At 44.4% G+C, this 102,803-nt stretch overlaps 4 protein-coding genes across 14 annotated transcripts; 3 read left to right on the top strand and 1 right to left on the bottom strand.

The window, feature by feature from the left end:
- The first annotated feature begins 13,999 nt into the window (after positions 1 to 13,999).
- sgsm3 (small G protein signaling modulator 3) lies at positions 14,000 to 20,354 on the top strand. 6 transcript variants are annotated; one of them, XR_005098470.1, is made up of 23 exons: positions 14,000 to 14,267; positions 15,365 to 15,453; positions 15,565 to 15,650; positions 15,824 to 15,887; positions 16,126 to 16,337; positions 16,405 to 16,512; positions 16,622 to 16,765; positions 16,869 to 17,064; positions 17,174 to 17,319; positions 17,389 to 17,619; positions 17,696 to 17,878; positions 17,947 to 18,102; positions 18,172 to 18,226; positions 18,300 to 18,349; positions 18,477 to 18,629; positions 18,699 to 18,769; positions 18,887 to 18,935; positions 19,024 to 19,109; positions 19,216 to 19,338; positions 19,413 to 19,473; positions 19,570 to 19,669; positions 19,853 to 19,903; positions 20,003 to 20,354. XR_005098470.1 is itself a non-coding variant. In XM_037255880.1 (22 exons), exons 2-21 carry the CDS (start codon positions 15,447 to 15,449, stop codon positions 19,648 to 19,650), a joined length of 2,262 nt encoding a protein of 753 aa, XP_037111775.1. In that variant the 5' UTR covers positions 14,000 to 14,267; positions 15,365 to 15,446; the 3' UTR covers positions 19,651 to 19,669; positions 19,853 to 20,354. The 6 variants fall into 6 exon arrangements, 4 of the variants coding, with proteins under 4 accessions (XP_037111775.1, XP_037111774.1, XP_037111777.1 ...); XR_005098469.1 differs by having other exon boundaries at positions 19,570 to 19,903; XM_037255880.1 differs by having other exon boundaries at positions 19,853 to 20,354.
- Positions 20,355 to 20,950: 596 nt separating this feature from the next.
- Positions 20,951 to 25,944, bottom strand: gtpbp1 (GTP binding protein 1). Of its 4 annotated transcripts, none has more exons than XM_037255901.1 (14): positions 25,564 to 25,944; positions 24,403 to 24,514; positions 24,153 to 24,333; positions 23,875 to 24,058; positions 23,630 to 23,794; positions 23,434 to 23,557; positions 23,106 to 23,220; positions 22,871 to 23,015; positions 22,484 to 22,666; positions 22,185 to 22,320; positions 21,884 to 22,062; positions 21,625 to 21,741; positions 21,363 to 21,413; positions 20,951 to 21,217 (listed from the first exon to the last, which is right to left on the bottom strand). In XM_037255901.1, the coding sequence occupies exons 1-14, from the start codon at positions 25,744 to 25,746 to the stop codon at positions 21,110 to 21,112; spliced, it is 1,983 nt and encodes a 660-aa protein (XP_037111796.1). In that variant the 5' UTR covers positions 25,747 to 25,944; the 3' UTR covers positions 20,951 to 21,109. The 4 variants fall into 4 exon arrangements, with proteins under 4 accessions (XP_037111796.1, XP_037111795.1, XP_037111799.1 ...); XM_037255900.1 differs by having other exon boundaries at positions 21,625 to 21,789; positions 25,564 to 25,943; XM_037255904.1 differs by lacking the exon at positions 21,363 to 21,413 and having other exon boundaries at positions 25,564 to 25,942.
- Positions 25,945 to 27,515: 1,571 nt separating this feature from the next.
- Positions 27,516 to 29,979, top strand: lgals2a (lectin, galactoside-binding, soluble, 2a). The gene is made up of 4 exons (XM_037256114.1): positions 27,516 to 27,671; positions 28,964 to 29,043; positions 29,152 to 29,323; positions 29,471 to 29,979. The coding sequence occupies exons 1-4, from the start codon at positions 27,666 to 27,668 to the stop codon at positions 29,615 to 29,617; spliced, it is 405 nt and encodes a 134-aa protein (XP_037112009.1). The 5' UTR covers positions 27,516 to 27,665; the 3' UTR covers positions 29,618 to 29,979.
- Positions 29,980 to 34,425: 4,446 nt separating this feature from the next.
- Positions 34,426 to 101,686, top strand: LOC119125370 (voltage-dependent T-type calcium channel subunit alpha-1I-like). 3 transcript variants are annotated; one of them, XM_037255789.1, is made up of 37 exons: positions 34,426 to 35,234; positions 51,257 to 51,518; positions 65,014 to 65,125; positions 68,081 to 68,214; positions 70,773 to 70,870; positions 72,280 to 72,439; positions 75,310 to 75,658; positions 75,752 to 75,844; positions 77,139 to 77,466; positions 77,545 to 77,912; positions 79,957 to 80,108; positions 80,175 to 80,360; positions 81,178 to 81,295; positions 81,365 to 81,520; positions 81,651 to 81,732; positions 82,220 to 82,374; positions 82,817 to 83,536; positions 83,954 to 84,054; positions 84,578 to 84,701; positions 85,049 to 85,117; positions 85,707 to 85,885; positions 85,985 to 86,111; positions 86,369 to 86,494; positions 86,587 to 86,676; positions 86,790 to 86,982; positions 87,339 to 87,490; positions 88,054 to 88,163; positions 89,322 to 89,455; positions 89,540 to 89,610; positions 90,048 to 90,126; positions 90,645 to 90,766; positions 91,434 to 91,856; positions 94,508 to 94,657; positions 96,666 to 96,800; positions 98,722 to 98,878; positions 99,067 to 99,302; positions 99,395 to 101,686. In XM_037255789.1, the coding sequence occupies exons 2-37, from the start codon at positions 51,274 to 51,276 to the stop codon at positions 100,100 to 100,102; spliced, it is 6,942 nt and encodes a 2,313-aa protein (XP_037111684.1). In that variant the 5' UTR covers positions 34,426 to 35,234; positions 51,257 to 51,273; the 3' UTR covers positions 100,103 to 101,686. The 3 variants fall into 3 exon arrangements, with proteins under 3 accessions (XP_037111684.1, XP_037111682.1, XP_037111685.1); XM_037255787.1 differs by having other exon boundaries at positions 77,139 to 77,912; XM_037255790.1 differs by lacking the exon at positions 94,508 to 94,657 and having other exon boundaries at positions 77,139 to 77,912.
- Positions 101,687 to 102,803: the final 1,117 nt, after the last annotated feature.

Below are 102,803 nucleotides of genomic sequence, written 5' to 3' on the forward strand. Positions count from 1 at the left end.
AATTTTCTTTGTTTGACTTTTCCCCCTTTTCAAAAAGTAATAAGTTCTTCCCTCTATTCATGTACAAGAATATTTGAAATCCAATTCCACTTGCGTACAGTTGACAATGTTACACACGACACAAATCACATTTCCCCTGCAACCTTTCAGGCTCATTAAAACCTGTTGGAAGCATCTTCTTCATTTTTAATGTCGAATGAGCATTCAGGATTCTGTCAGATGTTTTATTCATTGTGCTTAAATATGAATGGTAGATGATGAATTTTGGATGTGTTTTTAGACACATTTGTTCCATAGACTTGACTGACTGCACTCATGACGTGTATCTGGTATGTGTGTGTACTGCGTCATCTTTCCAGTAAAATTGTCTTCATCTAATTAGTGACCTTCCTGGCACCACTACACAGCCAGCCAGCCAGCCTGAAAGCGCCGCTAGAAATCCTCACAGTGATCTTATGACAGTGCCAATGCCGTCAGTGTCTTCTAGAAATCACACATTTCAAAAAGATGGATCTGGGCGCTTAACTCGAGCGTAATGATGTCAAAGATAAAAAACATTTGCGATATGAGCATGAGTATGCCCGTGAGCTTTACTCGCAGCTCTGGTGCATGTTGAGCCAGTAGCAGCTGTTCTTGTCACAACACGAGCGCACCACGGCCGTTAGCGTGGACCTAATTGTACCAGTAAAAGTGTTCAAGCGCACCAGAATGTTAACATTGATCCTCCGGACTAATAAAGGTGCGGATCAATACACATCAACGAAGGAGCACGCCGAAATACAATTCTCAGGTGCGGGATTTGTGCATTTCCGTACAAGGCCCTGAGGAACCTCTCTGTCATAACAGCCATCACGACTAATTCCCGCCGTGAGACTGAAGCAATCATCTGATCATTAGTCATTTTGCCACCAGTGGATCAGTGAGGGATTCAAATTGGAAACCTTGAAATTGCTACCAAAGGTTGCCGCCAAATGATTTTTGGTTTTGTTGCTTCCTCCAGTTTGTTCAACTTGAATTCGAGGTCTATCCACGTCTATCAAATTGATAAGGCTCCAATTTTGATAACAAGTGACATTGCATGGTTACTCTGGTTGGAAAGGACACAATTGAAGGCACCCGAAAGAAATGATAGTTGGCAACAATCCATGACTCCCCGCAGCACGTAAATGCAACCCCTGAGTGGCACTTACGTATATCGGAAAAGAAAAGCCGAGATATCACAGCAGATGACAGCGGTATCATCAAGGAAAAAGCTGAATCCAATGACAACTATACCAGCAGACAATCCAAAAAGAAGAAGAAATGTATTCATGTGGCTAATGGTACATTTTTCATTGTTGTCACCAGGTTTCAAGACGATGATCACGCATCTTTTCTCCAGGATGATAGCACCATTCATCGAGCGTATGAAAACAAACGTGCATCATCCTTTTATACTCTCCACAACACATCACTTTTTTATATTGATTTTTTTTTAGGCTGATACAGATTACGATTATTCGGAAAATGATACAGATTACCGATTAATCGGACGATTAATTTTTTTCATACATATATAATTGTATTTATTTATTATTTAAATTTCTATATATATAATATATATATGGATGGATATTTATATATTTGTAGTTGTGGGAATGTTTTTTTTTTGTTTTTTTTTATCTCTCCCTAGATTGGGATTTGCAGTAGCAAAGGTGGTTGTGTGCTCTGTATCGTGTTTGTGTGCTGTGTATAGTTTATTATACATGACGCAATATGGAAGCCTATTCCCTCCAGAGCGGACTCTGATAATTCAAGTGTGACAAGCATTGAGAATGGCGCTGTGGGTTGTTGATTTCACTTCTCTGAGCTTTGGAGCCGCATTCAGGGAATACCAATGTACGACACAAAGCAGCGCCATGTTTTGCTGAACGTTCCATTTTATTTTATATGATATTTGTTTTGTGTGCGGATGAATCATTTGAGTTTGCAATTTATAGCATTCCTTCCCTGCAGTGCGCTTTCCTCACCATCCCAATCACCTCTCGTACCTCTGCGACTGAGTCCCGCTGCCCGAGCGGGCACTGGCGACAATAACATATTATTGAGAAAATCATTTTTTCCCCCTCGATGCCTCTCTCGGCTCCATTTTTACACATGATTTGGAGAAAAGATGACCCGAGAAATGATTTTATTTTTGTGAGTGTATGCACGGAGTAGATTCTCAGCCCAATGTTTTCTCCAGCAGGGTAGTGAATCCTCAAGGTTCTCCTGGTACTGAGTCAGCAATGTGCAAATGAATCCTTAACTCTGTCACCGCAGTAACATGAACACTATCCGTTAGTCACCATTGCTTGTTCAATGTGAACGCACCGCCATCCTCTAAACAATCATTTTCCACCTGATATGACTTCTAATTGAGTTCTCCTATCATAGCTGAAATAATGACTCTCAATTATATTGCGATGTGGGAGTCGGATATTTCCCTGCGGAGATGACTGTAACCTTTTTCTTATGACTATTTTAACAAGGAAAGCTGGGCTTTCATATTCATTTGCTTTCACGCCGTAGCTTGGCTTACTGGAAAGGCAACCGACGCTATTTGGAGCACAGCACCAAGGACTAATGGGTTCAAAGAATGCGGGCGGGCAGCCGAGCCATTGATCTGTTCAAGTGAAGTCGGCAGCGGGATTTTGACAGCAACGGGGGTAGAATACGCCTTCCCCACGCAGTCTACGGCCAAAAAAACTCTTCGCTGTTCTGATACGGCTGCGCATCTTAATGGGAATATGCCGCTCGTTTTCCAAAACAAAGCAGCGATCCAAATCCCAACTTTCGTTTCACATTTGAATGACATAACCTGGACTCTTTTTGCGTCTGCGGCATGTTCCAACACGACTAACCTTTACCTCGCTCTCCCGAGCCCGGAGAGATGAGCTCCCCGGGAGGTCAGGCCACCGCCAGGCCTGTCATGCTCCACTTGGAGCTCATCACGCTCAGCTGACAGCTCGCCTTGTTGACGATTTAGTGCAGCGTGAAGATATTTGGACAAACAACTGCAAAATTGAAAATGGTTTCCTTCGGTGGGCCACGATGACTGTCAACCCAAATAAATGACAACTCGTTTTCAAATCCGACGAGTCAAAACTCTTTTAAAATGAAGATTTTTTTAAAGTGAAGACAATTTGCAACTTTAGTCATGACGCGCAATTCGTGACGTGGCGGGCCGTATCTGGCCCCCGTTTGACACAAGAGCGTTGCTGTATCTATTTGTATGGACATCTCATAACGAGTGAACCTTTCACCCACCTTCGCTCGACCGTATTCGCTGCATGTCCATAGGGTGGAGCAGTAAAGATACAGAAGATGAGAAATTCAGGAAGGCCTAACCTTTCCTCGTACCTCTATCAATTTGTAATGCTCCAGTCCTCGTGCAAGAGTGCAATCTGTGATGAACTTCAAAACACCAATTGGGCCGAACTGAGTCGAGAAGGAAGTCAAAGAAAAAAAGTCTGTTGATGCAGGAAAAAGATCATTACAATAATTGGATAATAGTGGATGCGATGTCCTCTGTCTATTCTTAAGCCGGATCATTTTTTTCTTATTGTGTTACACAAATATTAACACTGAGCATTTTCTTTGAATAGCCAGTGCCAAATGAAAGGATGAATGTCAGTCATGCAAGGACTGATGATGGATGATACATGGAAAGAATGAATAGATGAGTGAAGGTTTGATGAGGGAGCGATTGAAGAGAGCTTGAGCGCTTTTCCATCTTGTCAATCTGCTCACTCCGATCAATAAGGTGCTTTGAAGGCTCGTGCGATGGGAGGAAGGAGACGCAGATTGAACATGGTGGCTCCGCTGGAATATTAACTCCTCTTGCCAAATCTCTTTCTGCATCATTCACCGCATCTTTAACATTTCTTGAAAGGCAATTTAGCGCATGAGCGGGTCACAATAAGTCAGGGCATGGCGAGCGTGAAGGGACCATTTCAGACTCTCACGTTTGCTCGGGTAGAATATTACAAGAAAGCATGAGTAACTAGGCGTAGTTTGGGATTCATTAAGGTTCATATGAATTTACAAATGACCTGGAATTGTGATGGACAAGTTACAGATGGAAATGGGATGAGGTCAAAAGGTCGACTAATATTGTGACTAATGACGGACTCGGTGATCACCTAGTTCCCTGACATTGTTAAAAAGCATATTTTTTTGATGTATTATTAGATTCTTGTTGTAAGGCATTTATAGACTCACCCAGCCGACCGACCACACACACACACACACACACACACACACACACACAGAGTGGGCACAGAGGTTCCGCTATCCACTCCCTGGAGCACGTCTGTGTCGTAACGAATGCGTTGCGACAGAAAACCTGATTCACAACAGCGCCCGAGGGTGCTTGGCTTCTGCATCGAGCGCATACCACGGACGGAATTTTCCGAAAGGGAAAGGGCACCTTAGCGCACTCATCCTGCCGCTGTCATCGTTTGACTTCTTCAAATTATCTTTACGCTCGGATTCATCGTCTGAAGTCAAGGCCCGCCGATTGTCACCGTGGGTTACGCCCTCGGAGGTCTGAGTGCAAACGTTCAGCAATCTGAGATAATAGAAGGCCGGTGCTTCTTGGAAAACTTCATGTTATCTCTGTGTTGAAGTGTCCGCTAGCAGTTCTAGTCGTGGTTGTCACGCTAATCCTATTAGTGACTCACTGTCACTCGTGTCAAAGGTAATAGGATAAACTCAACATCTTGTTTCGTCTCAAGGCGGTGATCATTTTTTACGTTTCTACACAACTTGTATATCAAATTGGTGCGACGCGGACACACACCTGCGACAAAGATCATCTCACCGGCTCTATTTGAAAAGGTCCATTTGCGGTGGAAGCCAACATCAATCTGCGCCGGCGCAATCAGACGGGCTAGCGACGTAAAATCGAGGTTCGCAAAATAAAATAGCCTGGCAGACTCCTGATCGTATAACGCGTTGCTACATTATAGCGACAAGCGCAGACGCCGGCTTTGAAATCAATGGAGGCTTTTCATCAGACCGTCGACGACTATTGACGACACTTACCGCGACAAAACTGCAATCTTCCACTCCAACGTTCCCGCGTCTCACAACACTTCAAATAAAATACACGAGCAGACGGGAATCCGCTGCGAGCGAGCCATGCAAAGTGCATGAATTTGCATCACGGCGCAGATATGATTTGGCTTATTTGACGATGCGTGCACCTCAGGGTGATGTTTGCCCGTGTGCTTGACTGCTGCTTCCAGTTCAAGTTTGTGATTTCCCCATAGTAAACAGATCCGTATAATGCGGGAACGCACGGCAGCATAACACCACCACAAGTGAACTATTTATTTCCTTTTGGGCTCACCGCATGTGAATAAAGTCAACAATCGGGAATCAATTACAGTCTGCTACTCAGCGGTACCCCCACTGATGCACTGCAAGAGAAAAAGTGTCAGCCCTGTTGTTCCCATTGCGAAGTCATCTTTTGACGCCCCGCATTAACAGCAATGGATTTTTGGGATGGTCCAGGAAGAAGCGGATTGCGTTGGCTTCTGTAGCTAAATTAGAATAAAACAAATGCTGATATTTTAGAGACTAATCCCAATCACCGTTTGTATGTATCACTACAACAGAGACCCTCCACGCTTCGCTTTTTAGTCAAATGTACATACAAAATTGAAGATATAGTTAAGTATTACTGTAAAAAAAAAAAAAAAAACTTTTTATACTATACAGAGAATAATTTTTGGCTTGGCTCATATGAGAAGACAAGCTGATAGGCAAACTATTCGCCAATGATGCAACTCACGGTAAATATTTGCAAAACCCCGAAGACTCTGCAGCAGTTCAGCCGTGTTTGGCAGTACTCCAGCCAGCCAGCCAGCCAGCTATATAGCAGTGTAGATTTCGATGTTTTTTTTCGATTTCAGCTTCAAAGCAAAACAGGAACCCGAAGAATGCGTTATCATAAAATCAATCCTGACATATTTGGAGCTTTTCTGAATTCTTCTTCTGTTGTACTCGTATTTCAAATATAACATCCAGGCATTGTTGACTTTTCCAACAGTGTTACTTTTTCACCTTTGGTAATTCCTATACTTTCAACATCTTCATTTGCATAGGGGTGGGGGATTTTTCCATCCTCATTTTAAGACCATTTCACAAAGGTGATACTGGCATTCTCATTACATTCTTGTACAGTACATTTATCTCTGCCGTACATGCCGGTGAAGCTGAGAAAAACGCGTTGCACCCCAAGCTATTTTCCCTTCTTACGGTATTATATAATTTGGAAAATAGCTTCTGCGGGGTGGAATAAAATGAATGTGCATGCTCTTTTTAAATGTGCTATTAACGCTATCCTTTCTGCTCGTGTTGTATTCTATTTCGATCTGCTAGCGGAGTAGGAAATTCATTTTGCCAACTGTCGTTAAGCATAAAAAATATCTCCGTTCTAATTCTGATACATGTGACAATAAAAAAAAGCAGATCCATAGCTGGGTTTTTAAGATATAGCAAAGTGCCCTCACACCTTTTATTTGAATACTGAAAGCAAGCATACTTGATCTATGCAAACCATTTCATAGGAAGCAGATTAAAATAATGCTCTGGGTGTGAATTGTGGCATATTTCATATCATTATCTTGCTGCTTCAGCACTTCTAATAAAAGTAAAGCTAGCTGGTAAGAGTCAGCTTTAAATTTTATGACTCGGTGCCGGGTGCTCACCTCTCCTTGGTCTCACGGTGAAAACGGATAAATCAAAAAGTGTGCGTGTGCGTATTGGAGGGTATTAATCTGGCTGGTGGGATTTACCTCCTTGCCAATGTACATGAATAAACCACATGCTGTTTACATTTTTTAAAATCATTTTGACGGAATTTCTGCATGGGTTGTTTTCCTTCATTTGCAAAGGTAGCAGCAGTCTGCTGCGAGTGTAATTAAACATTAATGATCCGATTTTTTTCTTTTTTGACAGCCCTGCAGAAAAAAAAGACTTTCGTCAACATAATAGCTGATGCTGCTTTTAAATAATAATGATGATCAAAGGTGAGCACTGCCTGGCTTTTAAAGGGTAATGGAAGATGATGATGATGACTAAACCAAAAACACACTAAAAGTTGTTCAAATCGAAACTTTTGTCGTTTGTTTTAACATGGACACCGGCTGTTGAATGATTGATTTTGCATTCTTCAATTTGTCAAGGATTTATTGATCGACGCTGTCGATGGTTTCACATTTGAGGTGTCGCAATTGTATCGACGCGTCCTTTAGCTCACCTGCTTGCAGTGGCAAGCGTTTTCCCCTTACGGGATTTTTCTCGCGCTGCCCTTCTTTGCATCCTATTGACATTCTCTATGTGTAGCAGGAAGGTGGGTGAGTCATCGGAGCATAGCGTTGGCCGGCTCCTTATCAAAAGTCTGCACAATGGGAGCAGATAGGATGGAAGAGCAACCATTTTGACACAGTGAAGACCTACCTCCACTTAGGAACACAAAAGCAGTTGCATATGCAAATATTTGTGTCGCGCAAAAACAAATGGGGGCTTTTTCCCATTAAAGTTAATTCACGAGATTTCTTGTCCAATACAGATGTTTATGGGAAAAAAAGAATAAAATCGAAGTATTTTGAAATATTACTCATCATGTTCAAACAATACTGACTGTACATCACAGTCGAACATTCCGGAAATATGTATATCGTGAGTTTTTTTTTTTGATGAAAGCAAATTGCTTGGCTGAGATGTGCTCATTTGGTCCTCAGTGGTCTGGTCACATGTGCTCAGTCAATGTGATGATGCATACGGCCAATGCATAATATGTTATCATGTCAATTGGAGAAGAAAAATCCTGGCGGGAAGCCCATTTATAAAATGCATGGAAGATTACTGGTGTTGTATGCAGAGGGACAAATTAGAATTCAAAAGGCTTCTATTCTGCCCTTAGTGGAGAAAATGTGTAGTTTTGCCCAAGACATTATTATGTAAATCTGCGCTTGTCCATGCATGACTGCATGCGAGCGCAGAAGCATCTCTTCACTTGATTGCAAGGATATGCGGCATGTCAAGGTTATTTATTAAAATATAGACTTTCAATATTTCATTTCCTGAGCTGAGGCTTCATGGAAAAGTGAGGCGGGAAGAGAAGTGCCTTAAATATTTGATCAAATGCAGGTAACTCATACGAGCTTGAAGATCACTTCAGGTTTTGAAATATGTCGAGGAAGCCAAAAACTTCAAACCCTATTTTCGGTATGCCTTGTTGAAGGCTTGGATCTTAAAAAAAAAAAGAATTCGGCTAAACAAATAGTGTTTAAAAATTCATCTGGGGCAAACGCTTTGTGGCAAATGTAGAAAGTACAATTAAAGTTCAACAAAAATTTCAATTGTAACAAATAATGAAAATAAAACATTTTCTTCAATTTCTCAACTTTACAGATTCCCTTTTTACCCCCCACACAGCAGTGTTGATCATTATTTCATGATTAAGTGTCTGTTCCGTCAGATAAACAAACACAGCAGATTTGAATGAAGCCTTTGAGGTAACATTCCGGGCAATTCCTTTTTTTTTTGCAATCAAATTGCCCTCCAAATACTTGATTCCATTTGGCTTATTTTGCGATAACGTTTCATTTCTCCAACCAACGTTGGCAGGCTTTATGGAACACGTGTGTAATTTTCTTCTGATCTTTGGACCGGAGGGGGAAATCACGGAGGCTCGATCTGGGAGCCTTTCGAAAGGTTATGAGCCTTTGCTAGTTTCCATATACCCCTAGCAGCCACTCAAGCGTATCAGAGCACACTCTAAAGTCTTTTCTTCCAACGCACACACACACACACACACGAGGAGGCTGCATTTATCAGCTGCGAGAGTGTTGACAGAAGGTGCACTGCAGTGTCTCTATCAGTGCCACACCACTGATCAACACTTCCTCCTGATTCTTATCTGTGGAGCACACACAAGATTTCCATCTGTCTGGCTTGTGACTTCAAGTGGGCATAGACTGATAACTTTAATTCATCCATATGCTCAGAGTCAGTACTTTAGACTAAGCGGATGGTGCTGTTTTGTGTTTTTTTGACCATCTTCAATCTTAAAGATTGTGTTACGTAAGCTTTATTACCTTCTTTGCACAAGCATGAGTTTTGAATTGAATTTCATCGCCCAGGTCTGATTTTCATAACGGCCATGCTTTTTATCCATTATGTCCTCATCGCGAGGCGGCCTCGCAAACGGGTACAAACGACGTTGTCAACACGGAATGTACTTAAATGCGTGAAGCGAGGACACACCCCGAGGCTTTTATCCTTTTAGCTTGCAATCAGAGGCAGATATGAACCCCGCAATGACACATATATCATGATTGCAATTCCGCTCGTTTTTTTCTCTCGCTCTCTCTCTCCGAGGGCTTTAATGTTCCCCTCAGCCTTTTGCCTCTTGACTTTTATGTTGTGTATAAAGACTAATGAGTTGGAGGAGGACAATCTATTGTGGCGACCAGCTCTCTATCCATCTCAGTGTATGAGAAAGCATCGAGCGCAACCCACCTTTACTTAATAAAACAAAAAAACTTCCAGTTAAAGTACAAAATCTTCATTAGGGTTTTTACACTGATGTTCATTAATGTGCATTGTCCCTATTCAAATACATAATATATCAAATAAATATATAAATCCAGCTCATATAATGCACAAGGCCATCAGAGCGCAGCAGGTTGTAATTATCAAGTTATGCAGAACTAACTCGACTTTGATTCGAGCAGAGAAACTACTTGTAAGAATGTCAGTGCATAGATATGGAATGAAAAAGCCATTTGCGTGGAGACGGTAGCGCTCAACAACTCCTCAAGTGCGGAAGATTGAAGGACATGCTTCAAGTTAGGTCAACATTATTTGTATCAGATGGATTAGAACGACCCATACAGATCAAAATAAATACAATACATATCAAATATATTTAACAAAAAAAAATCTGCATCGCCAAATAAGGTAAACTAGCAACAAGCTATGTTAATGGCTGGACCCATACATTAACAAATGAGCTCTATCAACATAAAGTGCAAAGCAATTAACATTTATAGTAGCAATAAAGTAATTCGGAGCCCATTCTCGTAAATTTCATTTGGTTATTAGTCCTAACGTACCAAAACACAATTGCAGGTTTTTATCCTTTCTTTTTCACCCTGCGATGTCTTGCATGCTGTCCCGTTTTGCTTGCTAGATGCTCAATTGACTGGCCGCCCAATGACATGGAAAAAGATTAAAAAACGTGTCTGCACTTTTTGATTATGGCCCGCAATAGTTCTCCAGAATAATCTGAAAACAAAACATACTACAATGGCTGCAGCATCCAGCAAAAATGTTCACCGGCTTAAAGCGCTTACACATGAATAGAAGATTGAAGAAGGAGGTTCCAGGGATTTACGTCTCTGCGACATTCATTTATTTGTGTCGTTCACTTTGACAAATCGCAAGTGACCTCCCGCCCACAGCAGATGAGCAAAGTGAACCGGACATGAAACACGAGCATCGGACTTGCAAATAAATACAGTAACTGATGTTATGAAAGAAAAGACATGCTTGGCCGCAATGTCTAACACAATTATAAGTCCTGCTTAATCACACGCTGGACTCGTTTTGCCTCAGTCCCGACCGACCGACCGACCGACCTTTGAGTCCAGCCCGAGTGAGCAAACTGATTAGTCTGGCAAAGTCACATGAAGCAGACGTTTCTCAGAGGGAAAAATGACTTGCCTGGTGTGCTAATGTCTGAGGCCAGATAATGCATCACTTTTGGGGGGGGGGGCTTGCTTCATGAGGAGAGCAGAAAGGAAGCAATTCTGCAATCTTAAAAAGACCAATGCGATTGAGCGCTGACAAGAAATGAGTTTTACACCCCAAAAATATCATAACAAATACAATTTAGTGCTGGATGCAATTCAGGCTCCAATTTGTTGGCAATTTGGAAAATATTTCCTACCGGGAGGAAAAAAAAAGCCATTGTCAGGTCCATTTGTGAGCGCGTGTATGGTGACGGACACAAGTATTGGGACAGCAATAGCTTTCTATCGTACTAGAGTTAATGGTGATGCTTTGTGATCCAAGGTCTTGCGCAACATGCTGCTTTTTTGTGTGACGTTTGCAAATCGGTTTTAACAAAAGCTACAAACCTACGGGCCTTGACTTTGAAGGCTTCTTTGTTTCACTTTCAAAGCGATGACAAATTTCAGGAACCGGCAGTAAATTGATTTAGAAATGACTGTTGGTTCCATCACACACATGCACACACACACACACACACACACACCGTTTTTTTTATTTTTTTTAGTAAATTCTCACGAGACAGATCTCAGTAAGACGATCGGTCAAACAATTAAAGATTGCTTCCATCGCTTTCTAAACGCAAATGGAATTACCGAAGTATATTCAGGTTCACAAATGTAAAATACATCCTACCCCGTATTATTCAGTCCATTTACCTCACTTAAACTTTAATTTGTAATTTTTTTTTTTTTACATGAAATCACAGAACACGCTAAGCCGGGAGTTGTCACATTTGTTCTCGATATGTCACTCCCCTCTTCAATTATCTTCCGGCTAAATTATTCAAAGAGGTCTTTGTGAAAATTGCAATCCTGACATTGTCAACCTTTAAAAATGACAAGTAGCGTCACCCTAAGTATGCCAACCTTCACTTTCACATTAATTGGCGTGTGCAATTCCATATCATTAACATGCGTATCCAATTTTGTCCAACTCACAGAAGACGAGCCTGGAATTCAGATTGGAATCGCTGAATGCTAAAATGCAAAGAAGGTTTTCTCTCCTCCCAACCAAAGTCTTCTTGGAGTGGGTGCCCTTTATCTTCAATGCAGGAAAGCTCCGCCGAGACTGGAGGAACATCTGCGTGATCCAACCCAGGAGAGCCAGCCCGCCTGGGCCTATCTTGACTTTCTGCACATGAATGAGACGGAAGAGCAGGCGGGCATGGTTGGGGTCACCCGAACATCACACTTGCGTGCATCTGTAATCTGCTTTGGCCATGTTGATGTAAATGAGGCCTTTGCTTGATCTAAATAGGCACTAAATGTGGTTCCTTACTGTATATTTGCTTACGCTAGCTTACACGTATCTAAATTATGCATGTGAATATACACATGAGGATCCATCTGGGCTCAGAACCTCCTGGTGCCCCCCCACCCCCCCTGAAAGAAAAGCACAATGATGAATCTTAATGATGTTTCTTTTCTTCTCTCCTTTAACTGATGACAAACTGCAGTTTCTTTGTGATCATTTGTTTCCTACAATGAATGCCAAGAGAGCTCCATATTTTCATTCATTCATCACTCGAACAATGATGCTCTCTCACACATACACATACACCGCTCTTGCTCATCCTCTTATCTTTTTCAATCACACTCTTATGTCAGGATGCTTTCTCTCTATTACCTTCAATGCTGCGAGTGAGTGCCTCTCTTCTCATTCTCTTCCTCCTCTCACTGCTTGTGCGTGACGTCATAGCAACCGCAGTGTATGAGCCATCCCCCCCCCCCCCCCCCCCCCCCCCCGTCAGTCTACGTCACTGTATCAAAAATGACACAGGTAGGTAGCCAGACAGATGAGGGATAGCGCGGAGGGAGAAAGTGACAAACCGAGCCACAGCCACACAATATGACATGCAGGAGCTCTGCAAGCCGTGGGCAAGGTCGGCTTTGGGCTGCAGCATTTTTATTGATGTGACTCACTGTGGCATGGTGCAGCGAAATGAGTGTTCCAGCAAAGCGAGGGGGGTTAAAATAGCCGAAGCGCCATTGTGAAAGAGTCAAGAGTGCTGGGGTGGAAGCAGAAGGGGAGGGCGATTTAAGATACACACTCACCAGCTTGTACATTATTATTCATACGCTGGGTTCATCTGCACTAATGAGATTCTACACAAGAGTTGCATGAACAAGTCTTGCCTTGCCGAGGATGAGGAGCAGTCAACATGTTTGTTAAACATGTCTTATTCTTGTTTGCAGGGGTGTTGAACTGCAATGCATCGTGAGAGGGACACGAGCGTGTGAGCCAATGCAAAAAAGCACAACAAATGAATTTAAGGTTTCCACTTCATGCAGTAAGTCATGGTAAACAAATATGATTGTACTTCTGTGGTTTCTATTTTCTATTACATTGCTGACGTTGTGTTCTCTGCAAAAACAATAATAACTCGTACATTGTATTTCACGTGTGATGGTTTGGAAATATGCGTGGAATGTGGTATCTTATGTTTATTATTTATTTATTATTATCTCTGGCGGCTGGAGCCAAGGAGAGCTTAGAGCGAACGCACTAGAGACATCTTGTGGTACAAGAGAGTATGGTTCGACATTAATCAGCAATGACGTTCATCATAGTCCTGGTTTGAGTCATTTGCCCCCCTCCTAAAACTAGATCTTCTACTTCAATCATTATGCACTAAATTTATATTTTTATATACTATATATTCTAAGACCCACCCTTGGGACAAAGGGAGCCCGAAGACGTGAATTTCAATCTAGGTATTAATAATGATTTCATCACCAAACTTTGTTGATATAACGAATGCAAAAGTGAGTGGCTTTTTCTTAAATGAACACTTTACATTGCCTTAGTTTCTGCATTTAATTATTATGCATTGTGCTTTTTTAACTCCAATGAATTCATAATGAGTCGCTTTGATAATCACAAAATATTATAAATGGAAGAATGAAGAATAAAGCCCCTTTGTAATATATAGCCCTTATAGCATGTAATATACCACAAAACGTGATCCTTAAATGGGTTCATCTGTGCCAGAGGTTAATGATCAGGGTAATAAATCATTGTTTCATGTACTCCCTGCAATGAGCTCACGTCATTGCTTTTTGGCTTGTGTATTGACCTTTCCGACTTCGTGAATGGTATTTGAACGCACCTCCGTAGCACAACGGCGGAAATGAATGAACGATAGATTTGTTGTGCTACGTCACCGATTGCTGCGCGGAAGGATACTCAGAAGACGATGTCACAACGACGCGTAGTTCCGGGATGTGGGACTATTTCTTCGGAATGGCAAAGAAGCGCGTTGAAAAGTGCAAGGATACAGCGGAGTTACACGTTGCTAGCAGGTGCATAATGGTGAATTTTCAATACCTTTGAGAGACGTCATGATGCAACAATCGGCGTTTTCATCTTTTTGTTCATGGTGAACAAAACGTTTGCTGCTCACTGCAAGCTTATGTTTACGTGAGACGGATGACACGGTAAGTTTGGATTGCTCGCATCCTGACACGTAACTGCTAGCCAGCCATATGCTGATGCTATCAAACAGCTGACAACTTGGCTTATGACACGCATGCATTTCTTTTGTGGTTTCTTCTTTGTACTGTGACACACTAAGTGTTAAAAACAAATATCCGTGTGGTTGGCGAGAACGAATTGGCATGAAATGAAAACGAACGCTATATTTAGCAGGAGTGAGACTGTTTGACGTCATCTGGGGACCGAGTGTCGTTTGACGTCATCGACTGATGTTCACGAGTGGGGTTGCTTTTTGTCAAATTGAGTGTCGTGTTTTTCTGCAGTCTTTGTTCCAAATAAAGTGACACTTAAAAGCTTGCCGAGCTATTTTTGTAACTATATACTCCTGATCTTCATCCTGTTTTGACGTCACGGGTCAATTCTTTTGAAATTGCGGACAGTGATGAGGAAGTGCAATCAATCTTTGACTTGTGCATGTGTCTTTAAGTGGACCGAAAAAAACTATCTGGCCTGAATATGACCATGCAGCTGAAGCTAAACATCTTGTTTTTTGTCATGGTGTGGGTGGACATGACTATATGAAAGCATGAGTCACCAGTGCTGGGCTTACTGTGCAACAGTTTGTAGGATATGTTCTGTCGTATTGGATTTCTTCTCATGTGATTAAAGTGTACATCAGGACGTCTGAGTTGCACATCTGCTGAAGCTGCTTGGCCATCCTCAAATTGATTTCTCATCTCTCTTAAATCCTAAATCCTCCTTAGGATGCTGCAGAATGAATCATTTCAGCTGCTGCCTCTTGCACGTCACGCATTTCTTAATTTTGGGGAGCCAGTGAGGAGAAGCGACACGGTCAAGTCATTTTATTCAGGGAGATTTGTTTGCAAATTCAGCCAAAGGGCAGATAATATTACAAGAACAGAATGTGAAGAAGAGTTGCGGTTATTAATGAGCTTCTTGTGAGAACGAACGGCAGTCATGTGGTCATGAGAGGAGGTGCCCTTTCTCCTTCCAGCTCAGAAATTCGTTCCATCGGTCTTCATTTGTTGTTCAGCCGAGCAGCCAATGGAGCCGCCTTTTGCTGTTTTTTGTTAAGCAGATCCCGGACCTACTAGCACCCCTGACTTGAGATTGAGCGCAGTCTTTTGGATAGGGAAGGCATCGCTCTAGAATTCAGCACCATGTCAGGTATTGTTGATTCACTTTTCAAACCACACACACCCATGTTGATGCTTTGCTAAATATTTGCACGTTTCTTCAGCAGGCTTGTTTGTGATTGGATGTTTTTTTTAATTCCAGGCACGTACACCCCGGCCCCCGGTGGGCCTTTCTCAGCGCTCACTCCAAGCATGTGGCCCCAGGACATTTTGGCTAAGTACCATCAAGTAAGCACATGACACCTCGTGTTTCGATCAGTGGCTTTGTTGTGTTCTATGAGCTGATCCCATTTTATTTAATTGTTCCAAAACAGATATACATATAATTAATACATTTGGTTTCAAAGCACCCTGTCACATTTTCCTTCAAATGGAATCAAATATTGTTTTGTGCTCTACAGAAAGACGACGCGGAATTGAATGGACTCAAGTATGATGAGTTTGGCTTCAGAGTGGACACAGAAGGTGATCTCTAATGGAGACTCTTTTTTTTTTTTTTTCGTAGGGAAGTTCCTCTTAGTCTGTCTGGGGAATATTTCTTGGAAAATGAATTTGGCTTCAAATTTGTTTCACTAAATTAGAATGTACATGTGATGTGCTACTGCTCAGTATGTCTTTCTGATCTTTATCCACACTCATTATTCAGACTTTATAACGTGATTATTTCATTCGGGTCACACATTTCTAATTCCCTCCCACGCAGAGAGTGACGATCCCAGTCCTTGGCTCGGCACTGAAGGCTCACCGCAACGTGAAAACCCGCAGCAGAGGTTGCGCTGGCAAGCCCATTTGGAATTCACGCATAATCACACAGTGGGCGACCTCACCTGGGAGCTCATCGCGCCCGTCCTCCCGCGCTCCGAACGCCTGCGGACGCTCGTACTCGGCGGCATTCCTCATAGCATGAGGCCGCAGGTCGGTGGCTTGTGCTAAATCTCCCCCCAAAAATGGAAGATTTCAACATGTGTTTGCTCTCTGCCAGTTATGGATGCGTCTGTCGGGAGCCCTGCAGAAGAAGAGGACCTCTGAAATCTCCTATAAAGAAATCATTAAGAACAGCTCCAATGATGACACCTCCACATCTAAACAGGTGCGCTCCCCGAAATGTGGCCTTTGTTTATCGTAGCGTGAATGAAGGATGACGGTCATCACGTGACCTTTAAGAAAAATAATAATAATAATACTTCTCAATCGCGTAGATAGAGAAGGACTTGCTGCGGACGATGCCCACCAACGTGTGCTTCAGCAACCTGACGAGCGTCGGGGTCCCGAGGCTGCGACGGGTCCTTCGAGGCTTGGCCTGGCTTTACCCCGACATCGGCTACTGCCAGGGAACTGGAATGGTGAATGTTTATTTTTTTTCCACTGTCTACTTATCTTGTCTATCTGGACCTCCTCCACCTCATCACCCCCCCCCCCCCTCCTTTTTTTTTCTTTTTGCTTTAGGTGGTTTCCTGCCTGTTACTCTTCATGGAGGAGGAAGACGTGCTATGGATGATGTGTGCCCTGATTGAAGACCTCCTCCCTCCAGCGTACTTCTCCTCCACCCTGCTGGGCGTCCAAACGGACCAGAGAGTGCTTCGTCAGCTCATCGTTCAGTACCTACCGGCCCTTGACCGCCTTTTACAGGAGCACGACATCGGTATGGCTCGAAATGAAGGAACGCTCCCGAGAGTGCTTTCAAACCATTTTTGTTTTTTTTTCCTCCACCTCATAAGATTACTAAATGCGTTTGCTCCCCGTCCGTTTAGAGCTGTCTCTGATCACGTTGCACTGGTTCCTAACATCCTTCGCCAGTGTGGTGGACATCCGTTTGCTCCTCCGGATCTGGGACCTCCTTTTCTACCAGGGCTCCTTAGTGCTATTTCAAATCACGCTGGGCATGCTGAAGATCAAGGTGAGCTCACATACCTTGAATTCTTTTCCAAAGGCGTTTTATAATGTAAGGCGTCTCCGTCTACCTCAGGAGGAGGAGCTCATATCGTCCGAGAACTCTGCGTCTATTTTTAACACTCTGTCCGACCTACCGAGCCAGTTGAGGGACGGGCCGGCCGTTCTCGGGGAAGCTTTGAGGCTGGCAGGGAATCTGTCACAGGACGCCCTGGATGCTCACCGACACAAGCACCTGGCTTACATCCTCAACGAGCAGGCTCAGATGGATAGCGGGAGCGCGCCGCTCAATTCCAATCTCAACAAGGTCAGCGGGCCTCATGAATCAAGGTCGCGCTAAATAGCGACATAACACACTTTTGCCTCTCCGTCCATCCGTGCAGGTGGTGCGGAGGCAGTCCCTTCGTCGAAAGTCCACTTTAAGCTCTCTGCTGTTTGGGGAGGATGAAGCCGAAGCTCTCAAGTCCAAGAACATTAAGCAGACGGAGCTGGTGGCGGCCCTTCGAGAGGCCATCACTCGCACGTCAGAGCATTTCCACTGTCTTGACCCGCGCCACTCCAGCACTGTAAGTTTGCGCTCATTTCTTCTTGCGGAATATGAAGACATGACAACAAAACTGTTTTCACATTGTAGGAGCTAACCCCTGACTACTCCATGGAAAGCCACCAGCGGGACCACGAAAACTTCCTGGTGGTGTCCCGGAACCGACGGCGACGAGCCAAGGCTTTGCTGGATTTCGAGAGGCACGACGATGACGAGTTGGGCTTCAGGAAGAATGACATCATCACGGTGAGATTGACACAATTGATGTTGATAACTAGTTGACTGTGATGATTATGATGATGTTTTTTTTCTCAGATTGTCTCACAGAAGGATGAACACTGTTGGGTTGGGGAGCTCAATGGCCTTCGAGGTATGTGTGCAGATTTGTGCTAATATAAATTTCCATCATCTGTTATTTAACATAACTACACTGCTGTCGACAGGCTGGTTCCCCGCTAAGTTTGTGGAGATCCTCGATGAAAGAAGTAAAGAGGTCGATTGTTTTCTTCAAAAAGTCATTCATGTCTAATGTTTATTTGTTTCTTAGTTGCCATCATCTTGTGTGTGTGTGTGTGTGTGTGTGTGTGTGTGTGTGTGTGTGTGTGTGTGTGTGTGCGCAGTACTCGTTAGCAGGAGACGACTCTGTAACAGAAGCTGTGACCGATCTAGCCAGAGGGACTCTATGCCCGGCCCTGAAGGCCATCTTTCTGCACGGCCTGAAGAAACCCTCCATTTTGGGCGGGCCCTGTCACCCGTGGTTATTCATAGAAGAGGTTACGGTCGATTCCATCCCGCCAAATTACAGATAATGTGGCACCGCTAACGTGGTGCTCCCATTTCAGGCGGCCAGCAGAGAGGTCGAGAGAGACTTCAACTCGGTCTACTCCAGACTGGTGCTGTGTAAAACCTACAGGTAAACAAAGATGCACACGCACAATTGGGCTGGATTTAGCTGGAAATGACATCATAATAAAATATTCTTTACTGTTGTAAATTTGAATTCAAGGAAGTGTTTCTTTTTTCTTCCCAGGTTAGATGAAGATGGGAAGGTTCTTACGCCAGAAGAGCTCCTATACCGGGTGAGTAGTTACTCGATATATAGTATCGGTTGAAAGACTTCTCGGAAACTTTAAAAATATTTCTTTTTTTTTTTTTCTCCTCATTTAGGCGGTGCAGTCTGTCAACATGAGCCATGATGTCGCTCACGTTCAGATGGATGTTAAGTTCCGGTCTCTGATCTGCGTCGGCCTCAAGTGAGTTCACACGTGCAGAAATTGATGGATTGTTTCGAATAAAGTAAAAGATGATACCAAGCTAGATCTAAATATGCATGTTTTTTTTTCTTACTTCCCCCGACAGTGAGCAGGTGTTGCATTTATGGTTGGAGGTGCTGTGTTCCAGCATGGCGGCCGTCGAGAAATGGTATCATCCGTGGTCATTTCTACGCAGTCCAGGATGGGTTCAGATTAAATGTGAACTCAGGTCAGAATTACAACAAATAGAAAGAACATTTTGCTTGATAAAAGTCAACAAAAAGTTCACTTCTTTTCCCACAGGGTCTTAGCAAAGTTTGCCTTCAGTCTTTCTCAAGATTGTGAATTACCGGAGCAGAAAGAGGTAAGCAAAAATAACAGCAGCAGCAGCTAAGCTTTTTATCTTTGAGTTACTGTGTGTAATCTGATGCTTTTGCTTGCGTCAATTGTGTTCTCGGAGAAGGAGCAGAGGCCGCTGAAAGAGGGCGTGCAAGACATGCTGGTGAAGCATCATCTCTTCAGCTGGGACATTGACGGCTAGACAAACTGCATCCCAACTGGTGTGTGCTTGTGTGTGATTAGCGTGTGTGTATGTGCGCCACTTTTTGTCTGATTCTTGGACACACTATGGACTTAAATGTTGGACAATGGTAACGCATTTCAATAGATGACCCAGTTACCATTAAGGTCACTGGTTTGTCCGTGCATCACGATGCATCCTATTTTTTCTTCTTTTTTTCCAGTGTGGTTTTGAAGGGTGTTTTGTAAATGTTTTCCCATGGAGGTCAAACAAGGTGAGCATGAAGTACAGAATGATCTGTATCCACTGGACTGCAACACTTGATTTCAGCCATTTTTTTTTCTCCTCCCCAACTTGTTTATTATTGGCACAGGAGGGAGACTGGAAGGACATTTTCTTGTGAAGTGCACCTGCTGTTCTTCTACAATTTAACTATCAAAAGACCAAAACAACCTTCAAGCTTGTAAATGTTAAAAAAAAGTATTTTCAGAGAAAATTTCGTTATTGCATATCACACTACATGTTTAAATCCTAATGTTGCACATGCCAAGTTTAGCCTTCGCAGATTGTGTAATATTAAATGTGCACTACCTGAACAGTGGTAGCCAACGCTGCACGGTGAAGAACAATGTTGTCGTGCAATCCAAATAAATGTTACCTCATTAGATATTTGTTTGTGTACATTTAAAGAGCTTTATGCCTTACTTTACAGGGACCGCTGCATTAAAAAAAAAAAAGAGGAAAAGAACAATTGGGCAGCTCGGTACAACCAGTTTATTGAGTTCTTAGTGAAGTAAATGTCACGTTACCAGAGGCAAGCTGTAACACTATAAGTACTCGAGTTCACAATTAGCACTGCAAACACTGCATGTCGTACGATCACGGGTGGCCGCTGGAGTATGAGATGTTTTACTATATGAGGGCTGGAGGAGGCATGCTGTAGTAGTACTGAGTACAAGAGCACAAGTCATTACAAGGTTGGAAATTTAAGACGGGTCAAATTTTCCATAGATGCCAAATGGGAGCATTATAAAATGTAAGTAGGATTAACAGGATATGTGCTACATTCAGTTATCCTTTCCATTAGAGTACAGCCAACCACCGATTTTACATATTCAGTTAGAAAGAATTCACAAAATGTTCTTTTAATTGCAAATGGACACGGAATGCATAATAGCTGCTCGTATTTGTTGGACCCTTAATGGGGGTTTGTCCTCCCTCCCAACCCTCCCTCCCTCCCTCCCTCCCTCCCCTGTCATGAAGCCACTTTAAAAAGATACAAATGATTGTGACAAGCTATTCTCACATAAAGCATTCTTCTCAACGGCAGATTGAACGACAAATCCTAGCTACGTGCTTTTGCGGGTGGGTCGATCTCTTTACGTTCCCCCTTACGATAAGATCCCGGTATAAAAGGCAATGAGACTCGAGGAGTGTTTTGCACTAAAGTAGCTGGAATGGATGGAGCTAAGCCAACAGTTCAGCATCCTCCTGTTCCTGATGTGGAGGCCGCTGCTGTGGACATGTTTTGGCCTTTCCCTTTGTGTCGCTGACCTCCTCTTCTTCTTCCACCTCCTCCGCTCTTTGGCTACACAGAAGAGATAGTAATCACCACGTGAAGGTGGAAAAAAATCGTTGCCGCGTGGAAAATCGAAACTGCCGAGAAAAAGCAATCTTACTGAACCCCCCCTCGCCCCCCATTCAGGATGACAGCAGTGGATGACCCACTTTACCTTGTTCTCTTTGTTGCCCTCCTTTAACTGAGGGTCCTCCTCCCCCTCTCCCTTCCGGGAGCCAGCCGCGCAAGCAAAGGAGAGGGGAGAGTATGACACATGATGTATGATAGATACAGTGTGAACGAGAAGGTCCAAGAATAGGATAAGGAAACAGAAGAGTTGACAAGTTAGAGAAGCAGTTAGCAGTGTGAGCTCACAAAAGGAAGACCCCCAAGCACCAAGGTATGTTTTGTTTTTTCCTTTCTACTTTGTATGTCACCTGTTGTGTCGTGCTCGGCCCCGCCGACGGTGCTATCGTCAAGCCTTCGTCTCCTGTTGCCGTGGCGGTGTTGTCGTCTTTTCGAGGCGGCGCCTTTTTCGTGGATTGCATTTTTATCTGTGGAGGTTTGGAGTTTGACGGCAAATTATTGGTGGACTGCAGGAGCTGAAAAGAAAGATGCTGAAATAAGCAAAATCATCTGCCTCCAAGGTAAGGGCATCCGATTTTTCTGGAAGCAAATTCATGTCCTTGATCTTACTTTGGTGATGGTTCCAACAGCTTTGGTGCGGCCCTCCCTGAACACCAGCCTCTGGTCGCAGTGGAGGTACTCGGGGGTCTTAATGAAGCGGAAGTGGACGGAGGCCTTGTCGCCTGTCCGTAAGCAGTCTCTATTCATGGACAAGATGGTGGCAGTCTGCCTTATGCTGCCACAGTGGACTGTGTGGATAGAAAGAGAGAGAGAGAGAGAGAGAGAGAAGGTTGAGAGGAAGGTAAGCAACCATTTCAACAGAGTCGCTCGTCTACATGCAAAACGAATTGAACTTGTGTCAGTCACCCACCCATAGCCTGGTATCGGGGTGATATCGTCGTGGGGTGATGGAGAACCAGAATCTCTGCCTCAAACTCCCAAGTGGCCTGTGGGTTCAACCTTGGGGACACCATCACCATGCCTTTCCTTATGGTCGAACGCTTGATCTGTATCAAAGAAGAGTTAAGCTCAAGAGATCATGTAGTGATGAAAGCACTGTGTTAAGGAACGACAGTGAAAGGCTTGAATGAAACAGCGGGTCGGTCATCTCGGAATGTATCTGCAGGCACGAATGTGGCCACTGGGTGGAGCTGTTCCCTGCCCGCTTACCTTTTTTAGCGCAAACGAGGCAGTCTGACCCCCTCGGACTTCCTTGACTGGCATTCTCTTGCGATGGATTGATTTGACAGCGATGGAAATGAAGCTGCCCAGAGGGTCCGGTCCAAGTAGCATGATATCATTCAGACGTATCAGTCCTCGTAAAGTAGTCCCTGATACAACGGTTCCAACTCCCTAAGACGGCCAATAAGAGCGGGGTCAAGTTTTATAGAATATGTGCTGTGGGGTACTGTATATCAGTGCTTTCTTTTTTTATTTCGACAGTTGATCCTTTTTGGGTCATTTATGGTATGCCGTATAATTATTCAGATGCAATGGTTGGGGAAACTGCTGCGCCTTTGGAACCACAGCGAGCGGCCAATAAAACGGGAGACCCACCGGTACAGAGTAGGTGTCGTCAATCTGGAACTCTGCTGGCTGGTCGTCTCTGTAGCATGTCCGAGAGGAGAGCAGGTTGAGGAACATCTTGAGCAGGTCCATGTTCTCCCCGGTAACGTTTGAGATTTGAAAAATGGGACACATCCTTCAGGAAGACGCACATACAAATGTTACCAAAGAGAGTTAGTTTGGTGGCACTCTCTCGGAATCTGCCTCGTCGGGAGAGACTTTGCACCTCTCGGAGCTGAAGTTGGATGCCGTGACTATGACGTCGTCCTTGTTCTGCACCAGGACGGGGATTTTCCTGCAGCCAGGGGACTTGAGTAACCTCTGAAGCAGCTTTAATGTCTCTGTCAAGATCAGAGCGCACAAGAATTTCAAGTTAAGGGATAACGTCCCGGTTATTTGGCCCCATGAGCAAGCCGTTAATAACGAATGTCACTCCTAGATTCAACTAAAACGAAAAAGTCTTTTCCTCCCTTCCTGATTAGCGGAGGGTGGAAATCTAGCTGCTCTTAACAACAGCAGATGGAGTCTTTGCCAGCCAAAAAAGGTCGACTGACCTTGAAGGATGTTGGCTGGACACATGTCAATCTTTGTCACCACGACAAACACGGGCACGTTGAGGGCTAAGGCCAGACCCAGGTGCTCTTTGGTCATGCCTACAATGCCCGCATTACTGCCAACCTAGAAAGGATCAAGAAGAAATGAAGTTTTCAAATTTAAAGCCGTCTCAGACATGGTGCGCTTCCTTCTCACCATGAGCATGCAAAAGTCTGGGAGGTGTCCCGTCATTCCAAACACGGTAGTCTTGAGGTATTTCTCATGGCCAGCCAGATCGATGAAGGTGATCACTTTGGAGGACTTCTCGCAGATTTTGGTCCAATCCAGACTTCCTCCGTGGCTATCCGGTTTGTTTACAACCTCAAATAAAAACAATGCGGACAACTTAAATGCATGAAGAAAAAGCAAAAGTTCATTTGAAGTCGGGAAGTGGTTCTCACCTGTCCCTCTTGGTCAAATCCGAGAATATCGTTGCCCACACTGCTGGTCCGACCGCTTTCCATCTCGTGCTTGTGTCTGAAGAGCTTCTGCCGAGCGAAGCCTCTGCCGTTATCCAGCTCTCCGTGTGTTAACACTCCGAGAAGGGTACTCTTTCCAGCATCCACGTTGCCTACCACTGCCACTCTAAGAGGAAGTAAAAAAAAAAAAAAAAAAAAAATGTCATGCAGAAAATCCGCTAAAGCCCTTTTATACGACACAGATAGTCTTTGACACTCACCTGACCTCCAGAAAGTCTAGCTCCCCTACACGGCGACGTATCAGATAGTCCCGGACCAAACCCTCCGCCTCTCTGCGTTCTCTGAGCGGGATCAAATCGGAGTCCAATTGTGCACACATTGATCGCACCGTGGCCTCTGAAGCCTCCATGTCCTTGTCACTGAGACCCCAATCGCCACCATCTTAAAAGTCAAAAAAGGAAATGAGATTTTGATCAAATTCTATGCAGGTGCATCATTTGAGTCTCCTACCTGAACCCATCCCGAGCACATAGATGGTCTCTCCGGAGCCTTCCTCCATCCTGTCCCTTAGCTGGCTAAGTAGGGAGTCATACTGCTCACCGTTTGGGCTGACAAGGGCCAGCTTTATTACATGTTGGGCAGAAAGCAAGAAACAGGACATTAGTCATGTGGTGTTAAAAAAAATTAAGGGGAACTGAAGAAATAACAGCATTCCAAAAATACAGCTATCTCTTTTCCCATGAAGTCATTTTTGAAAGGATTATATTAACACTACTGCTAAAACGTTAAATCCCTCAATTCACCTTAAATGCATTACTTGTACTGTTAAGTAATTTAAGACAAAGAATAAATTAAGTGACTGGAGGTAGGCTCAAGAAAGTGATGCAACATTGTGCGATGCAGCTACATCTGTCTTAAGTGATGAGTAATTTGACCTTTGCAGCCAACTGAATAATATTACAGCCACTCTCCTAAGTTTGCATCATTCCATAGGCAGAACTTGTTTGACAACTTTTAACAAAAACAAACATGATTGATTGACGATGCCGATTGTAAAAGCAGCTGTTGGCACATGTAGGGGAAAAAAGAGCAACATTTAAATCCACTTGTCCTCGATGTTTACAAAGATGAGATGACATTTTAAGAACCGCTGCAAAAGTAACTCTAAAAAAAAAAACACACACGCTTACTTGTTTTGAATGAATGCGAGAATATGTGACGGCACACCATGTTTCCCCAAATGAAGTAATCAAATTTACAATTCCTTCCTGATGTTACACTCGTTTCATCAGCTTGTTTATGAACAAATGTTAACCAAGTCACGTGATATTTATTATTGTGTATGACACGCTACCAAATAATGTGGAAGCTTGTTTAGGTTGACAGTTAGAACGACGTTAAAATAACTGCTTATTCCAACGCTGTACTTTAATTACATGTAATGTATGTATTACCGCGGCTAGCCTTAGCAACAACCGGCTATCTCGCTCATAACTCTTGCTGTGCCGTGTTCGGTACTGTTCATACTACAATATACTCAGTTCCTGACTTTAAAATTTTTGGGGGGGAAAATATTGGTTGAAACACCACATTCAAGTCAAATCTCATTCATTCGTTTGTACAAAACGGCTAGCTAACATTAGCCGAGTGCTATCCAGGGCCTAGCTTCACCTTGCTAGTAAAGTCGATCCTTCGATCCTCGGGCTCGCCGTTAAGCATATCCCCATCTTCGTAGAACTCATCCCCGGGGTCATCCACGCATCCTCCCCGGTCAGGTGCGAATATACTCGCTGGTAGTAAAGCATCAGCAAGCGCAGAGCTTGACTCATGCGCCGTCGTTGCTATCGATGCCATTTGTGTGTTGCTGCAGATCGGTGTCAGGCGGTTTCGATGGTTGGGACGATCGAACGTCGGATAGCTAGCGATGAGCTACACGACGGCCAATCTTACATTTGTAAACATTGCAATCAGAGAGAACGGGCTATTTGTAAGCTGTCAGTTTGCTTTTCAAAATAGCACGTCACCGCCCCGTTGAGGATAATAATGAGGTAGGTGTTGGTGAATATGTTACATGCTCGCCAATAGTCTTCGTGATTCTCTTGAATATGCGAGCAGAGAACCAATGCCGTGGAAGGGGGTTCGAGCATCTTTCTGCAGCCTCCTCCTCTCATGGTTCCGAAGATTGTGTGCAATATGTGTGCAACGCTGGGCGTCATACGTGGCCAAACCTGCCAGTCAAAGTCCATTCGAGTTTGATCAACACGAGCGGGCTAACCAGGAACTCGTAATCATCCACGTCAGTCACTTTCAAACCATCTGCGGCTCTATTACAAAGACGTCAGCCTCCGGTGACGGAAGACTCGCTCGGGGTCTCCATCGTCCGCCCGAACCTAATTAACCTGGCCATTTTCGCAGGATTTATGTTCAAACTTTTGTAATAAGACCTAACCCATTTTAGATGTTACCAGAAATGACTGTCCACAATAGAAATGCATGTAATCTAGAACTGTCGGTGTGTTGTTAACTTGTGATACAAAGGGCCGTTTGTCACCAGACCTCCAGATGGCGAGTTACTTCTGCAAAAACTCACATTTAGTCAAGAAAAGGTCAGCTCTGTAAATTCAAAACAATGTCATCCATCCTGTCATAACTGATGACAGCTTTATTATGCAACACAAGGCAAAGCAGACATGCAAACAAACAAATCTTAATATTGAACGTTGCATCAATGCAAGTCTTTCTTTTTAATCAATCAATCCCTTATCTGGCTAAAATTTGCATTGGAGTACATTTGCCGTGCCAAACAATGTTTATGTGTATATGTGTTTGGTACTCCAGCTGCACTGCAGCTCAGAGGAAAAAGCTCCAAGGGGTCATCAACACAGCACAGAAGATCGTTGGCTGCCCTCTCCCCACACTGGAAGACCTACACAGAACCCGCTGTCTCAAAAAAACACAGAACATTCTGAAGGACACTTCCCACCCTGGCCACTCCCTTTTCGAACTGTTGCCGTCAGGCAGACGCTACAGATCAATTAGGTCGAGGACTAGCAGATTCGCCAACAGTTTTTACCCTACAGCGGTAGTCACATTAAATGCCGCTAAAAAAAAAGATTATGTCTGTGTATGTTCTTCTGTGGGTTTTTAGCTTGTATTTTTTATCTATTTATTCTATTTATTTTTTATTTTACGCACTGATCCGTTGGCACTCTTTAAATTTCGTTGTACATGTGTGACAATGACGATAAAGATCTATTCTATTCTAATTGTGATTAAAATGCTCACTTGTCAGGCCCACAGTGGGGTCAGACTGGAGTCACAACCCACACCAAGTTGGGCTGACTGTCATCTGACTCTCCTCCAGGCTAAATACAGTCGACTGGGTGAGTATTGCCACATTCAGCTGAGCTAAATATTTCCTTGTCTCCTTGGTGACAAATTCATTTCTATCCTGGCCGGCCCCTCGGCATGAAGACTCAATTGAGCTGTGATGTCACAGTATATTGTAACGTCAAGCAATAATTAGTCTCACTTGCCTGGGGTCCACAGTTGCTTGTTAAAAGCGTTATGAGTGCTTTGGAGCCTTCCTGCCATCTCATTGGTCAATGTCATCCAAAGGTTGAACGGCTCTGGCTGCCTGGACTGTCAATAAAAATGAAGCCACCTCCCACTGTGGATAAAACTCTCGAGGCCGATGAGGCGAGGCTCCTGCCACTCACTACTCCTTCTTTTCTGCTGCCCGTCATCACCGTTGACCCCATCTGCAAATCACAATGGCCGTAAGTAAAAGTCTCATTCCACTGTTGGTTAACGTTTGGCTTTCGATATGGTGAACATTTATCGATGGACTTTTTTTTTCTTTTAAATGACACATGATTGATGTGTGCAAAATATGTGACATAATGTCATCAGTCTGCTTCAATTGCAGTACTACATGGACATTTATAAAGTGCAGTTTTCTTTCGAGAGATCTGGATGTGTTCTGTTGCCTTTTATGGTGAAAGTTTTCAGTGCAGTGTTCCCATGAGCATTTGCCTGCTAATGACTGAATTCTCAGCTGCTCCTCAGTCAGCACTTAATCTTGCTGTGTTCCGCCTGTAATTGGATTTTCCTGCAAACTCACCGCTTGACCCCGCTATACGTGTTCATTGAATATATCAATAAATGTCATCCAAAAGTGAGTTCCTTCTATAAATGTCTCCTTTTGTTGGCTGCTGGGCTGACCATGTGTCTGCTGATCACGAGCTGAGGAATGTAAAGTGCCCCCCCTCCACTATGTAATGAAGTACAGCAATACTGTAAAGTTGAAAATAGATGGGCATGGTGTGTTTTTGCAAAGATCGGGTTCTCTATTAATGAGAAGTCAAGCCTGGTTGAGTCATCTTGAAAAATGTGCTCTCGAGCTGTAACATTATATTCAATGTTCCAATGTCTGAGCACGATAAAAAAGATATATATAAGGATTCCAAAGTGAACATTCTGACCTTTGTAAAAGGCGAATTTGTGATAGAGCTTGTATAATGGATTCCCCAACCAGACCTGAGGGCCCGGTGCCTTTTTTTTTTTTTTTTTTACGCACGCCCACTTGGACTCTTCCATGGAAAGAATGTTGCAGCCATTCTATTCCCCCAAGCCTACTTTTCATATCTTGGCTTGGCTGGTCTTTAACCTATAATTTTTCTTTTTCCCTTAACGTGTGCTTCTAATATGTGGCAGGATTCAAGTCAATCTCCCTGCCTGACTCAGACTTTTTTTTTTTTAAGTAAGGAACTTCCATGTTAGTGGTTGAGTGCTGAATATAATTGTAAATGGCAATGAGTGTGATGAACTTATTTCACTGCCACATGCACAGACGGAAGCATTTTGTGGCCAGACTTTTTTTGTTTTTTTTTATCCCCCACACTTTTTGGAGGAAACGGTTACATCATATACTGTATCATATTCCTCAAAGTTTGAACTTCTGCCGAGTGGGGTGGAACAGCGTGAATTTTTTTTTTTTTTTTTTATAAGTATGAGTTCATCCATTTTTTTTCAACAATATGCTCATGTCTGTGTTTGTTCTTCAATACAGGGGATGATTGTTAAGAGCATGTCCTTCAAAGTAGGGCAGACTCTGACCATTGTGGGAAAGGCTCTGCCTGACGCTTCCAAGTAAGTGCCAAAATATTGTCGGGAATATTTTCGAAACTGATAATGACATTTGATTTCTAAGCTATGGCTGCCTTGCAAAAAAAATGCTGAGGTCTCCTTGTGTTGCAGCTTTGCACTCAACCTTGGCCCCAATGAGACGGACATCACCATGCATATCAACCCACGTTTCAACGCGCACGGAGACGAGAACGCTGTGGTTTGCAACTCTTACCAGGACGGCAAATGGTGCGAGGAGCACCGCGAGGGAGGATTCCCTTTCCAGCAGGGGGAGGAGTTTAAAGTGAGACTTTTTTTTTTTTTTTTTGCTCACCCCCAATGAGAAACACATACATAGCACTGTACTTAATTTTCTATTGACTCTGGTTTAAAATGATAAGTCAGCAAATTCAGCCCCAAAAAATCCTCTCCTTTTTCTCATCCCTTGTAGATCATCATTGTGTTCACGCCGGCAGAATTCCAGGTCACTCTGTCGGATGGCTCTCAAATCCATTTTCCCAATCGCATGGGCGCAGAAAAGTACTCTTTCATCAGCTTCAGCGGAGATGCTCGTGTCACCAGCTTGGAGATTAAATAAATGACGCTCGCCGTAGGATACTCTCAAATTGGTGTTTGCCGCATTTGCCGCAAGCTCATTTTACCCCTTTTTATTTGCTCACATAAACATCCTTTACTTAGAAAAGCACCCAGCAATTTTACTGGTTTAGTTAATACCTATTGAATAATTGATCTATTTTGCAAACACAACGGCCTGAGAGATGAATGGATATTTTAGACAATAGTATAGTAGTGCATTTTATGATTGGCTGTAAAATAACACTATTTGCATTTTGTTTTATTAAAATATACTGAAACTATTCATGTTTACCCCCCAAACATTCCAGCTTTGTAGCAATGCGTGCTTTTAATAAGTATTAAAGCAGGCTAATATTCACGAGACTTTTGTAATTGTGGTCATTGACTTGTCAACGTAGTAATCCAGTTTAGCCGCCAGATGGCGACATTGTAATACAAATGTATACTACAGGGTTTACTCGAGGTTATAAAAATTTGAAATGAAAAGGGAGTTAATAGTAAACGTGGAACTGACCACTTTAAAGTAGATGATGGTTTTTATTTCTTTTTTGTTACTTTCAATGCAAACAACTTGCCACAGAAGCTTCAACCCTCAAGTGACGTCACCGAATGTGCCTTGTGGAAACAATATTAGGGGAGCACACAAATGCAAGATCACAGATTAGAACTCTGGATTTCTTTCTTCATTCCATTCAAACCCGATTTGAAATGCTGGCCTGCGTGCGTGCGAGACATTTAATTTAATCTGATGTAACAAAAGGCAATGAGACTGATTTTAGAAGGGGGGGGGGGGGGCAGCTCGAGCTCTGCATGGCGACAGGTTGCTTTCAGCTAGAATAACCCCCAAAGTGGATGAGATCACTTTTTTATTTTAGGACAACATAGTCCTTATTGCTGTCATGTGATTGACAAGAGGGGGCATGTGTGGTCATCATCATATGAGATTGTCCACCCTTGAGTATCTTTATTTGAACTAGTGGAAATGTCCAAACAAAGAGGAACGTCAACACAATAAAAGTGGGCTGTCAAGGAAGACCCTCTCAAAACATTTACCTCACAGATATGTGTGCATAAACATGAACCGTGTGGACTAAAAATGAACTACCTGAGTTGACATAAAAACTATATTTAGCTCCAGCCTGGCTCCGGATTTGTTCACCATAGCTATCAGCCGTGCACACGTTGAGATGCGCGTGGGCCCACCATGCACGGGCTGGCTCGCTGCGGTGCTGCTGCTGCTTCTCCATCCCCGCCTCTCCTGACTGCAGGGTGGTTACTCACTCACGCTTGGATTAGTAGTGTAACGCGTCTGGCTCACAGTTGTTGGGCCGGTTAGTCATCTTGCTAATTGCAAGTTGTCATCTTGTAATCTTCAGTGCTTGTAAAATCATATGTTGCACGGCCGCTCATCTCCAGAGGTTAGATGAATTCAAAGTTATGCCCGATTTTTTTTCTTTCTTTGGACATTTTCTTCATCATCCGCCTTCCCTCGATCCGTAGCCATGCGATTGCCGTGATGTCTCGTTCCAGCTCACCGAGTGAATGTTTAGTCAGGATCTGTCTCTGTGTTCTACTTGTGCACAATTGATAGACGAATCATAGTGGCAGGTCGCTGTAATGCGGGTTACCTTTATATGAGCAGGTTGCGGGGCGGGGGTGATATGCTCACCTTGCTCTCTCTCCTTAGGCACCCAGCACAGAACTCATCTCTTCCTTTATCTGCTCTGTCACCTCGCGCCACCACTTTTTATCTCCTTCTCCATCTAAGCGTGTCTCTGAAGAAATGTTCCTCATAATCTGGCTCTTTTTTTTTACAGCCAAAGTTTATTCACACTCGCTAGCTCCCTCAGGCACCAGTCCACCTCTTCTTGCAATTTCACCTCGCTGTTCAATGTGTGCATGTTATGTGGGCCATCCTGAACACTCTCGATGCAAATCTGTGTTGTGGCTACACATACATGTTGAATGTCACGTGACGTCAAACCGTAAACACGCTCCTGTGTTAATATATTGCTACCTGAGGTAATTGGCTCAAATAATAAATGATTACCGTAATTTTCGGACTATAAGTCGCACCAGAGTATAAGTCGCACCAGCCATAAAATGCCCAAAAAAGTGAAAAAAACCCATATATATGTATATAAATCGCTCCTGAGTATAAGTCGCCCCCCCACCCAAACTATGAAAAAAACCCGCGACTTATAGTCCGAAAATTACGGTAATTTTATGACCTAAATCTCAAAATGCTGCTCTTGACCCCCTCACCACATTGTATGAATCCATAAAAGCCAAACAAACAACAGTGCTGTCAACTCGACTCCCCTGATACTTTTCCTGCACGTCCACCTCAATGTTTGGATCGATACAAGCCGACAGCGAAATTGAATTAGGCTCTAATGGGAAGTTCAAACTTGCTTTATATTTACTAAATCCCCCTTGGGAGCTTTTCTGGCTAGGGAAAAAAAGGAGCAGACTGTGAAATGAGACTATAGTCGGAGATGTATGTGTACAATTTGCCTGTGTGTGCGTGCAGGCATTGGGCAAATAGACTTGACAGTGAGTCAAATGGGTTTAAATTCTTCACTTGCTGCCTCGATGTCAAGTTGATGGATGTGTGTTGAGCTCGCAAGTAAAGGAAAATCAGGACTTGAATTGAATTGAATCCTACATGCAAGTAACAATTTGTCTTTTTCTTGACTCTGTCCATGCATATGTCACCAATTGTTATCCATCCCCCTGTGCCAGTTTAGAGCGCCACATTATTTCCATGCCTCCGTGTGGCCTGCAAGCTTGTGACTGATGTCAAACTCACTTGGACCTGACCGACCGGCTGATCTGCTCAGAGCTGAACATGTCGATTCAGCTGGGACGCTAAATGTTTCATGGGAACACAGAGAGGCCGGAGTTCAACTTTCGGGTAATATCATTTTGTGTGTGTGTGTGTGTGTTCGGTTTAAGCTCTTAGGGAAAAAAAACAAAACAGGTAGTCTAACCTAGCAAAACAAAGAGGGAAGAGATAAAGGGAGACACCTAAGGCTAAACCCAAAAAAAAAATGTAATAGAAAGCATGAAGGCCACCTGGTGCTGTGTAGCCGGAAGTGAGGAATTAAGAGCGAGAGGAATTCAAAGTTAACTTTAAAGGAAAACAAATATTCACATATATAAACACACCTGTTCCTGCCTGGCTGTCATGAGCGTCGCTGAAAAAGCAATCAACAGAAAAGTGAAGTCCTCTCCAAAATCTAACAACAAAAATCACCAAATCCATTTTCATTTGAACCATTTGCAAATTTGCTCTTGACATGAATGCAGCCTCTTTCCAAAGAGAAGCTATTATCATAAGACAGGGAGATCTCAATAGTTAATAATAATCATGCAGCTTAATCGTCATCATTAAAATATAGCCGTTACCTAAGTTTGCCTCTCCAGTATGTTCTGCCAGCTAATTGCCTGACCCAAGCAAGCATTGTATTCTTCCTAAGTGCCAAGCAAGACAAAGCACACACTCAGCAAACTCCTCTTTTTTTTTTTCTCTTCCCCCCTTTCCAGCTGTGCTCCCTAAACTTCAATTATTCACAACTTATGAATAACGCACTTCACCTCAAGCTGGCAAGCGGGGGTATTTTTGCACATGATGCAGTGAATTAGTCATAACCTCACAATGGTAAAACATAGCATTTTCATTCCTCCCCACCGTCGAGCAAAATTGCCACGTTTGCTGTCAATATAGTATAGCAAGATTGATTGAGTGACGCCATTGAATACAGTGTGCTTAAAGCCTGAGGGGGCTCTTAGCGGGAACTTACTTGCTATGTCAAGTCAGGTGGTCATGTTTAATTGATCTGCAATCCCTGCAGCCTCACTCTTTTCCATGTAACCTGTTCAATAAGGAATGATTCTTTCTAATGAACACGATGGATATTGATGGTGTGGAACATTGCAGTAAAACTTCCAGATTTGTCTCACGTCCAAAAAGTCTGACTCATTCGCAGTGAAAAGAGAGGACGCTTGTCGTGCATCGTGATTGAGCAGACAGCATCAGTCAAATCACCTTCATCGTGTCAAACTTTTCGATACGAACCATTGCGCGGCAAAAGAAAGAGGTCGTGCAGAGGACACGGCTGGCTATGAAAAGCCCATTCAATGGATTAGAGGACGTCTGAAGACAAAACGTGATATTCATATGAACATTAACATTAGCACGGATTTTACTTTGACAGAGCACTGATTGAATTTCTAACATCATTGGGAAAGTTAGAGCATAAAGGGCATGTCGGGGAACTGGGCTATAATGACCAATAGTGGTGCATGAAAGAATTGACCAATTACACATCAAATGTATTTCAATTTGAACGTTTAAAACATTTTCACTTATCCCCATTTACGCAAGCGCGCGCGCGCGCGCCCGAAACCACTGGCAGCTCCGCCGGTGTTTCCAGCCGTGCGCGTTCACGCCGCCACCGTGTCCGATCCCATGAAGACATGAAACACCGCGCTTGCTCTTGCGTTTGCGTGCATCCAATTACGAAGCTAGCTAGCGTGAGCTGCTGGTCTTGTTAAAGCTTCTAAACACGACTCGTCAAATGTATGCAATTCGGCGTGCAGGATTTTCCCGCTCGAGCTTAAAAGCTTGGTCGTGTTCTCCTTAAAAAGAATCCAAAAGACATGAGTAAACCTAAATGTATTTGTCATTCAACTCTACTAAAGGTGGACTTGAAGTCATGTGCGCTCTTTTAATCCATCAGGTGCATCGCATAACACCCCCGTGCGCGCGCGCGCCCCTCCCTCTCTTTCTCTCGCGCTCACACACTCAGATGTCTTCAGTGAGAAGAGGTGATGCTGTGGCTGGCGCGCTGCAGAAGACAAACTACAAACAAATGCGTGGAAACTATTTTGTCCGTTTTCACCTGTTCCACGAGGATGAGGAAATAACATGCGATGAAGTGAAGTCCGAACGGATTTGCTTTCTTTTTTTTCATTTTCTTCTTTGCAGCAACTTGCAATTTTGTGAGGAAACGCCTCTCGGAGAAATCGCAACCTGCCTGGCTCCTAAATTGATACTTTCCCACACGTTTGTCGATTAGAGGAGTTTTTTTTCTCCAACTACACGCCAGGTCGAATTTTCTTCCCCTTTTTTGCAGCGTGCTCGATCAACGTGACGACTGAGGGTGGAAAATAAAAGTGCCCCCCACCCCAAAGAAGATTTCCGCGCATGGAGCTTGAAGTGAAACTCCCAATATTGATTAACTTTTGACATTGTCTTCCTCAGAATGGTGGTGTAAAAGCCGCCCCCCCCCCTGCATCCAACCTGGTCAGGTGGGAGACATTATTGGACATGTGAATCCAAAAAAGGAGGACCGGTGCGCACCAGACGGAGCCACAGAGGGCTGCAACGCGCAAAAAGAAAAAAAGAAAACAACTCAACATTCTCTACAGCCGAGCTTTGGAGCCTTTACGCGGCAGCATTTCAACGACGTTCTTGGAGAAGAAAATGACTTTACACGGACTGATCATGGCCAGAGGATACTGATTCTTGATGGTGTGCACCGAGCTGGAAACCCGAGGCTGGATTGTTCAGTAATTCCTGGACGTCCTCTTCGCTTTTAATGACAGTCAAGGTAAGTTTGCCCCATTTTCCATGTTGACTATTATCATATATTAACGAGGAACATCTGGGTGGAAATGCATTGAAGATAGGGGAGGTGTGGCTCGTGCATGACAACAACTACTGATATTATTTTGTGTGTTTTGGAAGGTTCTCGGGCTCCCCAACAGTGTGTGTGTGTGTGAGTGTGTCTGTGTGTGTGTGTGTGTGTGTGTGCGTGTGTGTGTGTGTGCGTGCGTGCGTGCGTGCGTGCGTATGTGTGTGTAAAAGAAATATACAATTGGTAGCGTTATTAGACAAAAAATCTGAACTGTGCGCTGTCCGTGGTCCTGAAGGAGCTTTTGTCGCTATCACCTTGGTGGTGCGCACAAGTTTTTTTTTTTTAAACTTGTCTTGTTGGATAAATGTAATGGTGAATTATTTGACATTGGCAACGAGTTAATAAAATGTATTGATTGTAAAGAGAATGCACATGAGACAAAAAAAGGCAGACTACTGTTAGCTCCACTTGGATTGGTTTCGCCACCATTCCCACGCTCTCTTGTGTCCACTTTACCTTCTTGTGGAGAGTGCAATATTCAGCTTTGTCCACTTCATTACTAAACCAAAAGCCATGATATAATCGATCAAAAAGACACTGTAGTTTTTTTTTTTCTTCCTCAAGCTAGGAAGGTGCTAAAATACTGTTCTTCTCAGTTCAGTGCAATTAATGTATTAAATCACATTAGATTGTGTAGGTGTACCTAATATTGTGGCGGGGAGTGAATGAGCTCCTGTAGCAAGCAGATAAAACCACTGTCGGGTTAATGTGACGTATATAATACACTCTGACTGTTGCACCATGCCAGTGGGTTCATTCGTCTGCATAAGGCTGCCATCATTCCAGTCTCCAAGTAATATGATTGGATTGCACACATAAACAAACGGAGTGCTTCCACTCCGCCACCCCTCCCCAGGATGAATTTTATGTTTCATGCTGCGGAATTACTGCAAGTCCCGAGCTCCCTCCTTATAATAATCATATGCCCTGGGGTGCCGTAGCCAGGCTAGGGGCAATTATTTCCAATGAACTTTGACCCCTAGGGACAAGACATCAATGAGCCTGATCATACATATTTGCTCCCTTTGTCTTTCTGTCACCTTTTTGCTAAGGCGCGTCAACTCGGGGGAGCCTAACATCATCTCGTGCTTCATTTTGATGGACGTTTTTATTCAAAGCAATGATATGTTAGATAACGAGTCATCCGGCCTTGCTTGTTGACGATCCTTTTGACAATGCAGCTGAAGATGCGGCATGGAGATGCGCCTAATAAGGAGGAATCAACACGTGCGGGAACATTTGTTATATCACAATACCAACAAGCAAGTTGGCAAATGATTTGGTTCTGAAAAAAAAAAGAAGAAAATAGGCGCATCAGTTCCATAAACACAGATGATAACACACAAACATGCAGCCTACTTTATAGCAGCAATTTTCAACTGGTGGGTCAGGGCACAAAAATGAGTCGTGGACAGCTAGCAAAAAAAAATGAAATCATGTATTTGGATTCTGATTTTTTTTTTTTTTTAGAACAGTACTGAGGTGTACCAAGTTCCCAAATAGAACATACAAGACCGGGTAGGCGTCACTCGTGCAGCCACTCTGAAAATAAACAGCTCAGCTTTTGACACGCTAACGTCATAGCTAGCAAGAGGCTTTTGGTGGTCTGTTTACAACGGTTTACATTTTTCACAAACTCGAAGTGTTGTATACATTTTCTCAGAAAGAGACGTCGAGGCTGTTTCGCCACAGGGTGGGGGGGAAGGTCAGCAGTGGCTCTCAACAACCTGACAGGAACAGGAGATGGTGCCAATAGGGAGAAGTGAGACATAAACAAAACAAAAAAAAAAGAGCGAGACACTCCCGCTGAGATAAGAAGAAACGCATAATGACCAGAGGAAAGACGGACACGAGAGACTGGGAGTCGAAAAGAAATGGGGGGGGGGGGCAGGGACGAGTGCATCAGAGCGACACGTGGGTGAGGATGAGAGAGGGATCAAGTGAGAAGTCAGGGGAGACGGAGGCTAAGCATGCACTTGGAGGGGATGAAAACAAAAAAAAGAAAGAAGGAGAAGAAAAGGAGCGGCAGGCGGATGGATGCCAGTGGAGGCTGTTGCCATTATCCAGTGGGCTGAAACAATGGCTGGACAATTGTGTGCTGAGGGCAGACACATACTGCGCCTGGAAGGCTTCCCACAAAGGCCACACAAGGAAAAAGAGAGAGAGAGAGAGAGAAGCAGGGCTTCCATTTGCCGCCGCTGTCGATATTTCACAGTGTCCAACAAAAAACATGGAAATGTGGCAGGTGAAGGCAGCAAGACACGAGTCGAAAAGAACCACTATAGAAAAAAAAAAAGAATTGGTTCAATGTACAACATCTCGTTTCACACTAATTGGCCGACAAAATCTAATGATCTCCGAGCGCCCCTCATCTTAATAACGATTTATAGGAGGACAATTTTATTGTGCAGTGAAGTCCCAAATTATTCTCAGTGTGGCTTTTTAAAGTGCCTGTAAAATATCATCCAGTTTTGTTAACTACATTAGAATGATTCAAATGAGTCGCAAGTATGAAAAGAATAAAGCTTCGAAATTGTGGCGCTGGTTGTCATGTCAGTCTTAAAAGAAACTCACGCACACTCACGGCCAACAACGAGGCGCTCTAACGCAGCCACACCAGCAGCAGATGATGTTTTCTCAGATTTCTTTTTTTGGTTTTTTTACCCATCCTGCAAACGTGAGTCACGTACGGCTCCTGGCGGCGGAGCGAGCTGTTGACTCATGCACAGTCACCCGCAGGCTCGGCTATTGTGTCATAGTGAATATGACCACGACGGGACAGACGGGGGTGCGTGTGTGCATGTGTGCATGCGTGCATGTCGCAGATCGTATCCAGGCGACTAACAACTCAAAGAACACCATGTAGCACTTGCTAAAAGAATAGCAACACCTTTGGTGCCAATCAAAAGATTCCAACTCTATTTTGCCAATAGTTTGAAGAAATTGTGTTGAGCCGATTGTAATTCTCCTCCTCAGTCCTAATTGGACTTGCCGAACAGACAAGCAGGCGTTCTTGTCTTGTCCTTGACAACATGAGCAGGTTGCTTTCATCACAAGTCATCTCGTCCTCTTCCTGCTTCCAGCTTGCTTCTTTCCACCAGTCTGCTCCGGCACTTTTAATATGATCATTATATCACGCTTGCTTCACTCTGGAGAGAGAGCGAGAGAGAGAGAGAGAGAGAGAGAGAGAGAGAGAGCGCTTGTTGTTCTAGATGAAGCCCTTGCATGTATTCCTGCTCTGTCTTCCTACTATCAGTATTTATGTCACATCTATTTCTCGACCGGGCCTCTTACGAAAGACGAGCGACGATGAAAATAAATCCTCCACCCTCGGCCGGAAGTGTTGAAAAGTGTTCAACTGTGCCTTTGTGTGCTGTTCTTAGCCTGGCCGGTTAATCCAGGTGCTTCCGCAACAATTCTTACAAACCCACGCGGGTTTCCGACTCCAGCTAATCTCCGGCGACAAGCCGCAGTGATAGGCTAGCTAACGAGGTGCTACGCGGCATGCTAGTTTTGGTGTTTCTTGAGGGTCATGTCAGAGAAAGGCTCCAGATCTCCATCCATCCATCCATCCATCCATCCATCCATCCATCCATCCATCCATCCATCCATCCATCCATCCATCCATCCATCCATCCATCCATCCATCCATCCATCCATCCATCCATCCACAGTCGCCGATGATATGTCACATGACCCGGGTTATCAGTTAATCTTCCGGTTCTCTTCTACATTAATCAACACGCCCTTGGGGGGGATGAATTTCCAAGCCCCAGTTTCATTATTGTTGATTTGCCCATTCATCTTTCTTAATGATCGATGTCTTTGATCACCTTTGCTTGTGGATGTTTTCAATTCAGGTCATAATTGCCCCCCCCCCCCAAGGGGACATCCCTGCTTAGAAAGTAGTCAACTTCCACCTTGGATGCCATATGTGGTCGTCTGTTTCAAAAGCAGAATAGAATTCAGCAGGTCGTTGACTTTCCCGCCCAGTCATTCGTGTTCCAAGTCTGAATAAATGGCAAGGTGCCATGCAAAACATGAGCGAGGAAGCTGAAATGAGAGGAAGGATTCATTTTATGCATAACTAGATTGTATCAGGAAGAGCTCTCAGCACACCTTTCCTTCGCTCCCTCCCTCCCTGGCAGTTTAGTTACCTGTCAGCGCAGATGGCGGCGACCCACGGCAGCTCTAGCATCACTAAATCATTTTGACGGACAACACATCCCATCGTTCAAGCGGGATCTGCTCAGCGCTTAGTGATGGGAGCAAATGGGCTCCCTTGATGACAAATTGTGACCTTTTCCGAGGCAGAGTGATGCCAGTTCATGAACGCATCGTTTAGCATTGGCGTGGGATGGATAAATTCCCGTCCGATTGATTGATGTGGGATTTTTACCGGAACATGGCTTTGATAACAAACATTGTCGGAGGTGAAATATGTCACTGCGGCGGGCAATGGAGATGCTGCTGCTGTCATCATTGGCAGAAGAAGCCATTCCGTGATTGGAGGAGCAGTTCCTGAAACGCTGCTCCATAACGGTTTCCGTCACACAATGGAGGAGGAAGGCAGCCAAATACGGCCATCTGGTCACTTTATTGAAGTAGAACCCGACCTTTTCTCCCCGACGTCTAGCGTGTTTTGTTGAGAAACGATTATTCTATCGATTGTTGCATGGATGAATTGGATAAAATTGTTTTTCCCCCAATTGCTGTTTTTTTTTTTTTTTTTTAATTATTTTGTTTTGACAGAATATGTACATCTAAGATCCGACACTACACAAGTCCACTTGTACACCACGGTGCTTAGCGTGATTATTGCTGACAAAAGATATTTTTTCCACCCCACAACAGCGCCATCTTCACAACAATGACACTCGATGCTCATCACTCTTCTTGAAATCTTCCCTGGATGAACAGATCTCATTGATTCACTTGCTGCGCTGTGAATACAGGAAAGGAAAATCTATTTTGTTTAAACACCAACGTGCCAGAAAGACCAAATTGTGCTTTTAGCGAAAGGTTAGCTGTATTGCAGATAGCGAGCGTCATGATGGAGCATCATCTATCCATCCAAACACTTTTTTCATCCTCTCTGTTTGTCTCGTGGCAAAGTCAGCCTGTTTTTTCAATGGCCAACTTCCTTTCATGCTGGATAGGTAATACACACACACACATTAATATGAGTCCACAGTTCACACAAAGCGGAGAGCTGCAGGGGTGTAAATGTCAGGCCTCACTCTGTCTATTTGTTGATAGATTTGATTGATCGCGCTATACTGACAGCGTGTGTTTATGTATGTGTGTGTGTGTGTGTGTGTGTGTGTGTGTGTACTTCGATACATGCTTTGTGAGGACAGGGTGCTTTTGGTAAATTGGGGAGATTGCCACAAAATGTACAAGAATTACATTAGGGTGTCATAATAATGAATTTAAATAGGGTTACAGATGATTAATTTCAGTTGAAACTGATACCTATCTTCAATTTGCCTGCATGTGATTGATTGAAATTTCATCATCAAAATGGCTTTGCGAGAATTTAACAAGTTGTCAAATCCCACGCGCTGGCAAGTTTGGGATGAAACCATATCGTCGCTCTTGTGACATTCCAAACCTGCTCCTTCTTCCAAACGCTCGCAAAACATTAGTCAAGGATCTTAATGATGTGTCGGTCAGGTCAAGTGAGGGATTGCGACTAATTGCTTCAGTCACGCGACGTGACAGCAAGCATCAGCTGAAGAAGACATTGATGGCATTTTAGAAATATGCAGGATTTTTATTAATTATTGTAGAATCAGCAATCAGCATCACGATTGGGCTCCAATGTTGGCCTGTGGGCTCTCAGTGTTTTTCCGTTCACCTGGCCCCTGGGCCATTTAGCCACGCCCACCTTATTTGCATTTCTGCTCACCTTGGTGTGCAGGTGCTTTAAATTAGCAATCAGCCACCACCTATTTATGCTTCTCCTGCACCTTCTCATCTGGTTTGATTGTTCTTCCGCTCTCATGCGAGCTCCTCCAGTAGGGTCGAGACAAGGCAAGAGCTTCCCTAGGAACCTGACAAAGTGGATTTACCATATTTGATTGACGGAACGGAATGGTGGCAGAGGAACAGGAATGATGAAAGAGAAGAAAAATGGCGGCCGTGACCCAGAATAGAGGGACAAGAGGTAAACATGAGATTTACTCTTATTAATTGTTAATTATGACTATTGTGGCTCATGTAATTAGATACTTACCGGTCAAATGTAACCATTTTAAAGCTTTTAATTGGAAGATGCATCCACAGACTCCACAAGTCCCTGCTTGTTGATCACAAGCAGGGCTAATAAATGAATTTCTATGCTGAATCCAGCCTTCCTCTCACACGCCTCATTTAGCAAACAATCCCCTTCTTTGTCTTGTGAATTCTATTAAACTGGCCCCTGCCCTGTCAAAAAGAGAAAGTAGACAAGCCAGACTTTTTGGGATGCCTTGCATGGAAGAGTTGAGCTGCATATTAAGTGTTTTGAGGGATGGCTGGGCTACATGGAACATGTCGATATGTCTACACACACACGCACACAGGTCTGGGGCCAGCCGTGTGTGTGTGTGTTGCAGTGAAATCCAGAAAAGCAATGTAGTCCCCTGTGGGCAGCAGGTAGCCCCCAAGGACCAATGCAAAGAGAAGATATGTGCCAACTCAAATTGAGAGATTGGGTACCATTGTCAATCTAAAATGACCATCAATATGCAAATTGCTGACACATAAGCAAGTGTGAATTATAATACTGCAAAAGCACTGAGCATTCAATATGATTCTTCTTACCGACCGGATACGCCACATTATTGTTGCGTCAACCATTAGGAATGGTTGATGACGCCCGGTAGAGAAAAGCCTTCATTTCAGTTCAAGTAATGAAGGCCAGAATCAGTCCAGGCCGATTAAACCATCCTGAATGTTTTGTATTAAATGAACTTCATTTCATTTCATTACTTATTCAGCACACTGCTAGCTCTTCTGTTGCTCAGCCTTTATTGCAGAGATACACACTCACGTGTGCGCGTTCTCATTTAGAGTGCCGTAAAATGATATGAAGACACTCATTGCGATCATTCCCTTTTGTACACGTCAATTAAAGTCCTATCAAGGTCCTAAATCGACATTGGGCACTTAAACCCGTGTTGTAAATCCAGCCCGAGACTTGAAGGCAAGAAATGAGCGACAGCAAAAGTGATATGTTTTTGATTCAGTCGAGCACCTCTCTAGTCAACAAACAAACAAGGGCCGTCTGCATTATTAACTCCGTCTGTCGCGAGCTTATGGAAAAAGCGCACCTAGCGAGACCCAAAGAGCAAATCACTCGAGAAGCAAAACAGACAGAATAAACCAGGCGAGATTGTGAGGCCGAGCCAGTGGATGATTTGAGAAATGAGACGTAGCGCTCTTTGCAGATCAGCCGTGAATCATCCTTTTGCTAATTGGCTCTTTTTTTTTGGCACTCCGCAATGTCTTTGTGTACACGTTACACTCTTTCACCCTTTGCTGTGCGCGCAAAGGTGAGGTGAGCACGCAAATTAGAAAACAAGTCGGGTTTGTCACGGAATCTATAGTACGTTACGTAAAGCCGCTCTGACGTAGGTGCGCGTGTCAATGGCGCCATGATGCCTCCTCGTATGCCAACAAGAAGCGTGACATATAGGATGTGCCTTTGGGAAAATGTAATGTTGCTCTTTTTTAAGCCTTGCTCTTTGTGGGAAACTTTTTGATTCATTCTTTTTAGCCTTGCGCTTTGTGGATGAGCTAAAACGTTCTTTTGTGAGCTCCCTTTTTTGGATAAATGTTCTGTCCGGCCCGGCGGCGCTATTAGCAGCATGATGGCTGCAGCAAGTGTAATCTTCCAAATCCGTCTTGTCAACGTTCAGACTCCATGTCGCTGGATAAACAAAAGGAAAGACCAATTAGGGGCTAAAAGAAATCCACAAGGTACAAAGGCAAAACGATGCTTGTTGCTGTAGCTGCAGTTTAGCCGGAACAGGACAACGCTTTAAGACAAGAGCAATTGATTTTCATGTTACACAAGATGGGCCCCCCTGCAAGTCCAGCACTTTGCCACATGAACAATTTCAAATTGAACCTGAAAGCTTCAGACAATAGCGCAGGAGGCGCTTTTCCTCCACAATTGGCTCTTTCCAATATTTGCTGTACATTGAAGGTCACAAATGAAAATGTAGATGTGCCGTATGTTTTATTTAACAGGAGCCCCAAGTGCATGTACAACAAGGTAATTGTTTGATTAATATTTCATGTTAAGACCTCATTTCGCGTGGCAGCTGCTCACCTCGACCGTATCCTGCTGTGGTCGCTTGCAAAAAAAAAACAAAAAACGATTCAAGTCAAGTTCAACATTTTGTCCACTTGTGGCTGGTTGACAAAAGAGCGGCGTGATGACTTTGGTCTTCTGGGAAATTTCAATCTGATCAAAAGTAAAACTGCATATATTTGGGTTGACATTTATGTAAGGTCATTGCTCAACAGTTTTCACTGCCAAGTTTGAGGTGATTGAATTTAGGATGCTGTTTTGCCCGCAGTCATCCACGGATGACTTGCAGGCCACGCGCTGGCATAACGGCAGAGTGACACCATCCTTGAATGCTTACCGAGATGAGATGTAAATAAGAACGAAAAAAATCAAGTGTGCCAAGAGTCGGTTCATGCCAAGGACCTTGAATATTTTCTGCATTTTTTTTTCTTCTTCCCAAGGCGAGCTCTTGAACATTTAACATGTCTGACCTAGAATGTAATATGGATCATGTTTATATTAAAGCCTCTGCATTATTTAAAGCAACTTTTATACTTGGCTCATTCTAACAGTGTTGTTTTTTTTTTCTTCCTCAAACATTTACCCTTATTTTTGTTTCTAAATATCCGTGCGTGTGTGTAAACCTTCCGTTGGTGACTATTTTTATCTTGAAGCAAAAAGTACAGCTAATGACTTCAGTGGTTCCCAGTGGACGAGCAGAATGCATTTAAGCAGCCCTGGGGGAGCCCGTGCCTGACAGTGTAGAACTGCCTCCATCCATCTCAGCCCGCTGTCTCAATATCTTTGCATTTCCTACCACATCTTTTCCATTCTGCCACTCTCTTCTCCTTTTGTCTTCTTGAAGGACTTTATAGTGTACACTTGATTGTGTTTGTTTTCTGTTGGGATTCAAACAACTCACCTCAATGGATCAAATAGGTAGTGAGCCGGACATTTCTGCAGAGACGCTTTTTGGTGTGATTGAAATTTGATTTGCCATGACAACCGTTCTGTTTCTGAAGTTACGTAATGTAAACGCGGGCAAGTGGGACAAGGCTGATTCATCTGAGTGGCTGCCTGATCATGTAAAAGCATCACTTCAAGCAAAGCTTTTTGCATTTGTCCGCTTCAAAGATGGAGCAGGTGGAACCCGCGTCGTCATAACTCCAAGATCCATATCAGCCCCGGAGAATATTTTTCGGATGGAGAAACGGCGCCGTTACGAGAAATCTTGGGTTAGAAAGTCAAAGTCTGCTTTATTGTCAGAGTATCATAATCAAGCTTTGTGCATCGACGTAGTGACGAGAAATAAAAGCAAAGCAAATCTGTAATCTTCTGAATAATGAAGAGCGGAGGGAAGGAAGAGAAAGTCTAAATAATTCAGTTGTAAGCGGGTTGCCGAGGTTATTTGGGTGCAAATAGAAGCGTTCAAGTCAATTTGTGGCTGGCAGGATTATCTCCATCCCACCTGCGTTGCTACATTAACACCAGTGTGACCCCAGCGCTAATAGCACGCAAACCGATCTTCAATTAAAGACCACTCGTGCAAAACTGGATGGTTTTTCTCCAGTGAAGAAAAACCCCCAAAATGGAATGAGTGAGTGCCGCCAAGAAATATAATAATATCCAGTTTTTTTGTTTACTAATGAATGCTAGCTACGAAAGAGCAGCATTGGCTTGAACCGTGTGTTGTATGTCTATGTAGCTATGACTTCCTTTGTTTTACGTGTGAATGTGAGACCATCAGTTGACACTTGACGGGCATTTTAAAGCTAGCTCAGTGCATTTCCCCGCACAGTTTTTCTCGCTCTCTCTGGGGAAACCGAAAACAGGAAGCCTAGTGAATTTCAAGTGAAGCCTCCATGTTTTGTTCCACTTGATGGCCCCAGCTGTGTATCATTTTCTTCTCTTTCACCGTTTTTCCTCCCTCTCGCCCGTAATCCCTGACCCATTCTCCTCATCCTTCCTTCCCTTGATATGTGAGTATGCTATGAAGCGTCATCACAATCTTTGATATTTACAACTGGCCTTGTGTGTATGTGGGTGCTTGTGTGTGTTGAGTTTGCTATGCGTTTGCTCCAAGAGCCATTTTCAAATCTCATCTTACATGGCTGAGGGTAAAAAGACCTGACACAGCACTCTGTGAGGAAGCCAAGGGGATGGAAATGGGAAGAGATGGCGAGGAATGGACGGTGAAGACAAAAGTAGGGGGGCGGAGAGCCAGGGACAAAATGAGAGCGAGGTGGCTGGCGTCCTTCTACCTGCAGGCTGGCACGAGGGAGGAGAAACCCAGTCAGAAAAAATTCTAGCTATTTACATCCATTATTTGATATCAAACCAGCCAAGGCAATATTTTGAGCAACACAAGTGTGTGATCCTTCCTTTTTATGCTTTTAAATGCTGAAATAATCAAGTTGCTATTTTGCTTCATGTAGAAGTTGCCAGTGGGTTCTTGTTGAAATCTTTTCACTGCTCATTTCCTCCTTTTAATGCAGGTGAGGCACTGACCCTTCCCTTCTTTCCTTCTCTCTGGCACAATGAGCGTGTTTGTGCAAATGAGGTAATTACGGAGGGAGGATTCCTTTGAGCTTTAAGGTTTGAGAAAAGATGCGAGGAGAGGAATGAGGGACACTTCATTAGGTACACCTGCAGCGTCTAATGAGATCCAATAAATGCCATAAAGATAACGTTCAGCTTTTGATTGACGCTGTCCAAAAAAAGAGATTGAAATGATGCAATATGGTATTGAAGTACACCGCGTCGTACTGTTTGGAATAGTTTTCACGGGCTTCTCGGAATGAAGTCGTTTTAAATCACTGCAAGCTACAACTGCAATAATCAAAATATTTGTCATGTTGTGAATCATTACATGATGCAGGAAAAGCCCGAAATGTATATTATCATCCCCACGATGATTCCTTTCATCTCACCGCTATTTTTCTTCCAGATAACGTGGCCACTTTTCCTCTTTCCTGCCTTCCGCGTGTGTGTGTGCGCCTGTTGTCCTTCTCTTTGGTCTTTGTCATTCTCAATTACCGCCTTTCCTCTCTTGGGTTGTCTCCATCTTTTATATGATTAAATCTAGATTGTTCCTTGGCTTTCCACCCTTCTCCTCTCAAATGTCTCGTTCCTATCGCCTTCACGTGTTTAACCGTTTTCCGCCACCCCCCGGGATCATACGACGCCGACGGTAGCGGCAAATAGATTTGTAGCTTTGCAGCGCGCGCACACATGAAGGCCTTTTGGCAATAACAAGTGAGCGAAAGGAAACCATAATACGTCCCAAAAGTGCTCACCAGACACCGGTTGCCTTGGCAACACTCTTTTATTTGTCTCGTATTCCTTATCTATCAGTCAGCAGAATTCACTCCTCTTATTGGCTTCAACGCCCAACATTGCTCAGCAGCTAATTTAGGAGGACATGCTCTTTGGCGTCAACCCTCCCACATCCAGTCAAACGTCTTTAGAATGATCCAGAAAACACTCTATGAAGGAATTAAACGTGCTTTGAGCACAACTGACTCCATTTTGCTGAGGTAGTGTTATGTTGTCATATAAAGCAATGGATATTTGAACAGCAACACATGTGGACAGACAATATAAAAAAATATACTATATATTCCATGGAAAAGAATATCCAATTGTAGTCACTTTTGACTGCGAATGTATTCAAGTGGGCTGTGAAAGGGTGAGCCTAGTCTTTGCTCAGACAGTTTTAGAAACGGTTCTGTCTCATCACTGATGCGCCATGTTTGACATTGCTGAGCATTGTGACCTTTGCTACGTGTTCCATCACATTTTTATTTCCAGCGGCAGGGCACCTAAATATTTGATCCACCTGAATTTATTTTCAGCCAATTCTGTTCCCAAAACATTTTTAGGTGGTAAGAATCTCTCTCTGCTACTGCGAGGTGAGCAACACCACGACTGCTCTTTTATCTTCGTTGGGTCTGAAAGCACCTGCCCATATTTTACACGCAAGTTGACAGGCCACACCAGGCCGGATATGATTAACCCTGATTTGCCGTGCCCACAAGTATGACTGCTGTCTCTCTCGCCAAGAAAAGCGCTTGTGTCATTTATCCTGATGTAAGAGTGACAGCGAGAGGTCCAACAGTAAATCATGAGGAACGTTATCAGACCACCCCTATCTTGCCACTATAGATTTGGGTTGGGAAGTTGAGAGGCACGCTCATAAATCAGTCAATGGTGTGCTGTGCTGGAGTGAGGCAATGTCCTTCCTCTCTGCATCACTTAGCAAAAATAATAACACAACAGAGCGCAGATGATGACGGAGAGAAAAATCAATCTGATTACATTTCATTTGACCATCCAGACATCCAATTTTGTTTGCTTACCTGAGGAAATTTGGCAGCGACATAAAAAAAAAAACCCAATCAAATATCTCATTTTCTTTATCATGATCTAATTCCAAAACTGTTAGCCAATAAAATCCAGCCACAGTGGCAATCAACCATGTAAGCCGTGAGGCCGTGCACCCAAACGGTAAATGGAGATTCTTGCCGGCTTGTTTACAGCTAATAGCGCTCAAACAGATTAAGCTGATGGGCCAGTGGCTCCACCTAATCCCTGACAGACAGTCACTCTCCAAACTTTCTGACACCCCGACTGCATGGTGACAGGAGGAGGAAGCTAAGGAAGTTAGCGCGTTAAGCATCTGGCCAAAATTCATCCATGGCTAACCTCTGGCTGCAGACGTAAAATACTTCCGAAAATTGGAGGTATAGCTCTGAATACTTGCGTGTCAGCAGGTTAACAGACCATTTCATGCTTGGTGTTAATGTAACTTCGCCTTCAAATTGTGCACCCTGACAAATGCGGGTGAACCATCAAAGTATCCATTGTGACTTTTAACAAGTGTGAAATAAGATGTGTTGATTCTTTTTTTTTTTTTTTTTTTTAATATGTTCCACAAATGACCCGTTTCAACAGTCACTATACATTTCCCAACCGGGAGGGAAGGTGTTTATGTATACTTGCCATTAAGCTTCCAAGTGGAAATGATGTTTCTCCATTTGGCTCCAGTGGCATTAATCACATTTTGGAAGGATGTTTTATGATGCTGTCAAAAAGCCAAGAGTCTCATTTGGGCTTAGCTTCTCTGTCACTGGCTAGTTTATAAATACATTCAACTCTGCCACGGAATATATTGATAATCTCGCCAATGGAGTCATGTGTCATTTTCAGTAGTATGTGTCAAAATGAAATTGCGGTGTTTGTTGTGCTGCTGTTTGTGCTGACACACACATACAGGATACGTACTATGTATACCATTCATTGGGGATGTGCCCTTTTTTCCTGAAATATTCCGTGTTCTCGCTCATTTTTCACTCTGCTGTGTGTCTTTGTGTGCCGTGTGTGTGTTGTCAGCCGATTGTATTGTGTCACGGTGTAAGAAAGCACTCCGCAGAGGTTGTTGCCAGGTGTTAAGTTGGTGCAGAAGTCAGAAGCATGGCAGCTCTGCTTGGCTCAGCGTTGTTCCAAATCACACAGTGGCACACAAAGGGGGACATTCACTGACACACACACACGCACACACAATGTATGCACACAAATTTGCCTTGTTAACGAATGAAATTCCCCTTTAGGAACTTTCAATGAGACCCAGATTGTGTTACTATTTATTGCAGTGTGTTTTCATGGTGCAACTAACACTTTGCATCTACTCGTCCAATTAAAGGTGCTAATTTGTGAGCACGTTTGTGTGTGTCACCTGCAGCAAGCTTGTGTGAGTTTATGTTCTCTTTCATGTTCTCTCACAACCACACGCGCAAAAGATCATAATATTAAATTTGCTCTGAATGTCAGCCAGTCTTGGGTGTGCTCTCATATATGTACGCGAGCTCCAAGGCAAGCTTCAGCTCAGCCTTGACCATAATGAGCTGGAGCTGTGTGAAAAATGGATGGATGGATGAATGGAGAGATATTTAATTGACCAAACGTGATTTAATGTTTCTGAAGAGTTTAGGGTAGTCTGCTTTACAGTAATTGCTATAAAGTCTGTCGAGCAAGCTTTTTTGGAGAAAATACTGTTAGAGACACTTATTTTTATGCGTTCTGGCTTAAAGGGGAAGCGAACCCAATTGTTTTCTTTCCAATAATATGTTGTATGTGCCTGGCTAGTCTAAACATGGCATTCTGATTAATATTGTCATTGTGGAATATAAGTTAAGAAGCAAAATTCAGCCCCCCCATCTCAGGGAGCAGACATTTTGTCACTTGCTGTCAACTGAAAATGACATCGAAGTTGACAGCAAGTTGCAAAATGGCCGCCCCCTGAGATGGAAAAAAATATATAATACTCCATTGGATCAGTTTAGCCACGATGGTTGTTTTTCTGTGCTCGTGCAGAAACTAAATTAGTATCAAGCTTTGTTTCTTGTTTTAGTAGTTTTTTTCCCCCTGTCTTATATTGTGTTGTTTACCATATTCAGGAATCTTGTCAGAGGATTACATACTGCTTATTATATCGCTCGTGTCCTATTTTCTTCCTTTGTAAAAAATAGCCTTTAATATAATTATCCTATAAAAACAAAGCCTCTCCCTCCGCCAGCACTTAATCCTGCCGTCGTAGGATTTAGCATAAATACACAAGTACTGTACCTACGTGTTTACACACTGTAGTAATTAATCAAAATGAACATTCACACGTGATCACGCTGCTTAAAATAATCATTCAGCCGCCTCCAAACATTCTTCTGTTAATGTTCCAGTGCTGAAATTGCATGGCTAGCTAGCTTGTAACGCGTGTCCGTGAGTGTGTATTTGTAAATGTGTTTGTAGCCTTGGCTTGCCTCCATGCTGGCTGCCTCATTTGGCTGCAAGTTAAAAGCAAGTGGACTCCCGAGCTCAATATGTTATTTTGCATCCACTCAAGCTTCAGCTGCTACGTCCGACTGGTTTCACGTTTGGAATGCTAGCTAGGGCCACGATCCAACAGCTTTTATTTGTCAGTCTTACGTTTACTACCGTGGGTTTTTCCTCCCTCCCATTTTTTGGGGCTCGTATTACTTGTCGCATTATGTCGTCTATATATTGGAATTAATGCCATGGTGCTTTCCAAGATTAAAGAGTGATGTCATGTGGGCGCGCTAACATCAGCTCTCACCTTGTTAATAATGTTAATGCTGGTGTGCAGCTTTTGTGAGCCTTTAAAACATCCATAAATTCATTTGCTTGGCTTATTTACCTTGCTTGCGCCCATGTCTTTGAAGCTTAAGAAATGCCCACTAACTGCTGCTAAATTGTTTTCGCCGCAGTGGCTTAAAAGTAAATGACACTTCAGGACTCCTACTGCTGTTGGGGAGCGAAAAAACATTCATGTAGTGATTAGGCTGAATAAGTACAAAGGTTGCTAGAGAGCATGCATAAAACATTATTCACAGTTCATCGTCAATATAGTCTTCCAATCATTTTTAACAATTCAACACAAAACAGTAATTAAACAAAAATCATGACATAATGCTATTATTGTCTTTGTATTTTATGAGTCAAAAAATGAAGAGCGGTCCTCTAGCCAGGCTTTGTAATGGAGTTCTACAAGCTGCCTTTCATCACAGTTTCTTGCCAATAATCAATATGAGCATTCAGCTGAAAATGTCATTTCCTTAACCTGGCTCTCGTCTCTTCTCAGAGCTCGGCTGGGTCGCCATGACGAGCGAGGAGTGTCCTGCGCCGCTGGGGGGCATTTCCTCGCCAGGGCATGGCGCCAGGGAGTACGGCTCGGCGCAGGCTGATGACATCATCGAGGAAGTGGGTCCAGGTGATGAAGCCAGCATCGGAAGTGACCTGAGCACGCTTGTGGTGCCCTTCCCGGAGCTGGCGCCCGTGGTCTTCTTTTGCCTGAAGCAGACCACCTGCCCCCGCAGCTGGTGCATCCGTATGGTTTCCAGTCCATATCCTTTCCTTCGCTGGTGGAAATGCTGCTCTTTATTTGCACTCAGGGATGCTCGTGGAAATGTTCGAATTTTGGTTGTCAGCTGTTTTGAATGGCAACTGGATTGTGATGCCGGCGGTGGTGTTGTTTACCTCAAGCAAAGAGCCGCCGAGTAAGCGTTTTTGTCACTTGGAAGGAGGACATTTTGAAGGCCAACATTCAGGCCTGCAGTATTTAAGCAAATTGTTACAATGCAGGACAAGTATATCAATCACAAAGTCTTTCATTATTGTCCTTTTTTAAATCGCAATTATCAGTCGAGCCTTCAAACCCACTACACTGATCAAGAAAAAGACACCAAGAATAAGTGAATCGAAACGGCTGATATCCATAAACGATAACATTAACAATTCCTTATTGACCAATCGCCGCCCATAAATAAGCACGAGTACAATGAATCCTCTTAAGTCAATGCCTTTCAACTCATGCACGCTACGCTCGATAAACAGCCGTGTCGTACGTACGCAACGGAGTCCGAGTGACACCGAGCCGTGCGTTTGCTGACCGAGCTGGCGTTGGGACTGAAGATGATCCTTTCCCATCAGGAGCGCGCCAAAATCATGCTGAGCTGCCGCATTGTGCGTGTGCGCATCCATCACGGGAATGTCACAGGACACACGCAGCTTAGCATTTCCCTCTGTGGGTTTGATGCCGTTTGTCGTTGAGTAGTTCAAGAGGCTCTGGACAGAAAAGAAAAAAAAAAAAGTTATGTAATGCCATGTGTGAACAATAGCACAGCCTTTGGAGGCTTTTTATTTGATTTGATTTGCTTCAAGTGAGGCCAGCCCCAGCAAGTGAGGACAAAGTAAGCATATATGCCATGACAAGATCACATGAGGTTTGTGAAATGTGTTTGAGTGAGTGCGCGCGCTTGCTGCAATGTGTGTTTAGGAGAGGGGTAATAAGAGGCTGTTTGGCCATCTCTTGGCAGATCAATAAATCTGTCCGCCAACCAGTTAAGAGGGGGCCTTCGGTCTCGCACGCACGCACGCACGCATGCACGTCTCCAATAGTCTCCCACGCCTGCGGCAGAGCACCTGGAGTACTGTTGCCGCAAGCCCTCCGTCATGCGCCACTACAGTATTCTTTCCCGTTACAGCACAGCACAGTACAGTACAGTACACTTCAGGACGCTCGATTAGGTATGCTTGCTATTGCGGTCATTAGCTCCACTGAAATACTGTACTGCTATATTTGAAGGCATGTGAAGTGGTGGTGAATGCTTCATCATAAGGCCATTCTGGGATGAAAGTGAAATTCATGCTAATGACTTTGCAGCCGTCGCTGTAGAAAATCGATAGCGGTGATTTTTTTTTTTTTTTTGAAGCTCAGTGTTGACCGATGTGGCTCTGCTTGCCGTCCTTCCTCTCCCCCCCCCGTTCAAACATGAGTGCAGCTGAAGCCCCGATCATATTTATTTCCTCCCGCATTGCCTTCTTTCTGTCTTTCTTGCCCTTTCGCTTCCATTTTTTTTTTTTTTGGTACCACACTAGTTGTCTTCTTTGATTGGCTCCTGCGGTGTTCATGCAGAGTGACCGGCCTCTGTGGCCCGTGATCCTCTCTGGCCTTGACAGCTTGTTATCTCCATGGTGACGGATGGCTGAGGCGTTGCCGTGCCTGGGTCTTAACTAGTGCTGGGGATGGAGCACACACCTGGGACACATCATCCACTTTGGCTCACCTTCCTCCTCCGTTTGAATACAATCTCCTCGGGTAGCTTTCTTCAGACTCGACTTTGGAAGTTTTTGTTCAAAATGGCGCCGTGGAAGCAGGTTAAAATTTGATGATTGCCAATCTGCTAGTAGAAAGCGCAAGCAAACGTTAATGAGCCACCGCCAAGGATAAATAAGAACCTATTAGTATGATTATGCTTCCCATTACTAATTATATTCCAAGATGCAATCGTGGTCTTCGGCGTCCTTTTTTGCACCCTTGGCCCTTCTCCCTCTTGGGTAGACCAAAGTACATGAACGCATGTGAGTTGGGAGAGGCGCACTGGTGAGGAGATGAGGGCTTTCAAGTGACTTTAATGAGTGTTGTCGCGGCAGGCCTCGGTGCTTGCGCACTCTGGCCGACCTCGCTCACATGTGGCACTTTTAAGGCACTGCCTCTGTAATGAGCATGTGGTCTGTGTGTGTTATGATAGCAAAAGCCCCACACGACATGAATAAGAGTGATGTTATCTGACGCTCATTTCATTTTATTTACGCCGTTAATACATAATCTAACGCAAAAATTAGAATGGAATGATTGCAATATTTGTTTTTTTATCTCGGAGAATTAAAAAGTGGTGGGTTCAATTAAAAAGAGAAACGATTTCATTTTTCATTCTCCAATGAGCTTTGCTGCTAACTGAAGGCGAGGCTGAATTTATTCTCTTTTCTTTTTTTAATTATTTTCCCAGCCACAAACTGCTGTGGTGGTGGTCTGGAGGTCACACACTGTATTGAGGAATGTTTTTCAATCCGTACTAAGCTAATTTGCTAATTGCTTTAAGTGCTAGATTGTATGCATCCAATTGGATTTGTACTCGAATGTATTGTAGCGAGTTTTGTCATGCAAAGCAGTGAGCTACTAGGAAAAATTGGAAATAGACTCCAATCATCAATCATGATGCTGTGGCAAAAATGGCGGAAGTCAAGCGTGTAGGTAATGCCTTACAAGGAACAATAATGGTGGTGGACTTACTTGGAGTCGTGTTTTTGTCCAAAACAAACACGGGGCTGTTTCTCTCTGCTTTATGCTGTTTCCTTTATAAGATCCTGGAGGAAATTGAATTAGTCTGCCTCTATAGCTGCAGAGTAGTTTATATTATCTGTTGTTCACAAATGTTTTCACAATGAGTCATTGTGCACAGTGCCTTGGTTTTGTTTTTGGTTGTTTGTAAGTGACCATGACATTTTCATGAATAACGTATTCTCCTGCTAAAATGCATTCATGGCAGGATGGAAAATAAAAATGAGTTAAGACTCAATGCTCAAGCAAAAAATATATATATATTTGCTTTTTCTCCATCAGAAGAGAAGCCAGATTCTCAAAGAATTCTTTTCCCAAAGCTGCTCGAAGTTCTTGTTAAAGCCTTCTCTCGCTGTTTAACACTGCAAGGCAGATAAAGTGCTAAGGACTCATTCCAATGTGACAGCTCAGTCTGCCTTCACTTTGTCGAATAATATTGGTGTTGCGTGCGCATTGTGCAATGTTTTGCTTCCAGCTAATGCTGTGGAAAAACTGACAAGCAAACAATAGTTGCACGCTTAAACAAGCCGGGCCGCGATGATTATGACTGCAAACAAACAGCAACTCCCATCAGCCGCAACATTATCGACATTGTAATGAGATCCAGCAGCAGCAGCAGCAGCAGCAGCAGCAAAGTTTGCATTTTATTGAGAGCTATTTTACACTTGTAGTCAGTGACCGTGCAATGCTTTCCTCACTTGACTGAAATCCAAAAGTATCATAAGTCTCACTGGGATAAGAAAGATAGTCAGTTGGTGTCGTAAAGTATCTTATGAAGTACATGAAAACGTGCAATGGAGTAGAATAGAAATAATATTGGTGAGTTCATATCGTTCCAGTGATGGCAATTGCTAAGGCCCCGTAATATTTGCATGGGGTTTGTTGCTGGGCAGAATTCGTAAAGCAAAGTCATTTGTGCCACACAAAAAAGGTCACTGCTAGCCCCGCCTACTTAGCTATTTAAAAAAAAAAACAGGTAGATGCTTCAAGATTATAAACAATTATATATTTATAATTTATCAAAACAATGTTGTTGTTTTTTTGGTAAATAAAAGAAAACACATGCCCCTAAGGTGGATGCAACTGAGCAAATATACATCATATGAAATATTTAGTGTTTATAATTTGGATGAAAAAGGAGGAAAAAATTCGAAATTAACTATAGAAAAAAATACTAATAATAAAAACATGATTTTAACTGGAATTGAAATTGTGAGTATACAGTAGCTTCAATAGCGTTTCACTGTTCAGCTTTGTAGGAAATGCGTGAGCTGTGTGAGTCATTGGGGGATGTTTATGAATATTCTGCTTTTTGATTGATCATCAGAATGTTTCCGCGAGATCCATTTGGCCACTTGCAGCACCCGCTTTGAGGTCCACCCTTCTGTAATGAATACTTATGAGTGCATTAGCAGACCAAGAAGACTCATTACAATATCAAGGAAAGGAGCACATGGCACACGCTTTCATGGCTTTTGAGAAGAGATTTTTTTTCCCCTTTTTTTGTCGGGGTCCTTTGCCGCTCGCGATATGAGCGTGTCACGCTATGAACGTCTGTGGAACAATTATCCCAATCTCAAATGCTTCACCGATGCTTTACCCACGGAGGGGGCAATGCTCGGGAATCCTGCGGCAGCCTTTCTGCATCACGGCTTCTCCTGCTTCCAGTTTGCATCAAGAACTTTGTGATTCACTCTCGCACAGCTGTCATGTGTGATGGTGCCCTCGCAGCATGTTCCGGAACGTCACTGACGTACTGTATGATGGGCTGCAAACCATGTGGCTTGATTTGACATTGATATTTTCCAATCCCAAATTACCGTATTTTCCGGACTATAAGGCGCACCTAAAAACCTAAAATTTTCTCAAAAGCCGACAGTGCGCCTTATAGTCCGGTGCGCCTTATATATGGACCAAATTCCTAAATTTAAACTGGCCCGAAGCATTGTGTCATGAAATCAATCATAAGTGGCCCGCTGAAGACTATGAATCATGAATCAAAAAGACTATGGATCATTATTTTGTGATTATAAAGTAACTTGTTGCGTCTGAAGTTGAAATAAAAAAGATAAAATGGAGAATGATTTGATTTGGTTGAAAAATCTGACATGATGCATTAATGGTGCGCCTTATAGTCCGGTGCGCCTTATACAAGGACAAAGTTTTAAAATGGGCCATTCATTGAAGGTGCGCCTTATAGTCCGGTGCGCCTTATAGTCCGGAAAATACGGTAACTGAAAGGGATGATGGCCATTAATGTGCGGGTACGGGGAGCAGGAGTTGGAGATTGCTAGTTAGCACTCTCCCTCAAAAGGCAACTTGGGAGGGAAGGAGGGAGACGAGTGAACTCTTGCCCAGTCCCTGTCAGCACAAAGGACGTCTGGTGTGTGTGTGTGTGTTAGCGTGTCATAAGTTCACGTGTGTTGTCTTTTCTTGTCCTGACAGAGGAGGAGAGCTAGAAGTGTCTAATTACGCTGGTGACTGCCACTTTGGACCTCTTCTGAAAAGAGCGAGGTGTCACAAAGCCTCGATTTAAGACTGAGATTAGGATGAAAGAACCAAAACAAAAATCGGAGTAACAAGAGGGACGCTAAGAAGCTGGAGCGAACCAAACTTAAACAGATAGATTTGGTAATAAGTGCAGACACCTTCCCAGACCTCTGACATGCGAGGGATCGATTTATGATGAATATCCTACCGACAGTTAAATCAGAAAAATCTGAAAATACTCTAAAGTCAATTATTTTGCATAGCACTTGGGGAGGCCAGCATATTTCAAAGAGGTGGCAGTGCCCCCTCTAGCTCCGCCCGTGCAGAATAGCAGAACCAATTCCTACCTACTTGTACCTTTCTTGGCTTGGTGGTATTTCAAAAAAAGACCTTGCCCTTAAGAACATGAATTTGTGATGTACACTTCCAACACCTTCTGCTACAATATTTCCTGCCTTTTGTCCAGTGACCCTTTTGCTCTTCTTCCTTTCGCTCTGTTACCTCCACGAGTTGCTGGCAGAGACGATAGAGAGTGGAGTTAGGTGTCAAAGAAAGAAAAAGGGCTTATGGTCTAAGGTGAGGAAAGAGTTAGCCACCACCGCAGACCTGCTGCAATGGACTGCTTTGTCACTGTCAAACACACACACACACACTATATATAGCTCTCCTATATAAAACACACATAATCCCAGTTGTCACTTATGTGTGACACATATATGGCTCACGGTCACCCCAAATCCTTTCTTTGTGTTAATCATCTCGAAATGTGCAAGGCATATATAGTATGTGTCAGGGCATAAGCTTCAACTTTTCTGACCAGTGAGAAAAGCTTGAGCATGTTGCGTAATGTTGAAACTTAACTGTTGATATGTGCAGCTTAAATGAGCCTTGCAGCTTAAATCATTCAACATCAGCTTTAAACTTACAAGTAGCTGAGCTGGTGAGTTTCTTCTCAAAGTGTGTGTGTCCGGTAGAGGGTCGCCATGTCAAGCAATCAAAGCCTCGCTCAAAGTGAAACCAGCTTAGGTGGAAGGAGACAAAGAAATAGTAGCGTGCCTGCCGGTCAGACATTTGATCAAATGGTTTAATGAGCGCAAATGGGATAGCGATTCGGAAATGGAGTCTGGCTTTGCTTATTTCCAGGCCCAGTCTGCGTGAGGGAGGCTGATGGCGTCTCTACGCTGTCACACTCTTCTTGTCTGGTGACTCTGAATGTGTGGGAGCATGACCATGTCATCATTTTACACTCTCTGCACACAAGCAGAGGAGTCTGCAAAAAAAATACAAGTGTCAAACTTGGGAGTTCAAGTAACCATATGCTGCATTGCGCCTTATGTGTGTGGGAGGGCTTGCTTAAAGAAATGGCAGCACCAGTTGATTGGAGTTGCAAACGTATCAATTATTCAGAACTCATTCATGATTGATGATGATTGATTATAGTCATGATTGTCATTTTTACCTCCGATACATGAAAAAGCTAAGTCCATTTTTTGAGCATCTCGGGGCATCAAACACAATTTATCTATCTATCTCTATCTATCTATCTCTATCTCTATCCATCCCTCCTCTCGCTCCACCAGTGTGTTGATTTTGTTTATTTCAGTCTTAAACAAGTCACAAAGCTTCTTTAAGCCGTTGATGCGGTGACCACCGACATACACGTGATCGTCTTTAATCCGGGAGACATTCCCGATTAGTATCTCAACCTAATCACATGATAAAAAGGTTATTTATCGGAGCTCACCAAAGCACCTGCCGTCCTTAAGTAAAAAGCTACACTGTTTCTCCAGCAAACGAAAGTTGACACGGCAATTTTGCGCAAGTTAGTTTCCTGGCTGGGGATTTAAAAGGAGAGTGAGCGTGAGAGTGTTTGTGCGCGACTGCGTCTTCTCTTGGCTCTATTCCCAGTTCAGGAAATGATAGCGAGTACTAAGGCAATGAACACTGATCTGTGAGTTACAAAAAAAAAAAAAATCAAGACTAATCATTTGTTATTTGATTGCCCAGTGTGTGTTGTACTACTATCGGGTCAGTTTGACATACGACTTGTTTTCTTCCGTCTGACCTTTATTTGTATTGGAATTGAGGGTGCTACATCTTTTGTTATATTCATCAATAAGTCCTGGAGATGCTTTTTTTTTTTCTTTTGCACAGGGGCAAGATGCCTTGACCATTCTAGTCAGTTACTGTCATGCTTGAAAAAATATATCTTTGTTGTTTGAGCATATCAAATTTATGTTCCTTGTGTAATTCTTCCACATTTGAATCCGTGCATTCTTTTTTTGTCCTTTTGTCTCCTCCTGTGTGGTGAGGGCATGTGATGGTGCGTGTGTGCGTGCGTGCGTGCTTGTGCATATTGAGCTTGCCTCTACCTGAGCTTGCCAACATGCAGAGCTGCGATCCCACAGAGAACAGTCTCTGTCAGGCCCTGTTAATATCAGCGAAAGCATTTGAGCTGCAACAACTGACCTTGGTAATGCTTCACTTAACCACTGAGCTCATCTAGCCTATTGCCGTCTTTATTCTCTTTTCATATGCTGTGAAAAGTAGACACCAGGGAGCCCTAATATACGCCGAAAGAGAATTGTTTGCACCGCACGCTAACTGTACTTTTCCAAGGTCTTCTTGTGTCATTGACTAGTTTAAGATATGAGATGACTTTAGATTATTTTGAAGCTAACCATAAAGTCTTCATATAAGAAATGGTCTTAAATGGCATTGTCATGCTCTGACTGGGCTGTGTCCTCACAAACTCTTGACATTGCCTCAAGGGAGGATTAAGTCCAAAAGCAGCCAGAGGAGTTTGAGAGGCCAAGAGAAAAAGATTGATAAAGCCTTTGCTTGTTAAACAACAAAACAGATGAGGTGATGTTTTGAGCCCTTTTGTCAGAATGTTATTTTCCAGCAATGATCCAGTTGCTTAATTGTCTCACCTTTTCGTTCACCCGTGATGCTTACATAACCAGATCACAAAGGTGATGTCACGAATGTTATCATCTGCTTGTTAAAATTAATGGTGTGGATAATTGATATTTCATTACTACTCATCCTGTTGATGTTATACGCTGAGGAGTCTGACACTTGATGATCACGACACTATTTTCTCATTTGTCCTTTGAAGACAAGCGTGAACTTGGCAAGATCCGCACTGTATAGAAAACGGGGAGCGAGCGAGCGAAAGCATCTAGCATCCGGCGTCACTTCATTGTTCCGCCGGCTCACGGTCGCAAAGTGCCATTTGCAATCTTGTTGCATAATGTCATCTCTGAGATCATGTTTGGCAACCACCGGCCCGTGACCTTTTCCTCTATTTTTCACCATTTTGCTGGCCGACCGGCCGGCCGGCCACTGGCAATGGCCCGTCTACTTTTTATAATCATCGTAATGAAGAAGAGCTGGAAGGCAAAGTGAGAGTTATGCAAATTGCTCGTCGGGCGCTTATGTTGGCGCAAGAGGAAATTTGTACCGCGTCTGCGACTCTTCAGGAAAATGTTGCAGAGCGAGAAGACAGAAGGAAGCGGCTCGAAAAATAAAACACGTCAAGCGCGCCGCAGTTTTTTGCGGGGTCACGCCAGCGGCCTTTCGTTAAGGTCTTGACTCGGCTTGTCATTCTGCTTCGTCTGCGTCCTCGCCGACTCAACCGAGCATGAGGAACGACGAGCAGAGGGGACGTGGGGACAAATTACTGGCTCTCCCGTGTGGTGTGGTGTGTGTGTGTGTGTGTGTGTGTGTCTGTAAAAAAAAAAAAAAAAAAAAGAAATCCAGGTGTGTGTGTTATCGGATTGGGCTGCTGTCAGGTGGTGATTAATAAAGACAGAAACATTGGCTCCTGGCGTGTTGACATGCTCATAATGGACTTGCCAAATTCTCCAAGTAGGCATTGGCGAGGATGACAAAAAGTTATTCAAGCTTGAACTATCTGCCTAAATTCAAAAGGCAATTCATTCAGTCCTGTTTGCGCTTCATCTCAATGTTCTAATTTAGTCTGAGCTTAACCTGAAGGTAGCCATAGAAAAAGAGGTCAAAGTGCATTATTGAGTCACTTGCAGCGCTCACGGATTAAAGTTGTCGTAGTCTGATAAGGACAAATGGTGAAGGGCTAAAAGTTATTTTGCTGACACTTTGGCCAAAAGGCCAGTGCGCAAAGTCAAATTGCAAATGAATAACAATCCCCAGGTCAAGCTAAAAAGCACTTAACGCTTCAGCATTTCCTTTTTCTTTCTTTTAAGCATCACTGTATCCAGAGTGTTTTGTTTCTGAGCTGGCGGCCATCAAGATTTTCTGGAGTGAGCCGACGGAGGGAAACGTATTGCTGTTACAAAGGTCAATGTAACACACATATTTATATCAAAAGCAATACTTTTGCTTTGGCCTCCAGTAGTGGAAGAGAAACGGCCCTTGTCATGTTGTTTTTACCCAAGTCATTTCCTTGCAGTTGACAATACTGGCGTTTTTAATCGATGCAGCTTTTGCGCTTTCCCTGAAATGATGACCTCATTGTCTTTAATAATATGATTGAAGCCATATTTCGAGAGCGACTATAACCTCAATGACAACAATGATGTCATTAGCAAGTTTTGTCTCGCTCTAACACAAAGTCACTCCTTGACATTTAGCGCTACTCTCAGATGCCGTGTTTGTCGTTTCCAAAGGAGAGCAAAAGCATTCCGGGACCTGTCACAGCTCCCGAACGCGCGAGCCTGTGTGGTGCTTCTAAAGCAAAGGTGAAAATGCATCCCTTGGTAGCAGCCAGCGCCGCTTGACAGACTTGAAATGTTGGCCACGTGACTGTGGTGCTGTATTGTGCTAATGTGGGCTTACAGCTCTCCTCCAGTCAAAACCAGCTTCGAAGCCTTTTTTAACGTGCAACGTGGCCTTGATTGAGCTCCTTTGTTCTAGTAACCACTGGAATCAATTCCTCCACTTTGGCAATGAAGGAAACTCACTTTATGCCAGGGGGGTCAACCTCAGGCCCCCGGGCCAAGTTTGGCCCGCGGTGTCATTATATTTGGCCCGCGGACACAAATTGTGTACAGACTTCATGTGTCAATACAAAAATTGCTAATTGTCTTCACATGTTACTAGCAATTCACATTCATCTTGTCAAAAATGTATACAGTTTTTGCTCTGATTTCAAAACGGCCGATTTATCTGTTTATCCTTCATGCATTTATTTGGGTTGAAATACACACTGATAACGGTTCTTGTATCATTTTATATATCTTCTACTTTTTTGGTTTCCACACCAGAAGGTTGCTTCTTCACTATGTGGGGTCACCTCTACACACACGCATGTCCTCTAAGACTGTAAAGGTGGATTGGCCTGCTCCGGCATGATGTATCGGCTCTACAAGTGCAAAGCCGTGCGGCTAAGTGATGAATGAGGAGCGTTAACGCATTTAAGTTGACTCAGGGGTGGTTATTTGTGATGCTTATAAAGTCCTCGGCGTGCTTTTGCGTGCTGAGAATTTAACGCGTGGCACTGACGTGACTTTGTGCGCGTTAACACGTCGGGGGTGATTGGGCAAGATCCCAAACAGCAGGCGCTAATGTATGTGTTCGTTCCAACAGATTGTCCATGCTGTTATGCTGCGCATGATCTTAAAATTGATTTTTTTTCCTGACATGCAAAATTGCTGATGTAAGCATGACGCCTTATAGATAGCGACATGGCCGCAGGGATTTTTTATTTTTTTTTGTAGGGCCGGTGAGCATGAAGCAAGAAGTCGTCGGCATGGTCCTCTCGTTGAGTTTTCATCTTCTCACTCTCCTTTCCTCTATGTGCAATTCTCTGACCCCGTGTCCAATCCAAGCTAATGGCTTGTGTACTCTCGCCGGTGAGCTGGCAAATTCTCCACTCTGAATGTGTTTGCCTTCCTGTTCCCATCTTTACCTACTTGCCCATGCAAACTTTTCTTTTTCAATATTATACAACCAATTGCTTAAATGTTTCTTTTCACCCATGCTAACCTTTGCTGGTCTACCACATTCTTTTACTTTGCAACACCCGTGCTATTCTACTGACTCATGTTATACTCTTTATTCACACACACGCGCACACGCACACACACACACACACACACACACACACACACACACACACACACACACACACACACACAATATGTATTGGATTTTCTTTCCAATAGTGTCTGCAGTACATTCAGCTTCACTTGCTGCGGCAATGTACTGGAGCAAGGCACCTGCTGTGCTGAGCTGATATGAGGAGAGAGAGACACACACAAACACACACACTCACACACATTGCTACATTCCAAATGCTTAGATACGGCTGGAAAAAAATGTAATTTGTAAATGCAGACATGGCTCCTAACATATTGGCAATTGTGTATAATTTCCAAGTGCCTGCAGAGAATTGTGCGAATTACTAAAATCATGTGGACAGCCATAATTGCCTCACACAGTTTGTGTTGTCTCAATGTCTGAAGGAAACCCGCAGAGGTTGTATTGTCTTGAAGCACACTTTGTGCGCGTGCGTACGCGCTTGCCTTTGTGAATTTAGTCTTCCAAGTGTGTATTATTTGTGCTTTGATGTGGAAAAAGTCAATAGGCCGCCTTTGACATGTTTTCCAATACAACAGCACTTCCCCTATTTTCCGGGAATTGGAATACATTGACAGTAGCCCCGACGTAAACTCTGTAGTTTCTCATTGAATTATTAGCCAACTTGTGATTTTTTTGGGGGGGTTTCTCCACACTGCAGTGTTGTTTGAAAGCTTTCAAGATCTGCATGTCGGGTGTAGCCTGATCCACGCACGCAGCCGCAGGACGACGGCTGCCACCTCCCAAAACCGCCTTGCCGCTTGAGCTGCCAACTCCATTTGAACACTGTCACTGGAAAATATTTCAATACGCAGTAAAGCCCGCCCGGTCTGAGATATAGAAAATGCACCCAAGTGGATTTGAATTTGCCAGCAGAATTCATTGGGCTGCCTACAGCTGTCTCTTTCGCTCCCGCCCCGCCCCGCCCCGCCGCATGTCATGTTTTGTTGACATTTTGAGGTGAATTCAATTAAGTGTTTGTTTTTTGTTAGTAGTTTGTGATGTCGTTGCAGCGCAAATACTTGAGCTAACGTAGCAAGATTTCAATGCATGGGTTCAAACCCAGAATGATGATGTCATCTTTTTTCCATCCGCTTGTTGATTGGACAGAGCAAAACTAGCAAAACACGCAGGTAGACATTATTAATAATTTAGCATCTCTGGTGAGTATGATGTGTATTTAATTCTAATTGATTACATGTTATGGGAAAATATTGATTCTGATGACGATCATGGCCTGCTGTTCGATTGCTTTTTTTGGTATATTTCAGATTTATATTTGTGATATTGATCGCCATGTTGTGCCACCATGACTGAAAACAAAACTACTGCTCGTACTTCTGAAATAGAACATACACATTTAAAATGGCATTCTTTTTTCTCTTTAAATTTTGTGAGAGCGAACCTTGTTGAGCTTCTCCTTCCAACTGCTTCTTTTATCGCAACCTGCCGAAGCACTTTTCAGTGGAAAATGAAATGAAACACACCCAGCTACTAAATTGGTTCATGCACCATTGCCCCCCATTTTATTATTGTGATGATTAGAATAGCTTCTCCCTCCCTCCCTCCGGCTCGCCGACATCAAATTGAAGCTCTTTGGTTACCTGAATGCACAACGGGCCACAAAAAAGAAATGACAACACCAAGTGGGAATATTTTGTTAAAAGGGGAGACATGGAGTGTTTGCTGCTTGGAAAGCGGCAACGTTGAAGAAAAATAGAAGCAAAAAAGGAGTCTTTGATAAGAATCTGTATTGACAGCGAACAGCAGGCGTACAAATTGTCGGTGACGGGATGGGGAGCTCTATAAGGTCTATATAAAGAAGAGGTGATGAAGACAATATGTTACGCTAACAGGTGAGCCATCTCAGTAAATAATTGAAGACGAGAGATTTCTCGTCTCTTCCTTTCATTTCTTGCTGGTGTCACTCTGGTTTAGTTTCTTGCCAACATGAGAAGAGCCTGACATGAGCAGACATTCACGCGTGTGCTGGAATCAGTTGGTTGTCATGTGAGTCAGCCGCCCGGGGTCTCAATCTGGGGGGGGGGGTCAATATGACGAAGGACCTCAAATGGGTGTTTTGTCATCTGTTGCTGGGTATAAGGGCCCATGTAGTTGAAGATGTCTAAAAGTTGTCCCATCCTTAACTCCTTTTTTGTTGATACATGGTTCGAGAGGATCAGCATCATGGTCATCTTGCTCAACTGTGTGACGCTGGGAATGTACCAACCTTGCGAGAACATCGACTGCACCTCAGACCGCTGTCAAATCCTCCAGGTAAGGCGGCCATCTTAATACCAAGTGCTAGCCATTAAAATGTCAGTAAGGATTTCAGTCAAAATTACTCTGTTGTTGTTTTTCTGCAAACTAGGCACCCTTTCAAGTCCAAACATGATTGCATTTGACTGTGAACGTCTTCACGTTGAATTATACTTTGCTGCTTTGGTGATCCATCTTCCTGCTTTAAGCCTGTGTCTTTTCCAACTTCCTGCACAATAGCGCCTTTGCCTTTTTCTGGCCTTTGTTTCTCTAACAAGCCTTTTGTTTCCCCAAGAAGTCGGGGTGCCTCTTTTTGTGGCTAATAACAACGGCAGAAGATTTTGCTGACAATGCTTGTGTGGTTCAGAACAAGCGTTGCCCTCGCAAGCTACTTCTAGGAAACAAACTTGCGACTTTGGCAAAGTATTGATTGTCCTTAACCAACATATGAGTTACAGAATATGCTTGTTATACGCTCAGAGGGGTACTTTATAATCATTTTTCCATTCAGGCTCCAAATCATTTTTTATTTTTTTTATTTTTTTAAATGACTACTTGAGGGGAAAGTATTTTTCAGTTTTTCAAAGGTTTTTAAATGTTACTCTTAAGCAGTCGAAGGTCTTCTCATGCTTTCTCTGTCATGTTTTACATGTTGTCACTTCATTGGAAAGCGGATTTAATGCCTGATGATTTCTTTTTTTGCCCTTTTTTCTGCTCCTATTTGCATGCGAGTGTGAAATCCCTCCTCCGATTCATCTCGACTGTAACTCAAACGTTTGCGTACGGCACCATGCAATATATCTTGGTGTTTCACCATCAAAATGCGAGTGACCTACTTAGCACATCGTCTCCTTCCATTCCCAAATAGAAGCATATGAGGTAGCTTCCGCAGCAGCTCGCGTTTCACATCATGAAAGGGCCCTTGACACGTAACACCCTCGCTCTCTTTACAAATCATGTTGATGATTAAACCTGATAGGCTGACTGAAAAAGAAGCGAGCGCCGGTGACAAATAGCTACGATGAATTCATTTCGCCGGCGCAACGCAGCCAATGTTGAATTCCACGTGAGGCTGGCGGGTTGCATTATTTATCAAAACGTCATTTAAACAGCTTATGAGACTCGTCCTCTCGCCGAGAATCTAATCTGGAAGCTCTGCTGATGTCTGACTGCCGTCATTTGATTGTATCCCGTTATAGTGCTGGACACAAATGTAGAAAGTCTATTATACACTGGAGGAGTCCTGTAGGGTCCAATTTGATTGGAAGTATTTCATTTGCATACAGAGAAAAGGTACTTGACATCCTGGTGGCTTCTATGATGACAAACTTTTACAGGTGTCTGTTTGTAGAGGAGGAAGGACACCTTGTTGAGAAATTGACCGCCGGCCAGTATAAAGTCAGTCAGCTTCCAGGCTTGTTTGGTGACCATCTGGCAGTCGTGCTGCTGCTGCTGCCGCCGCCGCCACCAGACCAGACAACAGCAACTGAAACTCCAAATGCTCTAAATTGAGATGATGACTGAAATAAGTTGAATTTTATGCAATTGATGAAGACATTTTTGGACGGAAGAGCAAACGGTAAAAAAATAAAATAAACAAGCTCCAATTCCTCATCCATTACAGACCCAACTTTAAATTGTTTGTGAGTACTGAGAGAGGAAGAATTTTCTCCACATGAAGCATCTAACTAGCGGATGCGTCCACTTTTCTCTCATCTGTGTTGTGCGTCCCGCTGTGGGCTAGCATTGATGCTTTTTGTTTGTCATTTATCTTCTGCCTGAAACCTTCCAAAGGTAATAAACGTAAACTATTTGTGGGAAATGCTTTTCCCATTGCAGCATGTGTATTGGCCCGCCCCATTTGTTGAGCCCACAAACTCAATTTTTGAAGCATTGGTGCTGCTTTCAAGCTACGCTCACTCAGTCGGCCCCATATTTTGCCTCTTTTTGCGGCTTAAATGATGATGGAAGCAGCCAGCTATTGAGAAAGAAGGTTCAAACTGGCACCATCGGAGTGCTAATGTCTCCAGAGATGTGCTTACTCAAGCAAACTTTACTGCTGGCATTGGGTCACTTACAGAATAGCGCCCTTGTAATCTCAGCAATTCATTTTTTTTTTTTTTTTTTACCAAACGTCAGGATGAAACTTTTATGTTACAATTGCAAATTTCTCATAGGTGAGTGAGAACATGATTGTTTTTTTGGTCAAGTCAGAAAACAATCCTTGCAGGGATATACTGCCACACATAAAAAAAAAACCTAATAAGATATTTATCAAAGACTGGGTTTGTGTTTGGATGCCACACAGCCTGGGAATTGAATAAAAAATAAAACTGTCATCTTCAAAAAGCCAAATAGTTGGCATATCCCGCAGCCTGCTGGCTACGACTGCTTCCACTTCTCAAATAGAGATTCCCTTGAATGACTTACAGTATTAGTAAGGCTGCAAAACAGTCATACAGCCCAAAGCCTTCCATTTTTTTTCATCCCCCTCCAAAAATAACAATAGAGGGCTAAGTTGGTGGTGCACAGTATAATAACAAGTGGAAATTGAATCGCACGCTATATTCCTTACTGCTTTTTTTTTCTTCATATTTTCAAATCACATATTGTCATTTGTGGGTTGTTATATTGAGCAGTTAACGATCAGCGGTGTTTAAAAGACAGTCGGGCGGAAATAAAAAAAACAAAACCTGTAAGGCGTGAAATGGCCTTAAAATTGCCTTTTCAAGGTGGAAAATTGCTCATGGATTGTTTTGAGACCTTTGAATTGAAAAAGGGTCAAAAGTGAGTCGAAACACATTTTCCCCTTGACCTAGAAAATGTCTTGCAAGGATGTCTGGGTAAATGACTTAGTCTGCAGAACACAGGCAACTTGCGCATCTTTTGTAGAACAACTGAAAGGTCTTCACCTTTTTTGCGCCATATTCACTTCTTTTATCCAAAATGTGATTCTATTTTTCTTTCTCCCAGGCCTTCGATGCCTTCATCTATATCTTTTTTGCACTGGAGATGGTGGTGAAGATGGTGGCTCTTGGAATCTTTGGTCGTCACTGTTATTTGGGAGATACTTGGAACAGGCTGGACTTCTTCATTGTCATGGCCGGGTAAGCGAAACCGTGCACGGTTCCTCTAGATTCCCAAATATATTGTATATATTGTTGTTGTTGTTTTTAAGTAAGACTAGCCCTGCCTGTCATTTGGAAATAACAATGTAAAATGATGCCCTTTCCAGTGCGACGCCAAAAATGCTTCAAAGTGTGTACGAAAATGTGTCAGAGTAGCATAAGTTAGCATATGTTAGCATGACTGATTAATCGCGGTTAAACACCAGGCAAGGTAGTGTGAGGCAGCTTGAAGGAACATTAGTCTTCATTTGAATTGCAACAGTTTATTTTGTGTGGATTCCAAATTGCCCCAAAGTGTTTTTGTCTGTAGTTACAGCAAATTACTCAGCAAAATGATTGAGTTGCTCTATTAGTCTGTCAGGTTCTACCTGGCTTTCTTTTCTTTGGGGAGAGTTTGCGCTGTTGTACAACTGCGGATCCTTTCGATTAGCATCCGGCCTAATTACTGAGGGCAAGTTACCTTACCTATGGGGCCGGGCCAAATCTCGGTCGGTCGGCCGTCTGCTATTAGCTCTTTTTCCTCGGGGTTACCGCCTCACGCTCCTGCCATAATCTTTTTTTTTTTTTTCTTTTGTCTAATACACTATACACATCAAATATGTTTTATATCCCGAGCTCCCACACTAGCCCCGTTCAATAACCTGAGAAATGAGACTTACTTAAGAACTCCAAATCTTGGGGAATACATTGAGGTTAGCACTTTATTTTCTCAGGTAGCAAGTATGTTTAATGCAAATGATGCAGGAGAAGTGCTTTGTTCACCGATCAACTTGGATGGAAACGTTGAAGCAAGCACATTGCTAATTTGACAATTAAATCCCCGCAGCTTTGACATTTTGCGTCTTAAGGGCTTCTTCTCGGCTGTCAAAGCCGCATCTCCTGCCTGGGTCTTCTCCACTGTAGCTTTCTCCCGAGGCTATTTTTTTCTCTCATACTGTTATGAACATACACACGCTATTAAATAAAAGGCACGAACACCGACGCCGGAGGCTTTTTGGCTCGCCACTAATTACTTTTTCGAACGTTGTGGCCTGATACAGCATGACACACGTACGTACACACACACATGAGGATTGTGACACTCTGGCAGAGCTGCAAAATTTCATTAAGCCAATTGGAAGCCAGTTGCAGCGGGATCATATTTTATTATATTTGTGTCGCTAGCAAGACGGCCAGTTTGTTGTTTTGTCCTTATTGGAATCTACATTCAGTTAGTTGAGCACAGATATGATTGTATTTGAGGTGGGTAGGAAAAGGTTGGCCCCAAAACACACGTTAGCTCTTGTTTAGTGGCTGACATTTCCGTCGAGCTGCAGTGTCACATGCGGCGGAACATTTTAGCGCAACGCTAGGACGTGAATGTCGACACACTCTCACAGGGAGTACTTGAAATGCTAATAAGGAAGTTTTACTGCATGGGAGAATCAAAGAGCTAAAAAATAAAGCATTGTCAAAAATGATTTTGATTGAATTCCCTCAATTGCATTTCATCAGGTGGTTGCACAAAACAAAATTGTTACATTTTTAAGTCGACTATAGCTCTACTTCAACAAATGTATTTGGAGCCAAAGGATGATATTTTGCGTAACCACTTGATGAAATAAAATTGTGAGTCATTATTGAGGCAGATGAAGCAAAGTATTTAGGTCAATGGAAAACTTTTACCTGAAGATGGAATTAATACATCAGAAAGATAAGCAGTTAAAGTAGTCCAACATTGTCTGCATTGCTCAAGGTAAACTAAACTTGACTCCCCAGACCCAAATCTCAAGTATCCCTTCATCAAAATATCTCTTCCAAAATATTCCCTGAAAGTTTGAAGAAAATGGGTTGCGCCCAGCGGAGCAGCACCAGCCCAAATGTTCTGTGGTCCCTTGGCTGGCTGGAGGTTACAATTAGTAGCTTGAGCTGCTGCCTGTCGGCCGTGGGCTACAACACTTCAACCCTGCTTGCAGCCGCGTCAGCAGCTGTCAACTTGATGAGTCAATGCTGAAGGGAAAATTGCACAAGCAGGTTGCTGTGTATTGTCGATGATATTAGCTCGAGTGTCGGCGAGATGATGCTGCTGATGCTGTGGAGTGGCATGGCGTGGCAGAGGGATGATGATGATGATGCTGTGGATTCAAGTCGAGCAGTCATTCACTGGTTGAAATTCAGCTAAAAAAAAAAAGCATTCCTGAAATCTACAGCCGTGTTTCAAAGAGCTTCGCCATGCTGCGAAAACTTGCTAACAGATGCCAGCCTCTAAGTGAGCCGCAGCATCCTGCAGGCAACATTTGGAATATGAAGTCATCCTTATTTTTTATTTTTTTCCCTCTCCCCTCTCTCCCTCCTCTTCACCTCTCTTTCATGTAATTGCCTGTGGACTGCTTCTCATATCCAACACTGCCTGGACAGGTGAGATTAGATCAAAAGGATGACCAATGATGCTGAAACCCAAGCGGGGGATCTTTGGTCCACCTGGAGCAGCGCTTTTGTCTGTTTGACATACTTTGACAACAAGAAGATTAAAAGTGTGCTTGATTCTCTATCTACAGCATGGTGGAATACTCTCTGGACCTGCAGAACATCAACCTGTCAGCCATTAGGACGGTGCGAGTTCTTCGTCCCCTGAAAGCCATCAACAGAGTGCCAAGTGAGGCCATTTTTTTTGTGTATGGCGCTAATTTAAGGATGAACCTAGTCTATATCTTGAGGAAAATGCATTTATCAAAAATCACAAATCGTAGACCGCGAGTCACAGCCTCACCAAATCAAATGCTTTGATGGACTAAGTCTTCTACTTTCATCTAAAACTTTGAGACGGGTAGATTTCATGATGCGCCTTGTTGCAATTATCAATGATCTACGATCAAAATGATATTTTTCATTAAAATGAGGCTTTAAAAATCAAGCTCTTCTCTCTGCTCTCAAACCACAGCGGGCTCAACTGTCAATCAAATGCAATACACGCTACCAGCTAGTTCACGAGCTAACCGATGTAGCAATACGTGGAATATTGCGGTTTGTTTCGAGTGACCCCGCGCGTAATTACTTTGCCGTGACCCGATTCCGTCCTCTATCCGTGACCCCATTAGAGGTGAGGAAGCGGGACGGCTTCACACAATTTGTTCCTCGTTTTCCTGGCTCGCTGTGCTTGTGTGCAACCTCACGCACCTCAATTTGTCACTCCCCCTGACAAATTGTCCGATAAAAGTCCCTCGCAGTGAACTCACAAGTTCAGTGGATGGGAAGTAGGTACAGTACCGCCGGCCCGCCTGCAACCTTGGTGGCACTGAGGGGAGAAATGACACCTAGAAAGAAAGAAAGTGCACTCGCGTTAATGTGTTTCTTCAAAAATGTTTCGCTTTACATTTTCCCCCCTTTTCTTTCTTTCTTTCTTTTTCTTGTTTCAATTGGCGGCGTTCCTTCGGGCCATGCGTCATTCTCGTTCACCGTCTCTCAATCTCACCCTCTCCTCACCCAATTAGGACTAATGGAACTTCGGTCTAATGACAAGGCCCCTTGGGAACAAACACATTTAGACTTGCCGCTAGCTGCCGACACACACACACACACACACACACGCACGCGCACACTTGCACATGCAGACTCGTACACAAGCAACACTTTGCTTAGGGAAGACAGTTTGAAACCTTATTGTCACGCCGTATGTTATTTACAACACGTCTGATCAAATTTTAGCCTTAAAAAAGTCGGCGCTCTCTACTTTGTGACTGAACTGCAGGCGTCGTCTGTAAATCGTGTCAACTTGTGAGTCATTCCGGCGGCATTGTCTCATTTCTCAGCTTCTCACCTGCCACTCACGGCTTCTTCCGAATCAACGCGCGCTCGCGTCGCTGACACATTAGCCTACCGTCGAGCTGTTACTCACTAATCACAGCACGGCCCTGAAAAACACAAACAGGCATTCATCAAAGGCAACAGAAGTGATTGCAAACACGCTGCCGCGTCTTTGGCTTTCAATCACTGCTCACATATTTAAAGGTGACATTTATTTTGACCTCGAATGACCTTTGAATTGTGTTTCTTCCGTCACGCCAGGTATGCGTATCCTGGTGAACCTGCTGCTGGACACTCTCCCCATGCTGGGCAACGTTCTCCTCCTCTGCTTCTTTGTGTTCTTCATCTTCGGAATCATCGGCGTGCAGCTGTGGGCAGGGCTTCTTCGGAACCGCTGTTACCTGGAGGAGAACTTCACCCTGTAAGCTAATCTATGTTTTGTAAAGCGTCACTGCTTTCTCCTTGCGCCGGCCGGCCGGCCTTCCAGGAACAGGATTAGTTTGCCGCGGCATGCCTCCATATTCCCACCACGCCACGCCTGCCACCTGTCTGTGTCACAGTGACATTCACCTTGTGCGTCTGAAGGTTTGATGACCTGAAATTCATTCTGGCTTCTTTTTTTCCATGCTGTGCTGGCACCACCACCACCACAACAACAAAAACCAAAGCACATTGTCCATGCCGCTTTGTTTCTTCTGCGGTAATGCTGATACAGCGAGTGGTAATGACACTTGTAATAATCAGATGGGGAAGCGGATTTGTACCCGCCCGCCCGTCTGCTTGGTCCTCTTAAAGCTAAGTGCTGAAATTGACTGAAGTGAAACCTCTTCACTAACTTAATGAGCCAACTTGATCCAGTGCAATTTTGGTTGCGCTTCATTTGACTCAAGAGGCTTTGGAGGTTTCTTTTTTGGGTTATTTCTGTTGTCTTAGTTGTCCGGTAGTTAGTTTTTATTTCTCTTTCTCGCACGCATTTGCTGACCAGTGCGGGCTTTTCAATTTAATGAGACGGACGCGTTATTAGCGTAGGAGAAGTGTAATTTTGCATGGAATTGAAACCTGCAGGGGAGAGAGCGAGCGAGCGAGAGTGTGTGTGCGCTTGAGTGCTTAATTAGGAAGGTGCTAGTGAGTTAGCACTTGAACGCTATTATGCTAAGTAAAGAGCTAATGTTGCATCCCTGAGAGGCAACAATGGAGTGTCGCAGTCAAGTACAGCAATCACTTTGCCGTCTGACACCTTCTGTCCCTTGGCCTTAACGCCTTCCGGTCTGCGCTCCTTCCTTAGCTCTCCAAATATTATTCTTTTTTATTATTCTCACTAATATGCCTTCCATGACAAAAATAATGATTGAATTCCATTTCCAAGCCAAAGTCTGGCGCGTGTCCTCGCATCAACTTTGGACGAGTGTTCCTTGTCGTTTTCCGACATTTGACAGCTGCTACTCCTTGATCCCTCTCTGCAGCTCGCTCTCCATCAGCAGGTGTGTTCTCAGTGTGATGCCAGACTTTTGTCAGGGCCACGCTGCGCAATGCAGACTCACCAGCGGGGGCGGGCGAGGGGGGGGCAACAGACTTCATTCATGCTCTCGTACTTTGACGGTGGCTTCTCTTCTCTCTGTTTTCCTTTTGTTCTCCAGTCCCGGTCTCATTAACGCATGTTGCGTCGGTGCTGCAAAACAGCTTTGACGAGAATTGTCATTGCTTGGTAAGGACTGTGAGGCCACGGCCTGTTGTTAACAAACGCTCGGGCTCTAGTTGTGATGCAACGGGCACGCTTGAAATTGGCGCATCCCCCGGCTGCCGCTGCAGTAAACGCATTGGCGCTCATGTAGGCGTGCACACCCTTGGGCACCTATTCATAGCGCGTAGAATTGCTGGCGTGCACGCACGCTGTTTGCCTCTCAGCGAGCCTCTCTTCAAGCACACCGAAAAAAAGGGAGAGAGGAAGAAACGCATCAAACCTCAGTCCCCCTATTTTATTGACCGTAAATTTTGAGTGCATCTTTTGTGCTCCGAAACGACATCAGGAAAAGGTGGAGGGAGCTTGAGGTGTCGGTCGCGATGGCCCTATGATGGCTCCTGGAAATGACCTCCTTCCTTGAAGTGAGGGTGATAAAGGGCAGAGAAAAAGAGAGCTATTTTAGTATGTGCCCATTTAAAGTGGCACTAAGTGGGAAATAGTGGCGATCATAGTGCACCGCAATCATTTTGGAGTTGGGATGCAAGGAGCAGCTAAAGACTGCCTGGCTGCTTATAGTAGATTGTCAATGGGTGAGGGGATGGCTAATCTGTTTTTCCGCTGATTTCATGCTCGGGCACACACACTTACGTAGTATCATATTCACTTTCCACATGACTTAGTTTACGTGATGACACTTGTCCCTTGTCTGCTGCGTAAACAAAGCCATCTACAATTTTGCGCTTGTCATTTGATTTATTAGCTTCGCATTTTTTTATGGCTAATATTTCTGGTAGCAGAATATCTCTTAATAAAGCTGATTTGAAGTATGTGTAAGAAAATCTAATCAGTTCCCATTTGACATTCCAAAGCTGCTTATTAGAATCACATTTGATCTGAAAGGGTGATGTCGGATTATCTCGCTGTTACAACGGCGGTCAAATGAGGTCCTCTGGTGCAGTGGAAGGAAGCACACCAGCATTTGAATAGTTTTGCTCTTTCTGACAAAGCCATCATTGTATTCAATCAACAGTCCTGTTTTTTGGAGGTGCACAAGCATGTGACGCTCAAACATGGCCAGACATAAGGTCACGCCATCATGAATCTGCATAATTGTTAACAGATCCATTCAGATCCTGCTTTTCTTTTTTTTTTAAAGTCGATTTTCCGACATAGTTTCAGCAAAGCTTCAGAAGCCAAGCTGACTGTTCTGATTTTTTTCTTCTGTTTATTATGCTGCTGCATGATTCAGTGGCACTGCAAGGCCAATGAAGACACTTGTTAGTCCCATCCGGGTCATCCAGTACTCGAGGTATTCTGCCGAGCTGACCTCAGGCTGCTTTCTCTTCAGGCCCTTTTGTCATGTAGTGACCCGACACGTGATGCCTTACCTGTATTGCGCACTTGTCAGCATGCTTTTGCTTTTGCTTTGCTTCATCAGCTTTAGATCTACTTTGCAAGTTCACCGCTGGGCCAGGCTGTTTTCCCTCTTTCTGTCTCTCACACATTTGACACAAAATGGTATTTTATTGCGAGCGATAATTCGTGAGCTATAAAAATGAAATCCATTCCAATCAATTGCTTCCCTTCCCTTGCTTTGCTATGTATGTCAGCTCTTCAGGAATGACCCCGCCACCTCCGTACTACCGACACGAGGAGGATGACGAGCGGCCCTTCATCTGCTCGCTGGCATCTGACAACGGCATCATGTCATGCTCGGACGTTCCCGCCAGGCGACAAGGCGGCCAGACGTGCTGCCTGGACAAGGAAGACGCGCTCCACAGACAAGCTTTGGGTCTCAACCCCGAGCCCATGGGGAACGGCAGCGGCGCCAGTGATGCCGTGGGCCTGTGTATTAACTGGCACCAGTATTACACCCGCTGCCACACGGGAAGCAGCAACCCCCACAAAGGCGCCATCAACTTTGACAACATCGTCTATGCCTGGATTGTCATTTTCCAGGTTTTTTTTTTTTTTTTTTTTGCTAACCGACTCTATTTACGTTGCCTCTACTTTTTCGTTTCCGACTTTGATCCTTCTGATGTTTCCTCATAGGTGATCACTCTGGAAGGCTGGGTGGAGATCATGTATTACGTCATGGATGCCCACTCCTTCTACAACTTCATCTACTTCATCTTACTCATCATAGTAAGCATTGGGATGCATGTGGAGTCCGGTCGGTCGCTCTCAAATACACTTCTTTATTTGTTATCAAAGTGTTTTCTGTTGGGACTTGAGTGCTGCCATCCATATTATTGTTTTGTTTTTCTGACATTGCGTTAATGAAGCTAGAAAAGACTCAGCACAGAGTGTGCTACAGACTTTAATAGTTTTGTTTTTAGCTGACACAAACAAAAGACTTTCTTTTTCTTTTTAGGAATCAGGTGAAATCCTCGTGTAGTATATTATTCAATAATGAATAGAAGATTGGAGCGTCTTTAATTGTTCACTGGTGAACACCAATGGGCCAATTAAATGCCAAGTTTAATTTAAGAGAGATATACGCAACGTGTTCATAATTTCAATCAGTTCCCGGGTGTCTTCATAACATATATTTCAAGAAAATAACCACCAAACCATCCGTCTTCAAGATATTTGTTTTGAATGCCATAGGTAAATGAATGGCGGCAAGTCATTTGAACCTGCTGAAGAGGTGGCGATTATTAGGAAGTGAGTGTGGAACTTTGCCCATAAATGCATGTGACAGCAGCTGCACCAAAGCGCACAGACAATCAGCTGCGAACAAAAGCTGCCATCTTAATTTGTCCTCGTGTGTGTGTGTGTGTGGGGGGGGGTCATTGCATGCATAATGCAGCGATCCTCTGAATGCTGATAGTGGACTGCCCTCTCTAATTATGCAGAAAGCCGTCTGTGATCTGATCAAATACGCGTCTCACACACATCCACACACACACACACACACACACACACACGTGGCTGGAAGGGAATCAAAGCGCCACACACCTGCAGAACTGTTTGACCCACGGGCCACAGATGTGTCTTGCCTTACACACACACGAAGCTCCCTTCCGGTGTTTTTTTACCTTCTCCCACATCTGGTTTGGAGAGACTAAATGAAGGAATACCTTTTTTTTATTTGGTAGCAACTATGTTAAGGGAGATTAAGGTGAAATGAGAAGACGGACCAACTCCAACTTGCGCTTTGGGCATGTGTTGGCTTCGTCTGTCTGCTCCAATCAGCCTCGCTTTGGTGGAAAGTCTGCCCCGGAAGACCTTCAGCTCGTGTGCTAACATTGCTACAGGCAAATCGATGTACTTCATACGTAGCAGTCAGAGTGTGAAAACAAGTCAGTCTTTATTTCCGCACCAAACGCTTTGTTTGGCCTGAATAGCTGTCAAATTGGCCAAATATTGCATTGGGTTTTCTCCTCTGTGTTGAAAGTCTGATTTATTTTTTTGTATTTTGTGTTTGCCAACGCAGATCGGTTCTTTCTTCATGATCAACCTTTGCCTGGTGGTCATCGCCACTCAATTTTCCGAGACCAAGCAGCGGGAGCACCAGCTGATGCAGGAGCAGAGAGCGCAGTGCCTATCCTCGTCCACGCTGGCCAGCATGGCCGAGCCGGGCGATTGCTACGAGGAAATCTTCCAGCTGGTCTGCCACGTCCTCCGCAAGGCCAGGAGGAGATCGGCGGCTCTCTACTACACGCTGAGGGGCAAGCCCCCGCCTGCTGGCGGAGGCAGGGGCAACAGGCGGACAGGTGGACTCAATCAGAACGGAGAGAGGCATCACTCCAGGCATCCCAAATGTAACGTCTCAACCTCGTCGCGTGCAAATCCTTCCAGCCGTCTACCTTCTCGCCAACATCTAATGTTTGTCTCCGCAGTAACCCAGTGTCCGCATCAAAGCAAGCAAGACCACCCGCTGGACAACTCCATCAGCCTGGCCGTGCCTCAGAATCCGCACGACTGCCCTTTGTGCGCTTTAGCGCCGGAAGAAGGCCCGAGGACGGCGGGAGACGGCGCCGGTGCAGAGGACGACGAGGGCGACGCCGTGGAGGAGACGGACAAGGACGAGAACCGCTTGGAGGGTGCCAGGAAAAAGAAAAGGAGCTGTTTGGGACGCTGTAAGGACGTGTGGGATGAAATGAGGAGAAAACTGTGGGGCATCGTGGAGAGCAAGTATTTCAGCAGGGGCATTATGATTGCTATTCTCATCAACACTATCAGTATGGGCATCGAACATCACAATCAGGTAAGACCTTTTCTCCATTTGTGAAATTATTATTCCAATGAATGAAGCCCAGCAGATATCAATCAGTATGTGCACAAGCCAAGTGTTGTTTTCCAAACCATTTCTAACTCTATAGCTGTTAGATGGAAAAGGATGACCCAAACCAATTGGCAATGAATGTGTTTGGAAATAACAAAGAAGTCGACACTTTTGAACTCGGTATCACTGCTAACGAAGATCAAGCAATATAAGATCCACTTGAGCGTGCGTGTCGCTGCCGGGATGCTTTCCTGACAGAGGTGTGAACATTTAGCCCGCTGGCATTTAACATTGGCCGTGCTTCTGAGAGCCACTCCAGTCAGCTCAGCTTGCCAAGCAAACACGGGAGGCACAACGTTGACTTTAAATCGTAGCTATCAAACTCCAGGCCCGGGGACCAGATACGGCCCGCCACATCATTTCATGTGGCCCGCAAAGACCGATTTTGGATTGATATTGCTTGGACTTTTGATTACCATTAGTCTTTTTAAAATATTTCAACAGTTTTTACTGGTCTCTGATTTCAAAACGAGTTATTCATCAGATTTGAATGGCCCTCCGAGGGGAACTACGATGCGGCCTGCGACAAAAATGAGTTTGGCACCCCTGCTTTAAATGTTGCTGTTTTTTTGTATTTCTCGCCTGCTCCCTCCCTCCCTCCCTCCCTCCCTCCCTCCTTCCTTCCCTGCCTCCCTCCCTTTTCTAATTATTTTCTCGAAGAATCCCTTCTCGTGCCCACTTTGCTTCCTGCCTTCCCAGCACTTTTCCTTCCTCCCATCCGTCCTTCCTGCTTTACCCCAAGTGCCTTGGCTTCTCTCTGACTCTCGACGTCTCCTCCACAATGGTGCCTCTCTTTTCCGTCCACCCCCGCACTCTTTGACAGTGTACGGAATAGTTGCTTTCTCCCGCCCGTCTCCGAAGACTCTAAAAATAAACGAAGGCGGTGGGAAGAAGGAGACAGATGCCGGTTACACAGCATTTTTTCGTCTCCGTTTCCCGCGAGTTTGTGCGTGTGCATTTCAAAGCGGGCATATGTGCAAGCGCATGCATTTGCATGTTGGCTCTCACAAATGCTTTTGTTGTCCTCCTTTGAGCCTTCCTGCTTGCGATGGCACTGTGCGTCTGTTCTGCAGCGGCAAGGTCTAACCCCATCCAAAACAGGAGCTCCAGAACAGATATTGTGCCAAAAAAGCAGCATTCATATTTGCAGGTCCCACGAAGAATTATTAGTTAATTATTGACATGATCAAATTATTTGAAAAAATAAACACGAATATTTTTCAAAATTAAAAAAAGACATATTAAATATATTGTTTACTTTAAAACGGAAGAAAGTACTGAGGAGAAGAAAAAAAACAGTGCAGATAATGTCAAACGTGGGCTTGTGCTGTTGTTTTTCTGTCTTTTCATTGTGGATGTAAAAAGTCAGCATGCCATGAGCCAAAACACTGCAGTCCCAAAACACTTTTGGCAATGTGTCCTTTTTGGATGGAGTGCATGTTTGTGGAGCTCGGAGCATTCCGGATGTGTTATCAAACACTTTTCAGATAAACGGATCAGCTTCGATGGCGCTCTATAGTCTCGGTAGACTTTTTCTTTTTTATTGCCGCAACTGAGCTCATTGCATTTCGCCTAATTTGCTTCCACCCGTTTTTCTTTGCTTTCCTTTCGCCTTGACCACCTTCCTCCTCCTCTTTGCTGATGGACAGGACGATATTGATTACCAAGAGAGATGGGTCTCCTTGATAATGAGACTTTGGGGGAAAAAAAGGAAGGAAAAGCAGAGTTAGGGAAGCTGGAGGGGGATGGAGATAGATTGGATGAAAAAAGCGGATTAAATGGGTGGATGGAGGTGTGTGAGTGAGCTTTGCCTCTGACATGGTCCGCCAACTTTATCGCGGCTTGTCGCCTCTTTAGTGTGCTGACTCAAAAACTGGAAGTCCGCGGTGGCGTCAGAAGAAGTTTGCGATCCATGTCACCCCACCGCTGCTCTCTTCAGTGGTTTGTTGTTGTTTTTTTTACCCAGCCGGAGGAGCTGACCAATGTGCTGGAGATCTGCAACATTGTTTTCACCAGCATGTTCACCCTGGAGATGATCCTCAAGTTGACGGCTTTTGGCTTTTTTGCGTACTTGAGGAACCCGTACAACATCTTTGACGGCATCATTGTCATCATCAGGTCTCTACCTGCTTTTCTTTTTTTTATCGTTCCGCCTTCTAATGTCCGATCCAATGGACTTTGCAGCGTGTGCGAGATTATCGGTCAGGCGGACGGCGGCTTGTCGGTGCTGAGGACCTTCAGGCTCCTGCGCGTCATCAAGCTGGTCAGGTTCATGCCCGCCCTGAGGCGTCAGTTGGTGGTTCTGATGAAGACCATGGATAACGTGGCAACCTTCTGTATGCTGCTCATGCTCTTCATCTTCATCTTCAGGTATCAAGAGTGCCGCGACTAATATTTGTCTACGCTTTGTTGTTCATGATTCTTCATATAGTGAGATGGGCTTTGCTCGAGAGCAGCCATAAATTGCAATGGTGATATAAAACATCATCCGAGGGAATAGAAGATTAAAGTCCTGCGTGGTCATTGAGCAGTCCAAGCAGACATTAAGCCCAAAGGCTTCAAAACAGTAGGATTAGGTCAATTATTAAAGTGCCAAATCCTAATTTCCAAATGTCTCAGCAATTCTTTCTTTGGCTCCCGCTTGCTTTCCTTAGACTCTAAAAGTTAGGATTATGTTTATGCTAATTCGACTGTCTGCCGACTGTAAAGAACTAAACTGCTATAAAATGTGAAAGACATTTTGGCACTTAAAGCAAAACACAAGAGCCACTCAAAAGATGCTGCAGAGAGAAATGCTCGTGTACTTAACCTGCAAATCTATGTCAGGATGTTTCCCAAAACATTTGATTTTATTGAGCTTGTTTACAGCCTTCCCGCCAGAATTCAGAATGATGCTCTTTTTTACTTGAACGGTACCCAAGAGAACCATTTTGTAAACTAAAGAATCTGGCCTTTTAAGAAGCAATAATGCATCGTGCTTAAAGTCCTTGTGAAGTGGAAAATAAATGTCTAATAAATTTGACACACACCAAAGAAGAGTGTCAACATGGCTGCCAAATTTGAAGTACGTATCCGAAATGAGTCTCCTGAAAAAGCTTGGCTAGCCACCAGGTAGCTTGCAAGCTAAGCTAACCGGGGCTCCTGTCATTTAGCTATTTAGCTTTCTCAAATGTTTCTCGTGTTGCAGTATCCTGGGGATGCACATCTTTGGTTGCAAGTTCAGTTTGAAGACAGATGCGGGAGACACTGTGCCTGACAGGAAAAACTTTGATTCCCTCCTCTGGGCCATCGTCACAGTCTTTCAGGTACACGCGTTTAACACCGATTCCGTTGTGCAAAAATGTCCTATTTACAATATGTGCACTGGCTTGTAGATTCTGACTCAGGAGGACTGGAATATGGTGTTGTACAACGGCATGGCTTCCACCTCACCCTGCGCCGCCCTCTACTTTGTAGCGCTGATGACGTTCGGAAACTATGTTCTCTTCAATTTATTGGTGGCCATCTTGGTGGAAGGCTTTCAGGCTGAGGTGAGAAACAAGACAGTGCGCCCATGTATTGCCCATTCCGGCTTTATTGGCAAAACTAGGTCAGCAAATGACGCTTGATCATTTACGAGCGATTCCATGTTGGTTTCATTCTGCTTGTGTGTTTCCACAGGGAGATGCAAACCGCTCTTACTCAGATGATGACAGGTCTTCCTGTAATTTTGAGGAGCAGCAGGACTCTCTGCATCTCTCAGGTATCAGCGGTTCTTGTTGATTTCGAGAATTGTTCTTGGTATGGATTTCTCCAACAAAAATTCATAAACGCCATTTTGTCACCGTAGCTTAGCATCTTTTTCTTGCCTACGGAGCGCAATTGACATTTCTCTTCACGACTCTTCTCGTTTCTCCCTCTTGGCAAAAACCAAAGCATCACACTCAATAAATGAGCATCTAGCAGCACATTAAAGTGTTTACTATTTAAAGCTTGGACAACCTGCTGGCAGGGTATCACCATTACGAGCTCATCGCTGGCTCTTTGGAGGTGATTCAACTCGGATTAAAGCGTCCCGTGTCTCGCTTAACTGGCCGTTATGTCACTTGAGAAAATGAAATGGACTTTCAATCAGATAGGTCAAAAAGTGAAGAAAAATGTCTGATCTATGTCGTCACGTGGTGTCTGGCTCTTGGGTTTATTCATATACTACAATGGCCTTTGGACTCTGCCTGTTTTTTTCCACGCAGACCCAAAGATCTGCACGCTGACACCTAACGGACACTTGGACTTGAGCCCGCTGGCTACTAGCCTATTTCCTGGAGAGAGGTTGAGTTTTGCACTCGGGTCGAGGAAGAACAGTGTCATTTCTCTCGGCAGGGCCAATCTGGAGCAGAGGGCTGCGGTACGTCGACGAAAGGCCTTGAATTCATTTGGGTTTTGATATTGCGCTAAATATTTGCCGACGACATATTTTTGCCGATCGTCTGGGTTTTCCTCAATCGATGCGAGACTTTCCTCGGCAGCAAATCATCGGTTTTATCGTGCCTTTTTAATTTGCAAAAGCAACTATTTGATCAAGTAAAAAGGGCATTTAGTTGATTAAAATGCACTACATGGAAAGTGTTGAGGAGCTGTTAATTACTTCATCCAACGGGGGGGGGGGTTGGGTACAACCTTTTAGCCGTCGCACGATCCCACGATCCAATTATCGGACTAGTTTGTGTTATTGATTAACGCATTCACTACCATTGATGGCCATAGACGTCAAAGATCCATTTTAACCGTGTTGGCGGTGAAGGAGCTAACTAAATCCAAAGTCTCTCCAACATATCTGTGGTTCTCAGTATCCGGGCCGCGGTTACCACAACTGGGGTCGCCCGCTGGCCCGCCAGCATCAGGGCCCTTGGACTCGTCGCTCCAGTTGGAACAGCCTGATGGGTTGCCGCCCCTGCTCCTCATCGTCTCCGTCGGCGAGTCCGGCCTTCACCTCCACCTCGGCCAGGCCTTTTTACGGCTACGGCTTAGGAGGTCTGGGAGGGGTGGTCGGGGGGAGTCTCCGGATCCGAGGACCCCGTGCCTCCTCTTCCCCGCTCCGCCACCTCCACAGCGTCCACCCGGATGAGGAGGAAAGCCTTCTCTCGCCTCCCGCCGTTGCGTCTCACACGCTTCATCTTCGCCATCCTATCCTCCAGGGACATTTTGTACCCAGGAGGGACCGCCGGGCTCTGTCTCTGGAGCTTCCCCAGTTGCTCCAGGTCCCGGGCGTCCCGCATCCTCCCCCGTTGGCGCACCGCCCCGTCTCCCCCGCGGCCCTCCAGAGGAAGAGCTTCCCCGGAGGGACGCTCATCGGTAGCGGCGGTGGCTTTGAGAGTCCCGGCGTCATGGGAGGAGTGTACCAAGACTGTAATGGCAAGACTCCTCTGGCACAGCTTCTTCACCCTCCTCCCAAACACCAAACCGAGCAGACGTGTAGGACAAACCACCAAAGACTGATTTCAGAAGTCTTTCCGCAGGTGAACACACGAAACAAGGGCCAGGAAGACATGGATGACGAGCTGGACTATGTAAGTAGATATATACAAGTCGACACGGTCGCTTCTTCAATCTTGACATATAAAAGCATCTCATTCCACAGATGGAGTCGAAAGAATTACGAGCAACCATAAGCCTGCCATTATCGTCTGTTGTTTTAGTACAAGCGTTTACACATCTCCCGCTCTCATAAGCACTTTGTGTAAAGTCGCCACTTCTAATCTTTCCAGCCCTGCGAGAGAGAGAGAGCCTCGATTGTTTCCATTGTAAATAAGCAAGACGCTTAATTAGAAAGGAGCATTTACGCAGATGTTGCTTCCAAGCTGTTTCTATACGTCTTTCAATAGTGTAAATAATTGAAGCCTCGGGGATGTGGAGCTAGCTCGGGGTATTTTTATGCTCACCAAAAAGGTGTGACGGATGAGGGCCGATGGCTGTTTCTGTTGCAGAGCTTGTGTTTCCGCATCCAAAAAATGTTGGAGGCGCACAAGCCGGACTGGTGCGAGACCAGACAGGACTGGTCCGTGTTTCTCTTCTCGCCGCAGAACAAGTGAGTCCGCCGTTGTGATGTCATTTCTGCGGGTTGCTTTGAGGAAATTTCACAGCTACGAAGACAAATAGTGCCCCTCGCCCCTCCCTCCCTCCATCTTATCGAAAGAGACGACCAAGACTCCATTAGAGTATCGATTGGCATTTGGAGACACAGTCACGGGGAGGCTGTCTTTAATCTCCTGCTTCATCTTTAATAACAAATGCATTGAAATGTTGCCGCATGCCTTGTAAAAGTGATTCTTCTTTTCATTTTGTCCATTTTCTTTCCACCCATTCCAATCCGCTCTGCTGTGAGGATATTTAATTGCTTTTGGGCGGCACAAACGCTGCCACGTGCCAAATTTGGAAATGTATATTGTATGGCTTTTGATGTTGTGCATCGCAACAGCAAGCTGGCCGGCTTTGGGCGGGGCTCGTCGTAATTTGTCCAAGGGAGGGATTGGAATCGTTAGTCAAACAATAATTGCATTTCCTGTTGTCATCTATTTTTTTTTTTTTTTCTTTCATTTATCCGGGTTTAGGTTCCGTCAGATCTGCCAGTCCATCATCGCCCATAAGTTGTTTGATTACGTGGTGCTGGCCTTCATCTTTTCCAATTGCATCACGGTGGCTCTCGAGAGACCCAAGATCCTCCAGGGCAGCTTGGTAAAGCAATTGCATGACTCAAGACTATTTACAAGTCCAGCTTCTGTCGGGAATTATTACCAGCAACCACGTGGTCAAACTATTTTTGTTTGAAAAAGTAAAAAAAAAAAAAAAAGAATAAAAAAGTTGTTTTGCTGATCAAAATAAAACATTTTGGGGGGAAAACAATCCTGCAAAAATGAACCGAGAACAGCCTGATGGGTGCCATTGTAGTTATTGCTTCCGACTGGCAATAATTCAAGCCAAATGAACTTTTATGAGATAAAAGGAACAATAAGGAAGGCTTTACTAGTCCCTCTTGTCATATTTGTTAGAGTCACCCTCTCTTGTTGTCTCTTCCAATTCAGGAAAGGGTGTTCCTCACTATATCCAACTACATCTTTACTGCCATCTTTGTGGGCGAGATGACACTCAAGGTAACTTTTTACTGGAGCTTTAAAATGCAGCCCATGAGCCACCATCACACACACACACACGCGCGCGCACACAGTTAATCCTTCCTCATAAGTCCCTTTTGTTGTTTTATTTTTTTCTTCTCCTTCCACCTCCAACTGCTAGTCTCTGTTTTCTCTGCGATCCTTTGGCACAAGTGGGCCATCCATTATGCATTCCGGCAATCAATTATTAACCAATCACGCGCCGTCAAGCAGCCGCAGACTTGTCAGCCCCCCGGCCGAGCGGTACACGTATCCCTCTGTGTCTCTGTCTGTCTGAGCCTTGTGCGTCCAAATAACACGTGTTGGCGAGTGTGTGCGTGTGTGTAGCATTCATCTCTCTGCAGGATTCCACTGCTGAGCTTAGTGTTAGTGTACAAGATGCAGCCAAGTAAAAGGCACAACACAGCAGGCTTGATGAAGTGGTCAGCATGTTGCTCGATATTTCACTGGGTCGCCCCCCCGCCCCCTCCCATCTTTATTTGCGGGTGCAGCGGCCAAGCAATTGATTGCCGTCTGCAGATATTCCGAGTCTGTAAATCAGTTTCACCTTGCTTATTTTTCTCTCCAGGTGGTTTCCATGGGCCTGTACATGGGGGAGCAGGCATATTTGCGGAGCAGCTGGAATATTCTGGACGGCTTCCTGGTTTTTGTGTCTTTAATTGACATTGTGGTGTCAATGGCGGGCGGGGCCAAGATCCTGGGTGTGCTTCGAGTGCTCCGTCTGCTCAGGACGCTACGTCCTCTCAGGTGCGGTCAAAGCAAGGCGTGGCTGAATATATGATTTCATTATTTTATGATTCTTATTGGTCCTTTTCTCATTTGTGAGTTTCTTTTGACACTCTGCAGGGTGATCAGCAGAGCTCCAGGTCTGAAGCTGGTGGTGGAGACCCTCATCACCTCTCTCAAACCCATCGGCAACATTGTCCTCATCTGCTGCGCTTTCTTCATCATCTTTGGTATTCTCGGGGTCCAGGTAGGACATGGCAGGAGTAAACAATGTGGCACGGCTTTGCATGTACTATATTTCATAATCTATTTGAGTCACGCCGTGTTTAACCCTGCTAATCGGCGCTTGCGTTGCAGGGCTGATACTTGATTATCTTGTTATCACAGAATTCATTTGCCTCGTCGTCATTTAAAGAAACGGCAAAACATTCTTAGCTGGAGATCAGCTCATTATTTCTCTGAGCATTCCCAGACTCATTTGTTTGTGATCCACTTTTCCAACAGCTGTTTAAAGGCAAGTTTTTCTACTGCTTGGGGCCTGATGTGAAAAACATCACCAACAAATCCGATTGTCTACAAGCCAACTACAAGTGGGTTCACCATAAGTACAACTTTGACAATTTGGGGCAGGTTGGTGCTCTTTTTGTTTATCCTATGAGGAACATTGTTTAGATTTCAGACTTCACATTGTGTGTTTTTTTTGTTTCCCACCCCCCCCCCAGGCCCTGATGTCCTTGTTTGTGCTGGCCTCTAAGGACGGTTGGGTCAACATCATGTATCACGGTCTGGATGCCGTCGCTGTGGACCAGCAGGTAAACACTTTCCAACTGTCAAGTCATCCAAAAGCCAATGTCACTTTGAAATCATCAAATGACTCTTTTCTTCCCCCCCCTCCCAAACACACTTTGACAAACCTAACGCGAAGCCGGTGACCAACAACAACCCCTGGATGCTGCTCTATTTCATCTCCTTCCTCCTCATCGTCAGCTTCTTCGTCCTCAACATGTTTGTCGGCGTTGTGGTGGAGAACTTTCACAAGTGCCGCCAGCACCAGGAAGTGGAGGAGGCCAAGAGGCGTGAGGAGAAACGGCAGCGGCGTATGGAAAAAAAGAGGAGAAGTAAGACCAGGCGGGCCACAACAGGGGCAGGACGGACCTTATTTAATATATAGTCGGCTGAAGGTTATTTAGGAATCGTTTATATTTTGGTGAGGCGAGCATGTTTTTGGTGCCCTAGCTTCGTCAGCACGACAAAGCAAAAAAACCAGCAAATAAATCAATGAGATCTTGGGTGGAGTGCCCAAAAAAAACCTTTTTAGCCCACACTAAATTAAGCATGACGGGACACTTAGCTGTTTTGAAAGTGTCAAGCGGGTGTAAATTCCAAGCACAATATATGATGGCGCTCAAAATGGATATCCATCATCTTTATTTGATCATTTTAATGACTGGGCTATCTTGTGTTCGGCCAACAGAAGCCCAAAAGCTTCCCTACTACGCCAGCTACAGCAACGTGCGGCTGATGATCCACACGCTGTGCACAAACCACTACCTGGACCTCATCATCACCTTCATCATCTGCATCAACGTCATCACCATGTCCCTTGAGCACTACAATCAACCTCGCGTAAGACAGACATTGGGCCACCTCTGACGCCTTCATTTTGCTTTTTTTGGGTGCAATTTTACAAGCTTGTTCTTAAGGGGAGGACATTTTGCACCCTTATTTAAAAACAAATGTCTCCAGAAATCTGCAGCCGATACAATGGTCTTGATTGCACCGCTGAGGGACGTGACGAGCGACACAATACCTGTTCAGTCATTTCTAATGAGACCTTTTTTGCTAGCCAATCAACCAAGGTGACCCGGGGAAAAAAAATATTTTAACCCCTTATGTGCCAACTAGCCATTAAAATAAGGTTAGAGAGAGAGCGATAATAATGATAATAATAATTCATTTGGGATGACATTTTAGTTTCAGGCTGCATAACTATGCTATCTTTGTACTCCAATGGGATGTTTGCATTTTTCCGAATAGATGATCATGCCTCTGGCCCGCCGTTTCCCCTCCAAACAATTCTGTTTTTTTGGTGTTTCCTGGCGCTTGATGCGGCTGACTCTCCCCCAGCCTGGCTGCGCACAGATGCACACTTGACGCTCACACCTAGCTCTTGATTGTCTTTTTCCCAGTCTCTAGATCTGGCTCTGAAGTACTGCAATTATTTCTTCACCTCCACTTTTGTGCTGGAATCCATCCTCAAGCTCATCGCCTTCGGCTTCCGCCGCTTCTTCAAAGACAGGTGCGGTGGGAATTTCTTCATGATTGTGCCACGCTTTATTGTGCCCACGTGCTAGGCTGTAAATCATTCCTTTGAATAATCATCACAAACTTTGGGCTGAGAACACCATTTATCTTTTCAATGTGTAGCCTGAAAATGAAGAATTATTATATTTTCAAAAGTGCAAAGAAATTTGTCTCATCAGTTCAATTATTTGTACCTAACAAGAGGGGGGGTGAAATGCCATCGTGTTACTCGGTTGGGCCCAATGTGCACAAATGTCCCGATCATTTCAGCACTTTTGCTTCGATTTATCGGACCATTGTACTTCCTGGCAGCAGTCTTGCAAGGTTGGGCGAATAGCGAGAGAATGTGTCACATAATGCGTCAAATGTGGTTTTTTTACGTGTCACCAACAGACACGAGTGGTCATGGTGCATCGTGTCATTTTGTTTTTGTTTTTTTGTTTTTTTTCTGGCTCCAGTGGCTGTCAGGTCACATTAAAAGCAGTCAAGGACTCACAAAATGTGAGACTTCCACTCATTTCTCTCATCCTTGGTTGAGTTAAAAGCTCATTGAGTCCCAATCGGACATTATGTTCCTGCATCTGAGAAAAAACAAATAAAACAAAAAAAAGAAACTGCTGCTGTTTCCCAATCCAAAGGCGCTAAAGCAGTAAAAGAGAGCGTTTCATTTACCACGATAAGATCAAGCGGGAATTGAGCGAGGAGCATTTTATACGATGATATCCAGCAAGTCCTATTTTTCAACACAAAAGGAAACAATAAAAGCCAGTAGGTTTAGATTGACAATTTACACTGGAGCTTTTTAGAACTATTGTTGTTTGTCAAAGTGCAATTTTGTAAATTGGCCAGACCGCAGCTCACTATAAAGTAACACGGACCAACGGGAGTTTACTAAATGTATCATCGATAGAGCAGCTATTGATCCTCTAGCAAAGGATACAAAGTAACAAATTAACTGGAACACAAAGACGACAGCAAAAATCCACACCGAGCGGGCCAAGAAGTGACTTGGTGTTCAATTACCACAGGCTGAAAAGTAGTGCTTAGACGCCACCTATAAGAAATATTAGCATAAATAATATAATAGAAATAATAATATAATAGAAATATGTAAGGCCCATCTAGCGCTAAACATATATTGTACATGTATCAGGTGGAACCAGCTGGACCTTGCCATTGTGCTTCTGTCCGTGATGGGCATCATTTTGGAGGAGATTGAGATAAGCGCCGCGCTGCCCATCAACCCCACTATCATCAGGATCATGAGAGTGCTGAGAATAGCACGAGGTGCGTACTATGTTTACTTGATCTCACACACTTTGTAGCTGACTGTCCTCATTTCATGTATTTTCCTCCCGCACGTTGGCACAGTCCTGAAGCTGCTGAAAATGGCCACAGGAATGCGAGCCCTGTTGGATACGGTGGTCCAAGCCCTGCCTCAGGTACACACACACACACACACACACACACACACACACACACACACACACTCATCATTCCTGCTGACCATCCAAAAGTAATACAAAGCCTACCAAAAAAAAGAGCATTTGTTTTCAGAGGGTAGCGTGAGTCGTGAAGGTTCCGACTTCCTCGTCTTTGTTTTTTTATTGACCCGCTCTCATTAACACTGAGCCCTTTGCTCTGTCCCAAGGGAGCACAGCGAGGTAATTAAAACTCAGGCTAATTAAACACTTCCCCAGGGAAACTCTCACTTTCTCTCAAGTGTGTGTTTGAGGTCAAGAAAAAAGGGTTCAACAGGTGACCTATGGCCTGATGACATCAGACTTCACTATTCAAATGAAACATTACATAGCAAGCAAAAAGTATCATTTGAAAGAGTACTTTTGTAAAGCTTTTTTTTTCCCGTTTGTGTGTTCAGGTGGGTAACCTGGGTCTGCTCTTCATGCTACTGTTTTTCATCTACGCCGCCTTAGGAGTAGAGCTTTTCGGAGAACTTGGTGAGTGACCTTTTCATCAAAATGAAAAATACTGACCACTTGAGTTTTCAACACTTACAGTAAAAATTGCTGCAGATCAAAAATGGCGCCAGTGTTTTTCATGTAAGCGTTAAACCAAATCCAGCTGGTGCTCATTGAAGCAACATCTTTTCGTCTATCTATCTATCTATCCTTAAACTCTTTTCATTAGTTCTCTCGCAGTTAGCCAACAGGGAATCAAGCCACTCTCGGGCACTCTGAAACAAGTAATGTCCTTAAATGCCACGTCGCTAGCGAAGATACTCTCCATCTTGTTAAATTGCTGCAGTGCTGGAGAAACGTGTCTTTTTCTTGAGGTCATGCTTGAGTCTATTTTGGGGATTCAAGCTCAAGGACAAACCAGGCAACAGGTTGTGTTGCTATTAATCCAAAAAAGGACGTCGAGGTAGCTTAGCAGCTGATTTTCCTTTTTTTTTTTGCAATGTCGTGCCGCAGCTCTCAAAATGATGTGTATTTTCCTCTGCTCTTCTCATCCTCAGTTTGCAATCAAGACTACCCGTGCGAGGGCATGAGCCGTCACGCTACCTTTGAGAACTTTGGCATGGCCTTCCTGACTTTGTTCCAAGTCTCTACGGGCGACAACTGGAATGGCATCATGAAGGTGCGTTCCGTTTTCTGCACGCTCACTTCCTCAATAGCGGATGGACTGGCGCACTTCCAAAATAACGTCTGAAAGGATTCAACTCAAAATGTTCACCCAAGCAAACGGCCAAGACGCCCCCGAGAGGGACAAAAGACAAACTATCCGTTGTCTTAACCGTGACTTCCGATGGAGGAGAAATGTGCTGGCTCAGCAAACGGCTACACAAATTTCCGCTCTGATGTGTAGGGAAGTGACTGCGGCTCACTGCGTACGCACACCAAACACTAATTACCCTTGAATGCACGCGTACCTCCTCCAGCTATCCTCGCTCCCACCTAGGCGACACGGGGGAGGAGAAGGAATTATGTTAAATAGTTTCAGAGTGACTTGCCTCCACTGCAACATGCTAACTAGCATTAGCATCAACATTGACAAGAAAGTAAACCAATGTAGCTTGTTGACGTCTACTGATCTCCATCTCCAATGCGACATGCTAACTAGCATGAGCATCAACATTGACAAGAAAGTAAACAAATGTAGCTTGTTGATGTCCACTGATCTCCAGCTCCACTGCAACATGCTAACTAGCATGAGCATCAACATTGACCATAAAGTAAATAAATGAAGCTTGTTGATGTCCACTGATCTCCATCCATCCATCCATCCCTCCATCCTCTGTCTCCAGGACACATTGCGGGAGTGCCCACCAGATCACGGCACTGACGTGGACTACGCCTGCAATCCCAGCCTTCAGTTTATCTCGCCCATGTACTTTGTCTCCTTCGTGCTCACCGCCCAGTTCGTGCTCATCAATGTGGTGGTGGCCGTGCTGATGAAGCACCTGGACGACTCCAACAAGGAGGCCCAAGAGGAGGCGGAGATGGATGCAGAAATTGAGCTGGAGCTGGCCCAGGGCACCCTCTGTTGCATGGGCGCCCCCGGTTGCGGGGGCGGAGGGGTGGAGAAAGGAGGAGTCGGCGCCGGCGCCGGATCGGCCCCCGGTACCGAAGGAGGAGCGGGAGGGAGGATGCGGACGGCGCCCGGCGCGCACGCCATGCCGTACAACGCCTCTGACTCCAACCGGCCCTTGTACTCACCAGCGCATGAAGTGAGTGTCCTTCTCGGTGTGCACGAGTGTGTGTGTGTGTGTGTGTGTGTGTTTGCCTTTCACAATGTCACCAGGCAAAACAAAACCAACAATTAATCAGAATCTTTCAGTTGCTCCAATTAGTATTTAAAAGTCGGGTTTTGGGTCAGTCGTCCTTTCAAAGGTTACAGTGAGATCATTTTCACGTGACATGACTGATTACAATCTGCAAAGAGACCTGATCATTTTATCTACCAGTACAACAACCATAAAAGTTCTTATGACTCGTTTTTTTTCAAAAGTCCTGATGTGATAGACAAAAAAAGCAATAATATTTACAACCCGAATAAAATGACGGCACCGCTGCTTGTGTATTCTCAGAGTACCTACCTCCTCAATAGGGAGAAAACAAAATGATGAATTATGATGATTTGATTGATGCTGCCCCCAAAACAAAACTCCTTGCCTTTTTTCATCAAATTGACAGCCATGCTTTGTGGTTGTCCTCTCTTTTTACAATTCCAGTTTTTATCTTGTATCTTAAAATGTAATTTTATTGAAGCTTTCAGGGCTCGTCGTAGACATCTGCGGGCTGGGGATCTTGATTCATAGACACATTTCGACATTTACACGTGGCCGACCGAATATAGCTCGGTCCGGCATCATCTTCCGAGGGCTCATTGGAGACCGACTGGGTTGTCAAAGGTCACGCCGGTCAGACGTGCATCACAATTAGTCGCTTAGGGAAGCTCGAAATAAGCTTTCGGCATTACCGTGAGAAGATGCTGGAATGTGCAGCGGTTACAATCACTTGGCTTGCATGCCCCCGTCTCATTTTCTCCGCGTAGTCTGGCGCATTTCATTCATTTCGTCAGCCGCTAATGATACCAACACGCGTTAAGATGACTCATCGGCTGCCTTTCACCTTCGCTTCTCAGCCACACACACACACACACACACATGGAGCCATTTTTAGCTCGGCGTTGGCTGATAGAGGAACATATTGCCGAGCGGGGAGAAGGCGCTAGCGCTCTCTCTCAAGTGATTTGCACTAAGGGATCTGTAATTTATTCAGTCCCAGGGTTTAGTGTGTGTTTGTATATGACTGGCTGTGTGTTTAGTCAAGCAAGACTCAAATGAACAAGTGGGCACGTTGAACAGCGCTGGCTGGCTGGCTGACTGGCTGGCTGGCTGCAAAATTCACCAAATCATGAAAAACAAATGCAAAGTGGCTGAGAATCTGCTTCCATTCATTTGGACTCCATGATGGGAGATGAGATTAGAGAAGCTACAGTAGAACTTCAAGCATGCTGAGCAACCTATACTTATAAACTATTTGGCGTTTGTAGCAGAATCCATCAACTTATTAATTAGTCAAACATTTGCAGATGCCAATCGATTATTTTTTATAGACTTAAGCAAAATGTATTTGTGAGATAACAAACCTGTAATCCTGTCAATCTAGCTGCTTTATAAGATCAAGTTGATTGATTTGATCAGATTGCTGACTTTGCCAGGCAATCTTCTCCCCCAGTAAACTTTTGGCTGCAATGCAACACTATTGATAGATAGCAGGTAAAGGACACTTTTACACACGCACGCACACACACACACATGGTCAGTGAGAAAAAGTAAAGGGAATAGGAGAGGAGAGATAATAGCTCAACCAGTGACAGTCAGATAGAGCTTGTAATTAATTTCATCTCTCTCTCTCACCCTCTCTCGCTCCCTCTGTCTTTCTATGTCTCTCTTTCTCTCTCGGTCTGTCTCAACTCCCAGCAGACGGGCTCTATTGTTGTCCAGTAATGGAGTTATTAATAGAGGGCAGCACATACTAGGCCACCTCAGTCAATCAAACATTATCTTTCCATCTAGCCACCTCCACACAACCGACTGGACTCTCTCGCAAATGTCGAAAAGCGCCATGTGGGTGAGAGGATGTGCAAGAGGGGCAAAAGGCGGCGCATAATTTCATTTATTAATGTTGCTGGGATTGCATAATTAGTAGTAGGAGGCAGTCAGAAAAATAAAGTTATCGGGGCAGAACGTGAGGAGAATAAAGTCCATATAATACCAGCGTAACATTTTTAAATACAAGTCATTTTTTCATAATAATAACAACTGGTTGAACTAGAAGGAAAAGCAGACTGACTAAGTTTGAAATGCTTTTTACCAAATGCCCAGGGCCCGAACATTTGGTTGAATCTGTCGCGTGAAGGTATTACAGAAACTAAATGAGGCGATATATCAGATGTAATTGCAACGTTCTCCGAAGCTCCCAACTTGGAGAAGAAAAAGATGTTAACTGGCTAATGAGGGTTTGAAGTGCTCCTCTCCTGCTGTGGAATTCCTTTGATCCAAAGGGGTCAAATGATCCGGATCAGGCATTTGTTGTGGATGACGTGTGCATTTAAAAAAAAAAATGGATGCTTCATACCAGTAACTTTGTTTCTTGACATGCATAAAGGCATTTTTCCTGGACCCTGACAGCTGTCTTTGCATTTCCCTGCGTGTCCTTTGTCCTCGCATGTCGGCATGTGCACACCTTTGTGCCTGCGTGCAATTTTGGTCTGCTGGCCCGCGTCCCGTGTGTGTGCGTGCGTGCGTGTGTGTGTATCCCCGTGTGTGTACGCATGTGTGTGTGTATTTGTGCGCGTGTGTGTGTGTTCCAGGAGAGCCAGTGGTTGGACAGCGTATCTCTTCTGATCAAGGATACATTAGAAGGGGAGATGCTGATGATCGACAATCTCTCTGGTTCTGTCTTCCACCATTACTCGTCCCCTCTACCCATCTGTAAAGACTGCAGGGGCCACCCACAAGAGGTACCGCCCTCATGCGACCTTAACAAACGCACGTGCAAATCTTTTCTGGCACGTTTGAAGCCGGTCTTTATGATATTTTTGACGATATCTGGTTTCGCTTTCATGTGGAGTGAATTTTTTAAATGCATAGACGGCTTACTGCTGCTTTATTCACCACGCAACCCCTCGCTAATCAAGTCGAAGACATGAAGCAGTTTTATGAGGCATTTTGGTGGCTCTTGTAAATCCCGGAACCCCTGCTAGCAATTGCCTATATTTTTGCCTTTGTGAGGCAGATTACTATTTGCCTCAACTTGTACTTTTGAGTTACGCTTTTATGAAATGGGCAAAACTAAATATGTAACAGCCAAATATGACATGTTAGCCTGACTACATAGAATTAGAGCCCAAGGCATCTGAAACCATTTGGTGAGGGATTGCGCAATCTGATTTGAGGCACAGCTACTGGAAGAGTAACTATGCAAAGTAAACAGGTACATTTCCTAATGATATCATTGACAAGATTGGAAACAAAACAAAAGAGAATAGAAAACAGACCCAAGAAATAAAAGCTCATTTCATCATTATTTTTCACGCTTTGTGATGCAGGTGAGGCTCACGCTCCCCTAATGTACGCCTTACACAAACATGATATTTGAGATTTTATTTGTGGTCAATTGGTGAAAATGGCCACACACACACACACACACATATCATTTGAGCATAGTGTGTTACAATCTTTGGGCTTCATTGATCTGATAGGTGAATGGAAAGTGTTTGCAGGCTTAAGAAGCATGTCCATGTGAATTATTGAATGCATTTTGCGGTTTCCACACAAGCAGATGTCGATGAATGAGGCCCCACAGCATGTAAGCTCCCCTAACATGCATGCGTGCAACTCTCTCCTACTACTTGTGGGGTTATTTTGTCGACAGCGGGTTGCATATGGCAGATAAACTTCCCGACATGTTGTCCTGTGCCAGTGTTGTCCATCACTGTGACAAAGTGCAGCGGGCCAGCTCAGAAGAAGCAATAACTGGCCTTCACCACCTCCTCACGTCACGTCACGTCACGTGTCAGTGCTGTTTTCTACCTGTCTGCAGATGCTGTCAAGCCATCAATCTGTCTCCATATTTCTGCTTCCTTTTGGTCCATCTATTTCTGCTGTATTAACCTTTGTCGGTGTGTCTGTGTGTGAGAAGGTGGGTGGGTGATCCTCAGACAGCGTCCGTCGTCGAGTTATGTGCACCTTTTTGTTTCTGTGTTTGGGACACAACAAAGCTGCATTGGGGCACAATTTCCATCGTAAAGACGACATGGGATCATCCCCAGGGTGAGGCTGACTCCATTTCAGTCTGCCGGGAGCTGTTGAATGGTGCAGCAAAGGTGTTTTCTGTCATTCATTGCTTACGAGTGTCCACACAAGCGACAACAATCTTCTGGTGTTTATGGAAGAGCCTTGTGACAAGCCCCATTCGTTTCGAAAGCTGCTTGTAAAAGGTTTATTAAGCTGAACAAATGCTACGGTATATACAATATATATATATATAGATATAGATATATATGTAGATATATATATAGTATATACGTATATATATATATATATATATATATATATATATATATATATATATATATATATATATATATATATAAAAGACTGCGTTGTTATCGGAAGTAGCATTGTTTTGACAAAAATGAATGCTATTGCTTAACCTTAATTGATGATGTGTGACTTGCAGCGGTGGGAAACGTCTTGTGTCGGGACAGCTGTAGTAGAGTAATAAGATTTTCGATTGAGTTCTGCTAAGAAAAGAAAATTGTCAACAGCTGCTGAGGCGCATCCAAGCTCGCTCGCTCGCTCGCTGCTGCTGCTGCTGCTGTAACTAATGCGCGTGTTGCAAATACATTTTAATACTCAAAGTGGAGTCGAAAGCAGTTGAGGTTAATTGCGCAATGGTGAACTTCTCCCTACCTCCCTCCCTCCCTGTGTGGGACACCGATAACTGAGATGACTTCTTCACTCCAGATCAGGATGGCGGAGATCGAGCAGGCTTCGCTGAAATCAGAGCAACTCTCCGACAAGTCGTCTTCTCCCGCCCTCCCCGATGACCTCAGCCTGGACGAGCACGCCGCCTACCAGCTGCTTGTGCGAGACACCAAGGTTGGTGGTGAGATAAGTGAGGTGAGATCAAGCCTGGAAAACACTGCCATCCTTCTTTAATGACGTATAAATAATGCAAAGCAAAGATCCGGCGCTCATCTTGTATCTTCTGTATCATTACGGAAGCTACAAATCTCTTGTAATAGAGGCTGGCTATTTCATGGCCGCTTATGAGCTTCCGTAAATACTTGCGTTTAATTGCACTTTGCATATTTAACGTGGACAAGGGTCAAAACAGCAAACGTGGCCTTTAGGTACATTGAAAACATGATATTGGTGTCATTCCTCCAAGCATTCATTTGTATTTGCCGCATCTGTCCTACTTCCCCACGAGGCTAAGCGCTAATATCACACAGGAGCCTACTGGTTGCTTTCTGTATTCATTCCGGAAGGCAATAACAGATGACCATTAGAAGGCTTTTAATGGCTGTGCTGTGCTCTGCTCTCTTGTGAACTGTAAACCTTGCCTCCTAGAATATGTGTCTTTATTTGTCTCGCTCGGAGAACGATCTCGGCCTTGAGGGCGTAGTCGCGCTAAGCAACGCGAGTCTTTCCACTTGACACTTTACTCTGGTACACGCAAAACGAGTGGAACCTTATTTGATATATGCACGGACACGTACGGGCACACGTGTGCGTCCCTCCGACATACTTGACATTTGAGTGATTAGCTTTGGAGAAGTTGTTGGCCTTGGGCAATGATTCTCAAAGTGAGGTACAAGAGCCAATCATTGTGTGTGGCGGCTCCCTCCAGTGGTTAACACAAGAAACACACCCCAAGTACAGTTCAGTTGTATTTTACTTTACTCATTATTATTTACAAAATAGTTTTTAGGTAACAACATATTTTTGTGTGCAATACATGTAATTCAATGATTAAGTTGAAGTACCCCCCCCCCCCCCCAAACTGTGGATGCTCTTGAGGCACATCAACTTGTGAATGATAACAGCCAACGTGCACATAGAAAAAGACAAGATTTAGTGTTGTGTAATGAAGTGTTGACACAAATGTGGCAAAGTCTTTGGGTGCAGGCCAGCGTGGAACAGGAGAGGGAGGGGGAATCTCAGCCAAGCCCAGCATGTTTGCAATGGCTTAGCCAGTAGGTACATACGCCTTAAACAGCTGCCCACCATCTTAACAGCGAATAAATCTCTCCGACCCGTTGCCGTCTCTCTTGCTGCACCCTGTTCCTCGTTTTGGAGTTCTCTTATGTGCCATCCCATTTATATCTCCATGCCTTATCATCCATCCTTTCTACTCCTTAATTGGGCAATACTACTTGTTCCCGGATAGCGAGATAAGCTCTGCAATCAGCTCTCTCACCTCACAGCTCATGAAAGAAAGTGCACAAGTGAGGGAAAAGACACTTTTTTGTTGGTTTTCCCAGTGTCAGCACTGGCTTTGGTTTGGCCCCCTGGAAATGGCGTCAATCGGTTCATTGCAGTATTTGATTGACAATAGCGTTTTCAACCTGGACAAAAATGAATATACCTTTGGAAAAAGGGATCGAAATGGAAAGTAAAAGCATAACAGCTGCGTCTCGTGGAGTAGCATTGGCTTCTAGCATGAGCCATTTTTCTTGTGCATAAAATGGCTGTAAACAAAGCAGAATTCAATCCGCAGTGCAACTCGCAAAGTTAACACCTGACATTTATTGTAAGAACTAAGTCATGTTTTAATAATCGTCGTCCTATTTGAGAGGAGCTGATATGAAAAGCGTGCAAGACTAAAAGCGTAATTAAAAATCCTCAATCTAGCAGCTTAGTTTTCAGCTCTGATTTTTTTTCCCCCCCCTGAACTTTAATAATCATTTTGTGGATAATGCACCCTCGGGCTAATTTGAAACACATTTTTAAAAATGAACGAATGAACGTATCGGAAAAGACTCTCCTCAGCTCCAGGTCGTCTGCTCCCTCCCAGGGAAAGCGCGGCAGCGGATCATCCAGCTCTGAAGAGGCGACAGGAGGAGGAGGTCAGAAGGGCCACCAGACGGTTGTCCAGAGCCAGGTCCAAGGTCTAGGCCATTTCCCCAGGACGCTCTGCAAAGTCGAGATGGAGACCAATTACTTCAGCCCGAGTGAGTCAATATGCATAAAAAGGCAGCTAGTGGAAATGTGGTCTTTACACATTAGTAGAGTAACCCAGGTACATAACAAAATGATTTCGTCAAGGTCGCTAAAAAGGAACCATAAATACAGAATAAAAGCATGAAGCAAACAGCTCAGATGTAGATTGCATCGAAATGGACATCATTTCCTTCTCAAGGTGACCTTTCCGGCGTCAGCAGCAAGGAAAGAAAGACGGAGGGAAAAGAAGAAGCTCGCAGCGTCTCTCCGCTGCTCCCCTCGCCTGCTGACTTCTTCCACTCGACAGGAGCAGCCATCCCGGCACCTCCCCGCAGCAGGAGCCTGAGGTTGTCCAGAGGCCTTAGATTGACCTCCCCGGCTTCTTGGGCGGCGTTCCGTTCCCCTGGAGGCCGTAGCAAGATCCTGTGTAGTCAGGTGGGAAGGAGGGGCCCGGCCCGGCCCGGCCCGGCTTACTGTTGCAGAACGGAAAAAAACTCACTCTGTCATTTGTTTGGCGACTCTTGCAGTATCCATCCCATAGCGATTCATCGCTAGCGACCGGCAGCTCTGAAGGCAGCCTCCAGACCACCCTGGAAGAAGGCCTGAGCTTCAGCGTCTCGCCACCGCAAAACACCGACTCGCCAGCAGCTCCTTCGCCGCACGAGTGCCCGCTCCGTCGAGACGGCACCGGCGCTTCTTCCCCGGTCCAAAGCCTGAGACTGAGGCCCAGCCCGTCGGCGGCTCTCACCCTCCAGGCCACCGTCGGCCAACAGCGGAGCCAAAGCAGCGGGCGAGGTAGCACCAGCCCGGGTTTCACACGGGACGACTCCATCGACCCTTCGGACGAGGACCTGGGCATCGTTATCGGCTCCTCCGTGGGCGGTTGCGGCTCCAGTCAAGCGGGAAACAGCGAACACTTGTCGGAGACGCTGAGCAGTTTGTCGCTGACCTCGCTGCTGTCGCCCGCTTCCGTGGCTTATCCCGGAGCAGCCGTGAAAAAGTGCAATAGCACCGGCAGCCTAGACCGAGGGGGCGGGATGCTTTTGTCGTCCCGAGGGAGAGAGACCCGCAGGGAGATTCTAGGTCTGGAGCTTATGGACTCTCAGGGTTTCTTGGCCAACCCTTGGTCGGGGGTGAGGAGAGGAGACGGGGACGAAATGGGAGACGCGTCGCCAGGGTTCCGCGGGAAAAGCTCAAGCCAAACAACAGTAGGGCCCTTTCGCAAAAACAGATGAAACCGACTTTTTCTTCTTCCTTCGTTGGCCCTTGCACTCTTTCTCTCTCTCTCTCTCTCTCTTCCCACCAATGAAAGAGAGGCTTGCCTGTATTTCCAAGCCTCATCTTCCCCACACGGCCCCCTCCCCTCTCCAAACATTTGTGATCAACCTATTTTGTGCAAGTGTGCAACCAAGGGACCTGGTCTGGCTTTTGCCGCAGTGCACTCGTAGCCTGCAAAGTTGGGGCCTAAGGGCTAAAAAGGAGTCAAAGGTTGCAGGTAGCTTGTTCTACCAGCCAGATAGATGTTCAGGGAGGGCCTCGGCCGGGTCACGGAATACGCAAAGGTCCACTTTAGGGACGGGAACGTTGGGTCATTTGTTTGGCAGAGGAGGGGAGGGGAGGGGAGGAAGCGGATCTGATTTCCATCTGTTCCGGCAGACGGAAACAACGGGTGCCACTCGCCTCTCTGCTGACATCACAGGAAAGTGCGAGGTGGAGGAGAGTTCACGCTCGGCCGAGAGCGCTGCCTCAGGTATCCGAGAGATTGAATGAAATAGCGGCAAAAAGAGGATGGCGGGCGGATGGATGGATGGGAGGCGTAAGGTGAACCTTTGAGCCGGTGAGATTTAAAGCACACGACCGTACTTCCTCTCACGGCGGGCGACTTTGAGATGCAATGACGAAAGGTTGCAAAGAACCTTGACTTGCATGACGGAAATGCATCTAATGGAAATTTTTACGTATATACAAATGTGTGTCCAGATGTCAGTGTTGGGTGATGACCATGTGTTTTTTATTGGCACTATTTTTGTAGAGAAAGAGAATTTAGGCACATGCAAATTGCGGGCTCCTGTTTGGAAGTCCATTCCGATGCGTCACGTCAAGTTTGTCCGCCAGTGGCTTCCGGTTTTCTAACATTTTTTTTAAAAGTGTGCAAAAAAAAATACAAAAAAAAACAATTAAAAATTGCTTGAAATCGTTCCTTCCGTCATTTCTCTTAAGTAAACGGCACGTCGTCCTTTTTAGTTGCGTGTGATGAGTCCTAGCAGATGAGAGCAGCCATATTCACTCAAGCAGAACGCCCATGGACATCTTGTTTTGCAATTCTGACGCTTTTTCAGATGAAGGAAAATCTACCCATCTGCTGTTGTAGCAATGCAGCGTAACACTGAGCACAAGCGTCTTTTCATGCAAAATGACTTTTTGGGCCCGGCCGGGCCGCCACATGCTGAATCACTTCAAGCCTGAAATGAGATGCTAAATTCTTTAGTTGCTAGTATCATACGAGATTTTATTTATTTATTTTTTTTAAATCTATAATATTGAGGTGGTGCAAGCCCCCCACCCCTCCAAGACTTGCCTCCAAGCCCTCATGCGTGCATGTGTTTGTTACATGACATCAGGTGAGACGACTGCATTTTCCTGATGCTTCTGTTTGTAAACTGATGACGAAGATGCCGATGCCTGAGGGTTAAACGCGGAACAACCAAGGGCTGTTTTAGCTTATCCTCCTGTCTTTTCTGAGACCAATGTCAACGAATATGGCAAGAAAGGTTCAAGCCTGACCACACAGCAATAAATGTTCTATGTGTATGCCCTGAGATGTTTAATGTCATTTTTAAAGGGCGTCTTACAATCGCTGATTGTGCTTTTGGTACTTTTGTAGCACTCTGGATTTCCCCCGCCCCCCCCCCCCTCTCTATATTGCTTAGGTGCGATCATTTTGTCAAGAATTGCTTGCCTTAAATTCTGATTTTCCATCATTTTCAGACATCGGGCTGCCGAGTACATGCGAGCACGCACATCCATGCAGTAATCCATCAGGACAAAGCGCCTTGGGGGTTGTCTCCAAGCATTGACGCTATCACGCTCTCTGCTGAGAAAAAGCCACATGTGAATGTGGCACAACAAAAGGATTCACGCCGTGTCACCACGATGATCTGCTTGCATAAGGTCGCCCAATGTAAATCTACAAGGTTAAGTAGTGATGTTCAATGGCGGCCATTTTCAAGCTAAATCATTTCCACAAGGCTAAAGAGCGGCTAGTAATGTGATGCATATTGTGACGATGAAGTGATCAAAATGTCACCTTTGAAAGGTCTCACGGGTGCACTTGGCTTTTTGTGCCCCCCATCCATCCATCCATCCATCCATCCATCCATCCATCCATCCATCCATCCATCCATCCATCCATCCATCCATCCATCCACACTGGGCTGCAGCAATCTTCCATTTTCCCAGTGTGAATTTGCAAGGCTTGTCAGAGGATCAGCGCTAATGGCTGAAGCTTATCACGTCTCAAGTGAGCCTCGCCGTCGTTGACTTCTTCCTCTCCTGCTCCTTCTTTACCTTTTGCTGGAGGGAGGGGGAAATTGTGATACCTTGTGCTTGGGAACACTGACTGCATGCTGCTGACACTGCTGCTTTCTGTGCCACTGCGCTTTCATCGTGATGGATTGCTGACAGCTTCCCTCAACACCTGGCCCACAGGTTTGGGAGGGAGATAACGGCTTTGCAAAAAAAAGCATGTTGCAGAAATGGCTTCTGCTGCAAAAGATTGATTCAGTAAGAAAGTGAGAAGGTTCATTCATTTGATGAGCTGCCTTCGCGCTAAGCGCTTTTGAAATCGCAGTTCAAGCGTTCACATCGCCGCTTGGATTGGGACTGTCGTCTTTTGACGTTTCCTACATAGCATTTAAACAGGGGAGTGGTGACTTT

This window comes from Syngnathus acus, chromosome 8 (genome assembly GCF_901709675.1).
Source record: "Syngnathus acus chromosome 8, fSynAcu1.2, whole genome shotgun sequence".
NCBI lineage: Eukaryota > Metazoa > Chordata > Actinopteri > Syngnathiformes > Syngnathidae > Syngnathus > Syngnathus acus.

Bases quoted from the DNA above. Each gene is read 5' to 3' on its own strand.
- LOC119125370 (XM_037255787.1), top strand. From the start codon at position 51,274: ATGACGAGCGAGGAGTGTCCTGCGCCGCTGGGGGGCATTTCCTCGCCA. The intron at 68,215-70,772 runs GTAAGCGAAACC...CTCTATCTACAG, and splicing joins TTCTTCATTGTCATGGCCGG to CATGGTGGAATACTCTCTGG. The intron at 99,303-99,394 runs GTGGGAAGGAGG...CGACTCTTGCAG, and splicing joins GCAAGATCCTGTGTAGTCAG to TATCCATCCCATAGCGATTC.
- gtpbp1 (XM_037255900.1), bottom strand. From the start codon at position 25,746: ATGGCATCGATAGCAACGACGGCGCATGAGTCAAGCTCTGCGCTTGCT. The intron at 22,321-22,483 runs GTAAGCGGGCAG...TCTTTGATACAG, and splicing joins CCTCGTTTGCGCTAAAAAAG to ATCAAGCGTTCGACCATAAG. The intron at 22,063-22,184 runs GTGGGTGACTGA...CTATCCACACAG, and splicing joins ACCCCGATACCAGGCTATGG to TCCACTGTGGCAGCATAAGG.
- lgals2a (XM_037256114.1), top strand. The intron at 29,044-29,151 runs GTAAGTGCCAAA...CTTGTGTTGCAG, and splicing joins GCTCTGCCTGACGCTTCCAA to CTTTGCACTCAACCTTGGCC. The intron at 29,324-29,470 runs GTGAGACTTTTT...CATCCCTTGTAG, and splicing joins AGCAGGGGGAGGAGTTTAAA to ATCATCATTGTGTTCACGCC.
- sgsm3 (XM_037255879.1), top strand. The intron at 18,350-18,476 runs GTCGATTGTTTT...GTGTGTGCGCAG, and splicing joins TCGATGAAAGAAGTAAAGAG to TACTCGTTAGCAGGAGACGA. The intron at 18,630-18,698 runs GTTACGGTCGAT...CTCCCATTTCAG, and splicing joins CGTGGTTATTCATAGAAGAG to GCGGCCAGCAGAGAGGTCGA.